Source organism: Hydra viridissima, unplaced genomic scaffold (assembly GCF_058129835.1).
Source record: "Hydra viridissima isolate aposymbiotic clone 2 unplaced genomic scaffold, HvirCarnegie_v1 scaffold_6, whole genome shotgun sequence".
Classification (NCBI taxonomy): domain Eukaryota; kingdom Metazoa; phylum Cnidaria; class Hydrozoa; order Anthoathecata; family Hydridae; genus Hydra; species Hydra viridissima.
In genome coordinates this window covers 5275963-5385162 of record NW_028324305.1, presented here as the reverse complement: position 1 = coordinate 5385162, position 109200 = coordinate 5275963, and the positions used below count along the sequence as shown (strand labels likewise).

General features: G+C 29.9%; 14 protein-coding genes and 1 pseudogene across 31 annotated transcripts; 6 read left to right on the top strand and 9 right to left on the bottom strand.

Moving 5' to 3' along the window:
- Window positions 1-1594: 1594 nt before the first annotated feature.
- On the bottom strand, window positions 1595-8367 carry LOC145189680 (uncharacterized). The gene is made up of 8 exons (XM_090091300.1): window positions 8186-8367; window positions 7674-7708; window positions 6415-6937; window positions 3500-3564; window positions 2970-3369; window positions 2577-2800; window positions 2363-2466; window positions 1595-2203 (listed from the first exon to the last, which is right to left on the bottom strand). The coding sequence occupies exons 1-8, from the start codon at window positions 8271-8273 to the stop codon at window positions 2182-2184; spliced, it is 1461 nt and encodes a 486-aa protein (XP_089947426.1). The 5' UTR covers window positions 8274-8367; the 3' UTR covers window positions 1595-2181.
- A 2477-nt stretch (window positions 8368-10844) lies between these two features.
- LOC145190170 (ADP-ribosyl cyclase/cyclic ADP-ribose hydrolase-like) lies at window positions 10845-16323 on the top strand. Of its 4 annotated transcripts, none has more exons than XM_090091378.1 (9): window positions 10845-10910; window positions 11173-11239; window positions 13104-13540; window positions 13696-13790; window positions 13969-14086; window positions 14835-14932; window positions 15157-15214; window positions 15608-15694; window positions 16055-16323. In XM_090091378.1, the coding sequence occupies exons 2-8, from the start codon at window positions 11197-11199 to the stop codon at window positions 15647-15649; spliced, it is 891 nt and encodes a 296-aa protein (XP_089947504.1). In that variant the 5' UTR covers window positions 10845-10910; window positions 11173-11196; the 3' UTR covers window positions 15650-15694; window positions 16055-16323. The 4 variants fall into 4 exon arrangements, 3 of the variants coding, with proteins under 3 accessions (XP_089947504.1, XP_089947505.1, XP_089947503.1); XM_090091377.1 differs by having other exon boundaries at window positions 10846-10910; window positions 15157-15252; XM_090091379.1 differs by lacking the exons at window positions 15608-15694; window positions 16055-16323 and adding an exon at window positions 15346-15561.
- A 3783-nt stretch (window positions 16324-20106) lies between these two features.
- Window positions 20107-21906, bottom strand: LOC145190182 (uncharacterized). The gene is made up of 5 exons (XM_090091284.1): window positions 21796-21906; window positions 21540-21606; window positions 21218-21417; window positions 20953-21084; window positions 20107-20839 (listed from the first exon to the last, which is right to left on the bottom strand). The coding sequence occupies exons 2-5, from the start codon at window positions 21542-21544 to the stop codon at window positions 20130-20132; spliced, it is 1047 nt and encodes a 348-aa protein (XP_089947410.1). The 5' UTR covers window positions 21545-21606; window positions 21796-21906; the 3' UTR covers window positions 20107-20129.
- A 3766-nt stretch (window positions 21907-25672) lies between these two features.
- On the bottom strand, window positions 25673-30230 carry LOC145189679 (uncharacterized). 2 transcript variants are annotated; one of them, XM_080066331.2, is made up of 7 exons: window positions 29881-30230; window positions 28390-29282; window positions 27490-27554; window positions 27243-27327; window positions 26982-27085; window positions 26368-26679; window positions 25673-26255 (listed from the first exon to the last, which is right to left on the bottom strand). In XM_080066331.2, the coding sequence occupies exons 1-7, from the start codon at window positions 29910-29912 to the stop codon at window positions 25923-25925; spliced, it is 1824 nt and encodes a 607-aa protein (XP_079922457.2). In that variant the 5' UTR covers window positions 29913-30230; the 3' UTR covers window positions 25673-25922. The 2 variants fall into 2 exon arrangements, with proteins under 2 accessions (XP_079922457.2, XP_089945957.1); XM_090089831.1 differs by lacking the exons at window positions 28390-29282; window positions 29881-30230 and adding an exon at window positions 27717-28130.
- A 2315-nt stretch (window positions 30231-32545) lies between these two features.
- On the bottom strand, window positions 32546-41521 carry LOC145190385 (uncharacterized). Of its 5 annotated transcripts, none has more exons than XM_090089826.1 (4): window positions 41005-41521; window positions 39187-39286; window positions 38051-38983; window positions 32546-32961 (listed from the first exon to the last, which is right to left on the bottom strand). In XM_090089826.1, exons 1-4 carry the CDS (start codon window positions 41371-41373, stop codon window positions 32654-32656), a joined length of 1710 nt encoding a protein of 569 aa, XP_089945952.1. In that variant the 5' UTR covers window positions 41374-41521; the 3' UTR covers window positions 32546-32653. The 5 variants fall into 5 exon arrangements, with proteins under 5 accessions (XP_089945952.1, XP_089945954.1, XP_089945956.1 ...); XM_090089828.1 differs by having other exon boundaries at window positions 40901-41512; XM_090089830.1 differs by having other exon boundaries at window positions 39180-39286; window positions 40901-41497.
- Window positions 41522-43185: 1664 nt separating this feature from the next.
- LOC149886757 (uncharacterized) lies at window positions 43186-46129 on the bottom strand (annotated as a pseudogene). Its single transcript, XR_016453776.1, has 2 exons — window positions 44621-46129; window positions 43186-44449 (listed from the first exon to the last, which is right to left on the bottom strand). The product of XR_016453776.1 is annotated as an uncharacterized LOC149886757 (transcript).
- Window positions 46130-52517: 6388 nt separating this feature from the next.
- Window positions 52518-55101, top strand: LOC145189686 (V-type proton ATPase subunit F-like). The gene is made up of 5 exons (XM_090091692.1): window positions 52518-52724; window positions 53955-54036; window positions 54243-54325; window positions 54450-54572; window positions 54976-55101. Exons 1-5 carry the CDS (start codon window positions 52680-52682, stop codon window positions 55003-55005), a joined length of 363 nt encoding a protein of 120 aa, XP_089947818.1. The 5' UTR covers window positions 52518-52679; the 3' UTR covers window positions 55006-55101.
- Window positions 55102-59072: 3971 nt separating this feature from the next.
- LOC149886756 (uncharacterized) lies at window positions 59073-61822 on the bottom strand. The gene is made up of 3 exons (XM_090091430.1): window positions 61485-61822; window positions 60247-60314; window positions 59073-60080 (listed from the first exon to the last, which is right to left on the bottom strand). The coding sequence occupies exon 3, from the start codon at window positions 59478-59480 to the stop codon at window positions 59073-59075; it is 408 nt and encodes a 135-aa protein (XP_089947556.1). The 5' UTR covers window positions 59481-60080; window positions 60247-60314; window positions 61485-61822.
- Window positions 61823-64367: 2545 nt separating this feature from the next.
- Window positions 64368-78999, top strand: LOC145199512 (autophagy-related protein 9A-like). Its single transcript, XM_090091917.1, has 22 exons — window positions 64368-64592; window positions 66612-66720; window positions 67720-67839; window positions 67946-68081; window positions 68260-68362; window positions 68552-68651; window positions 68906-69022; window positions 69136-69153; window positions 69981-70080; window positions 72193-72233; window positions 72331-72468; window positions 72644-72753; window positions 74344-74384; window positions 74577-74672; window positions 75138-75176; window positions 77142-77321; window positions 77608-77703; window positions 77858-77924; window positions 78076-78134; window positions 78240-78377; window positions 78465-78613; window positions 78724-78999. Exons 1-22 carry the CDS (start codon window positions 64481-64483, stop codon window positions 78752-78754), a joined length of 2100 nt encoding a protein of 699 aa, XP_089948043.1. The 5' UTR covers window positions 64368-64480; the 3' UTR covers window positions 78755-78999.
- LOC145199513 (carbohydrate sulfotransferase 1-like) lies at window positions 75222-84283 on the bottom strand. Of its 2 annotated transcripts, none has more exons than XM_090091920.1 (3): window positions 84095-84283; window positions 75933-76524; window positions 75222-75760 (listed from the first exon to the last, which is right to left on the bottom strand). In XM_090091920.1, exons 2-3 carry the CDS (start codon window positions 76466-76468, stop codon window positions 75340-75342), a joined length of 957 nt encoding a protein of 318 aa, XP_089948046.1. In that variant the 5' UTR covers window positions 76469-76524; window positions 84095-84283; the 3' UTR covers window positions 75222-75339. The 2 variants fall into 2 exon arrangements, with proteins under 2 accessions (XP_089948046.1, XP_079930443.2); XM_080074317.2 differs by lacking the exon at window positions 84095-84283 and adding an exon at window positions 76655-76912.
- Window positions 84095-86832, bottom strand: LOC145190627 (synaptotagmin-2-like). 2 transcript variants are annotated; one of them, XM_090091918.1, is made up of 3 exons: window positions 86472-86832; window positions 86079-86297; window positions 84095-84874 (listed from the first exon to the last, which is right to left on the bottom strand). In XM_090091918.1, exons 1-3 carry the CDS (start codon window positions 86683-86685, stop codon window positions 84114-84116), a joined length of 1194 nt encoding a protein of 397 aa, XP_089948044.1. In that variant the 5' UTR covers window positions 86686-86832; the 3' UTR covers window positions 84095-84113. The 2 variants fall into 2 exon arrangements, with proteins under 2 accessions (XP_089948044.1, XP_089948045.1); XM_090091919.1 differs by lacking the exon at window positions 86472-86832 and having other exon boundaries at window positions 86063-86275.
- Window positions 86833-93911: 7079 nt separating this feature from the next.
- On the bottom strand, window positions 93912-97273 carry LOC145190160 (esterase OVCA2-like). Of its 7 annotated transcripts, none has more exons than XR_016453791.1 (10): window positions 97109-97271; window positions 96892-96914; window positions 96207-96277; window positions 96080-96124; window positions 95519-95634; window positions 95418-95430; window positions 95251-95316; window positions 95040-95134; window positions 94267-94326; window positions 93912-94096 (listed from the first exon to the last, which is right to left on the bottom strand). XR_016453791.1 is itself a non-coding variant. In XM_090091921.1 (10 exons), the coding sequence occupies exons 1-10, from the start codon at window positions 97142-97144 to the stop codon at window positions 94011-94013; spliced, it is 657 nt and encodes a 218-aa protein (XP_089948047.1). In that variant the 5' UTR covers window positions 97145-97270; the 3' UTR covers window positions 93912-94010. The 7 variants fall into 7 exon arrangements, 4 of the variants coding, with proteins under 4 accessions (XP_089948047.1, XP_089948048.1, XP_089948049.1 ...); XM_090091921.1 differs by having other exon boundaries at window positions 95040-95180; window positions 97109-97270; XM_090091922.1 differs by having other exon boundaries at window positions 95040-95180; window positions 97116-97237.
- A 3329-nt stretch (window positions 97274-100602) lies between these two features.
- Window positions 100603-101618, top strand: LOC145189683 (cyanocobalamin reductase / alkylcobalamin dealkylase-like). Its single transcript, XM_080066336.2, has one exon. The coding sequence runs from the start codon at window positions 100736-100738 to the stop codon at window positions 101474-101476; it is 741 nt and encodes a 246-aa protein (XP_079922462.2). The 5' UTR covers window positions 100603-100735; the 3' UTR covers window positions 101477-101618.
- Window positions 101619-102034: 416 nt separating this feature from the next.
- On the top strand, window positions 102035-106427 carry LOC145189678 (protein SERAC1-like). The gene is made up of 2 exons (XM_090090667.1): window positions 102035-102126; window positions 104259-106427. The coding sequence occupies exon 2, from the start codon at window positions 104282-104284 to the stop codon at window positions 106109-106111; it is 1830 nt and encodes a 609-aa protein (XP_089946793.1). The 5' UTR covers window positions 102035-102126; window positions 104259-104281; the 3' UTR covers window positions 106112-106427.
- LOC145189682 (putative cytosolic iron-sulfur protein assembly protein CIAO1 homolog) lies at window positions 102137-104150 on the top strand. Its single transcript, XM_080066335.2, has one exon. It carries the CDS (start codon window positions 102178-102180, stop codon window positions 103180-103182), a length of 1005 nt encoding a protein of 334 aa, XP_079922461.2. The 5' UTR covers window positions 102137-102177; the 3' UTR covers window positions 103183-104150.
- Window positions 106428-109200: the final 2773 nt, after the last annotated feature.

Sequence of the window (109200 nt, the reverse complement as noted above, 5' to 3'; positions counted from 1 at the left end):
TCTTCCTAAGAAAATAGTGAGTTCTCGTTTATTAAAAATTGGTAATAAATGGAACGCCAACTAACAAATAATGACATGATTTTTTAAAAAGCAATTTGCAAAATATTTTTTTCCGAAAGGAAGTGAAAACCTAAAGAAGACATTAAAAAGATAAATTGATTAAGTAAGATATTAAAAAGATAAATTGTTTAAGAAGACATTAAAAAGATAAATTAACTGAAGAAGACATTTAAAAGATGTTTGTCTTAAGTTTCAGCGTAAGTCATATTAAATGAGTGGTGTTGATAGTTCTTAGAATACTGAGTTTATTAAACGTTATCTCCGACATAATGAAAAAATTTTTGAAAAGAAATATCGAAGAACTTGATTTCACATATTTTTTTTCTTCTGGAATTTTATCAAAGATGGCGAAATTCTTTTTTTAAATAATGTTTATTTACTCGGTATAATTGCTTTAAAAGAGAAATGAAAAACTTGCTTCAGTAAATATTTGAAATGTTGAAATTACTTTCGCGTATTTTTGAGCTAAAGTCAATTAGGTTAAAGATGCAAAAAACTTATTCTGCAAAATTTCATGACGTCAATCTTACTTTTTGATGACCTATAATAGTCGAAAGTGTGACCATTAATGAATGAATAAGGATACTTAGTTCTAATTTAAACCTAATATTAAATTTTAATTCGTGCATTTTAACGTGTGTTTTGAATATTTCAGCGCTAAATTTGCTCCCAACCAGTAGAAGCATATGTTTTTAAAACTTAATAATATTTTGCTTGATTTAATGCCAATTTACTTGAAAAATAAAACTTAATGTATGATAAATAGTGACTAAATAAGATTTTTTTTTGGATAGAAAAAAATGTTTACATGATTTCGAGTAACTCACTTTTCTTAGATTTTAAGTTTAGGAAATGCTTGTATAAAAAAAACCTACTTGAAAATTTAACAAAACAAACTTAATCTTGAATTGTTTTTCTTTCCATTCTCTTTTCAAATCAACAAGTTTGATAACTCGTCGAGTGAAGTTTGCTTTCTTATGAGGTTCACTATTAAAGATATCAATTCTGACAAATTAATTTATATTTTGGGATAATTACGAGATTTTAAGGTTTAAAAGTCATGATTCAAAAAAATGGACTAAAAAGCAGAATGCAAAGCATCAAAGTTGCAGACCCGAAGTAATGGACTTAAGTTATGGCTTTATCTAAGCAAATAACAAGAAATTTATCGGTTTCTAAGAAATCTCTTGGTATTTTGTGAGAAATACTCTTAAAGAAAGTAATAAAACAGATGACATCCATTTTGATTCCGCGAAAAGCTTTAATTTCGTTAAGGTAGAGCTACTTCAAAGATAAGTTACCGCGTCAAGGTCCAAAAAATAGCTTCAAAAAAGATCCTGAAATAGAAACTCTTCCATATGAAAATTTGCAACAATCTAGTAAAATCAATGTAAAAGAGGTACTCTAAATACTTCGTGGAACCAATCTGAGTTTATCGTAATTTTTTTTCATTAAAAATCTGTATTACTACAATACAAACTTTTATTGAAGAAAATAATTCTATTATAAATAATAAATAAAAAAGCCATTTGTAATACATTAAGGAAATCCAAGACACAATTTTTAACATCCGAATATAAAATGAAAAACAATATTCATAAGAAAATAATAAAAAAACTAGATGTCCACCAGGTATAGGTTGAGAGATATCTATTATACATAGGTTAACGACGAAAGATAAAAAAAGAAACAAATTATACTCCCATTAGATATAATCGCAAGAAACATGATTGGTTCCTATTTTCAAAGGCAAATAAAAAAATCCATTTTACAAATTAAAAGTATTCAAAAAAGCGAACTCACACTCATATTCAACATAAATTTGCATAATGATATCCAATTACGATCGCAAGATAAACTTGGTTGAAATTCTCAGAAAAAGATAAAGACTAAGCGCACTTCACACGAAAAAAACTTTTAGCATTAACAATATCGCGTAACATTTTGTATACAGTTGTCTGACATGTACCATAACGCACTAAAAGTTAACCTTTTTCTCTTTTATGTAAAGCTTATTTAAATAAAAAGTTTTATTTAAATTATAGGAAATAAAAAATGTATTCTGAAATAATAAATAATGAATATTAATAAAAGACTAATTTTAGAATATTTGATTCATTGTCATCGAGTACTTCTTAACTTCCTACGAAAAAAAAATTCGGAAAATTTAAAAGATTTAAACGCCATACATTAAAATCCAAAAACAACTCCAGAAAAAACAAAAATACATACAAAGATTTTAAAAAGAGAACTATAATGTAAAAAACAAAAAACTTAATTATTTTAGCTTAAAACTAAATACCTTTTCTTAAGCCATAAAAAAAACAAGTTTACTAAAATAGGCCATAACAGCCATACCACCATGAAATTTGATGGAAAATACCTTCGCCACCACAAATTGGAGCTCTACAAAACATAATAAAAACCATATTTTTTGAGACTTGGTGCCAATAAAACTGAAAGATATTATTTAGAGAAATCATAAAATTTCCATAAATTTATTCAAAGTAACCTACCCGAGTGCTTCTGAGTGAACCTTCAATGGAATCCAATCGCTCCACAACCATATACAAATTCTTTTCCATCCTTTCTAAGGCCTGCACAATTTTTAAACCCACATTATCAGAGCTGCCAGAAGAACTGAAAGAGCTACTTTCACTGCCACTGAAATCGCTGTGGTTAGAACTTGATAGGTCTCTAAAAGGGTGATGCTTGGTTTCTGAAGAAATATCGACTTGACCTGAATAAATATGTAAAGAAATAAATGAAAAACCAAACAGTACAAACAAACTGAGTAATGTGAAATAAATATGTAACACGAAGTAAATATGATTCAAATATGTAGTAAATATCATGTCTTATCAGCTTCATTATAAAAAGTTGTTTACAAAGTGATTCAAGCTATATACCTGTTACGCTTTGGTTTTGTTGAGAAGAACTATAATTGGCACTGCCCTGATTTGTTCTAACATTAGAATATGTTGAAGAACTTGGTTTAGAATTTCCTTTGTGTGCTCGTGAATGAGATTTTGTATGCCTACTACCACTAGTGCAAATATTATAACAGTTCGTATCATTATTATCTATGCTGTTATTATCTGAGAAACAAGGACTGTTTATAAGTTGAATATCATTAGATAAACTTTTAGCAACTCCGTTTACAGGCTGACTTAAATTACAAGATGGTGCACTTGTAACTTCACTTATTTTGCTGGTCTCATCGCTTGCCGTCAGCAATATATCTGAATTGTTAGCAGCATTGGAAGCATCAAACTCATGTTCAACTTCTTTCCTAGAACCAATAAGAAGCTAAAAGCAAAAAAAAAAAAACAAAGATAGGAGAAAAGCATCACTTCAAAAAATATTTTTATAATAAAAAACCATTTCCCATTTCTCTCATTTTTTATCTAATCTTCTTAAATAAATAAAGAACTCATACTTGATCAGGGTCTAAAGAATCACAATAAATTTCTTCATCACTCTCAACAACTTCCTTATTGATACCTATTGAAAAATATTATTGAAAAATATGATTGAAAAAATAATCTCAAAAAAAAAAAAAAAAAATTTGCAACAATTTTTTCTAGGCAACATTAAATTTTGAAAATGTATGTGTACTCAGAAAATAATATAGTTAATGCATTTTATTAACATAAATACTCTCCATTTAACCCCTTTAGTCCTGATTTATTTGAAGTTTTTAACATATTGAACGTATTTAATTTTACTGTAATACCATGGTGAATACATTTATTTTATAAACATAACCAAAATATAATTTTATTCAAAAAACAATTAAATGAATATAATATTAAGATAAACAAACATAAAGAAATTTTAATAATTTTGAATAGTCTGAAACTTTTCAAAGCAGCTTTGTAGATGCAAAAGGTACTTTGCATTGTTTACATTGCCAGGTAGTCTTTTTTCTTATGTTAGAGTGATAACAAATGCAGTATCTTTTCATAGAATGCTGCTTTGAGTTGGTTAAAGGAATATTTTCCAGAAAATGTCCCCAATTTATCTGCTGTAAATGAAGTGGTGTATCACTAGTTGATGGACATCCATGACGGTCATAATTTGGTTAAGACACTTGCTCAAATAATTACTCAGCATTTGCTACATGATAAGGTACAATCCTTGTTCTACTTGAGAAATTGATTTTTGTGAGGAGAACGTACACATTGAAAATTACTATGTCTAATAGATAAAAGGCTTTTTTCTTATATCCTTTTAGACATTTTCTCATAACAGGGAAGCACACCAGCATTTGATTTTGCTTATCAACTCCACCCATTCCAGTATTGTACTATATGACCCATGATAAAATTAGTATGTTAATTTTTTTGCTTCCCTGTGTCTACTCATTCAACTTTTGAATGTTTTATACTAAACATGTAAACATCTTTTTTATCTTTCCATTTTAGCACAAATAAACCTTCATTTTTCCTTTTTTTAGTTATGTCAAACCATGTTCTTTTGGCTAATGTTTTCTGTTCTTTCAAACAGTTTCAACTACAAAGTGTTTTGTTGCAAGAAACTTATGTATAACTGTGACAATGAATACCAATTGTCCAAATACAAGGTATTAAATTTGTTTAGAATTGGTTATGCCACTTCCATGATGACACTCTTAGAAGCAGGTATATCTGTTCCTTGAATTTCATTCTTCAAAACATAAAATTTGAAACAAATGCAACCTGAAGAAGTAACCTAAAGACAATTCACAGAGTTTGTAGAACTTTATGCAGAACTGCCCTTATTTAGAAGGATTGAACTAAATGTAATTCAATCATCCCTTGAACTTCATCAGAGATTCATTAATTGATACATTTTTCTCTGGAACATAAACATAACTAAATTTATTGTTCAAACAATCCATTAAACTTTTGATCTTCCTAGTTCTGTCATCTTAATTCAAGTTTTCATTGTCTGCGAAGTGTAAAAATCTTGAAATATCAAAAAACCTATACATGGCATAGTATTTGCAAACACTGGGGTATTTATAATAATTTTTTTTGACCAATACAAATGTAGTTTTGATTTTTTTGACTTGTGACATTACATTGCATAATACAATATATGCTTTTATTTTGTCTGAAGTTACAGGAAACCACCTCAAATTTCTTCTGTTTGCAGTGTCTTCTTTTTCTATTATTTGTTTGGCAAATTGTTTGTCATTTCTACTACAATACTCCAAATATTTTTACCAAGAACTTGTTGAAACACTTTCAAAGGCATATGACTGTTGTTCAATTTCCATAGGCATGTAGGATTGATTCCACTAAGTTCAGAAAATTGTTATTGGTAATATGTCACTACCACTATCACTGTCATATTAGTTTCCCAATTCACTGTAACAACTAATAAATTATATATACAATTGCTCAAGATCATTCTCCATATCACAATCATAAAATGTATGCTTTATTTTATTTTAGGGTAACATACACAAAATAAAAATGAAATTATAAACATGTTGAAACGATATTTTTTTCGCTTGATAATTGTTAAGTGGGCACCAATCATGTTAGGGATTTAGTGAAACACATGCGCATTACTGCAAGAAAAACACCATGTATATCTTAAATTCTAATGATGAGTCATTATCTGTAACTTTAGTTATTCATACTGGTGATGAGTCTCACTCATCAAATCTACCCAAAGAGTTAACAAAAATTTCAAAAATTTATATAAATATTTTTATTTCTATGCCATCTTTAACAGTCAAAATAACTAAGAAATCCACATATAAAATCTAAAAAAAGATGGTTATATTAAAACTTTAAAAGTTATTTAAAAGTGACTAACATTCTTTTAAAGTTTTTTTGGCAGTGACACCTGAAGTGAAAAAAAAAGATCAAAAAACCAATTTAAGCATATTTTTTACAACTCAATTTTTTAAAAAAATTTTTAATGTTTACAGCAATTTATATATAAATAATTATTCATAAGTAAAATACATTTAAAAAAAAAAAAAAACTTAAGCTATATAGGTTGAAATAAAGATATTTAAAAAAAAAAAAAAAAAATATTTAGATAATTTCAAGATTTGTAAGTTCAGAAATAATCAAAAATTCCAATAAAACATTATATATGAAATAACAATTAATGCAAAAATGCTTCCTAACTAAACCAACTATATTATAATAATTTAAACCTGTTACATTAAAATGTAATAAAATTTTTGATAAATATTTATATCATTATTATTATTATTATTAATAAAACCTAGCATAACTTTTTTATATTTTACAAAACAAACTATATAAAAATATATAAAAAGCATCAAAACTATTATGATTAAATTTTACTTTTCAACAATCACACAATGGAAAAATAAATCTAACATACCTTCAAAATTAAAACCATCATGAAGCTCCTCCTCTGAGATATCCTTAAAATTGCATCCAATTTTACCATTAATATTTTCTTTTGCAGCATTCTCTAAAATAAGGGAATGATTTACTTCAGTACCATGGTGGAAACTGTTTTCAGGAATGCCTGTGTGATTTTCATTAGTTACTAATTTGTAAACTGGATCATCATAACCATTCTTGAGTTTTACTTCAAATTTTTTAATTTCCTCCTCTTCTAAAATACTGATAAGTTTTGAAGGTAATGGTAGGTTAGTGGCATGACAGAATGGGATCAGTACATGAGAATGCTGCTCTATTTGCTCTTCAAATCCCTTTGTTTCCATAAAACGAGTATAAACTTGTTTGATTGCTTTTATATACTCTACCATTGCTTCTTCTTGTGGTAAGTCACCTAATTCTGACCATGCATCCCATTTGGCACGGTTTACAGGCTCCCAGAATCCTGGACGAGGAGAAGTGCATGGCCCAAACTTTGCTTGTTTAAAATAACTGTAAATCTATAACATAAAATAATTTTTTATCAAAGTTTTCTCAGTTTTTTCTGTTGTTTTTTTTAATGCAATAACTAAATAACTTATATTAAAATACCTTACAAGCTATTTTTTCAACATGCTCTCTTACAGTCTATTTTTGAATTGACAACTTTTTCTAGCAAATACTTACAGTGCATTAAATAATAAATGTAAAAGATAACTTCTCTTTCTAAAGTTAATTAAATGATAAAACAAGTTTTTAATCGTTATCAGCACTTTTTATATATTATACAAAAGTTTTCATATTCTAGCTTAAAATGGAACCACAGGCAGATCAATAATCATTTAAAACATTTATAAATTCAACACAAAAGATAAACTTGACTTCAAGAGCATACTGGAAAAAGAACTGGTTAACTATTTTTATTATTCTTTTGATACTAAGGATACCATGGAAATTTATCTTGATAATTGCAAAAAAAGCCTTACACACAATTATGTCATATTTTTCTAACAAAAATAAAAAAAGATAAACAAATCAATTTAAAATAGATGAAGATATTGAACATGGTCTGGAAAAAGTGCATGCAATATTGTAAAGATGCTGATGAAGATAATAATGAATAAAGTACACATATCAAAAAATTTTACATAATGAACATATAATTAAAAATAATAATGTTCTGTGTGAAAAATTCTGAGTATTGAAAAGTTTCAAATTAGCATTAAGTTTAATTGCATTTATCAACTTAATTGTTACCTTAGCTGCATCACTGTATGAAGGCTGAAATGAACCTGTGAAAAACAAATTTTGTTTAAAATCTTTTTTTTATGTGCTTAAGGATAAATTAATAAAATCAGAGAGGGAAACAACACAAATAATTATTATTATTTTTTTTTTATGAAAAACTTTATAGCTATTTGCTTTTGTTTTTACTATTATACAATTTGTAAATTCCAGAATTTACAAAATTAAAAAGTAAAGAACGTCTTAATCAATTAATATTTTTTATTTATTAAAGCCTGGTCCTAATTTCTCTTAACTGAAAAAAAAAAACACAAAAACTCAGAAGTAAGAAGGATAACGTTTATATGGTATTCCAAATTTGAATAATTCCTCAGAATAACTGATCAATTTAGCCTACACAGAGAGGAATAAATATTGCGCATATCTTTCCAATATGATATGACTAGAAATAGTATTAGAAGTAAAAAAAAATCTAACAATGTTATGATAAAAACATAAAACTTAAAAATCAAGGCGTTTTCAACCTTTTTGAGGTAAAGATTTTACGAGTTGAACTGCCAAATCGAAAGTACATTCTACGTTACTTTTAGCTTCATTTAATTTATCCTTCATATCGAAACTTTTTCAAAGCTTCTTAGGAACATTTGAGTAGGATTACTTTCAACTCTAACTCATGGTTGCCACTGTTTACGATTAACGATTAATCAATTCATAGAGCGCCGTTTTCGTAAATAATATTTTGCGGTATAACAGGGTATTTTTTTAAATAGGAGTTGAAAATTACCAATTTTTTTGGAAAGAAATGCAAAAAAAAAAACCTTTGACTTAAAATTTTAATGATAAATTTGGTGCTACTAATGGCTAGCATATAGTATTTTTTCTCCTCCTATTTTTCGACATCCTTCGACATTAAATAAAATGGCGCCTAAAAAGAAGGAATACAGCAATGATCTTCGAATTTTGATAATTCAGTACCATCAGAATGGTGTTACTCAACGGGATATTGCTGCCAAGACATTACTTCCTCGAGGGATAGTATGTTACATAACTAAGAAATACAAAGAGACAAATTGTGTCGGTAATTTATTCGGACATGGTCGAAAAGAATAACAACCGAAACATTGGATCGACTGATACTACGCAAAGTTAAGTCTGATCGACGTAAATCTGCCAATGCTGTGAAGATGGAGGTCGAATTAGGAATATCATTACACGCTAATGCCATTCGAAACAGACTTCATAAGGCTGGGCTTTTCGTTGTGTAGCACGAAAGAAACCATTAGTCAACAATGTCAATCGAGGTAAACATCTTAAGTACGCCAAAACAATGTTGAACAAGTCGATTATGATTTGGAAAACTGTCATTTGATCCGATTAATCTGTTCGACTCAGATGGGAAGGTAATGGTATGGAGAACACCCAAGGAAGAATTTGATCCACATTGTACTGTGGCAAAGGTCAAGCATGGTGGGGGTTCTGTCACTGTTTGTGGTTGTTTCATGCGAAATGGAATTGATGGAGTATATATTTTGGAACATACAGTGGATCAATTTTATTATCATGATAATAAAATTGATCCACAATTGATATCTTAGAGCAGCATTTGTTACCATCAATCCGAAAATTTTATTTTGGAAAAGAATTTTTCTTCGTCTATGACGAGGATCCTAAGTATACATCAGGTCTAGTTAAGGATTGGCTCAAGCAAAACAATATTCAAACATTAGCCTGGCCTTCATTCTCACCCAATCTAAATCCCATAGAACATCTATGGGATGAGATCGAACGGAGGATGAAAAAATATAAGCCGAAGATTATCCATGAGCTTGCGAACCTCTTGAAGAACGAATGGAATAACGTCGAGTTGTCTGTTTTTCAGAAACTTGTCGATTCAGTATCAAATAGATTACTAGAATGCATTAAAATGAAAGGTTACCGAACACGATACTAGATTTGATGAAATATTTGTTTTCGACGGACAAAAATTTTTTTCTTTCGTCTGAGCCTATAAATTTTGTATATAATATTTGAACAAGCTTGTACAGTTTTGTCAATAAAACAAGAATAAAATTAATAGAAAAGCTGAAACTTGTAGTATATTTACTAATGATAATAGATTACACAATGTAAAATACTAACATTGAGTAATTTTCTACTATAATTCTTATATGACAGCAAATATAAAGTAGTTATGCAAGGATGGGCCAATAACTTTTGGGCTTACTGGATATATGTCTTATTTATAACGTTGATAATTTTTTAAACATTTTGATTTTGAAGGCATACTGGGCAGCCGGAAGATCTAAGGGATCAAATTGTACGGCTGGAGTTGGATTTTTTCCTAAAATAGAATCAAGTGGATTCTAAACTCCGATTTATCAAAAAATAGAATCAAGTGGATTCTAAACTCCGATTTATCAAAAAAAAAATGCGACTTTTAATTTTTAAATGACTAAATGAATAACTCATAACAAAAATTACTCGTTGATCAAAAGACACATTAGCATTAATTAAAATGATTGGAGATACTGGGGCAAATGTCTCCTTTACATCCCTAGTTTCCGACGCCCTAGTTTTCGACACCCCAGTGTTCTGACGTAAACATTTCATATTTGAGAAATCTAGTTGAAAAATGCTATTACATTAGAAGAAAAAAAATTGATAAACACTATTTTGTCTTCCATCTCATTTACTAACTTCATCCGGACAAATTTGTTTCTTTCCTGTTGCTGGTTTGTGTCAGTATCCTATTTTTGTAAATTTTTACTGAATTCATTTTCATTAAGAACGGCTTTTCCTGATTGATCAGACCATCAATTAGAATCGAAATTTCTCGAATTAAAAACTACAAGTCGCGAAAGAATTTTTTCTACTTCGGCCGATCGTGCCTCTGAAAATCGAAGAAGTTTTAGAATATTACTTCAAGGAATCTTGTCTAATGTTCGAGTATCTATGAGGACAGTCCTTTTAATGTTGGAGTTATAAGATAATTTTATTTAAAAAAATGTAAGAAAAACTTTCTCGCTCTTTTATCGAATGACCAAAACTTGCACAAAAAAAAAGAGAAAAAATTCCGACACGATTTTTTAGAAATATTCAATTGCAGCAACAATCATTTTTATAAAGAGACGATCAGAAGTATCTGTTGTCTAACCCTATTTGATGCATGAAATCATGCTGAAGACTAATTGCCAGAATGTGATGCATTTAATTTCAATTAAAGATTTGAATTAAAAAAAAAACTAGAAAGTAAGATTTTCTAAATCTTTTTTTATTTTTAATTTACTCAGATATTTCAAAAATTTTCAATAATTATATTCCATACAACATGAACCATAACTTCTTATTTATTTCTATTGATTGAATTTAGAAACATCGCTTTCTAATTGTTTTACAAGCAAAAATCGTTAAATTGCACTGGTATTTTTAGATCAGATCATTTTTAAACAATTTAGATTTAGAGTCAAAAAAGTTATACACTCGTTTAGTTAAATTTCATTATCATTTATAGGCTCATTAAATGGATGAATCTTGAATGTTTTTTCAAATATTCTTGCTGCTGGGGCTCCTTGTAAAAGGTAAGACTTAAAAAAAGTTTTTGAACTTTTAGCGAAGTAAGTTTGATATGTAACTCTTAAGAGCAGAAATTTAAAGATAAGAAAACGACTATGATATTTGAAACACGATGAGACGAAGAGATGGAGAGTTTTATGTCGCAGAAAAACAAATTTGTTTAGAACAGCTCTTTAGGAAATGTTTTTATCAGAGTGGCCTGAAGATTGGGGCTGTGTTCTAAAATATTGGTGCCAAATAATATTTATTCAGCACCAAGATTTTAGAACGCAAGGCCCAGTTGACAAATGCGATACCCTTTTTTTAACCAATGTGTTAAACACATTTTTTCATGTTCTTATATACATAACATCTAGCCACGTGCCATTAGTAACAACACAATAGATTCTGTGAAAACATTTTTAGTCTGGACCAATATCTTTAGAGATATCAAAAAGTTGCTTTTCTGCTTGAGCTAAAGATGTCGGTTAGCAATCAAAAATCCAACATATAGCGGAGCAGTATTTCGTTAAAATGAAATAAGCGCACATGCTTCTTTCCAAATGCTTTTCAGTTAATAAAATAGCGCCACCTTTCAGTGCAATTTTCACGACAGTCCCATCAAACCCGGTGGCAATCAAGTAATTTAAATCAATACATTTTTCTTTACAATACCATAACTTAGCGGTTGATATGCATGTAGACAGAACTTTTGATGGAGTGGCCTAAATATGACGAAGAAGCTTTTTCTTCCTACGTGATGTATTTTTCTTCATGCTCTTGTGGATGACTTGACTAATCCAAGTAAATTGCTCGATCCTTCCTTTCGTCAAATAAGATAACCAACTTGAATATCCTTCACATTTTTTCTTTTATTATCTTATTACATGATAAATAACTGAATTGCTTGTTGTGCACTTTATTCACATCTTGAATATATTTATGTACGTTGCGTCCACATTTTGTGTTCTTTATCGTTATTTTTCAGTTATAGGTTAATCACGTGGCCAACAAAAACAAGATAAGAAAAATGTGAGCATTTTAAGGTGACGTGAACTGTTTAGGGTGATTATACATCCGTACAAATGTGTATGCGTGTATGCAAATTTTGCTTATTCACTTTTACTACTTATTTTAATTATGAAATTTGTATACTGCGTTGTACAATATATTGTGAAATATGTTGTGCAATGTGTTGTACGATGAGCATGCGTTGTACAATCGTAAATAGAAGTGCAATAGTTTCATAATAAAACTTTATTTTATTTCTACCGAATAATGACAATCTATTGCGAATGTCAAATTACTTTTCTATCCAGATTTTAAAATTAAAACATACATATCTCAATAACTTAAAATAGTTACACGAGTTTCTTTCTTTGTTTGAAATATTTCTGCAAAAAAGTCATTTGGTGCAAATCGCAAAACTAAAAGTTAGTGTAACAATTGTTCATCGTCTTCCATAAAACAAAAAACAAAAAAAAATTAAAAAATTTAGAGATCAAACTACGATCAAATTAGACATCAAATTACGATTTTGTTATTTATGTAAATGAAAAATATGAACAGCAAAAATCTGCATCAAAATGAAAGTGGTTAAAATCCAGATATATTGTTCTTCACTATGACGGTAGCTTTCAAACACATAAAACTCATAATCATACCTTACAAACATATACGAATAATTACAGCTTACAAACATATACGAACAATTATAGCTTACAAACATAAACTTATAACGTTTAATTATGTCAAATATGCACCAGTTTTGAATTTGTTTTGAATATAATTAACTTGTCGTTTACAACTACATTAACACAAGGGCGAGGAACAGTAATTGAAAAAGACGCTTGAATAATCTCATTCTAACACGTGTTCGTTTTTTATCAGATGTGATTGTGATTGCACCTTCAAACCCATTCGATTCTTCCCAGCCTTATTTACCAAGTGACATCAGTAACCAAGCTGCTTTAAGAGGAAACATCGATCCTGATTTTCAAAACTCTGACTCTGACTCAGATTGGTTAATAAACAATTATGTTAATAGCTTTAAAAACGATTTTAAACAAGCCACTACTAAAACTAGTATAAACAAAATATCAGAAATTCAAAAATATGGTACAACTCGACATATAAAAGAGATCTTTCTGGGAAGATGTTATGAATACCAATACAAAAATGGTGTTTTAGAAGAAAACGAATGGAACTGTGAGAAGCTATGGGAACTCTTTTTTAAAGCCTTTGGATTTAAAAAACCATGTGATGTCACTGCAGCTGATTACAAAGAACTCTTAGACAGCATTGAAGAAAGTATTCCTAGAGACAAAGTAAGTTGAATATCTATGAACTAAAGCAAATCGACGAAAAAATGTTGTTATTGACGACTAAAGCTGATTGTAAATAAGAAAATTGATAATATAACTTGAAACTATCACTAATGTTGCATAAAAATTTTCTTTTTAAATGTAAATTTAATAACTAGGCTTTACTTTGGTCTGGGACAAGGGAGTTGGCACATAAATATTCTGACTTTCTTTATACAAAGAGGTTTACAACATTAGAAGATACTTTAGCGGGGTAATATAGTTTTTTGAAATTATTTTTATTTTAAAGAATTGCGATGTTTTTTCAATTCTTCTATGAAGCATTTTGAAATCAATTTATTTAGAAATTGTATTTCATGCTGAACATTTTTTTAAAAACATAAAAGAAAAGTTTCATGAAATTAATTGAATTACCTATAAATTTTCTTTAGTTACCTTCTGAATGGTTTAACATGGTGTGGAAGTGTTAAACCTCCTGGTATCAACTTTAACCAATGCCCTTGGGAATGCTCAATACAAGCACCTTATTGGTCAATGGCAAACCAAAGAGTGTGAATTCCTTTTTTTATTGCTTTGAAATTCGTTTTAACTGAACGGTTCTAGTTCTATCATATTTATAAGGAAATTGTACTAAAAAAATGTTATCAAGGCATATTGCCTTTATTAGATAAAAAAAAATGGTCAATTTTTATAACAGCTCATAAAATTTATGCTTTTTGCTGAAATGTTAATGACTCAACATTTTGATATATTAACAACTAGGTAACTTTTGATAAACCTAGCATTTATTGAATTATAAACCTTACATTCGTTCTGCACCTGTCTTATGAAAGATTTTATGCTGTGTAATCAGCGTTAAAGGAAAGTTCTTTCAGTTTATTAGGCGAATGATTTGCCATCAACCTGTGTTTGTAATTAGGCTTACTGAATTATTGTTCTCATTGTGTTTGCTGCGAATTATCGCTAATAAACAAGTGGTTTGGCACTTTTATTTTTAAAGTGAGAAAAAATAAGCGAAGAAAAAATAGTAGATTATAAAACTACTAAATCAATTGGTAGTGGTCAATTTTATCGAATTCATTTCTAATTTCTTAATGCATAAAAATATTTTTGAATAAAAATACTCGGCTGTAATATCACAGTTACTAAGGTTTAGATCTTTTCAAATTAATGTCACGTTGATAATTATAAAAATTTATTAACAAACTTCACAATGATTTTTTTTTATAGTTTTGCAATGATAATTTATTTATAATTAAAGTTATCTAATAGATTTTGTTATTTTTAAAAACAATAGTTTGCACGAAAATTATCCGGAATCATACACATTGTATTAAATGGAACCAGACAGCATTACAACGATAGAAAGATATACCCTGCATACATGAAACATAGGTGATATATTTTTTTAAATTATTTTTGGTCTACATATAAAAAAAAACATTTTAGTTTCGACATTTTTTAGAAATACAAACCTTATTGATAACAGGTAGTTGAATGAAACTAATTTGTTCCATTACCTGTCATCAAAAAGATTTTTTGTTTTTTAATCACAAAAAGATACCTATTTTAAAAATATGATTTTTTTAAGCTATTACTTTTCAGTTATTATTTTTCAGGTATTATTTGGGACCTTTTATGATTCCAGAGTTGAACAGCAAAAACATAACAATGGTGGTAATTATTATTGCTCATACACTGCATCTTAAACCACTGTAAATAAAATTCATGTTATTTTATTATTATAATTTGATGACTTTCAATCCACGAGTACAATTTTAATACAACTTTTTTTGTACAAGCTCAAGAAGCCATTCTTATTCACAAATCTGGTTTAAGCAAAAAACACATTTAATAAAAACTGCCCAAAACGTTTTAGGTAGGTCTGAATGAACAAAACAGTTTGCATTAATAAATACCTTCACACTTTCTATTTTTTGCTTACGATTAAAAACATGGCGCCGCAATCTCATTCAGCCTATAACTTTTCAATTTAAAATAGCTTTTCTATTAAAATTAAGTTAACAAGTTTAATTAAATTTCATTTACATTTCATTATTACTTGTTAAGAGAGAGCTGTGGGCAAAAGACTGTAAAAGTGCTGGTGGATGATATAAAAGCAAAAAATATTCCAGTTGTATGTTATGATGATCCAAGGTAGACGTTTTTTTTTACTTAAGAACCACTTTTCTATGTTAATCATAAGTATCACAATATGCAATTGAGATTTTCTTAATATATGTGCCATGAAAAGAGCTCTATACTATTAGTAAACATCATAAACGTTTAAGCACGTGGCGTAACACCCTCAATTTTAACCTCTAAGAATTTTACTAACAGCAAATCACATTTTGTTAACAGGAATAAAAGAGATTATAGAGAAATTTTTTATAATGTTAAAAAAATTATTTAAATTATTCGAGACCACCTACAACTGAGAGTTTTAAATTGAGGGTGATAACCATTAGTTGATTTTAATGTGACATCATCACTAAGAACCTTATCATACTTTTATAGCGTTGTAAAACATATTTTGTGTGTGGATGATCCTAACTCCCTGGAATGCATCCAAGTTTCGAGCGGAATTCAATTGTGACCAAATTACTGCAACAGTATTTTATTTTAAACGAAAACTTCTTAAGCGGTTTATAACATCAATATTTTTACTTGATTTTATTTATTTTTTAATTGCTATAACTTTTGTAAGGCTGACATTTTTTATTTTTTTGTAAAACGTTTTTTACTTATATAACTATCTTTATTTATATAACTATGTTTTACCATATTATATTACTATCTTTCTTTATTATATATATATATATATATATATATATATATATATATATATATATATATATATATATATATATATATTAAGAGATATAAAGAGAGAATAATAAATATACTTAGAAAAACACAGTCATAATGTAAAATATTGTTTAAGAAATCTGTGTAGAATATTATATGATCAAAATTAAAGTATCTTTTTACGATTCCAAGATATCGACAGTTGGGTCAAAGACATAATAGGTCAAATTGAGCATTCAATTATCTCTATTACAAATTTTTAAATAACTGCTTTCCTTGTAATTTTTTAAAGCTTATCATGTTTTGATTATACAAAATATTTACGATTGGATATTGAAGACACAACATCTGCTACCTCACTGTTGTTTTCTTTCACTGTTGTGAGCTCCACTTACATAGGGTTGTGAACAACTGAAAACGTTACAGTAAAACTGTAACTCAAACCAAAACTTAAGTAAAGCCGAAACCGAAACAGACCGAAACTTAAAAACCAAATCAATGTCAAGATAGCATGAAATTACTACTTTATATATACAGTGTGTCTTATAAGTCACTACAGAAACTTAACCTATGTAATGTGCAAAAATATATCTTTCTTTTTGAACCCAATCATATTTTATCTTTATTATCATTGGTTAGGGTTTATGTAAACTACTAAATTCTGCATATCAGTTGGAAGCCATCAATTGGAGCTAGCAGATTAACCATAACGAAAGGAATTCGCGATATGGTTTTTGGAAAACCAGCCAGATAGTTTAGACAAAGTTTTGTGAAGATAAGGCATATTTTCATCTAGACGGAATTGTTTATAACCATGAACACTTTCATTTGAAGTGAAAATTGCGTCAAAAAGTTCCCTGACCCTTTTAATAGCAATTTGAAACCTATCTATTACGTCTGCGAATATAAATTGGCTTCGAAATTTTGGTTTGTAGAGAAAAATTACCATAAAATCCCTAAAAAAATTAGTAGTCCAATAAAAATTGGTGAGATTGTAACCCATAGGTATGCCTCTGTGTGTACAAAACTTCAGCTAGAGATAGATCTCAGCTAGAAAAAGATAGATCTCAGCTAGAAAAAGATAGATCTCAGCTAGAAAAAGATAGATCTCAGCTAGAAAAATGATCAAAAAGCAAACAAAAAAAGGAAAAAAGCATTTTTTTTCCCAAAATGATATTAAATTGAAGTTTTCCCTTTTTCGCTTCTTTGTTTTGATGTGTTTGCTTTTTAACTTTGCCAAACTCAAAATATTGAAAGGGATCTTATAAACCAGAATAAGCTTTACATCTAAATAACAACTTAAAGACTTAGTTTTCTATTTTCATCTAAGTACCTTATTTTATTTTATTAGAAAAAAATGGAAAAATATTTTGCCAGATTTTCATTGCTGTTGATACAATAATGATTTTCTTCACTTTTTTTTTTTTTTTTTTTCAATTTTTCAAGATTTCAAGATCTGGTTACACAGCAAAAACTTTCTTTTTAATGAATAATAAAAGCCCTACTTTTTTTCTGCATTTGATTTAGATTCAAAGATTTTCTAGAACAAAATCACAAAAGTCTAAATCTGAATACTATAGACTAAAACATTAGGGATGCTTGGTATTTGTAATCAACAACACAGCTTGTATGCCTTTCAGCATATTCTGGATACGTGGAGATTTGTTTGAAGCTCTATCAGTGATGAGGAAAACCTTGATTTGCGACCTCTGCTGCCTGTTCCATTTGCAGGCCATTTGACTGTCAATAAAGTCTTTATAATGATGAAACACTACATGAATCATAGTACTGTCATTTGGAAAGGCAAGGTAGGATGTTTTAAGTTGATCAACCTTTTTGTAGTAGTCTGCTTCTAGCACTGAACCAAAACAGCTTTTTAGAACCGAATCAAATTTCCTCAGAGCATCAATGATTCCAAAAGCTTGAAAAGCTGATATTTGAATATGAATTATGCTGTTTGAAGACGATCAACATTTTAAAGCAATTTCTGACATTTATTTCTTTTGAAATGACCTCCATGATATGGACTCTGTTTGATGTTGAGGGATAAAGACCCAATTTCAGCATCGGACCAGATGCTTTGGAGTGTTTTAAACAACCAGAAAATGATGCAGTTCAGAGAAAGGAATGATGTCAAGGATGAGTGTGGCATTAGATATACTCATAATTGGCTCGTGAACCAGATTTCAATTCATTTTTGGTTTGGCCAAAACACTTCCAGAATTTCTGAAGAATTGCAGACTTCACTTGAGAGAGCCTAAAGTCTTTTTAGGTTTTCACGGAATGTGGATTTGATGCATTTGTGAAGAAACTCTTTGCCTAATGGACTCAAGCAATCATTGAATCTCACTGGTGGTGGTTTAAGATCAAGTTAGCGCGCTTCAAATGGGTATTTCTCATTCAACTTTAATTAGCCAATCTAGCAAATCAGGTAATCACAGTCTTGATCCCAGATTTCAACTTTAATGCGGATGGAAATGAAGTCATACAAAGAGACGGGAGTGACATCCTTTCCTTCGTCTTTTCTCCCCATGATAGTGCGAGAAGTTTTACAAATGCCTTGGGGGAACTCTTACATTAAAAACGTTAAAGTTAAGTTCGTCCTTCTTTTTAATAAAGTTTTTCAGCATATTTTTTAATCTTTTAACCAAATATGGTTAAAAAGTAAAAAATATAGCTGAAAAATTACTAAAAAAGAAAGCCGAAAAAAAAGAAGAGAAATATTAAATGTATGTAAACAAAACAAATACACCGTATGGATTTACAGGTATAATTTCCTCTTTTCTAAATTCTTTTTATTTTGTATTACTTTTCCTTGTTGTTTTTTTTTGTGTGTTGAATCAATTTCGTGCATAACTTTTTTTATAAAATAATTTACAGTATTCACTAAGCAACAGTTATAGCTTCAAAAAGGAAAAATCTCAATAATATATTAATTATAAGAAAAACTTTTTTTTCTTCTGTTTTTTTCCTTGCTTTTTGATCGTTTTTCTGAGATCAACTCGCTCGTGCAAACTGGGCAACTTTTGAACATAAACTTAACCGTTTTAATGAAAAGCTGTGTTACCGCTTTTTTGAGCATTTTTAGTGGTTTTAAATGGTTTTCTCACCATAGATTTTTTGTTGCTCATGTAGTTGAAAAATAACAATAAAATTTGCTGCCCACTCTCCGTTGAGCTTACATATATTGGTCGGTCAACAAACTCTTTAAAAGTGCGGCCACAGAAAACGACTTGAAGCGAAAAATTTAACCTTTTGAACACTTAAAGCCCTGTAACTCAGTAACCGCAAAAGAATTTAACTTAAAGTTTTGTACACATAGAGGGATACCTATGGGTTACAATCCCATTAACTTTTATTGAAGTGCTAATTTTTTTAGGAATTTTATGGTAATTTTTCTCTTTCACATAAAATGATTGATGACTAAATTAGTTGTTCGTTATCAATTTTCCAAATATTGTTGTTCATTAAATTAACGAAAACAGTAATGAATTTTTTTCTAGGTAAATTTTTTTCTACCAAGTTTCTTAAGTCTACCGATCGGTTTATGGAATACCCGGATATTTTTTTTCAGACGTAATCCAAACGTAGTTTTGTGGGTTTTTGCGCTGGCAAAGAAATTGCGTTTCTTTTGACCAATTCGGTTATATTAAGTATATTTGATGTCTCAGCTCAAACCTAAAAAATCTTGTCTGTCAAAACACTCTGCTGAAAACAACAAAACTTTTGTTTTTAAACCCTTTTTAATGAAATGCAAACAATTTCAGAATGTTTTTTTTTCTCTTTAAAAAGACGGCTTAAAAGTCAAATTTTGTTCATCTATGGAGATTGGCTTACCACTTTTATGAGATTCTTCACATGCTGAAGCTATTAAAGATACCATCATTACATTTTTACCAGTGACAATTGGAGGTGTTCCCTCGATAACCTCTAGAAAGTGATCAAGCTCGCTCGCATAACCTTCTGCATAACGTTGCGGAAACGAATGCAGAATCAAATCTCGCGAAACTTGGTCTTTAGTTGATTTAATTGTAGAAGTTTTATGCTGGTTAACACTCTCTAACATACCCAGCTCTCCAAACACCTCAACGCGCTGGTCATATCCATATGCAGCAAAACGACTTATATCAATTTGAGCAATGCTTCCTGAGGCAAACTTCATTGTTATTGAAACGGTGTCTACGTCATCCATTTCAGATATACTTTTACGAAAAGCGTGAGCGTGGGTAAAAACAGATACAGGATACTCATCTAATATCCAAGTGATCATATCAATGTCGTGCACTGCGCAATCGTGAAAAATCCCACCAGATATCTTCAGGTAGTCATTACTGGGTAGAGGCGAATCGCGACTGATACATCGTACCATGTGTATTTTACCTATTTCTCCTGACCGGGCAGCATTGCGAACGCTAGCATGTGACTTGTCGAAGCGACGGTTAAATGCACAGAATATAGGGACGTTTGCCTCAGCGGCCTTCTCATAGCAAACAACTAAAAAAGATTTATACATAGAGAGTGCAGTGAAAAACATTATTACAGTAAAGTTGTGGCAAAGATATAAAAAATAGGAATCTTGTGATAAAAGAAAACTATAAAACACTTACTAGTATCTTCCAATTCTAATGCGATTGGTTTTTCACAAAATATTGCTTTTTTTGCTTCAATGCATTTACAAACTAACTCCTGATGAGCAGCAGTTACTGTTGCAATGATTACGCCGTCAACTGATTCGTCATCTAATAAATATAATCAATATTTATAAAAATGTTAAGCAAAATGTACAAAATATATGTAAATAACAATTTAATTTACCGAATATGATAATTTATTACATAATAAATACCTCTAAACAAAAGAAAAATTTATTACTTAGAACTATATCTATTTGATCAACATTAACCACTTTAGTGTCTTCAAGTCCGAATGAACTTTTGAGCTGTTCAGCTTTATCGATGTCAATCTCAACAAAGTACTTGATTTCAACTCGGGGATTTCGGTAGCAGTTCCCAGTATGAATAGTCCCTGCTCGACCAACTCCACAAATAGCTAATCCATACTTTTTCAACGAGCTAATTTTGTTAAAAAGAAAGCGTAGAAAAAAGACACTTTAGTTTTTAATCGGTTAGATTTTAATTTTTGCACCAGAATTTGTAACAAAACACGACTAGTCAAATTGGTAACAGATTCTTACCTCATGGTTTTTTTAAATTTTGATATCGACCAAAACCTTTCTTCGTAATGACGATTTTTATTTATTTCTACGAAAAAAAATAAACTTTTGGTTAAAAAAACGAATTCGAATTCTTTTTTTAACGTTTTTATTATCTCTTCCATACAAACTAAAGCACCAAAAGAATATCAAAGCTTCGTTTTCTTATTCTTTTGTCAGAAACTTGCGATGTGGAACGCAAGCACTCGTCGCATCTCTTAAAAAAATTTTTTCTTACATTTCCGGATTTTGGTCGTGTTTTTCCAGTTAGTTCGTTCGTTAGCAAACTTTTCTTAAGTACTGTTCAAAATGACGTCATTAGATCATAAGGTCATGCGATTGAGAAGAAAAAATTAACGAGAATTAAATAAAGTGAAATTAAAAATACTTAGTTATCATTTCATTAAATTCTTTTTTTTTTTACATTTCTTTAACAAATTTGAAGTATAATTATTCAGAGACACTTGCAATGTTGTTTAACTAAATTCGATCTGTCGCTAAAAGTGAAATTATCTAAATTTGCACGGATATTGCAAAAAAATGCGATTCCCAGAAACTAATATTGACTGACTGCAAATTGATTTCTAAAGACGTCTTCTGCAATAATAAATTATGAAATTCTTATTACACAGTTTAAACTTTAAACAAGATATTTATTGTTGTTATTGATTGCGTTACTATCTTTGTCGTTTTCGATGTTATGTTAACCAAAGCGATCGTCTTTAATACGTTGACTATATTTACTTGGTAGCTTTTTTTAGCGCATGATAAAAAAATTACTTCATTTTGTGGCCATTTTTAAATCTTGCTTTACATTCAGGTTATGCTGCAGAAAATAATTCAAAAACTAGTTAGTCGTCAATTTTCTTGAAAATTTACGTAGCAATTAAAACAACAACAACAACAACATTTTTTTATCAAGCCTCGTCTGCTAATCGAGTTATTTTTATATGAACATTGAGCAGTGAATACGCGTTCTTTTTTTTGTTTGTTTGTTGTTGTTGTTGTTTTTTACAAACGCGTTTATAAAAAACTACAAGCCCAAAAATCTTGAGAAACTATTAGTACTAAGTTACTTTTCGATAAGAAACTTTATTTCGTTATGAGTGCGAGGAATATTTCCTCATTTGTGTTTTGTTCAGAGACAAATCTGAGAATTAAATTACATAGAATGATGGAGTTCAAATAATTTTTAGTTGGCTGTAAAACATTTTATCTTACTTGTGAACATGTTTTAAAATTTCATTGTATTTACTTTTTCTCTTTTGATAATCTGAAACTTAAGAAACTCTTAAGCAACTTTTAGTACAAAAGTTGTAAATAAAAATACTTTTAAAATGAGAAACTTTCTAAAATACTATTTGCTTGGTTTCTTATATGTAAAAAAAAAACGTGTTAAATTCAAATTTCTATATCAAATATTTGAAATAAATCGATTTGATTTCTATGTCAGATATTTGAAAATCGATTTAAATTTAATTTTTAGACTTAAACCTACAAAGTTATAAGATTCTAGAAAATAATCTGATACTTCAGGTAATGATTTAACCTTTCAAGGCGCATGCGCTGAATCGCTAATCGATTAGACCCGTTCAACTTATTTTAAAAAAAAGAAAAAACATTTTGTATGAATATAATCATGTCACACCATAAACTTTTGGAGTTTTAAATCCATAAAGAGTTCTATTTTAACAAACTTCAGAATATTCGATTTATTTAAAAAAAAAAAAACTGATATAAAAATTCGTTATTCGCTATTAATGGAAAAACCAAACGCTGACGCTTAACGTACGTAGAATGAGAAATTGAAAAAATAGTTGAAAGTTTTTTAATCTCTTTTCATTGTTCTTTGTTTTTGTTTTATCTTTACAAATTGAGAGAGTTTAACAGATGAAACGAAATGCTTACCGTGTTCCAGGTTTAAAATATATTTTCTTTAACTAGTTTCCTGCGCCTCTAACAACCCCCGTGGTTTGAGCAAATGATTGTAAATTCTGAAAAATTAACCGCTGATATAAAGATAACGATGATATCGGATGATATCCAGGAGTCGTGGCGACATCATTTGCTCATTTTGTTATAAAGATAGGATTCTACAAGCACAAAGAGCCATATTATTTTCAAAGTTGTGTTCTTTTAGACAAAATAAATTTCAGCTGAATTTTTTTTTCTTTTGCAGGCGCCTTAAAAATTATGAAAGCATTTCATATAAATTAAATTTTAAAAATCAAATTAGTATCTTTACTATTAATTACACAAAAACATAGAATTGCATACAAGTCCGTTACAAGGTGGGCCTCTGGAGCTCAGGTAATGCTTCAAAAAAAAAAGAAAAGAAAAAAAAGGTTCTCACTTCTCTTTAAAAATTTTTGTGAAGGTTAACGTTTCTTTTTGACATTTTCTTTTTATCATTTTTTTTTTTGGTTTTTGCGAGTTGACAAGAAAAAGTTGCATAAAAGTTTTCTTTAAAAAAAAGTTGCATAAGTTTTATCTATTTACGCAAAAATACATGCCAATCAAACGATTTTGTAAGAAAAGAGACTTTATATTTTGATGCCAACACAGGAGTAAAATTTAGTTTTTATTTGCTCTCTTTGTTCAAAAATTGTTTCTATTGGTTAAGAATCACTTCAATTGGTCATGAAAAATTTTTATTGGATGAGAATTGTTTTACAGTTCTTCCGAGTGCTAAGGGGATAACACAAAGTTAAAAACTAATATGATGGATCAGGCCTAAATTAATAAGTTTATCTAAAGCCGTTATCTTAAACCGTTGGTGCTGCCTTGTTTAATGCTCAATGTTTATTGGTCAGGAGGAGGAAATAAGAACTCCGCATTATAAAATAAATTACACAAAATGTTGTGATGAATTATTTTTTTTAAAGTATTCACAACACGTTGCCTCAAATCAGCTTTGATAAGTAACGTCGTTGTATTAATTTTTAAAGCTCGGAGTAACATGATACTCAAGCTCATTTTGAATTCAGTTCAGGTTATTTAGCCGTTATTTTCAATTATTCCATTTCTTTTAACTTTAAATATAGCGACACCCTTATCCAAAGATGAAAAATTAACCCCTTCTGTTCCACTAACCCACGCTAAACTTTATATTACAAAAAAAAAAAAAAAAAGTCCATCGCAGGATTATTTAAGGCACTTCGGTACTTTCGAGCGCGGTTATTGTTTTTGTGTCGAAAAGCAAGATTCTGAACAAGGTTGGACTGAAACCCAGTTACAACCCAATCTTGTTCAGAATAACATTTACTAGCGGACAAGGAAGGAAAGGGCTCTCACTCTTGCTCAAAGAAAAAAAATAATTGTGTAAAAATAATACTCTTTTAAATTTTTTTTTTTGTTGAATACTTTATTTTATATCTTTAACTTTTATAATATTTATAAATATAGGTAGGCCCCGTAAATATACATAAATAGTATTTATAAATTTAGGTAAGGTGCGTAAATATACATAAAAAACTTTCCGTTTAACTTTGGATTTTCCAAGACTAAATCCTTGGTGCGTTAATCATGAGAAGCAGAAACAAAAACCAAATTTAAAATTTACTTAGCCTTATATTCAGCAACATTCAATTGATATTCTAAATTTATATTAATAAAAAATAATATTAAGATATTCTAAAAACAAAGGTCAAACATAAAAAAAAAAGTAACTGCAAAAAAAATCTTTCATAAATATTTAAATGTTAGAATGAATTGGATTTCACTAATTGTCGCAATTGTAGAGTTTAAGGTATTGCTTTGCATTTCTCCTCCATTTTTGTCATATCTTGTTGACATTGTATATTACCCTGGGAAAAAGTCAGTTTGCCGCAAAATACGTTGTTGTCATTTTAGGGTTTGTGATAGATTCTATTTTTCTACTTTTGTTAGACATAATTTCTAATGTTTTAGGATATTTATATAGTTTTTTTTTTTTTTTTTAAAGGATGTTTACAAGTATTGAATTCGGTTGTGATTACGTCATATGGGTATGAGTTAGAGAAATGTAGAGAATATGTAGAAACTGTTGTTAAATAAAATGGTAAATAAAAAAATTATTAAAGCTTCTTTATGACTTTGCAGAGCATTGAAAGCATATCAATTAAGCAATAACAGAATTTTAAAAACCCAGTTTTTGTAATAAATAAAAAGAATATACAAAATATTACAAGTAACTTTTTGACAAAATTACAACCCATCGGTGATCGATTATTTTTTAAAGGTTAAATTAAACAAGAAAAAAACACACACACATACAAGCAAGTGCGCCTATAAAACAAGCAGCATTTTTATAAAGTTAATTGCCTTATGAAAAAAGCACACTATGTATCAAGCATGACAGACAAACGTTTTTTTACATAATCCTATTCAATCGCTGACCAATGAGCCGAAAGAATCATTCTGAGTAGTGAATTGATAAAGTTTCATGACAGGAGAAGGCATTCGGTCTGGTTTAGCTACAGAAGTAAGCTTGTTGCGAGTTTTAATTACATTTAATTGCTCCTTATAATTTTGTAGTAGAGTTTTAGTTTCGTTAGCTCTTCCTGGACTTCTAGCTGGAGACGCTGTGGGCGATTTCTCCAAGCGTAAAGCACTTGCAGGATGTTGTTTGCAAAGATGGGGAGTGTTAGGTATTGACCGAATGCTCGATGATCGACTTAAAGAAGGTCTAACTGGTTTAACTGGACTTCCGAGTACCATCTGTAACAACAAACTTGAATTATCAATTTATGCAAAGTAACAAAGGTAGGTTATTTCTTGAGGTAAGTATTAGAAGGGTAAATGTAAGAAAGGTAAATACTAGAAAGTTTACCTTATTGGAATTAACTTCAGCAAAAATATCAGATATAGAATTTCCTGGCGTTAATTTACGTGTAGTTCGTCGGGTCCTTGATCGACCTCTTTCAGGTGAAAGACTTGATTGTCTACTCGAGGCTGCAAAAGATGAGCTATGACTACGAGATGTAGATCGACCACGAATTTGTTTTTTTAGTTGTGAATCTTGACGCGCTAATCTTCTAGCGATCTCTTGGAACTCTTCTGGTAAGTGTGCATACATCTCAATACCATGAGTGTCCGTGCGAGGTTCTGCTTTTTGCCGGAATGTTAATCTTTCGGTGAACACCTAAGGGTATTGTTAAAAATTTATGATCAAATTTGATAAAATTTTTAATCAATACTAGATTAAATATATGTACATACATTTATATGTGTGTGTATGTATTGATAAATGCATATTTATTGATTCTTATGCATAGTCGTTTATGTTAAGATTTTTATTTCGTAAATACAAAATATAAACTCACAAATAGCTTCCGTACTTTTTTATAAAAAATATAAAAATGCAAAAATATATTTATGAGTACACAATATAAATACAAAACCCTTAATTTAAAATTTACTGAAATATACATGAAATAAACAAACCTTGGATTCACCACCCCCTGGGACGTAATTAATGTTGCTTAACGAATCAACCTTTGGTTTTATTTCGTTCAGTTTTGGAGATTTGGGAGCAGGTTTGCATAAAGCTTTAAAGGAAAAATAGCATAAAAAATTTCATGCATAAAAACCATAAAGAGAAGAAAAATGAAAAACAAACCTCGAATATTAACAGGAAAATTTTAATGAGAAAACAAATCATATAAAAATGATTGAAATCATATAAAAATGATTGAAATAAGTCACCAGCTTTTATTGAAGGTGTCTTGACTTGTACAGGAGATTTCTTTCTTAGCGGCAAACCAGGGGAAACTGATCTTTCTTCACGCCTCTGTAATAACGTGACACAAAATAAGAGCAAGATTCCTTTTAAAATTATAGTTAGAAAACTGCGTCATTTATCTCCACCATTCAGGCAATAACCATTCATAGTCATGTAAAAATAAAAATGCATTAGGAAATTTCCGTTTATGTCAGGAAACAATGAACTTACGTGACACTGGACTTTGGCTTGAATGTGACTATACTTATTGTTGCTTCTCTTCCCAGAATTGATTTCTGAATATAAAATGTGTGAAACAGATGTCAGCAAAAAACGACCATTTAACTTACATTTTCACTTGAAGCACTTCTATAAATATTCAACTTTTGACCGCTTAATTTTACAGAAACTTTGATGTTGAAATATTTTAAAATCATAAAAATGCAATGCACTCTCACCATATAAATTCTCATCTGATAATAAGTAGCTTTTTTCAAATAATTTTTGTTCTAAGTTACACCCTAATTCTTTTGCCTGAAGTAACTCCTCCAGACCGCGCTCTTGAAATCCTTTTTCGTCTTTTATAAACCGATATATGTTCCTTTTAGGTCGATCTTTAATTTCGAAAGTTCCGAGAAATTTATTTAAAAAATCAGGCGAAGAGAGAAGCGATCGAGTACCGCTTTCATAATTCTTCTCTTCCATTTTTAGACTATTTTTTTCATTTCTTTTGGTTTTAACTTTTAAAAAATCTTTTCGCCTAGAAATTCATTTTTTTTTTTTTTGCTCACAAGTTTTAGTGTTTATAAGCATGTTAGGGGTCGCCATTTGTTCGCTCAAACGATCAGTTTCCGGCGAATGGTTGCTTATTTGTGCCGCAAATGATTAAAGAAATAATTTGAGACCTAAAAACTTACAATCTGAACTTTAAATCTTTTGGAACTCGAGCTGTTTAATATTTATCTAAGGCCAAACATATTAACCTAAAATGAGTATTAAACAAAACCCGCCAACCTTTAATACCTAAAATACCTTTAGAAATAAAAATCTTTTATAAAATTATAAAATTTCCGTTTTCCTCTGCACCAGGCACTGACTTAAGCTATCTTTTTTCTCGCAATTAAAACTCACCGGCTGATTTTTTGATTGTATTAGTTTTTGGAGATTGCGGTGGAATGATTAGTTCCAAACTGTTATGTCTTGAGCTATTCGGAGTTTTGAAAGCAGAAAATCTTTCTAGATGCATTCCTCTTCTTCTATCTTCATTGAGTTCATTTTCGCTGCCAAAAAGTTGTTGTGTTACATTTTCGAGTTCTTCGTTGGTTAATGGTTTTGGAGAGTCCATGAACACATCGTCATCATATATTCCAGAATCTTGGTAAGTCTTCACACTCTCGGATTCTGAATTATAACCTTTGTTTCGAAATTCGCAGTTGTATAACAATTCGTCTTCATATAAATGCAAGTCAGTGTAATCATCAACTAAAGATGGATCAGGTACTGTGTCACACAGTTCGGTACCTTGAAGCGCTGAATGAAAGTCAATAGCTTCCGAAAAATCTTCGTCAAAAGAATGGTTATAGATTCTTTCAGCATTGTTGTCGGATTGTAATGAACCTTTCCTACTTGTAAACTGTTTTTGGAAAATTCCTCCCTCACTTTTAGCTAAAGGTGTATTTGGAAGGGATTGGGTTGCATCTAAGCTATCGTCGTATTCTGACGAGATAGGACTATCGTGAAGAGATTTATCTAAGACTCTACTTAGACGTTTGTTATCGATTGTAGGGGTATGTTCTGGTTCTGGTATATATTGCTTGTAGTCAAAATTATTAGTATACGATGCAGTTGCTGTGTACACAAAACCAGGCTTCTCATTTGGATCGTAAAATATACTAGAAGGATCGTCGATCAAGGAATCAGGTTCATTTTGAATTTTGTGTTCTGAAATATTTGGTAGATAGTGATTTGGATTACTTGGATACTCAGCACGAATGACAAATGATGCAAAAGGATTTGATCGAATTCTAAACAAAAATTCATATCTTCGTAGAGCAGTACTTCAAAATTTTGAAAAGAAGCCATTTAACGGATTTTACAAATCGCTGGCGTTTTTATAATTTGATTATTCAAAAGCAAATCATGGTTTATGAAGCCTATAGAAAAATTATATATCAACTTTTGAGATTCTGTTAGAGATTTTCAGAACTTCTTTAAGATTCATATAGAACTTCTATACACTTTGAAAAGTGTTATTAGCGAACAAGTAACTATTATATTTACGGAGAGAACCAATTAACTTCATTCATATAAATAAATGTTACATATACTGTTAAGTATAAGTGAGTCGCAAATAAAAACTTTGGCTTAAATTTTATATAAATTTTTACCGTAACTTTTTAGATTTACCTCTACCACCCAGCAAACATTTAGTCTAAAAAAGACGTCTTAAATATGTCTTTTAGACGTATTAGACGTTTTTTATACATCTAAAAGACGTCTTTTAGACTCGATGTTTGCTGGGCAGCGTTATATCGTATAAATCTTTAATCTTCAGTTATAAGTTTCATTTATAGTTTGAAGTTATCTACTCTAATGATTCGCTCAGATAAAGTAGGCTTTTACCTTTTTTGTGGGCTAGCTGGAAAGCAAAACATAATCTTTAAACAGGGGGGAGAAAAGAAGATTTTTTCTTTCTCTTTCTATTGCTTTTATGGTTGTTCCTCAAACATGCGTAAGTTTCATTCATGTAAACGTCACGTTAATAACTAGATGTACAACCCTCCTTTCTGATCAAATAATTCCTTTTTTTCACTCAACAAGTTGAAAACTTACTCGGCTTTTAACTTATAAATATTTTCCTTTTGACGAATCAAAAAATACAAAACAATTTCCCGCCGGCTATCAACGTGTTCGGCTCAGTAATCTTTTGACCGAGATTTCTTGTTGCTCGCGGGTAAAATTTTCATTGCAACGATTCGCAAAAGCCGAACAAGAGTAAACTCATTGATTCGAGGTTGAAAACACTTTTGTTTAGTGCGATTGCCATGCTGGCCTGCAGGCTTAAGAAAATTAAACTGAAAAAGAATATACGTTTCAAGAGAGCTTACTAACTTCATGAAACATACTGCATTAGAAATGGTTCTCAAGTGCTATACACTTTCTACATTTGTGAAAACAGAAAGTGTTAAGAGAAGATTTTTTTATTAAAATCTTTTCAATTTTTTTAAACCTTTGTAAAATGATCGTGGTTTTTAATTTGCAATTGCTAAAACTAGTTCCCTCAGCGTTTAGAACGTAGTATCAGTACTTTTTCTTATCAGCGTCAACGGAAGTGAATTCGAGACTATTTAGGTTGGGTAGATATAAATGGTGATTTTTATATGTTCAATAGGTATATACTTGTTTTAGAACATTGAAAAATTCCCTCGGTTACAAAAAGGTTGTTTTTAGATAAAAGATCCCTCAAAATTCTTAAAAAGTCAATTTTTTGATTTATGCGTTTTTCGGCAAAATTCCTCCACTGAACAACGATTTCGAAAATTATTTTTAAAAATGTGATTTTGTTCTTGATACATAAAACGTTTTTTTTTTTGACTAAGTAAACTGTGTCTGCTTAGCAACAGGCATAGCAACGGGTTTTTAACAAGAATTGCAAACTAAATCATAATAATTTCATGGTATCAAATAAACTTTTTAAACGAACTACTAAAAGTAAAAAATCAAGAAAATTTCATGGAAATAAATTTACCAAAAGCTTGCTAAATTATTCAACTTTATCAGCTGCTCCTGCTATCAGCTGCTGAAAATGTCTTTCTTTTAACGCTTCATTAAATTCATCCTTAAAAAAAAAAATTGAAAATGTTTGGACACTGTAGCAAAATAAAAACAAAACTTTTGGTTATCTTTCGCGTTGACATGTTATCTTATCAATTACTATGATCTTGACGAATGATTATGATGAATCTTGATCAATTATGTTGCAAAAGATCATGATCTTGATGAATGATGAATCTTGATCAATCATGTTGCAAAATATTTCGGCAATCTGGTTTAAATCTTTTAGAATGTTTTTCCAAAAAAAAAAAAATGAACTCAGCTCAATGTTATACATTTGGTGCAACGAAAAAATTGAATTCTTTACTTCAAAGACCTGCTCTGGAAAGAAAACTTTTGATCTAAATAATAGCACAATCTATTCAATTCATGCACATGGGCAGGGTTTTTCAGGATTAGAAAAATTCACATTTTTATTTAAATTCTCTAAACCAATGATTATACACTTCTTTGAAATTCTGCTGAAATTGTTGCAAAAGAAATGATCTCTCAGTCTTTTTTAACTATTATTGATAATGCAGTAACAGTTGGTCGTAGCTGGCAACAACATGGATTCTCTTCATTAAATAGAATTGCTACAGCGATATAAACGGGAACAGGTAAAATTAATCCAGAATGCATGCTTTGATGAGATGATATAGTAACGTATACCCAAAACAAAGTATTTTCATTAACACAGTTAGAGTTCGGAGTTTATGGCGCTGTTTCAAATTTTAATATTAGAAGTAAAGCAAGTGTTCTTTTATTTGAAATACTAATTACGATTCCTGGAATATATAATCATGAACAAAAAGCGCCTAATTTTTGCAGAATATCAAAATTGAAAGTCAAAAAAGCAACGATAAGTTCTTCGTGGATGACAAAAAAAAAAGATGCAGATAATGACCAAGAAAGTAACCTATATGCTCTTGGTTCCTCTTCAAAAAAGTAGCGGTTTTTAAATTAAGAATTTACTGATAATCCTTAGACACGTTTTTCTTAACATCGGACACCTCCCGGCCATCTTATCTCAATAACAGTCCAATTTGCATGAGTTTTCACCAAATGTTTGTGGCATCTAATTTCACAATAGAAACTAAAAGTTTTAAAAGATTGTAAAATTTTTTTGATTGATCAGAAAGTTAAGCTGACAACAATTCAATTTTTTAATGCACCATTTTGAAAATTTCAATGCGAGTCAAATACTTATTTTTTTAAAAAATAGTTCAGTTTTTCGATCCATGTTGTTGACAATGTGATAAAAATTCATAACCTAAATGCTTTCGGTTGGCACAAACATTTTTGGATGTTTGCCATATTAACTGGTAACCATGACGACTAATAAAATTATTTTTTTGATTTTTTTAAAAGTAATTGTCTAGTTCTTTCTAAGAATAAAGTTGCTTTTCTGTTTTTTGAGTGGTGTTATACCTTAAAATATGCTCAAAAATAAATAATAATTAAAAAACCCTAATAATTCTAGAGTTATTATTGTTGTATAAAGTATAAATACAAGTACAGATGTCGTCACATCTACAATATATGAAAAATACCAATTCTACAGCATCTCTTAATCGTTGTATTAATGCTTCTTGTTCACAATTTTATGGATAACGTGTTTTCCAAGGGACGCTTTATGAGCCGCTTTCATCCGACCCTTAGATTTTACAAGTGTTGCATATTTCATACCCTCGGTCTTTTTACATCTTTTGTTCCAGGCATCGCGGTGCTTTTTTTTATTGTTAAGTAAATACTCGCGGTCTTTAACTTCCAGCTCACCATCCATGTTTTCTACAACTTGCGAAAACGATAAAAAAGGTTCCAACTCAACATCCTGTATTGATAAATCACCTTCAAGTACGATGTCTCTGGCATCTTCTGGTGGAGCAACTGAAAAATAATTACTTGTAGTAATAAAGTAGTCAAAAACTAATAAGTCATTTTTAGCTTTAGTATCTTTGAAGAAGAAATATTGCAATGAATTTACTTTAAATTAAAAAATCAAAATCAACTTTTTAAAAATGGTTCACAAGAGTTACTTCTCTCAAATGTCTGGAAATAAAATGGCTAACTATTCAAATCTAATTTCGTATAAATAAGCAATGCAATTAACCAAACTTTTATCAAATACAGAAGAGGTTTAGTCACTTGTTTCAATTTTGCAAAAACAAGCAATAAGCCAGGGCTGTGGAGTCGGAGTTGTGGAGTCGGAGCTCATTTTGGCTGGAGTCGGAGTTTAAAAAAAATAATTCAAAGTTTCATAAATTTTATAGGGATTTTATAGATGTTATTCATTTAAATATTTTATGTTCTGTCAGTCTAAAGCACAAGTATCAAACTCTAACCCTCCAGTTGTTACAAAACTACAAGTCCAAGGATGCTCTGAAAGCTGTAAGATATCCAGACACAATGGGAATTGTAGTTTGAAACAACTGGAAGACAAGGAGTTTGACATGTTATTTTAAGGCCTTTAAAACAGTGATAAGCAATAGGGCATTTTGCTACTTATCACTGAGAATCATAAATCACCTCCCTTGCGCTCTCCTCTACCATCCCTTGAACTAGATAACTTTATGATGCCCCAACTCCCGACTTACATTGTCTGGCACTGTGCTACATATTCTTAGTAGAAAGCTAAGCGTGCCACCACCAAGCACCAAAGAGCTGCTCCACAAACAGAAAGACTAAGTATTCAATTAACTTTGTTTCTCTGGAGAGAGAGAGTATTAGAAAATTAGTGATTGAAGAAGCTGTTAAACAAAAAGAAGAACTTAATGAATCTCTCAAGGGACGCTTTGTGTTCCTTAGCAGAGTGAACTATTTTGCAATCTATGTCTAATTTTTTTTGGAAAAAAATGAAGTAGTTACCAAGATATTGGCAGTAAAAGACACCAAAGCTAATCACACCAGCGAATTTCTCCAGGTCTCATTAGAAAAGATTCTTAAAGATTATGAACTTAAAGAAGAACAAGTGATTTTGACAAATTCATAATGTTATTAGCAACTGCATAAGAGCTTATTGCATAACAAGAGTTAAGAAAAATTGTTTGTTCAGAATGTTTTCTAATAAATATTGTTTAAAGCACTAAGTGGTTGGATTATTTGTATCATAGTGATGAAATAGCCAATGTTAACATTTTACTACAGTAAATTTGTTGTTACAAATTGGTTACTTATGAAGGAGTCGGAGTCGGGAGTCGGTCCAGAATAAAATCAAGGAGTCGGAGACGGAGTCGGAACACCAGCTTACCGACTCCACAACCCTGCAATAAGCAGCATTTACAAACATTTTAAGTTAATTTACGTGAATTTAAGCTCTAAAGAAGCTCCGTGTAACATTATGTTACATTAAGTTTATTATCTTTTATCTTTTTCACAACCTGATATTCCTGTATCATAACTCGATGAAATTTTACTTAAAAATAAAGAAATAATTGCCATTTCAATGTTTTTTTGTTGTTGTTTTGTTTTGTAAAATATTTCGAAATCAAAAAGTCTATTTTTGTCTATAAGCCGTTTAGTGCACAAACTGACAAACTTCACTTTTTGAAAAATCTTAAATTTAATTGTCCAAGCACGCAGTATAGTAATAACTTTTTATATTAATTATAACTTTCGTGAATTAAAAGATTAAAACCATTAAACGACAAAAGCATTTTATATTATAAAAGGAATTTAAAAAATAATGTACATTATTTCATCGCATTTCTCAGCTTTGTTTTATGGAGTTCATCGATTTGTGCACTGGATCATTTTCATCTGGATCCAAGTCCCACTGGATCAGTTTATCGATTTGTGCATTTGGCTCATATATGCAACTATATATTTAATGTGTAATATGCATATATAATAAATAATATAAACAAATATGCATATATAATAAATAGTACAAACAAATATGCATATATAATAAATAGTACAAACAAATATGCATATATAATAAATAGTACAAACAAAAAAAGAACTCACAAATACTCTAATACTCTAATACTTGTATATTACTGCTTATTATTCAGAAATCAAAGTTGCAGTTTGTGTTTGTTTCTGCAGGCAACATACAGCTCCTGCAACACTTTAATCACACACTCTGCGCACTGATTACTTCTTGGTACGGAGAATATGGATGGCTCCTGTTTCCAGTGAGTCTCCAATGATTGCTATTCTTTTTTGTAACGTTTCAATATTTCTGACAAGTTTTTGAAGTCATATTCATTTTACATCTGAATAATAAACCAATAGTGCCCAGTGATTTGAAATGAATCTGCATAACCTTTTCCAAAGTCTTCCTTGCAGGTATAAGAATACAAGGATAATTTGAAAGACCTTTAATCGTACATTGTACTTCTTATTTAGGAATTTTCTGAAAACAAATCAATGAAAAATGTCCTTTTTCCTCAAAGAATCTGAACATTTGGGTAAGATAATATAAAAATTTTATGTTGATTCTCCAGGCAGATTTATCTAATATTTCTTCTATTCCATTAACAAATGGTGTTTTCAATTCCCTATACTTTTTCACCAGTTGGAATACAAATAGATATTCAATGTTTGGAGACATTGTAACAGATATTGAATTTGAAATTGATGCTTGACTTGGAGTTGGGATGTCAATGGTCACTTGATGGTGACAATTGTTTTGCATATTTTAGCAGCCTTATTTGTTTACACTCTTGTGGATTTCACCAAATTAGTTGCAAACTTACTGTTGTTATATTTTTTTGCAGGTAGACAAGTACAATCATCTTGATTACTATCTTCAGACTCTACTTCTACCACCAACTTGGTGCAAGATTGCAAGATATGGTTTTGATGTTAAAGCTCATTCAACAGACATATTTTTTTAATGTTTATGATTTCTATCAATTGTTAAGACTGTAAAATTGGGGTGCTGCAACAAGTCAAAAATAAAAAATATTTTTAATTGTTTTCTTGCATGCTACTTGACCTGTTGGGTGTCTCACTTCTCATTTGATTTCCATTTGTAGAATGTAAAGTTTGACCTTTGACCTTTAGTTTTTTCATTGGCACCTTATCAAGTTTCATTTCTATGAAAAATTAAATTTTTTGTTCCATAATTTTTCAACTTATATTTCTGTTATTCATGACTTTCTTCTTGTGATTTCTTTTCCAAGAAACTGACACTGTGAATAATTTGCATTTAGAGTGGCATTCTATATTTTTCTTCTAGTGATGATTCTTCTGAAGGCAAATGTCTTCTTGTTCTATGTACCAACTGATATCTTATCAAGTTATTAGTCCGGATATCCTTATGATAAACCTTAAAGACTGCTTTTAATTTTTTTCAGGGTGACCATTTTTAAAATTTTAGAAAAATTTAGGTCCTTTTTCAATGTTTTTATATAAAAGTTTATCCTTTTAATATACAGGAAACCACCTCTAATGGTTATATACAGGTGCAAAAAATAAGAATCATCTGAAATGTTATAAAATTTACAAAATGGTTTTGCCACTGTATGTATCCATTTGGTTAAATTGAAAAGTGAACTCAAATAAATCTGAAGGAAACTCAGGTAAGAAATTTGACCACCAGGTTGAACTTTGTGTCATTTAAAAATTTCTGATTAATTTAGTTTCTACTAACATATAGCAACATTCAATCTATCAACAAGTGGGAACCCAATTCAGATTACCATAGGAGTTTCAGATTTAAAATCAGAAAAAACCAAGCTTGCAAATACAATACCTTTTTAGATGCTGCTGATTTTACAGACTGTTTTGGAACTTTCCAAAGCAGGAACTCAGGTCTTAGTTTTTAGTCTAAAGAGTTCATTTGGATTAAATTGGATTAATAAAAAATTATTTGGGAAGCTTGAAGAGGTTCAGTCATATGTTGAATCCTTTTTACTGAAGAATTTAGTTGAGTTTAGAGGAAAGACAGGGTGAAAAATAGACTGCAATTTGGTTTTTGTTAAAAATACAAGTGATTTTGTAATACATATTATAAATGAAAGCAAACTAAACCCTAAAGCAAATGAAAGCATAAGTGAATATAGCTATAAATAGAGGAGATTTCCTGAAGATTGCATGTAATGGGTTTGATCCTGAAAATCTGCACTCCTCTTCTTCCAAGTATCAAGATAGTGGTGTTCAGTGTATCCAGATTTTAGCTATAGTTGAGGACATTCCTGAATCTAACTGGAATTTAGGACTAATTACATTGACAATTAAGTTGGAGGAAGCAAACTATTACATGGCTTTTGACTTAAAATGTGCAAACACTGTTCTGGGTTTGTTTAAGCATTATGGAAAATATACCTGTTTATACTATAAAGGATTATGCTCTATAACCTCAGGAGAATATAGGGCATTTGGAAGTCTTGATTACTGTGCTAAGAAATATAAAGATGATGGATGCCCACCCCACAAAAAATGTTAAATTATTACAATGTAATTAGTAAATTATTTATTTATTTTGATGAGAATCTCCAAGAGTATTGCACTTGTTGATGGGATGGTTGGAGTTTTAAGCAAAGTATTATTGTTCTTCTGGGAACCTGGTTTTAAAACTTGGCTGTCTTGTCATGATATTATTTTTTGAGGCTCCAACAAAATACTTGAAAAATACGATTATTTTGAACAAGCTATGATAAAGAAAATCTCAATATACCAACATCTGATATTAACTGTAATTAACTGTTTGCGAGCTTTTAGATCAGTAAAAGATGCTTTTGGAAAAGATTTGAAACCAGAATTTTGAAACAACTATCAATAATTTTCCTGTCAATCTTTATTGTAAAATATATGATGAAAACTGACTTTTTTTTATGTTTGATGATTATGTTAATCAGAACTTTTTAATTGACTCAGTTTTCAGTTTAACCTGGCGGTCAAATTTTTTAGCAGTGGAAAAAAGTCTGCCTAAAGTTGAAATGCAGATACAAACTAAATCAAATTTATTCAAATGATTGACAAAATTAAAAATATTCAATTGTAAAAAAATGTAAAAAAAAACCAACACCTGTTCTTAATATAATGTCTGTGGTGGAAGATTTCAGGACTGTTTGCACAATTGTTGGATTCACAGGTACTTTGAACACATCACTGTTTCTTTCTGTATTGATAACTTTAGTGATACTTTGGCCTTTGTTGTTTTGCCTTTCATCAACACTGCTTGTGCATGAAGTAGATAAAGGCATTGGTGCAATTAATTGCACAAGCTGCTGGGAATTTGTTTTGTGTGAGAAAACTGCGGATGGTGAAGATATAATGATAGTGTTGTAAGGTTTACAAGAGGAAATTGATGTTACAGTCATAGTTGTATTATTAATTTGAAGAGGATTCAATGAACCAAACATAGAGATAGAATGATTAGGACTATTTAAAAACACACTTTTATTTAGCATAGAGAAGACTTCACCACAATTTCTATCATTTGTCTTTTCAGTTTCCACAGCAGATAAATTTTCCTCACACTCACTTTTAATAATTACTTGATTCACACTAGAATCATTCAGCACATTAACTTCAGAGCCCTTTTTACCTAAGCAATCTATTTTATTGCCTATTTTCTGATTGCATGTTGCCAGTTTGTAACTACTTATCTGGTTGCAATTTTTCTTAAAAGATTTTGGATGACTGTTTGAAAAAAAATCCCTGGTTGATTTTTCTGTTGTCTGATTGTTGACCTTTGTGTGAGAGGAATGGACTTCTAAGTCATTAGCTTTATTTTCCAAATGAACGCCTGTACACTTAATACCACTTTGGGTTGTTGAAAGCAGCTTTTCAGATTCTTGAAATGCATTATCCAACTGTGAAGTAATATCTAACATTTCTTTTTTAACAGCTGCAATATCCTTTTCAATAAAGTTAATTTTATCCACAGTACACAACATTTTATTCTTCAGAGCACTTATTCTCTCAGCAAATGAGTTTTGAACTTGAGGTAGGTGTTCTAAATATTTTTTAAAAGATCAATTTACAAGAAACATTTTTACAATTTTTGATCACTTTTATTAATTCCTAAATTTTTTATTTTTGTTTGAAAACTGAACTCAAATAAAAATGAGGGAAAAAAAAAAATTTATAAAGATCTATATTTTTAGATCCTACTTATAAAATTCAAAAGATTTCAAAAACAAAAAATTTACCCAATACCATTTTTATCCTTTATCAATGAAGTATTTTCTTGGAAAAGAGAAGCTGGTATTGAAATTGCAGTTCTTTGCATAGAACCTAGTTCTGGGCTGATGGTAATCTGGATAAAAGTAAAAAAGCAATTTAAATACTAAAAAAAAAACAAAAAAAAAAAACAAAGAAAAAACATGTATATAAAACAAAATTACCAATTTAAACAAAAATAAATTCAACAATCCTATTAAAAAAAAAAGAAGTATCAAGCATAATCTAAGGAGTCATACTATGTGTATTATAAGTATAAAAATTTGAAACATGATATACTAAGTTTTATTAAAAATTCAGTCATCTATAATTCTTTATCAGGTATATCAATGTCTTTTATTTCAATCATATTTTTTTTTATAACAACAAAATAATGCAACCATTAAATCAATCTGTTTTATCAGCAATAATATGATTGCTGATTTTTTGCCTGAAAATGCTTTTTTTTTTAAGAAAACTATTTTTAGCTATTTCTTGCTTATATTCATTCTTTTATAAACTCTATACATTTAAATTTGAAATAAAAAAGTGGATATTTGGATATATTCTTATAATATTAGCTGATAACTTAATACTGATACATTTGTGAGGTGATCTGATAATACTATGCAATACCAATATATCAGAATGTCTCACATTTTCTCTATTATTCTGACCATTAAAAAAAAAACTAACTGTAGATTGAAGTTATTTTAGAAGTTAATAATCAACAGTTCACAGTAACAATCACAGTTAACTCAAAAGTGACCAAAAATATTGTAACATCACTAATCCTTCAATTGCTAAAAATTTTATTAATTATTTATAAAAATCATGATTATAATCTGTTGTCAAGTGCTAAATAAAAACTGAGTATAATACAGAGCCAAATAAACCAACCGGAATTTCAATTATCTTAGCATCCAAAGAGTAACTTTAGTATAGCTTTAGCAACAGATTTTTGTCTATTTTATTAATTTTTTTATTTCTCAACTCACAGAGTAGTTGCAGATTAATCTGTGAGGCAGATAAGTGCATGCTCCCTGTTATGGAAAGCAAGGTCACAGTTGCATCTCTGCACTAAATTTACAACTTATCACTGAATAGTAAAAAAGTAAGATTGTCTTCATAGAATTTAGTGCAAGATGGTCTAATTAGTTCAGTAAGCTAACATGATAGTTTATGCATCCTACCAACTTTCAAGCACCTCTAACAATTTCATAATTCCATTTCCAAGCAAAGAACTACAAAGTATTTACATAGCTCATTTGAAAATAAAATATGCAACATTTGTCTTTACCATTAAATGCAAATTGAATCAAAGGAGAACTAAATATGTTTATCCATATCAGAATGATGAATGTGTTTGCATCTTTGTTTTTAGACTTGAAGGGGTATACTTAAGAGAATCTGCTTCTGGAATATTATATGCAGCAGTTCTGTTACTGAATATAGTTCTTTCTAAAGCACCTACAAAACCTGGACTGAAAAAATTATTAGACTATCTTTGCAGCTCAGAACTAGGAGTTTACTCTTTGTTTCAGTTTTAACTCTAAAAAATTTGAATAATTTAATAGATTAAAATGTTTTCATATGTATATTTTATGATGAAGTATATGTATATTTTATGACGATAAATGTACATATTAAAATACTTTATCCCGTTGGAACCCCATTTTAAAAAATTGTCTGAATAGAGACAGTAACTTACTTTGTAAAAAATTTAAAAAAATCTGAGGGTGAAGCATGGAGAATGTAAATTTGTTGTGTGGTAAGTACATTGAGAAGCCAAATATATATTATTTTTATACTAACATTCTTTTCATGTATTTCTTTGGGTTTCAGTTGTATTGCGAGATTTTCTTTTACTGACTGACGATATGCCATGACAACACTTGTCCACTTGCAGGTTAAATCCTTCGCCAGAGTGGCTAGTTCATTTGGAAGTGCTAATTCAAGTTTTCTTACTAACTTTCCGATTTGCGTTTCTCGCAAATTTCCAACTGACATGTGAATACTATCTAAATTATTTAAGAGAAATTTTATAGCCATACACTGATTTTCATATTCCTTGTTATTTTTAGCTTCCTTCAACTTTTTTACTGAGGCTTCGATCTCTTTTTTAATCAATTCGATATCTAAAACACGTTGTTCAACAGGTCGGGTGCTTATAAGTGAATCCATGAAATACTAAAGTTATTTCTTTGCAATATACCATCAACAAGATTGGAAGTATATGAATCAGTAGGCGTTCTTAACTTAAACTGATTAGCAATGAAACTCAGATTGTTCTTTGTCGTACGGCGATAGTAGGTTGCGTTTCTTGGAAACTTCTAAAAACTCATTACATTCTCAACATAAGCGTCCGGAGGAATTTTTCCGGAGGCCAAATCCATAAATTCTAAATTTTCCTAAATTAAAATGCTGATATACCGACATAAATTTTTAAAGAGAATATAGTCGTAAAAATCTTTTTTTTTTTTTTTAACGAAGATTGAGATGAAGAATTAGTGATGATGAAGAAGACTTTTAAGTTAAACAGCTTTCCATATGCTTTGAAAAAAAAGGAAGTGTCTAAAATATATACATACTCCTTGAAGCCATTTTTTTTTCCATAAATAAGTCCTCATGACAAAAAGTTCTTTACAAATTCTAATAGGAGTTTGATAGAACTTCTTTAAGAAATAAAAAGAGTTCTTACAGGATTTTTAAAGTTATGAAATATATTTTCATGGACCTTTTCAAAATCTGTTCAAATGACTAATTTTTTACGAATACTTTCTTACAAAAATGTTTGTACAAAATGACAATATTTGTGGAGAAGGACATTACCGTTCTTTCTTCGAAACATGTGTTAAAAGTGACAGTAAAAAATTAATTATTGTAAAGAAGCATGTTAAAAGTGATATTTATTATTTAATTATTGTAAGTGGGTGTTGTTAAATATGGTATTTGTAACTTAATTATTGTTATTATTGTTAATGGTCAATTTATTGATGCGTGCTCTCCACAGACCTCGTTTTTATTATATATTTTGTTGGTGGAGCAGCATAGACACTCTTGCATTTTATACTAGTTCAAATATATTGTCTCTCCAAACGTTCAGTTTTTTTAATCCTCGAATTTTACATGGCGCCCGATGAAAAACTATGAAGAGTTACCGAATTAAAAGATTAAAGAAAGAATTTTATCAAGAGTTAAGTAAAGTTTGAGTTGTTGAACATTGAAGTAAGTGGAGTTTGTTATTTGTGATTTTGTTTGGGAAGATTTGATAAAATTAGTACTTAATTGTTGAAGGTGTTGATTGTGACGAAAATTTGATTTTATTCTGAGTTGTTGTGCATATTTATTTAAAAATGGCAGCCGCATTAGGAAGGAAATTAGCGAGAAGGAGAGCGTTATGAGTAAGTTTTGGAAATTTGTTGGGAGAAATAAGAGAGGAATTAGAGAGTGAGAAGTTAAACTGTACAAAATTAATAGGTTTAAAAAATGAAGACCTCAGTAGAAAAACCAGCGTTGTCACATTATTCTTATTTTGAGATAATCAATTTTTAAAGTTCAAAACGTTCTTTAAAATTTAATTTATGCACTGCTTTTTAGTTTTATGTATATACATATAGATTAACTATACTTATATCAGATTATTTTTTAAAAAATAAAAAATAAATATTTTTTCAATGTTTTTTTCGGAAACTAAAGTTCATTATCAATAAATGGACATCACTGACTTTTTCCTTGGAATTTTTAAGTGGCGTAATTACTATTTTTAGCCCTTCTTTTTTGTTTAAAAACAAAACAATATCTTAAAAATGGGCTCTTAATGATGTAAGGGGCCTCAGAAGACAATTGACCCTGTTGTTTCTTTAGCTAATTTTTTTTTGTTATCCTACTGAAACGTCTATGGGAAGTTAACATCTATTGTGGAGCGATAGATTTTTTTTATCTAACAAAGTCAAACTAATTAAAACTAACTAATTAAAAATATAAATTTTAACACAAATTAATCAGAAACATTACTATACATGAAATTAATGAGACCAGCATGAAATTAATGAGAAATATAACCATAATTAAAATATATTTTTCTAATCAGTATCTGAATCTTCTGATGCCGAATCTTGTGTTTCTGTGTTTGAAGTAACAAGATTATCAAAAAAACTGTGATTATCAGGTTTACATAGACGCTTCAAAACTTGTAAGTCGTTATACTTGGCAGTACTTATTGGTAGAACTGAGGAATACATATTAAACTGATTGAGTGCAGTTTCTGTTTGATTATTTTGTCTATGTTTTACCAAAGCAGTATTTTCAATATTGCCATTTCAGTTGTTATGAAAGAGAAGCAGTGCAGGGTGTATATCTTGAATGACAAGTTCTCTGACTGGTCGAGTTTTTATCGGACATGCGCACTTATAATATTGTTTCAAGTAATCAGAAAATCTGAAAAAGTTTACATTGAAAAAATTTACAACATTAAAAGGTGAAGGTTTTTTTCTGCAATTCTTAAGAATCTGACGCCAATCCTCAGGAATTTCAACATTAGCCTTTATATTAACATTTGTCATTTCACGATCGCATTCCATATAGGAATGACCTCGTATAGGAAATGACATTTTAATACATTTAAAACGTTTTTGAAAGTGAACCATCCAATGCAAAAAACGAAACACAGTGTATTAAATGAAAAAAATTTAAGCTGTCTTCGGTAATACACATCATTAGTTGATTTATTAGGCAAGGGTGAATTCTTCTGAAAATCAAAAGCAATAGCTTCAAACATGTCTGAGTTTTTTGCTCGTTTTTTTGCATCTGACTTTCTGTTATAAAATACAGCAGCTTTTTTTGTGTGAAAATCATGCTCTGTTTCAAGATCTTTTTTTTTTATTAAGTTTGATAATATCTTGACCAACTGCATTTAAAAGCTCTTGGTCAGTGTGTTTTATATTTACAATGAACTCATCACAAGCTAAACAAGTGTCTTTTCGTGGAAAGCCAAACCCAATATTAAATTTATTGTTAAAAACTACTCTGTATGTTTCGTATCCTAATTTAACAGTTGGGTAAGCATGTTTGAATAGTTCAAACATTTTGGAGACATTTAGATCTTCAGATAAGTAAATTGTTTTAGTTTTTCCAATAGCATAATGAGATGACCTTCCTCTGAAAGAAGATATATGTTTTTGGATAGCTTCACTGTTACTTTCGGTTATTTTGTGTGGCCAATTTTTATGCTTGCCTCTACCATTGATTGGAGGGTGACCTAAAAGAACAAAATGACATAATATTCATATACACAAATATATATATATATATATATATATATATATATATATATATATATATATATATATATATATATATATATATATATATATATAGTTTAGTTCTTAAGTTAAAATATTATAAATAACTTCTTTAACTATTTACTAACCAGTTGTAGCAACTGATTTCCTTATTGATTCGATCCTAGCTTTTGTAATTCCGAAAAAAGACATCATAGCTTTAATGCAGATTGGAACTTCGATAGCTGATTGTGCTCTTTGCACCCTTACACAATAAGAATATGAAAAATTGTGTAAGTAAGTTTTATCTGCATCCTGTCGTGGTCTTCTTCTGTTAATGTTTTGGATTTTTATTAGTGTGGATAAGTACGCGTCCTGACTATTTTTTAGATGAATATTCATTAAAGTTCTTAAGTTCGTTCCTTTCCTCACTACTAATATTTTTAAAACATACAAGTCGAATAGAATTACAGTCTGTCCCAATAATGTGGCTCGATAAATTGTGTATTTATTTTCTATTTTTGGAATTAATATTAATCTTTTTTTTTTCTTGATTTTTCTGTTACCACCGGACTATCATTACAAGCCATTTTGTTTTTTGTTTACTTTTTTCCGCGGCTTTTTATTCAACCAATACTTGAGGTATTAAGGAATCACGTGGTTTCGTAAACTATAAAAACTTCGGACAACGCAGGTTATTCCAAATGTAACCCTTGACATCACCGATTGTTCCATTTGATCATGTTTAATTTTATCCTCTTTTTTAATGAGTGGACTAGTTTTTTCACTTAGTAATTAAAATAAAAGATGAAATAAGATATGCTTGCTTGAAAAATAAAAGTTTCTCAAAAATTTCAAAAATGTGACATCGCTGGTTTTTCCACTGAGGTCTTCAAATGATTTAAGCGAGAGTTATGAGAGATTAAACAATATTGATGAGGAAATATTAAATAATTTAGATCAAGAGGAAATTGAAAATGACGTTTTGGAGAGTGCGAAAGTAGTTGAGTGTTATCATGAGTTGATGGCTGGAATGACACTATAAATTAAAAAGTATAAAAAAAATGAATCAGATAAAGATTCTGCTAAAAGTTTAAATAAATCAAAGTGTCTTTTACCTAAGTTAGAATTGCCAGTTTTTAATGGGAATTTCTTAGATTGGCGGGGTTTTTGGGATCAATTTAATTTATCAATTCATAGGCATGAAGGTTTAAATGATTTAGATCGATTTAACTATCTAAAAAAATATTTGTCTGGCCAAGCATTGGCCAGACAAATATTTTGAAATCTTGGCTAATCTTGACTTACAGATACGGGAATACACAAGTTTTAGTTTCAGCACATATGGATTCTTTGTTAAAAATGAAGAAAATTAAAGATTTCAATGATCTAGAAGAGTTAAGAAAACTTCGTAATGATATAGAGAGCTGTGAACGTAATCTTAGATCTCTAAAAATAGAAACAACAACTTACGGCTGTTTGTTAATTCCTATCCTTAAGGAGAAAATGCCTGATGAACTTTTGATTTTAATTTCTAGAAGATTTGCAGGAGAGTTGTGGACTTTAGATAGACTTTTACAATATTACAATGAAGAATTACAAGCTAAAGAGTGTTGTGCCAAATATCTTTTAAAATCAAATTATGATAAAAATGAAAATAAAAATTTGAAATACGATTCTTTAAAACAAAAAAGCACAGCAAAATTCTTCTCATAATTATAGAAACAAAAATAACTTTACAACATCAGGTTTTCATACACAAAATAGAAGAGCACCAGAACAAAGAATTTTACAATGTGTATATTGTTCAGAAAACCATAAGCCTTCTCACTGTTTAAAAGTAACGAACTTAGATTCAAGAATTGAAATTCTAAAAAAGCAAAGGAGACGTTTCATCTGTTTAAAATTAGGTCATATATCAAAATTTTGTCATTCTAACTATTCATGTTTTCAATGCAATGGAAAACACCACATTTCTATTTCCAATAAGAGGCAAACCCAAACTAGTGCAACTCTTGTAGGTGTGTCTGATAGCATTTTGCTACAGACAGCAAAGGCTAAGTTTTTTTAATTAAGAGAGCGAGTGTGAAGTATTCAGAATATTATTTGTTATTGGTAGTCAGAGGTCTTATGTTACCAAAGATGTATGTGAAAGATTGAAATTAAAACTATAAGGCAAGAAGCTGTAATAATAAAAACATTTGGTCAATTTAATAATTCCAGGGTTAAAAAGCTCGATGTTGTTCAACTTAAGGTAAAACATAGAAATGCTAATTTGTATGTGTATGTCGAGCTGTCGAGTGTGCCAGTTATTTGTAGCCCTTTGCAGAGGCAAGAGATATCTCGAGCGTGCAAAATTTACCAACATATTTCAAAGTTAATTCTAGCTGATTATGATGATGGTTCCAAAGATTTTCCTATTGACTTGTTGGTAGGCTGTGATTTGTACCATAAATTTATGACAGGTAAAGTTATTAGAGGGATTGAAGGGTGTCCTGTAGCTTCTTCCTCTGTCTTAGGATAGGCATTAAGTTGCCCTATGCCTTCTGTAAAAAATTTTAATGAGAAAGTAGTTATGAATTTACGCGTTGATGCTAATTTAATAGAAAATGTGGAAGATGTTTGCAGTGAGATAGATGAACTAAGGAGTGGTTTATGAAAACTTTGGAGTCAGGAGAAAATGGAATCTGATGAATGTGTGATACATAAATTCGAAAATGATTTATGCATAATGGTGAGAGATACGTAACTAAGCTCCCTTTTAAACCAGATCATAATTGTTTACCAGATAACTACAAAATTTGTGAGATTAGACTGAATAGGTTTAAGAGGAAATTGAGTGATAAGAATTTGTTAAGTGATAATGACGCCATTTTTAAAAAAATATGAAATGAATAAAATTATTGAAAGAGTTCCTGACAATGAAATCGCTAAGGAATCAGGAAAAACACACTACCTAGCACACAGGCCAGTTTTAAGAAAAGAAAAGGAAACTACTAAGATAAGAGCAGTATTTGTTGTTCCTGTTCTAACAATGGATTGTCCTTGAATGATTGTCTTTATTCAGGACCGAATCTATTATCCAAAATATTTGATGTACACTGCGATTCCGATTAAATTATATTGCCATATTAGCAGATATCAAACAAGTTTTCTTAAATGTAGAAATTTCTAGTGAGCATAAAGATTATTTAGGATTTCTCTGGTATAAAAATGTGGATTTCGAACAGGACTCACAATTTATTGTTTATAGGTTTTTAAGAGTAGTATTTGGACTGACTAGTAGCCCTTTTTTATTAAATGGAACAATAAGACATCACATTAAAAAATATGAAAAATCTAATGGTAAGTTTGTAAAAAGATTCGTTGAAGGTTTATACGTTGATGATGTTACATCTGGAACGGAAAGTGTAACGAAGGGTAAAGAATTTTATAAAAATTCTAAAACAATTATGTCTGAAGGTGGTTTCAATTTAAGGAAATGGAAAACAAACAGCGAGGATTACAGAACTATTTTGATTTTAATAAGAAAATAATATGAAATAAGGAAATTAAAAATTCTAAAAGCAACCTTGATGACAGTACTTACTTAGAAACAGAATTGGGTAAAAGTGATCATGAGTATAAAAGAGTTTTAGGAACTGAATGGGACTCGAAAAATGATGAATTTATTTTCCAAACTTAATGACTTTGTAAAAATGTCACGGGAACTTAAAACAACAAAAAGAAATTTCTTCGGCACCTTAATTTCGGCATCAATTTACGATCCATTAGGCATTGTTTCGTCTATAACAGCCAGACTAAAAACAATTTTTCAAATTTTGTGTAGAGATAAAATAGAGTGAGATGCAAGTGTGAGTGGAGAGATTGAGTTTAAGTAGAAAGAATTGTCGAGAAACGTTGAGGAGCTGAGTGTTCTAAGAGTAAAGAGATTTGCTTTTGTTAGAGTAGAGAAGAGAATAATTTCGGCATAGTTACATGGATTTTGTGACAACTTAAGAGAGATATATTGTGTTGCTAAGAGAAGACAAGTGTTGCTGTGAGAGCATTTTTTTTTTTTTGAAGCGGAAACAAAGGTAGCGCCATTGAAAGAGTTGTCTGTTCCTCGGTTAGAACTGTTGGATTGTTTGCTGTTGAGCAATTTAGTCGGAGAAGTGAAACGAGTATTAGAAAATTGAGTAATTATTAGTAATGTTAGTTGCTGGACAGATTCTGAAGTGGCTTTACATTGGATTTAAGGGAAGGAAAAAACATGGAAACCTGGGGTGGAAAATCGTGTAATTTTGATTAGGAAAGAGGTTGAGAGAAAGTAATGGAGGCATGTAGCAGGATTAGAGAATCCAGCAGATATTCCAACTCGTATGTTTTGTTTTAAGCTATTGAGTGATCGTTGGTTATCTGGACATAAATTTTTATGTAAGGATGAGTTTGAAATAGGATTGTTTGATAGTGAGAATAGTTTGGATGTGGACGAAATTTTGATTGAGTTGAAGGGTGCAGATACGATAATTGAGAGTCTGAGTAAATTAAAAATGGTTGAGGCTGTGAGTAGTGGTAATATTGGTGTTCTGATTGACATTAAAAAGTATAGTACATTGAACAGACTTATAATGGTAGCTAGAAATGTGAATAGATTTACAAGTAATTTGATAAAAACAATTAAGAAGAACAATGGATTAATTAAAGAAAGCATATTAACACTTGAGGAATATAATAAGCCATTTAATTTATGGTTATTAGTTGAACAGTTTTATTTACGAAATCAAGATAACTACGAGAAGCTAAGTTTATCCCTGAAGTTGTTAATTGACGAAAAAAACATACTGAGATTAAAAGGGTGATTTAGAAATTCGATACCAAGTTAAAATGAAAAATATCCGATTCTTTTACGTAATTGATAACATAGCTACTTTACGGTGTTAATTATTCGGGACGCCCATAAACGTGTCATGCATCATGGCATTGAAATGACATTAGGTCAAGTTAGAGCAAGGTTTTGGATTGTTAAAGGAAGAAAAACGGTCAAGGATGCTCTGCGCAAGAGTGTTATTTGCAAGAAGATTAATGGAAGAACAATGCTGCCTCCCCCAACTCTAGACTTACCTGATTATCGTGTTAATGTTTCTATGTTTTCTTTTCAAGCTGTTGGTGTAGATTTTGCTGGACCCTAATATGTAAAAAGTTATTTAAAAACTGATGCTGTATATAAGGCTTATGTTTTGATTTTGACCTGTGCGTCTAGTCGTGCTGCTCATCTGGAATAAACTCCTGACATGAAGATCCCTGCTTTCCTCCGAGCACTCAAACGCTTTTTGCAGGCAGGGGCATACCTGATAGCATTACTTGTGACAATTTTAAAACATTTCAATCTATTGAAGTAAAAAAGTTTTGTTTAAATAATAAGTTTAATGATAATAAACAAGAAAAGGTACTAAAAGTAAATGATGTTATGTTAATTAATGGCAAAGATATGACACCCAGAAGTCAGTGGAGAATGGCAAGAGTTGTGGAAGTTATTGAAGGAAAAGACAAAGCAATTCGTGGAGCAAACTTAAAGGTTATATCAAATAAAGGAACATCTAAGATATGTTTCCTACCTGTCCAAAAATAAATTCCTCCGGAGATCGATATTGAACTATATAGGAAAGATAAAGATAATTCGAAGAAAAATGTCTGTGCAGTTGAAACCGAGATTGGGCAGAATGATGCGGCGCTCAGGTCAATTAATAAACGTCCAACCCGACAGGTAGCTCTTGATGGACAATGTCTAAGACAATTAAAAGACAAATATTGTTGACAAGTCATAAGGGGGGAGTGTGTTTAAAGTGACAGTAAAAAATTAATTATTGTAAAGAAGCATGTTGAAAATAATATTTATTATTTAATTATTGTATGCGGGTGTTGTTAAATATGGTATTTGTAACTTAATTATTGTTATTATTGTTAATGGTCAATTTATTGATGCGTGCTCTCCACAGACCTCGTTTTTTATTATATATTCTGTTGGTGGAGCAGCATAGACACTCTTGCATTTTATACTAGCTTAAATACATTGTCTCTCCAAACGATCAGTTTTAATCCACGAGATTTTACAACATGATTGTGTAAGTGATATAAAATAAGTATCATTCTTGAATCCCTCAGGTGAAAAATACCATTTAATCGACATTTTTTTAAAAACAGTTATAGTCATTTCTTTGCTTAAAAAAACCTTCAAGTTTTTTATGATGTAGTGACCTCTTGAAACTTATTTAATTGAATAAATTCACCTGTTCAGGCCAAAAGGTTCTCAAATTAACTCTAATTGTCGGCCATCATTTTTTAAAATGGGAAGTTTACCGCAACCCGTGGAAATTTCGAAGACTAAAAAAATATTGTTTATACATAAGTTTTCTTATTTTCCCTATCTATCTACTTTGCTGTAAATTTGTAATACTTTGCTGTTATTCTTTATAATATTATATATGACATATTACATAATAGTTACGCATTTTTTTTGAAAATGAGCTTTTTTTAAAATGGGAAGTTTAACGCAGCCTATGAAACGTTTGAAGACTAAAAAAAGAACTGTTTATATATAGGTTTTTTTTTAATTAAATTCTGCTCAGCAAACCGATCTATTACCAAAAATTCACGTTGAATAGTTTAAAGGTAATCATGTTTTGAGACAGACCATTTCAAATGCAATCAAGTATGCTGAAAACTACTCTGGCTTGGATAGAGCCAAGGAAAATGGTCGTATAGCCAAAAAGTTATCAAAAAATATTAAGTGCCTAAAACCCATGTTCATCAATAGTGACGGAAGCTTCACAAAGACACGCTGCTCAAAAATTCGAATGAAGTCTAGATTTGATCAAATCTATGTTGAAAATAAAGACAAGTATCAATTGCCGCAAGAAAGAAATATTTACTGAGGACAAGCAAAACCGAATTCGCAATTGCTGCGATTGCCAGTGTCGGAATCTTCAAGGAAAATCAATTATCATTGATGACGAGTCTTGTTTCACTTTTGCGTACAGTGCAGTTAACAGAAATGATGACTTCTACTTGAAAAACAAAAAAACTATATTTATTCAAAATGATCATCGTTCTGAGGACAAAGACTTATTCTGGCCCTACCTAGCTTTATCAAATTACGCAGAAGCGGTTGTGTGTGAAAAAAAATCAAATTGTGTAAGAAACCGATAACCCGCTAAACACTGGAATGTCGCCCAGTCGAAGATTTCTGGAGTATTTTGAAAGGAAACATCTACGAGAAGAACTGGCGAGCAAGAGATCTTAATAAACATTTTGGATAAGTAAAAAGGAATGGAATATGTTTTTTGGAAGAATTTGAAAAACACTATATGTCCATTTTATTTTTACAACTTAATTTCTCTGCTTCAAACTTTCCTTCAGTAGTTTATTTCTACAACTTGATTTCTCTGCCTCAAACTTTCCTTCGGTAGTGCATATCCGTTTTACTTTTCTCCCTTTTTTTTTTAAAAAAAACGTTTTTTTCGAAGCCTTGTGAAAATATTTTTTCATTAAAAAGTTTTTTTTTTTTGTTTTTAGTCTTTGTATTTAGTTTTAATCACATCTTTTATTAGAAGTAATAACTTTAATCGCTCAGATACTTCCAACAAATTTAATAGTGGTGATCAAACTCATTAAAATTATCAAGTTTGAAATCAATGTCATTTATTTTTGTTAGAAAAAAACATAAAAGAATATGTTCACCATTAAAGTTCGACTAAAATCATGAAAAACTACCCTACCACTGTGTTTTCTATATTTCTGAACGTTAATGCTTTCTGTTCAAAACGCTTCAAACTGTAAACACAAAACGATAACTTAATATATATGTATAAATTAACAAAGAAGGTGTAATGGAGAAAAGAAAAAAATGTGTAAGTTAAACAATAAGTTGATTATATGAGCAATAAAAATATTTCTGTTGATATCAACATTTAGTTATTTCGCCTTCTTTTTTCCGATTTGAAAAAGGAGGCTGGAGGGGGTCATGATGAATAAGCAAATTTTTCGAATATTGGCAAATAACATTAGCAGGTACACAAGAAATACCGGTATACGCTCAATTCGAATAAATAAATATTGAAATGTCAGGCGTTGTCAGGTAGATTTTTAGCTAAAGATAATTTGCTGTTAATTTATTGTGTGCTCAGTTAAAGTTTAAAGAAAAGTTTGAACATAAAAAGCGTTGAAAAGATGGCAGCTGCTAAAGGGAAAGTTATTTCAGTGATTGCTGATCGGGTACGTGAAATATTAGATAAATAAACACGAAGCTATATATATACCTACGAGCATGATTCTCTTCATATGTTGTTTATATTCTTATTTTGTAAATCTTTTTTATTCTTCTAAATTTGTTTCATAAATAGAAAATTTCAAGATACTGGTAATTGCATTTAAAATGCAGGAAGTAACATGTTTTTTTCACTATAGCTTTAAAGGTGCAGTCTATTATGTTAATGAAAGACAGAAGAAAACTTTAAAGACCTACAACAAAAACTAATTAGCTGTTGTAACCTACTGCTGTAACAAAAATAAATGAAAAAGTCAGCAGTAAAAGAAAAATATTTCTCAAAAACTAAAAAAAACTTCAAGTATGCCTTACAACTGGGATTCTCCTTGAACTGTGTTATTTAACACTTATTGTATTGGTAATGTCTAATAATAAGATATCAAATCTTTAAAGTCTATTCATAATAAGATATCAAATGTTTATATCTTTAAAGCCTAATAATAATAAGATATCAAATAAGATATAACAAATCTTTAAATCTAGTAAAAAAACAAACAAAAACAAACAGTAATGTCTAAATATGCATTACTATTTAATATCTTATCATTGCTAGACTTTAAAAATTCTTGATGTGATTTAAAAATAAGTTATTCTAAAGTTTTTTTGAGAAGTCAATGTAAACCTGCCTCTATACTTGTGACTTAATGTAATTTTATGTTAGGAATAGATGAATAATGCTTATTTTTAGGGTCTATTGACCTAAGAGCTAATGAGTATTTTTTCTTATTTAATTCAAATTGCTTCTTATAGTTCATGTATGCCAAATTTATTTTAAAATCTAAATAAACTGTCAGGTATTAAAATTATTATAGGCTTTATAGTACCTGATTTGAAAATGGTTGTAGAAAAAATTAGGTTGGGTTCCTCTTATCCAAACAACTTTCTTTTTAACAAATCATTTTGCTTTTAGTTTTGCTAATTTTTTTATTTTAGATATTAGTTTTATGAGTTTTTTTATTAGTAGCTAGATAATAGTTTAATGTAATTTAACTGTATAACTAACTTTTGTGCAATCAAATCTATTGCCACTACGCATACAGTATATTAAATATGTTTTTATGCTTTTTTCCCTCTGTTAGTAAAAGTTTGTAAATGTTCAGGATTTTATTCTTACAAGAAGTTTTTACAGTAAATATATTTTTGCTAACAATTTATTAACTTACGGAAATATACTTTAGGACACTTGCACTGGGTTTCTTCTTGGTGGAATTGGTGAAATTAATGCAAAGCGACAAAAAAATTTTTTAGTTGTTGGGAAAGGTAATGTTTTTAATTGTTAATGTTACCAAAGTTTTTTTCTGTTTAGTCAGTTTTTGTTTCCAAAATAAAGGTCCTTAAAATGTTTGATTAAGTAGATAAATAACATAACTGTTCCTAACCATACTAAATTGTAATGGAAAAGTTTGCCTAATTTAATTATATTACAACAAAATAACTTGTATAAATACAGATAAATTGTTTTTTAGAAACAACTGTTCATGAAATACAAGAAGCTTTCACCAAGTTTTCTACACGATCTGATGTTGCCATTATACTCATCACACAAAAGGTACTTTGCATGGTAGTTTAATTAATTGTAAATTAAACTTTACTAATACAAAAAATTTTACTACAAATACCATTTTAGATAAATTACTATTAGTTTTATTTACATCAGTATGAAACTATCATAGATTGCAGAGGAAATTCGTCATGTAATTGACCAACACATTCTACCTATTCCAGCAGTGTTGGAGATTCCGTCTAAAGATTCCCCATATGATGCTTCAAAAGACTCCATCTTAAAAAGAGCCAAGGTAACAGTATAACAATTACTATAATTTTTTTTAAGAAATGAGAAAACACAACTATCACTAAATCTAATCAGCAATCAAGCCATTCCTCAATCCTCCATCACTTATACTATCACTTGGAACAGCCACAATATTACCTGTAGATTAACTTTTTCTTTGTTTACAATTTCTTAACATATGTTATATCTAGCTATAAAGTGGGTCATCGTTAACAAGTCATAAACTAACTAGTGTGCCTAAAGTGATGCTATTGAGCATAAATTTTGGCACATGAGCTGTATTGTGGCTACCCTTGCTGCACATAACCAATACTATATACAACAAACTATTTCCTGACATTACAATCCATATGCTATTAAAAATGGTTTTTTTAATACTTAAGAATTTCTCAATTTCTCTCGTTTAGGGTATGTTTAGCTCAGAAGACTTTCGTTGATCGTATTTATTTCCTAAATGCATTTATGGATTATTGTTAATAATAATTCTTATTTTCCTTTGTAAATCAGTGAATGAATAGTTTGAATTTTTTAAATTCTTTTTTTCTTTTTGGATGCTTGAACCTAGGAATAAGTTTCTTAAATAAAGCTCCCAATGTTCTCTAAGTATGAATAATAATAATCTTTTTACACTCTTCATAGAGAACTTATGCCTCGTTTTCCTTCCACCAGAAAAATTTACAATTACACTTTAACAAACAATCAAATAGGAAAACATCAAAAACATTTAAAAAGTAAAATTATGTGACATATTTTTATTTGCAATAATAAAAGAAATAAGTCAGAATCCGAGATAAAACAAACCATGTTGCTTTAACGAAAAGGCGAAAAATGTTTTAAATGTTTTAAACAAAAGCAAAAGTACCTTCCCAAAAGAAATCGCGTCTCTAATTGGCCAGGAAAAAAGAAGGGTGAAATTGATATTAAGTGCTCTAGGCCTTGAAAGGTCTTACCATGAAATCGTTTAAATGATTGTCTGCAGCAGAGAATCGTAAGCTTGCATAATTCACTGATGCAACAATTGTACTGACATACAAGCTGCCCAACATTTCACACAACAGTAGCAGGTATCTTCTTTTTGCCTAAGCTCAGATGATTTAAACCATGATGTTGGATTTATCCATGAAGTTATTCATAAAACAATCGATTATATCAAAACTAATCTTTGTCCCATAATCACAAAAAATACTTTTTTTCTGATAGCTGTTCTGGACAGTGAAAAGACTGCAAACATCTTTATAATTTATGTCACCATACTGAAAATTTTTCTGTTAGTTAGATCTGGAATTTATTTACAATAAGTGATGGCAAAAAAATATATAGTTCAGAATCTGAACTATATATTTTTATTTGATATTTGTATTGTGATATTGTAAAATTATCAATCTGAACTTCAGATTGATAATTTTACAATATCACAATACCCATTGTGCAAATATGATGAACTTTACTGGCTTCGTATGGTTTACAAAACTGATATATTAATGATTTCATGGTAAAATTCATGCATCCCGATTATTCTAGATCTATAAATTATATTTTCAAAATGCTAACTTTAAAAAAGCGTAGAAATTTGCTTAGTCTACTTTAAAATTAAAAAATGATCAAAATTTTGAATTGGTTTATTTTCTCTTTATTTTTGGATTCACTACTTTCAAAAATGGTTAGATACCAATTTTCAGCCAATATCTTCCGAAATAACTTGAATTATTCAGGAAAAGGTACCACTAAAATATTCATAATGGAACGCATTGGCCCGAAAAATAGCATTTTTTAAATGTTCGAAGTAGCATATCTTTAAAATATACCAAAATCGTCCTTTTATATTCAGGTATAACATCTCTTTTTTTATCTAAAAAAATTCAAACCCATGAGAGTTGTGCAACTCCAGGAACTAATGAAAGTGTAACCCATTGTGAAAAAACAGAAAACTTGTCTTTGCCCTTTTAAAATCAAAAAAATGACTGCTAAAAATCTTTGTGTTATTTTCTCTACGTATTTAGATTCAGTAATCTCAAAAATGGTGAGGTACTACTTTTCAGCTGTCTTCTTTCATTAGAATTTGAATTATTCAAAAAAAAGTGATGCAATAAAATCCATCATGACAGACGTGAACAAAAAATATTGCATATTAGGCTAAATTTCAAAACATCATAACTTTTAAATCATTTGGAGTTAGGAGCTCGAATTTTAGATTTTTTTATGTTTAATTGATAGGTACCACTAGTTAATGTTTAAAGGAAATCTGAGGGGGTGAGTGGAGTGTCTGCCCTATTTTGATATGGAATTACCCAGAAGTAACAAAGTTCACTAAAGCTACAAGATAACAAAATAACCAACAAGTTCACAATTACTACAATGTAACCAAAAAACCACAATGACTACAAGATAGCTTATCTTTTAGTTTGTTGGTTATACACACACACACACACACACACACACACACACACACACACACACACACACACACACACACACACACACACACACACACACACATATATATCCTTTATTATTATACTGTAAATGAACTGGACTAAGGCGCTACTGCAGTTTCTCCCTCCCCCCCCCTTTTTTTTTTTTTTTAATGATTGATTATGATAGAGAATTTTATGCTAATTCAGAAAAGTATAAAAACATAGACCTGAAAATCAACGGAAAGTGCTCTAATTTGAAGTCAAAGTTGTAAAAAATCCCACTAAAAACACTAATATTCGCCATTTTGAAAATATTAAGTTAATGATCTTTTTGCTGACAAAAGCAGTACATAAATAGCATGGTTTTTACGTTAAGAAAGTCGTTAAAGTATGTTTATCTTGAGCAATTTTTTATGGCAATGAAAATAGCCGTTTTTTTGATTTATTAGGGAATAAACTATATTGCAAGTAATGTACTTTTGTAATAAACTTTAAAAAAGAATTCTACAGTTTTTTTTCCTAAAAGAAGAACTTTTGAAACTTAGTTCATAGTTGTTTTATCATATGTAAAATTTAGAAAATGTAACCTTCAAACCGTTTTTTTTTAATAAAAAAAACCAGCGTACGATACAATAATGATTATTCATCAATTTGTCTACATTCTCACATTCTACGTTCAACCTTTATTTGAAATCTTCCATTAATTTCATTTCGTTATAACACTTTCGTTATAATACTTTAAAACAATAATTCAAAGGCTAATGGAAACCAGGTCTGTTTATTGCGCAATGTAACGGTAAGGTGGGCTGAAAGTATTGTAAAAAAAAAAATTTGCAAATCTATAATTGGCAGGGGGTGGAATAGTTGCTCCATAGTAGCGTTAGTGAAAACAAAAAAGTAGAGCTCATAAATTTGTTGGTCTTGGGGTGCCCCAACACTATTGAGATATCACCAATTTTATGCAATTTTGTAATTTTCTGACATTTTACATACAACTAAGCAATATTTAATTTAATTACTTAAAATACTTGTACTACACAGTACACAAGTACACACTATACATGCAAATAAAATGTTACAGTCTGTATTGTGCTTTGTTGTCAAACGTTTTCATTTTCTGGATTCAATACCAGAACGGATAAATCCGTCTCGTTGTTCAGTGCAAACTGCCGCCGATGCCTCAGTCACTAGACGAATATGTCGCTCGGTGCAACAAGATGTTCTCAGAATGGCAAAAGTAACCGTTTCTGGCAATTACGGGATCAACGATCACTTTGAGTTCAAGTTTCATGTATCTGGAAAACTGTATTAGTCTCCACATATGTCGCGATATTAGTCTCCATATATGTTCTTCCGTTCACGCCGACCTGAGTTTAATGTGGAACCATAACGGTGCATACACAGTCATGACATACGTGACAAGTTCCACAAGATTCTCGGAAGGAATAGCTGTCGCTACATATAACCGAAGCAGCCTGTTAGCAGTAGTCAACCATCTTGAATGTACCACCGGCCTGGGCTTTTGCAACGCAAGATCTTCAAGACATTTCCCAGTCTCCACTGCTTTACACATGTTGAACAAATATTTTTGATCCGTGCTCAAGTCAGCACAATCCACTGGAGGACAGTTGTCAAACTTTATAGCCACAAATGGTACAACGGGCAATTCTTCACATGTCGGCAGTAAACTTCAAATGGGTCCAGAAAACAATTTTGGACCACTCCTAACTCCATCAAGATGAGTAATCAGATGCCTCAGCGGTAATTCATTTGTATGCAATAAGCAGACGAACCACTGAAGCGGTCTGCCAAGGCGCTTTTCAAGCAAACGAATCACACCTTGGTGTGTGCCGGTATTGACGTTGGTGCCGTCGCACCCAATAGCCATTAGATCCTCTGTTTTGACTTTGTTCTCTTTTAGAAAGTCCCAGATACCTGTAGTTATGCTCTCGGCTCCTCCACTTGAAGGTGTAATGTGGCCTAGATACTCTGAATTTGGCTCGCGAACTAGACACACATGTTTTTCTACAATAATCTGTCCATGGTTTTTGTTACCTTTTCTAGTTTGCACTCTGGTCTTATCTTTGCGGTCATTGAAATAGAGTCCATTCAGTTTTTGCTGGAATGCCTGGGTTTTGTAATCGCTTTCTGACTTTTCGCCGTTCTCTGCCAAGTTTATTCTTATCTATTACCATTGATGTGTCCCCCTTGTGTATAAGATCCACATCTTGCAATGTTGCACTGACAATAGCTGCTGCAAAACGACCTGGAAATTTATATCTATCGCACATCTTAGCTACATTTGGTAGTTCTAGTCGCATTTGTTTCTTGCACTGCTTGTTACCAATATCCAATACTTTACTGTCAGTAGTGTCAGTGGTAACACTGAAATCCGGATCCATTTCATCCATTCTTGAGTCGTCCTCATCAGACGTTTCCGAAAAATTTACATCGTCAACTTGTTCATCAATTTTTATACATTTGCGATGTTTTTCCATGAAATCATCAACTCGTTTTTGGCGTTTTTGTTGTTACACGAGTTTCTTTGTAGTTCTTACATCAACGCCGCCGATCATCATTTTTCGTTGATTTCGTTGGTCCGTCAAGAAGCTTCTCTCCGCAGGCGGCACCTTCTGCTCAAGTTTGCATCTGCAACTTGGAAAATCGATACATTTGCAGATTGCAATATCAAATAGTTGCAGATCTGTTTCGGTAGCAAATCTTTTAAGTCGCTCGGTGTATGCCGGATCACATTGTCTGGATTTATATGGTTTTAGCAAGTTTCTGTAATTGCTGTGGAGCATTCTGATTTTCTCTACAATTCTCTTGTGTGATATTACCGGGATTGACGCTTTGATCCATATATGCTCGATATGTTGCGCTGTTCTTTCTGCGACTGTGGAAACTACAGGATCCGGAGCACTGTCTGTCACTTTCATCTCTTGTCGTATCTCCAAAAAGGTTCGCATTGTATCCGACTTTGTTGGCAGCTGGGTCTCTTTGGCTCTGGACAGATAACCGAAAACCGGACAGCATTGAGACTTTCTTGTCGGCTTCTTCGATGCGCTGCGGGGTGTAGTATTGCACTTTTCCGTTTCCTGAAAACATAAACAACACGAACTCAGTAATTGCTGAGAAGCGGCCGATGCATGTAAACCTAAACCCTAACCCCAACTTTAACTTTAACCTTAACTCTTCTCAAGTTAGCAGAGTTACGGTTATGTAATAATTCAATAACGTAATAAATATAGTTGTAATGCTTACCTGAGCATTAGTCAGATTCTTTGGTTTGCTACTGGGTGTCATAATAACTTCCGACATTCTTTGTTTTGCTGAAAAGTACATTAAGTAAATTGTATAGTATTTACTTTATTTTCGTTTTGAATGAGTGGTAATAGAGAAAGCATAGTTTATTTATAACAGTCTGTTGCATTACCTAACTATCTGACTCTGTTTCACTGCCCTTAATTATAATAATGGTTGCTTTTGGTACTACTTCATTGGAAGCTATACCATTTTAAAACCAAATTGGGCCATTTGGCAGTCATAAAATTGGAACTCCCTGGGGCACCACAAGATGACTTCCAAAATTCAAAATATTTTGCACAATAACTTATAAGATCATGGAGCAACTATTGCACGCCCTGCCGTTTCCTAGTTTTCAAGACAATTTTTTCAGCCCACCTTAATGTAACGGTAATTAATTTTCGTTAAAAATGAAAGCGTTTTGAAAAAAAATGGCGAATATTAGTGTTTTTAGTGGGATTTTTTACAACTTTGACTTCGAATTAAAGCACTTTCCGTTGATTTTCAGGTTTATGTTTTTATACTTTTCTGAATCAGCATAAAATTCTCTATCATAATCAATCATAAAAAAAAAAAAAGGTGGGGGGGGGGGAGAAACTGCAGTAGCGCCCTGGACTAAATAGTAACTAATAGTCTTCTCTGAGCATGTATGAGTAATGAAACACGACTTGGCATGGAATGAATAAGCGCCTGATACATATTTTTAACTCGAAACCAAATGTTAGTGATGGATTCAATCATTTTTTTTTTTATGCGTGCAATCACTAATTCTCAACCTTAGCTTTGATAATATGCCACAGATTGGATTTCGTTCTAACAAGTTCCCTGACCACTCAAAAATTTTAATGCTATTGTCTATCATACAAATAATGACTTGAATTGAGGTCATTATTGTTGGAAGATCCCGTTGTTGTTCGCAAAAACCTTCGGGATGTTTTACGTGTTGTTCAAAATGTTTAGATCAAATGGGTTCGCCAATCGTTCTGCAAACGAACTATAATCTCTGCCACGTACTTCAAAGTGTAACTCATCAGAAAAAATCATCTGCATCCAGAAACAGACGTTCTAATGTCAATATTATTGACAGAAAAATATGAATAGTATTAACAATATGACGATAACTTTAAGTATTTAATCATAATTATAGCCGTAGCTTTAAATAAAGTATCGATATAAAGTTAAGAAGTATTACCTACCTTGCTCTAAACTCTTTTCTGCAGTGTTTGTGTTGTTAAGCCCATGCCTACTTCTTCATGGCCAATGTCAACAATTGCTTCTATCGTGGTTTTCTTGCGGGCTTTTCAGCGTCAACCAAGCGTCATCTAATCGTTCTTGAGCTCACAGCAATCTTATGCATCTTAAGATAGCATTTTAACTGCGTGTTTATTTTCTTGGAATCTTTGAAGTTCTGTTGCAGCAGAAAACGATCATCGCTTGTATTGGTTAAACGATTGAACTCGCAGCAATTTTTTCTGGGTTGAGAGAGTCACAGTTTCTTTGTCCAGTTTGATTACGATATTTAAAAAATAATACCATTAAGTTAAAATTATTCATTATACAGTAAAATAGTCTACTATTTAATTGTATAATAAACTATACTATTTTAGAAAATATATGTAATAAAACGGAAATCTTATTAACAAATAAATTAATGTCTTTAATCAATGACTTTAAAAAAATAAAAAATGCTGATATTCTTCAGTAAAACAGTGCAGGAAATGATTATTACAACTGATCATCCATCCTGCTGATCATGCCAGGATCAGTTATCTTATTCGAGTATATAGTTATAGTAATAACCTTAATAAACTCCTTTCTTTTCGAGAAATATAACAGAGTAAAGCAACAGAAAATTCCGCAAAAAGATACCTCAAAAATCTGACCACACGAAGCCTCCTCTTGTGTTGATAAATAAGCTATTTTGTGTTCAAACCGCAGATATTTTTATTAAAGATTGGTTTGTCCGTTCTACATTTTAGAATGTTTTTGTTCGAAAACTTTCAAACATAAACGAACTTTAGCCTTTTACCACCGTTTTAGTGAAAATAGCGAATGAAATTGTATGCGAGCAACTAATAATTAAAAAGGAGAGTAAGAGTTGTCAACTATATAAATAAACTAAGCATCAAGAATTTTACAGAGTTCGACAGCTAATAAAGCGAAAGAATTTTGTTCCACATAATGTTATTTGTGAAAAACAATTATCTGTTCCCACCTTATCTCTAATCAGTTCCCACCTGATTTTTAATCTGTTGAAATTTGACCCCTAATTATCTGACGACCAAGTCAATCCTAAATTTGAATTGATCCCAAGAAGAAAGTGTTATTGTTGTCACTAAACGAGAAAAGAGAGCTCATAAAAAGCAAACAAAATTTTAATTCCCATTCTACGTTGATGAATATTTTTTTGTAATTTGTGCGAAATTCTAAAGTAAATTGCGAATTTTACAAAACCAATGCAAAATTAAAAAACGTTGAATATCAATTTTAAGATGAATATGATTGAAATAAAGAAACTTTAAAAAAAATTTCAATTTCTGTACATTTTGGTGGACTTCCCATCAGGTGGAGTCCTCCCTGCTCGCAGATGTAATGAGACTAAAGTATCTTCCTTTAAAGCATAATTTTAGATCAAATATTTTATAGAACAGTTATAATTTGTTTGAAACCAAAGTGGTGGGGCACAATGTCGAATTTTATGATGATCATTTGACTATATCAATTTAATTCAAAAGTTTGTCTTTATTCTTGACATAAATCACCTTTTTATGATTTAACATAACATTTGTATCAGTATAATAAAATAGATTATGTAAATGCTCTTGGTCAAGAAATTTTTTATTTAGTTTAACACGAGGAAAGAGAAGAATGCTCGGTGGCTTGGACGGTATAAACGAGTTTAACAATATGAAACAAAAATTAACAAGTATCTACAGTATCACCAACAAATATGGTACCATAACACAGTAAATTTTTTTTTTAAGTTTGATTTATGACAGTGACACGGCGCCTAATAGGGAAGTGGACCATCTATTCCAGTGTTTCTATTTTTTGGGTAGCCTAGGAGTAGACTTTGAGTTAAATATTCTTTTTTTTTTGATTTTTTTTTCTCTTTTGGCAGTGGAGAAACGTTATGATTCGTTTTTATTCACATTGTATGTTTAAAACTGATGTAGGAATTAGTTTCGTAACTCCTTGTATAATAGAAACTAAAACGCTAATCCTTATCAAGAATCATCTTTCTGTTTGTAATCCTGAAAAGGCAAAGATTTATCCTAAAAAAGAAAAGAAAAGTTAAATCTTAAAAAAAAATTAAAATAACTAAAGTGATAAATAGAATGTTATGTGACTTCATTTTTTCTAGCAAAAAAAAATTCTCACTGTACATGACTGTAAATGCTTTGGAAAAAAAAATTTATCAATGCGCATGCGCACGGTTGTTGATAAACAAACTTGCTTTAGAAACACGGCTGAGATAATAAATTTTGTTTTAAGTTTAGTCAATCCGTCCTGAATATTTGTTATAAATTTTATTTAGAATTTTTGTATTTAATTAGCTCTTTACGATGCAAGTTTCTCTTAAGCCGCTGATTAATAAAAAGCAATAAGACAAAAGAAAAACTGGTTAGACTGATATTTTGACTGGTTATATATATATATATATATATATATATATATATATATATATATATATATATATATATATATATATATATATATATATATATATATATATATATATATATATATATATATATATATATAAATATAAACACATACATATGAGCTAAGTAGATTTCTTTTTTCATATGTATATGTATGTATATGTAAGTACATATTTATATTATATACATATATATTAATATACATACACACATACATACATACACATACATACATACATACATACATACATACATACATACATACATACATACATACATACATACATACATACATACATACATACATACATACATACATACATACATAAATACATACATACATACATACATGCATACATACATACATACATGCATATATACATACCTTTATACAAACTAAGTAATTTCTTATTTCTTTTTTTTAACAATATATTATCTCTGCTACAAATAGAAAACTTTGAAAATGCACTATTAAAGGATGAAAGCAGTTTGTCAAAAATCAGTATTAAAAGAAAAAAGTTTCCATAATGACTGCTTCCTTTCACTCAATACCTTATGAAAGAGTTACTGCTGAAGATGATGATGATTTATCAGATTTACCACCAACTATTGTAACTACAAAAGGAGTAGATAAAAATGGTATTCAATTTTATGTTATGAAATATAATGCAAATTGATACAGCTATAAAAGAAAATGTCAAGAAACAGTAGAATACTCTTTAGTAACTTAATTTTTAAGCTTTATAAGTCACATAAAGAAATTTTTTAAGAAAAGTTTTTCTTTTTCATTAACATTATTATTAAGACTTATTCAAAATAAACAAATAAAAAGCAAGCAAAACAAAAATACAAATATGTATGCGATAAAAAAATTACAATCAAAAATAAAAAAGCTTGCTTTTAATGCTTAGGTTATCTTTTATAAGTTTTGGGCCTAAAGTCAGGACTTTTGGTAGGCAAATCAAATGTTTTGGTTATGGAACCAAATTATAATACTTTTTCTGTGTGAATAGGTGCATTTTCTTGTTGAAAAATAGTTTCTTGTTTAAAATAACCATCAATCATTTCAAGTAAAAAACTCTGTTAATATTTATGCATACCATATTCTAAATAAGTTTATTCCTTGCTTAGTAGTTTGATGATGTTATTTAGCATAATACATCTCAGCATAAATTCTATGATTTTGGCATACCAATAAGTCCTAATATTTGTTTAGACTGAAAATATTTATGGGTTTTTTTATAATATCCAATATTTTTGCAATAATACATATTAGATATATACATTTCTTTTATAACCATGTATATTAGGTATGTACATTATTTCTGTTATAAACCTTAGGACTAATCCTAAAAATTTCCTGAACCAAAATGTCTTATACACTGTTAATGAATGGTATTATTTAGAAAGGTAAAAGGTTTTAGTTTACAATTTTAATTTCTAAAAGCAACTCTATTTTTTATATATTTTTTAATCTTAAAATTTAGTTTTTAATAAGAATTATAACTAAAAATCATATAAGAATCTTAAATTTGGTTGAAAATGATTTTTTTGTTCAACCAAAATCTACAAACACTGAGACAATATTTTGTCAATATCACTCTCTAGTTTTTCAACTATTTTCAGAAAGTATATTGTGTAAAAATATCTTGAATAGAATACAGTTATAGTGAATTTTTAAGTATTTTGTGCTGGACTTTAAGTATTTTGTGCTCAGAAAAATATGCACAACTGTCAAGTTAGTTTTCTCGGAGATGGCAATCAATGCTTCCTCAATTTATTTTTTCATTGAATGCTTTGCTTTAAACTATGAATAAACAATATCATACTTGAAGTTTTTTCATTGTGAAGCATTATTTATACAAACTAAAGAGCATTGATTTGTTTTTAACAAATAATGTGAACAAATTTATTTTAAAAATTATTATTGTGTTTTATTAGTGAGTCATTATTTTATTAGTGAATTACTTGTGGTAAAATGAACAATCCCATAAGTTTAAGCAACAAGAATGGATTCCAATAATATTACTTTAAAGATAACTTTTTTATTAAAAAGCTAAATTAAAATAAATATTTTATGCACATAAGAAAGGTAAAATTTTTTTTTTGGTATTTTGCTTTTATTTATTTTTTCAAAATTTGGCTTCGAAATATCAATCAGTAAACCTTAAAGCTAGGATTAACATTAAAGCCCAATCTTACATTAATATTTGTTAATAGAATAATAAAAAAGCATTTGAAAATTTCACTTCTTTTTTGAAAGCTTTAGGCCGTGATTTATAAATTCTAGGAGAAGGAAAAAGCCACTCAACTTTTGTAGCAATTTTGAATGTTCTGTAAGAATCAGGTAATTGTAAAACTCCAGTCATCTTTATTATTAACTTTTATCTATTACCAACCATATTGAATGTCAATAGTTTGTAATTTTGATATAATGCTACATATGGCTGTTTTATAAGAAATTTATATAGTTGAAAAAAACAAAAATCACAAAAACATTAAGGAATTGTATTATCTTTTAAAAATTAGATTAGGGATATAATCTTTAGGGACCTTAGAAATAGTGATGGGTATGTAAGGAGTGCAATTCTGATTGCGTACCCCACCCAGACTTTTGTTTGCTAAATTATGCTTAGATAATTTACATTTATATTGTAGGATGTTGGACTCACATTGAAAATCTAGATGAGTTTTTCACTGAGGTTTATGCCTACCATCAGTTACAAGGATTTGCATGTCTCTTTCTTCGTGATGTATTTGAACTTCTGTAAGTATTAGTGTTGGGGGATTCCACCTAAATGTTGGACCAAAAGTGAACTTTTTAAAAATCCAGCCCTTTAGCTTTTGTTAGAATTTACAGTGTTGATGCATTCTATTGAAAAAAGAAATTTTTTTGCTTCTCATAGGTATGTTTATGTAAGTATAAAGCTAGTTCTATGTAATATTTTATTCTGGCACAAGTTGTTTGTGTTCAGTTGTTGAGACCTATATAAAGATAGTAGAGAAAAAAGATACAAGCATTAATCCTTAAATGTACATTTTTTTAAAACAATTTATGTTTTAAAAAAATGTACATTTAAGAAAATAAACTTCTTATATAAATCTCTAATTTTGTCTGAATTTTTGCTTACATTTTAAAGAAGTAGTTTTGGACAAAAGTCTTTCTTTAAAATGTTAGCAACACTTATAGTAGTGATACACACCCATAAAAGTAGATTCTAGTACTTCCATCTGGATTGAATTATATTTCTTTGAGGACCCTGTTGTACCAATACCTGAGCCTATTAATTGTTTTGTAAATCTAGATCCATTTTTGTATTAGCACCTATGGGTCTACTTATATTACTAACTAAAATTGAAGAAGTACTGATAACAAAGTCTTTTTATTTACATGTAAAACTATATTATGCCTCTCCTTAGAATATCTAATTTTTTTGTATTTCCACATAAATAAATGTACTTCTTATAAGTAACACTTTTACATAATAAACTTTTAATTGTAATAAAGACATACTTAGCAAATTAAAAAACCATTTTAAAATTTTGTTTTAAAAAACATTGTCAATAAATAACCTAAAATCAAACACCAGTCAATCAACATGGGTTCTATTAGGATGTATCATTGTGAATTTCAAAAATGTCTGAGTGATATGTCCTCCTTTCATATAGAATTGCCTTATATTTTATTAGTAATAAGTCAAACAAATATATGTAGGTTTTTTTACACGGCGTTTAATATTTCACATTTTGTCACAATTATTTTTAGGCAATATTTATTCATTGTACTATTTGCTACTTTTCTACTGGTTTGCATTGATTATAATAAACTTTTCACTGATCCAAATCCAGTTTTTCCAGAAGTTGTTAAATGGGCAAATTTTAAAACGTAAGTCATTCAAACATTTCCTCTTCCTAAATGAATGGTATTTTACAAATCTCAATAAATAAAAAAAAGATAACTTCATATATTTATTTTCTATTATTATACTTAGGTTGCCATCATCAATTGTCTTGTGTTTGGTTGTAGCTTTACTTTTTTGGTTGGTTCGATTGTGTCGTGTTATTTTTCATGTATTTAAAGGATGGCATATACGTAATTTCTTTCACCAAGTTCTTCATATTACTGATGTATGTTTTAGTTTGGATTTTTGTAATGTTTTTAATTTCATGAATATTAGGGAAAATGGTAGTTTGGTTTTTTATTGTATTTTTTATTTATTTTTTTGTTTATTTATTTTTAAATAAGCAAGAAAGGTTTTCCATTTGTTTTTCTAAATTAAATCATTTCTACATAATCAATTCTTAGGCAGATTTAAAAAATATGCAATGGCATGAAGTGCAGCGAAAGCTAATTGCAATGCAACAGGTTCATCAGCTGTGTATTCATGTTAGAGAGCTCACAGAGTTGGGTATAAATAATTTTATATTTCAAATGCTGCACTGAATTTACATTTTCTTTACATTAGTAATTTTTTATTTTAACTTTAAAATATATGCACATCCAAAGTTAAAGCACCAAATGTGCTTTAATGATCATGTATGTCAGTATTCAGACATGTTTTTATACATTTTAATGAATATTCTCTTGACTTGTTTAGATATCCACAACAGAATTTTACGTAAAAAGAACTACATGATATCATTGCAAAACAAAGGAATAATTTCTTGTATTTACCATATTCCATTTATTGGTGAAAGGTAAGCTGTGGTATACAAACTATACTTTTTTTTTAAAATTTGTTGCAGTAATTTATTTTTAAATGTTACATATTGTTATTTTTTATTATTTTTAATTACAAAAGTTATTACTATTACAATTATTACTCCTACTACAATTGCAGTTATTATGAATAATACTACAATTATTTTTACCATTGTTATCTATTTGGTTTTAAATAACTTTTATTCCTAAAGTTTGAGTTTTTAAGTTAAAGTTAGTTATATTTTTTTAGGACTTTTTTAACTGAAGGGTTGAAGTTCAACCTGTACTTAATTCTTTTCAATGGACCAGGAGCACCATTTAAGAACAGTTGGAAACTTAAGGAAGAATTCAAAGATTACTCTTGCAGGTAAATTGTTTTTTAAAAATTCTTGAAATTTTTGCTTTTTTAAACAGCATTCAAACAGTAGAAATATATACACATAAATAGATATAAAGATTCTTTTTTATTTTTTTTTTCAGGACAGTATTGGCAGCTTCGTAAGTGATTTTCAAATTAAACTTGCATATTATTTATGTTTGCTAAACTGTTATATGATATCTGGTGATATAGTGGCAGAATATGAATATATAATAATCATGGTACCATACACAAAAAAATTTGATCAAATTTCAATAATTTGCCAAAAAGAATTATAATTTGTTAGGACTATTTTATCAAGGGCTAGTTTTTCAGGATTGCTTTGTACAGGGCTATCTTTTTAGATCACAAATATATGGTATTCTCTAAATATACTTCAATATATATGTATATATTTGAGTGAGACAGTTACCCTTTTTAAAATTAAATCTTATTCATAAATTATGTCAATAAAGACTATTCATAATTATAGTACTGTATGATGCTGTAAGGCTTTTATGAAATGTTTTTCAGAGGAAAGAATATTTTAAAAGATATTCCTAAAAAAATCCAAATAATTTTTTTATTGGCTGTGTTTAGAAGTTTGGCAAATTTTGTTCAATAAAGTTATGAAATAAATAATTCTGTGCCTCCTAAGTACTTTCATGCCACTTTAGTTACATAAATATTAAAAAAAAAAAAAAAAAAAAAGAAAACTGTATAATTAAAGTGGTATTTTCAAAATCTTTAATTTTAAAACAGTATTAGTAACTTTTTTTAATTTTCATATTTGTATTGGTGTAAAATTCTCTATTCAAACCACAAATTTCCATGAAACCTGTTGATTCCTAACTCTGTTTTCATCTATGATGGTAGTAGATCTTTATAAGGAAATGAGAAAAACCCATAATAAGTATGAAACTCATATTAAGAATATTGATTATATTTTTCCTTTTTTTTAATTTAGATTATCACATTACATCTTTGTGTTGGGAATATTAAACTTTTTATTTTGTCCATTTATAATGATCTATCAACTTCTCTACTCCTTTTTTATGTATGCAGAGGTAACATATTGTTTAAATTTATTTTTACATATTAAATTAAATATGATCCTTAGAAGATTTGAAATACTAAAAAATTAAAATATTGTAAACAGCTTTTAAATGAAAAAAATGTCTCCTTTAATTTTTTTTAATAAAACATATCTTGATAGAATGTATGTTTTATTCAGTAAAGTGTAAATACAGTGGAGAAAATAGAATTAGCCTCACCATGTGCTGATCCAATATTTTGTAAATCTGTAAACAAGTTTGTGCAGTACAACTTTTGTATCCACACACATATAATTACTGTTACAAACAAAAACTTTTTAGATTATAATATAGCATAATTAAATTGCGGTACATTTGATAAAACCATAAAATGTATAATACTTGATATTTGCGGTAACAAATAGAATTAGCCTCATCAATAATTATTTTCAGTTTACTTGTATATTTTGATCTGGTGATACGCATTTGTGAGTTAATTTTTTATTATTATTTGTAAGTTAACAAAGACTGTGAAATCAGTGCTCATAAAGTTTTTAACATTTGGTTTTTGATACCTTAATTTGAAATGGGACGTGGTAAGCGTTTAACGAATGAAGAATTAGCAGTAATCAAAGCATACAAAGATACAGGCTTATCTAATCGGGAAATTGCAAAGAAAATTAAAAGATCTCTAAAAGTGGTTAACAATTACTTCAAGATTGGCGTTAATTATGGAGCTTATAAGGGAAGTGGTGGCAAACGTAAAATTGATAATCGTACTAAATGAGTTATTGTACGTCATGCTGCTGCTCAGAACATGACTGCATCTCAAATTCGTGCTGATTTACAATTACCTGTATCTGCTCAACGTGTGAGACAAATCTTAGATGAAGATCCAAACACAGTTTGGAAAAAGCGTAAACCAAAACCAAAACTTACTGCTCGTCATAAAAAAGTTAGATTACAATTTGCAAAAGAACACATGTCTTGGCAAGAAGAGTGGCATCAAGTTCTCTTTAGTGATGAAAAAAAGTTCAATCTAGATGGTCCTAATGGCTATCAATATTACTGGCACGATCTTCGAAAAGAGAAAGAAACTCGGATGAGTCGTAACTTTGGGGGTGGAAATGTTATGGTTTGGGGGGCTTTTTCCTTTGCTGGAAAACTTCCACTGGCATGGATTTCAACAAAAATGAATTCACAGGACTACATTGACTTATTAGAAATAAGTTTACTTGAACATGGTAAGGAATTGATGGGTGAAACTTTCACTTTCCAACAAGATAATGCTACTATCCATAATTCAAAGCTTACAAAAGCTTGGTTTAGAGAAAAAAATATTCACGTAATGGAATGGCCCGCACATAGTCCAGATCTTAACCCAATTGAAAATCTATGGGGAAAACTTTCTAGAAAGGTTTATGAAAATGGTAAGCAATTTGAATGCACCTTGGAGCTGAAAACTTGTATCAGAGAAGCTTGGAATGAAATATCTATAGAAACTATCCAAAATCTTGTGACTAATATGTCAAACCGCATATTTGAAGTCATTAAAAATTCAGGAAGCTATACTAAATACTAAATGAGCGTAAAAACAAAATATTTTCTTTATTTTTTGTATATAACGTTAATGAGGCTAATTCAATTTTCTCCACAAATTAAATACTTTTAATTTTTTTTCCCATTTGTAATTAATTAACCATACCAATTTATAAACTTTTTAGTTGTAGTAGAAGTAATAAGAAATAAAGTAGATTTCATAATTCTTTACCTGCGATTTTTGTTAAATTAGAACAAAAAATAAAGGTGAGGCTAATTCTATTTTTTCCGCTGTATAATTTGATAGAATATATGTTTTATTGAAATGATTTATATCATGATTTACATTATGGGTATTTTTATGTGCAATTCTTTTTTTGTACAATATCTTTTGATGTGCATAATGGAACACTGGACAAAAGCTAAAATGAAAAATAAATAAATAATTCCTAAAGTTTAATTACTACTTTTTAATCTGTTATCTTCAACAATTCCATCTGATGGTGTCATTATTCTATATTACACTATTTCTTATCCTTTGTATTTTTATCATATCAAAGTTGGATTGCATTTGATTCATTTTGTAAAGTGTTTGTTTGCTTTTAGCTCATCAAACGCTCTCCAGATGTATTTGGTGCTAGGAGATGGTAAGTTTGAGGTGTAAACATAAATGAGTGAAGTTTTTTGAAATGATAAAGTGTGTTTGTTGTTGTGTTCAATTTAATTTGCAGTTAAAACTTTTAGGTCACTTTATGGGTGCTTATACCTACGGCATTTTAATGAGCTTGATCATGAGTTTCGAAGTCGTTTAAACAAAGCATACTTGCCAGCAACTAGATATATGAATGTTTTTGCATCACCAATAATAACAATTTTTGCAAAGTAAAAATTTTTTAGGGTGTTTTAAAACAAAATAATAGCTTGAAGACAAATTTATCATTTAAAGTCTTTCAAAATCTAAAATGTTTTTTTTTCAAAATTTTCATTTTAATGTTAAATATCTGTTGCTAAGAGTAATTTTTATAAATTTCCATTTCTTGGTAAAATTTTATTTTAGAAATATTGCTTTCTTCAGTGGTGCTATTTTAGCTGTTTTGCTAGGATTGTCTTTCTATGATAAAGATGTTTTGACTGCAGAGCATGTTTTATCATTTATGGCAACACTTGGTATAGTTTTTCTTATTTATGGCAACACTTGGTATAGTTTTTCTTATTCATGACAATACTTGGTATAGTTTTTCTTAACTAGGCAACACTTTATATAGTTTTTCTTATTTAAGATCTCTAAGCAAAACTTATTTATATCTATTGGTTTTCAGGTGTAAAAAATGTATGAAATGAGCCATGCAGAAATATTTATGTATGGTAAGGTTGCCAATATTGTACCCCCTAAGACAAAACTAAAAAATGTAGTCAATCTACTGAGTGCAAACATGGATTTTCAATTGAATTTCATAATTTAGGGATTGTTTGTTGTAAAGACGTTAAAAAACTCAAAATTTAAAAAGCTTTAAGTCTCGAAGAATCAAATTAAAAGAATAGCGCTAAGAGTACAATTAAGGAAACTAGATCCTTAATTGTACGATTGTAATCCAATATTGTACCACTTTCTTGATTTCAATTACTTTACAGCTTTGAAAATATTTTATGATTTTAGATTTAAGGGATTTAAAGAACTATTAAAAGGAGCAGTTTTTATAAAATCAGCAATTAGAAATATTCTGATATAACATAACATAACACCTAACTGCCCGTAATATAATGAAATGAAGTTTTTTATTTAATAAATTCTATGCAACTTGAACTTTTTTTTCTTCTGGAAAATGCCAAAAACAGGTATCACCACATATGGCACAATTTTTATATAAATTGTATGTTTACCAATGAATTAGCTAAGATTAGAATAGAGGAGGAAGGTAGGTATTAAAAATAATTATACTAAATAATGTAAAAAATATATACTATATCTGTTTTAAAAACAACCACACTAAATATTTTAAAATAAAATACATAAAAACATTATTTTTGGCAAAAGTTTCAGATATATTGTATCTGTTTTTGATTAACACCTGCACAGCCAATATGACACCAGCCTTGACATATTGGTAAAACTGAACTAGAGAGTGCATCTTTTTAAGGACTGCTTGTCAATACAAGAGTTATACTAATATTTTTATTTTTTTGTTTAAGTGGTGAAGTTCGTATTGTAAGTATGGATATTTTTCTAATTGGAATCTCAAAAGGAATTTGTTAAACTTTACAAGCGTTTTTTAGCGGTCAGAATGGTTGCGCTGGAACAATTTAGGACATGCCTTGAGGTACAATTTACGCAACTAATCTGACATACAGTTAATTAAAAAACTTGACAACTAAAAATAAGATATTTTAAATTCTAGGTATTTATTTTGAATTTAGATAAATTATGCTTTAACATAAATACACTGAACAAATAATATCTTCTGCCTTTTTTAGTGAAATGCGCTAAGCCATAAAAACCTAAAATAAGAAATCTCCAATAACAAACCAACAAGAGCTCACTCTGGCCTTAATGCAGTTGGATGACAAAAAAAAAACAGTTGACTCCTTAATTTCATTCAGCAAAGATAAAAAATAAGTTAAAAAATTTCTTGTGGGTTGTAAAAATAACGAGTTATGTTAAAAGTACAATATAGGCATCGGTACAATATTAGCAACCTTACCCTATCTTATTTTTAATAATGCTAACATGTAATTTTAGTCATTATTTTTATTTTTTAGGTATTATAATAAAAGTTTGTTCTGGATTTATTCCTGATGAGGTTTTTTTTTGTTTTTAAGATTCAAATGAAAATTATAATTTTTGTTTGTTGTTGTCAAGTTTTAAAATTTATTTTCTATTCAATCGATTTTTTAAAATCTCAATCTTTGTTTCTGATCATTTAAAAAAAAATGTTTTTTTTCTTAATGGTTTACAATAAGTTCCTTCAATTTTATTTAAAATCTTTTCTTAGCATGCAGTGTTTTGTCCAGAAGCGCTAATGAAGCAGATTTTGTCTAATACACATTACATCCCTGAAGATTGGAAAGGAAGGGCACATACTATGGAGGTGAGCGTCTTTTCAGAGTACAAATATATTCAGAACTATAGAGTTACCAAATCAGTTTTTTGTGAAGTGTTTTTTTTCATGCATCAAGAATGGTGTGTTAAAAACTTTATTATCGATCATATGTAATTTTTATTATGAGCAGTAAATAATTTTTTTTTTCTGGTTTATTCTGTTAAGAATGAAGTTTCTAAAGAAATTTCTATTATAGAAGGATTTGCTAGATTCTAATATTTTCTAATCAATCCATGAAGAACATTAAAACCTACGGCTATGATAATTTGGTGAAGTTTATTGTGAAGGCTGTAAAAAGATTATTTTTAAAACCTCATAGTCCAGCAAAACAATTACCGTTATATGCCTCATTAAATTTTCTTACATAAGTGTCACTTGCTGTGTCATTTACAGTGTTGTTTTTTTGAGTTCTTATATAACATTACAAACTGCTATTATGTTTTATTCTTTCAGGTGCGAGAGGAGTTTTCAAAGCTGTTTCAGTATAAATTTGTAAGTTTACATAAACTCTCGATGCCATTTAACTACATTAAGATAATAGCTAAGTGATTGAATTTATATCACAGAAATAATAGAATTTCATAACTTTTATTGTAAAAAAAAAATTGTATCGAACAACGTTTTGTGGTTTCAAATGAATTCAACAGGCTCCATCTTAAATTACTTTATACTCTGGGTAAACTAACGAATGGCTGAGTTCTTTTTGTAAGTTGGTTTTTTGGCCCAGCTGTTTATAACCCATTACTCTCATAATATCTACACAACTGTTTTCCACAAGTTTTATGAATCTTTCATTTGCTGTGTACCTCCATTTGTTAATCGAAAAGCAGTCGAAGTTTTTGCGGCGATCGGCAAAGTTTTTATTATAATTTGCGTTGGCTTCTGTTTGGGTTAATTTGTTCTGCAAGTTTGTGTAATTAAGGCTAACTATTTGTTGGTCATTGATTTTATTGAATACAGGCGAGTAACAGTAAATGCTGGCAATTTTAGATTTTACTTTTCTTAAGGCTTCTTCGTCAAGAAAGTCATAAACGTGCTGCAGCGCTTCTTCTGAATTTACAATAACATCTTCGTATCTACAAACAAAAAAATACTGCAAGTTTTAGGAAAGCTTATGACGGTTTTTTTTAATGAGACGTCTTATTATAAATGACGGTTATGACGGTTTTTTTAGAAGTCATTTATAATAAGAGACGTCTTATTACAAATAACATCTTTTCATCTCACTGGAATTGTTATGTAACATACCTTACTATGGTGACATCCTTTCGTTTAGCTAGTATTTTTACGTTGCGGTACATTTCTTTACATCTAAGCGGAACATAGTTTTGAAAAGAAATATTTTCATGAGAGCTTGCTACCCATCCCGTTTTTAATAATGACCAAAATGATGCGCGTGGGTCACGGACCAAATAAAGCATCTTAAAATCTGTATCCGGATTCACCATCAACTCAATATTTTCTATTACAGCTTCTGGGACGCGCATTTCTAGAAGTTTAACCATCAGATTGTAGTTATGGCATTCACGTTGCAAGTGGTAAGAATTAAATATAAAATCTGTGCAACGATCGAACTGCATCGTTACTTCGGCTGATTTTTCTTCGCATTTTCTCGTTTTTAATGTGTGATAAGATTTAAACATGGATTTGTTTATACGAATCCACTCTTTTTTCTCAAAGCTGCATTGAAACATGTTTTTTAAATAATCCATGGCCACCTGGTCATATATTTTACGCTGCTGTGGTGTGGCAAAGTTAATGTCTATGTTGAATAAACCGTCCATTCCATGCAACGGTTCGTAGAAGTACACTGAGCGCAGTGAGCTGCTCAAAATTTTCCCTAAAAGTAAAATTGCATGTAAAAACGGATCAATTTTTTAAGAAAAATTTCACAATCATTTCGCTCATTGCTGTTTTCGTGTTTGATAAAAATTTTTTATCGGCAATCGAATGTTTCTGTTAACAGTTACCTAAGAATGTTGATCCAGATCGAGGTTGCGACAAAAGCACCAACAGTTTTTTGGGTGAATATCGTGCTCGACTATTTGTAGGCGTGCTGTTTAAGTAACTGTTAAATGCTTTTAGCGTTAAAATAACGTATATTGTTACAGCAGCAATCGTTGCAAAAATGTGCTTCAGTCGCATTCTTATAAAGTTTAAACTACGCTTACGTGTTACATGCACTTATTTTTTCTGTCTTCTCTCGAAGCGATATATGCATTATACATTATTGTATTCGCTCATATTTTGTTTTCATTCGTGTCGTTTTAATAATTTATATGTGTAGAATTATTAATTTCTGGTGACCGCAATTAACAAGCGTAAAGTAAATTTATACCTCGATCAATATAATTTTTATATAAAATTGTAATTAAAGGAATATATATCAATTATATAAAAAATAAATAAATATCAATTATTTTGAAATAGTCTTTTTCTAATTTTTTTTTACCATAGATTTATTTGATTGAAGAGTTGCTCAGTCCGTTGCTGACACCGTTTATCTTATGTTTTGGTTTGCGCCACAAAGCGCAACAAATTGTTGACTTTTATCGTAATTTTACCGTGGACGTGGCCGGACTAGGTGATGTGTGCTCATTTGCCCAAATGGATATCCGGAAGCATGGCGCAAAAAATGTAATATTTGCAAAAAAAAAAAATTATATTAGTAATAGTATATTACTTTATTAATATCATTATCATCATCATTATTATTTCAAATTTATTATTTTATTTCGTGACATTTGTTTTTTTTTTACTTTTTTTTTTTCTTCTTCATTATAGTTTAAAAGTTTAAAAGTTCAATTGATTAATCCAATTCATCAATCATTTTGTTAAATTTTACCCATCGAAAGTTTTTGATTTTTCAAACTGCTAAATTTTATATTTATAAATGTTCCTAAAAATAATTACCATTTAATAGTGGAGTGATGAAGACGGTTCAAAAGAAGACCAGATGTTAACTGCGGAAAGTCAGGCTGAAAACGCGAAGACAGAACTTTCGCTTTTAAACTTCTCTGTATGTAACCGTATTTATCTTCGTTTTAGATATTCAATTTATTTATCTTTCTTTATATTTTTAGTTATATTAAAAGAATAGTTTGTTTTAATTAGAACAGTCGTTCCGTTTAATATTTTCAGTTATTGAAATTTCTTGTACGCTTTTTTGGTAGATAAAAAATCCTGATTGGAAGCCATCCTCCTGTGGAAAAATGTTTATTGAGACTATAAAAGAACAAGGTTTTTATTTTCAATTCGTAAAGGGTTGTTGTTTTTACCCGTGCTCGAACATTTCGATTTCGTGAGCGTGTCGTCAGTACAATATCCTCAAGATTTTTTTTTTTTTTTAAAAAAAGTTCTAAAATTATTTTTTTTCATTCTCAACATACAGCTTTTCAAGAATCCCTGTCTCACTCGCTGAATTCTCTTCAGTCCGGTCACGGATATTTTGTGAGTTTTTAAATTTGAACATTGAAATATGATAGTATGGTAATTATTTTACTTTATTTATTACGTTCGAGAATTTATAAACAGCGAAATTATATATTTTTCTAGCCCCTCAATATGGCTGCTAGCAATGAGTTTACTAACTTTATTGGACTTAAATCTATCGCATATCCTGCTCTTGACCCAACCATAATGGTTTCACGTGATGAAGAAGTGTTACGAAACAGTATTATGTACTTGCATGAGGTTGGGGAGGCACTTTACTTATCAACTTATTAACTTTACTACTATAATTTTTTTTTTTTTTTGTATCATATATATTTTACCTATTAGAATCATATTCGTCGTCAAAGTTCGACGACTAGTCTAAAATATGGTTACGCAGGTAACGCTTTCGAACAGAGCGATTTACGTAGGACGTGGCCTTCTGCTGCGTCTACGCAGGCTTCGTGCGCTTTAAACAAAGAAGATAACTTCTCAAGGTATCGTTTTTTGTTTTAATTCTTTTACGTATAGTTTTTACGGTTTTTTTTATGTCAGTTCATTTAATAGCTGTCGGTTAGTTTATTCTCTTTCTTGGAAATATCTTTAGATGGCGCAATGAAGAATCGCATCAGCTATAGTTTTAAGATCGAATTTGCAGAAAATTTCTTTTAAGTTTTTGCGATTGCAGTAGGTGAAGTTTTTTAAAAAATGTCTTTAATTATGTAAGTATTTTGATGAGCTAAAACATCGAGTTAAGTTAAGATTTATATATTTTTTATTTTGTGTTAACTTAGTTTGTACAAATGTAAATTTTACATAAAAAAAAGAAGCCTGTAAAAATTTATTATTTGCGATTTAAAGTTTATGACCCGTTTTTTTTAAATATATATTCGTACATTTGAAAAAAAAGGTAACAGGTAGTCGTTTTCGCAAAAAAAAACTTTAATATTAGTTATCAGCATACGTATTTATGTATGCTGGTGATGACGCTAACATTAATGATGGCGATTCTTCTCCAATGTTAAATATGCTTCAGACAGCCATAACCAACGTTAAAGATTTTTTTATTGCGATGGTCCAGCATACATAAATATGTATGCTGAATCATCGCAAGTCGTTGCTTTACGAATCATCATTCCTTTATGGAATCATCTCAAATTATTGCAAGAAAAATCATTTCAATTAATTGTTTTATGAGAAAAAATCTTCTAAAATAAAATACAGGTCTTGCTCATACAATTTTTGAGATTTAACAAGATTTTCAAAATTAATAGAAATATTTAAATGTGAATTTAAAATTTAAACCTATATCGCAGAAATTTATCGTGTTTTTCTCGTGTGTGTTTTTTTCACAGATTTGGTGGTTGATAAATTCGAAGTGTGTCGTAACTCTAAAATATCTAAAGAAATACATATTTGAACATTTACTATTTGACTTAAATACGTGGAAAAACGTTCCTTTTATAGTCTATCTTTAAGCTCACGTTCTGTTCTAAAAATCCTTTAGAGCATTAATATATTAATAAGAGATACACTCTAATTAAAAGGTGTAAAGTTACACCGTTTTGAGGTTAATATATTAAACACCAAAACGGTGTTACTTTATGCATGTTTATTTATGCATATTTTATGCGTGAAATATGCCAAAACACTGTTTCTGTATTTTCAATGCTGAACACCTTTTTTAATGAAAACCACCTTTTATATTTCATCCATGAAATATACCAAAACGGTGTAAATCAACACCGTTTCGGTATTTACTAAATTGACACTAAAACGGTGTAATTTTACACCTTTCAGTCGAGAGTGTGTAAGCAATTTTTGACAGGACTAAATATGGAAACAATCAAAATTTGGTTGTTTCAATTGAAGAACAAGTTAATCTATTTTTTATAGCTGAGTGAACCAATATTACGAAGTTACTTTACCCGTTCAGTTTTACTGAACGGGTAAAGTAACCCGTTTTTTTTTTGGAACCCGTTTAACCGTAAATTGGAAACCCGTATAACCGTAGCAAATGCTATATTTGATGTTTTATCAGAATATAACAGAAAAACAAACGGATTTAAAAAAACTCTTCATGAACAGCCATTGATTCAATTTGCACCCATAATGTCAGAGATAAAACAGTTTGCTTATCTTTATAATTGGTCTCAATAAAGACAAACTTTACTATATTGGTATCTCTAAGTGCTAATATTTTTGATATAGCTCTTAGAGATACCAATACAATAAAGTATTTATTAGTGAGAAATTTGTCTGAAAGAAATCATTCCCAATATGCCATGCTAGTTTGGTAAACCCCAATCGTAAGAATGTATGTTAAGACTGTAAAACATTTTTGAAGTTGGCAATCAATAAATGCAAATATGTTGCTCAATTTTACTATCCAATGTGATTTTGAATTTATGTCCTACAGCATGCAGTACACTTACTGAACTGCATGCTGCAGGACATAAATCAGAACATCAGAGAACAATCCCTAAAATCCCTAAATTTAGTCCCTAATCCCTAAAATTAGAGCATTAAAAGTGGATATTAAGTTCAAGACTTTGAGAAAATTTTAAGTTTTCAAGTTTCAAGGCTTTGAGAAAATTTGTGATGATAATCAACTCTGATGCAAGATCTCGGGTACATTCTGTTTCTTTTGTATAGACTGAGGTTGAGCCTTTAGTACTTCGGAATGTTCAAAAAAGGTACATTACGTAAGTCAGGTTCATGAAAGAGAAAAGTGGCACAAAGTCTTCCTGACTTAAAACCTAAGTTGAAATGAGAATACAAAAACTTCATAAATTGCAATTATTTTATTTAATAAACGTTCGATTTTTGTTTTTCCTTCATCATCGAATAAAAGAATTCTATGAGTTTTTGTAAAATGCTAACCTGTTTAGACCTTTGATAAGTAAATATTAAATCTCCAAAAAAACTAAGTATTTTTAAAAATACTTCCCTTCATTGCAGAGATACACATTAAATTTACAACCAATCATTATAACTTGCAATAGATAGCAAAGCTGGACCTATCACCATTGGTTACTATTTAGATATATGAAGTTGTTTGGCTCTAGTTCTTTGTTTTGCTGAAAGCCTTTAAATGCTTAAGGTTATACTCCGTACAGATATCTAATATCATGCAATTTTTAAGGTCAAGAAGATGTTTTCTTTTTCGGAAAAAAATAAGAACACGTGATTGAGCTTTCTCATCATGTCTTAAAGATTTATAAAGCATCTTCTTTCTGTTGTATCTGTAGAAAAAGAACACTGAAAGTTACCCCTGGAAAGTTATTTTGTTTAAAAAGCCTATGAAAGGTTTTTTCATGGTAAAGTTGCTGAATAAAGAACTGAACATCTCTCAGAATTTTTGTAATGCTCAGTCCTAGGTTATATTCTACTCATCAGAACAGTGAGAGCAATCAACTGCTCTCACCAAATGTCTAGTACATGTAACATTTTCATAACTATATACAGTTTCAACAATATTTAAGTCCGACACATTGCTATTGTCACAATCCGCATCACTGATCTCGTTAGACATCAAGAATGAAGAATTTTTACATCACAATCAATTCCGTAAAATCATTTAATTTATTTTATATTTTCTAGTTAAGATTACACATTGTCACTTCAAATTTATCAATTTACAAGATTTCTGAGACACAAAAATAGATACTCCACCAAAATTACAGGAAAATGAATTACACAGATTCTCTCATAATGAGTAATTTTTGTTATAATTAAATAGATGTAAACACTAAAGGTAAAATATTACAAACGATGAACCCAAGATTTTCCTTGTATACATATACAAGTATACATCGTAAACTTTTTTGTCTAATTTGTTAGCTGACTGTTGATTTCTCAATGTCTGAATCTTTCATTGTAAAGAGCTTTAAAACTAAAAAGTTTTCACAACCTAATACTCATTAATAGCAATAGTTTCAAGTATTTAGAAATAAGTACTATCACAAGCTATTCAAAATATTGAAAATCACTCATGCATTTAAGGATTCATTCTGAATGCTATTATATTCATACCATTCTCGTAGATATTTGCAGTCAAATGCAATCATATTTAATTAAATGCCGTCATGTCCAATCATATGTAGAAAGATAGGTTTAATATTATACTTTCAACCCTAAAGTGGAAAAAAAAACCGATATCGTTATCGCTTGTGAAATCAGAACCCTCCTCTCTCTCTTTCTCTCTCCTTCCCCTCCCCCTCCCCCTCCCCCTCCCCGAATTTAGATTTTTTTACGATATATGTATAGAGGCTTTGGATGGTTGAAACATGGGGATGAATTAGACATCACAATACTTAAAAATATTTCATTTCTATATTAATATTGTTCGTTTCAGAACCGATATTATTGCTATACCGATCATCGATTGGTATTACAATGATAATTTTGTGAAAACTTAGAGTATTTATTTAGCAAAATAAATACATAAGTATGTTTACTTATGTATTTATTTTGATACGTGCGATGTTGTAAACAATAATGTAAACATTATGAGCACCTATTACACTAAACATAGTCAGGAGAGGTCAACATATCACTATGTGAGGATGGGTCAGCCTTTCAACCAACCCCGATCATTTCTTACTTTTTTTGTATAAACTAATCATGCTCATCTGATTAATCTTCAATGCCATCACATGATGTTCTCACACCGCTAAGATCAATTCGCTAACATACTGATCCTAGGCTTATGGTAAAAAAGCATTTCTTGCCTGAAAATGCTAGACAGTTTTATCAGCTCCACCAAGAGAGTATAGAAGTAAGCGTAGCAGTCTTGAAAAGTCAATATTGACTGGATTCCTCTGTGAAAAAGCAATTGCTTACGCCAAAAGCTAAAATACCGAGGACAAGAAAAGAAGACCAGTTAACAGTTAACAATGTATCATCGAAGAAGGTTGATTAAGATCAATTTCATTGTTAATCAAAAGCTGGAGCTGAACAGTGTAATGCAGTGTTCACGAAAAAACTATATAAGCGTCTAAATGACGATGATCGTTGTTTGTGCACCATTTCGCGAGGTTAGAATTATTTTGTTCTATCTCCAAGTTTAAACGTTGGGAGAAAGTTTTTGATTTTTTCTAAAAGTAAAAATTGTTTAAAGTTTTAGCTAAAATTTAAAAAAAAACAATAACTTATGCTTTAAATAATTTATGTTTAAGCAAATTATTTAGAAAAAAGTTTACAAAATAATGCGTATTTTAAAAGTTATTATTGTTAACTAAAATTAACAACTCATTTTCTCCCAATTTTTAAAAAGGGAAGATAGAACAAAATAATTCTAACCTCTCGATTTGTCAAGAATTGAGAACAAACAATCAAGAGCAAACGAGTGCTAGATTGATTGCCATGATAAATGCCGAAATGGGTTCACACTTATTGTACAGAGCTTGCAAAAAGTTCTAAGCATTTTTTTTTTGACCATTGTTATTGAAAACAGATATTTAGGCCTATGCTAAAAGCAATTGATATTAATAGCTTTGAACGTATGCGGACCCGAGGCTACAAGATGTGGATAATTATAACTTATTTTTAAAAGCCCGTTTTTGTATTCATTTGAACTGACTATAGAACAGCTATTGTTTTACAGTAAAATTTACTGTTTATTCATGTAGCCAATAATTTAGAATAGTTTAGTAATCTTGTTGTGTTAGGCCAGAAAAAACTATTATATATATTCAAGATTAACTGGAACAACTAAAATGGTTATAATTAGTTTAAATTCAGTTGTTTGACATGTCCCATACATTTCTGCATAGTGTCTCAATCAATCAATGCAAGACATGGAGCTGATTGAGCATTTGTTAAATATTTCATTCTTGTATTAATTTTTTAGCATGTAAAAATATTTAGAATATTGTATATATATATATATATATATATATATATATATATATATATATATATATATATATATATATATATATATATAACATTTTTACAAGTATATACAAGCATACCCACGAGTGTTCATAGCTGTTAATCATCTTCTCCAGGTTTACTTTTGGCTCTCAGCATGTGCCAACATGCTATTGCTTTTTTTGGGGCAAGAAGCATATCTCTCCAATGGCGCATTTGGGGACCGTATGAGGAAGCTCCAATAACGACTTGACCAATGACGTCTGCTCCTCCAAATATATCATAGTCTAACACAAGAAACCGGATGTTTGTGACTGGTGTTAAAGCAGCATCAAGATTAAACATAAACTCTTCGTTGTAGTAGGGGTTCAGAGTTTTCTTAATATATCTTGTTTTAAATGTTTTTACCTTTTTTTTATTTTGAAACATGGTTACTTTTACGAAAGGATCTGATGCACCCCCTTCATCTACGCTTTTTAAATTTTTACATTCAATGACGTATACGTGAAGCTTTCCAGTAGCTGGCATGTACATCATGGAAATGCAAATATCTCCATAATCTGATTGCGCCTTTCGAAATTCACCTGGATTTTCTAAATCGTATCCTGGAACTAATATTCTCCATACTTCAAGAGGTTGTGATAAATCAAAGTCTATCATGGGTATGAGCATTTCTCCTAAAATGTCGTGACTTGGACATTGATCAAAATCAATTGCAAGTATACACAAAGTCCTGTTGAGGAGTTCAGAGATGGGAAGTTTTTTAAATTCAAATGTTTGGTCATACTTTGGGTTAATTGTTGCATCTAGAACTATTGTTTCGAATCTCCTTCTTGTGTCTGGTAACAGCATCACCCGAATGTATGGATCTGAGGTTCCCCCTAAGTACAAAAAACATTTACAAATCAATGGCTACTTTTCTTTCTTCCTAGGATGTAAAAGTAAAGCAATATTCCCTATAACGCATTTAAGTTGCAATACATTGTTATAAAAACTTTGAAACTTAATATTTATCAAAAAAAATAAAATAAATAAAATAAAATACTATAAAAGATTTTATCAAGATTTACGATTTTACAGTGAACAGCTTTAACAAATTTTTCTAACATTACATCCAATTATATTCCGAATATTACAAACTAAGAGGATTGTTTACATTTAGGATGTTAAGAACCTTTATTTTCAACATTCCATGAAATTAAATGTTTTGTTATCCTATGTACAAACGCTTAAGTTGCTGCTACGCTCCTGTTATACTTATGTCTGCAGGCATGTTTTCCTAGGAACATGCCTGCATACCTTAACAACTTAAACAAATACATTTTTTTAGGCCTTGTAGTTTACCAGGAAACTCAAATAGTTTCATAAAGCCCAATTTAATGTTTAACGAGGGGTATTTATCTTCCGGTAATCCTACAGTGACTCTTACTTAACTTCACCATGCTGGAGCTTCGACGTTAAAAGCTCAGAATTATACTTAGCAAGATTAAAATCGCAGTAAAATTGGTAGTAAAAGAGATGAACTATATATGCAACATTTAGGTTGCTATTGTTAATAGAAGGCTTAAGTTAAGCCAAGTTTGTTGATCAAATAAACAACATAAATACTCGAAATTTGATCGCCGTAAAAATAAAATCAGCTATAACTGATAATAAGTCAGTCTAAAAAGTGTTTAAAGAATTACAAGATATGAAAAATGATAAAGATTTAGGAAAAACAGATAGCGTTTTTAGAATTCATAAAACTTAATTCTTCTGATAACAATATCCATTCCAGTAAATCCAGATGTAATAGTTGAGTGTTCACGATATTTGGAAGTTGGGTTGCATAAGCACGCTATCTCCATTATCACTCTACTAATTAGAGCGATGTCCTGTTGTTAAGAATTGATTTATGTTTTTTAACGCAAAATGTGTTTTTTTTTCAATATATATATTTCAGTAGTAATAGAAAATAATTAAAGTTACTAAAACTAAAGTTTTAAACTTTATAAATTATTTTAAATTACTAAAACTTAAGAAAAAGATTACCAGATTACAAAACGATTACCAGATAACAAAAAGATTACCAGATAACAAAAGTACCTTCATCAGCCGCTGGTAGGTTTTGTGCTTCAAACACTGTAATCTTAAGAACTTCTGTCTCTTCATCATATTCTAAAGCAAACCTCACTTTCCCAAGAACGATGGAAAACTTAGGCTCCTCTTCAACATCGCTGTACTCAAGCTCTTCGGCTGAAGGTTGAATTTTTTCGTAAAATGTTTTACGAGTCAGTTGAATCTTCGCAAGATCTATAGATTCGGCTGCATAAAAGAAAGTGAAATTTGTATCTTCTTATTTTTATAGCTAGATATGCACATTTACATTACTAGATTGTTGGAATCTTGAACTTAAAAGCAAAATAATCAAACATAAAAAATGTAAGCTAAAAGCAAGTAACAGGCCTACTTGAAATCAAAGTAAACAAAGAGCCATACCAGGTTCAGGCCGCTTGAAGGTTTTAATGCAACAATCGCATGTTTCTTTGACTAAATTTTGATAAAATGCGAAACAAAATTTCTTAATTAGTAAAGGAATCAATATACCTCCTAAAACTAATACTATGACCGTGATTATAGTAACCCACGGAGACCAGGGTAGCTTGTCTAAATGTTCCCATATGATTAATTTCAAAGTTTTGTGTACGACCATGCTATACAAAACTATTACGCACCGATTCAGTATAAAATGCGCAAATGTTCTGCTCAGTTAGGCACATTTCTGGGTGTAACGCGACAAAAGAATGCTTTAAGCAACCGACTATTGGTAATCTCAGCCAGGGCTTTTTATTGTTAAAAATACAAACAATCTTAGTCACCCAAACTTGGAGCAAAATAAAAAAGAACCATACACGTAGACATTGTCGCAGAAGGAACTTTTTAATTCACGTGTTCTTTTGTTCATTATTCTCGAAAGTACTCATTTGCCGCAAAAATATTTAAAAACGATTAGCAATAATAACTCGAAAGCAAGCTCTTCTGATGCGGCTCAAATTAATGGTATGATAAAGAGGGGATCTTTCTCAGTTGGTCTTACACAACTTTTTTTTTATTAAAAAAGCTAGCGCAAATAATGTGCTGTCCATTTCGACAGATGTTCGCTGCACTTCGAGATTTTCATCGTACGATAACTGAGGTTAAAACTAACTTAAGCGACATAAAGGGTATCGTAAACAGCACATCACAAATAACGCAAAATTTTGAAAATGTCGCTGGAGAATTCAAAAAGGTTGTTGAGTTTTACGCACAAGAATCGAAATTTGCATTACGTCAACAATTGAGTTCAACTATGTCGGATGCGGGCCAAGAGGAGTTATGTCACCAAGACTTTTTAAAATTTATAAAGTCAAAGTTTGAACGTCACTTAAACGATTTGATTGAAAGACATACATCATCAAATGCTCGAGTAGCCATTTTAACCATTGTGAGCCACTTAATAAAAGTAATTATTATGTTGCGTGAGGATATCTCTCATGGGGATTCCTTGAAAACAAACGTTCTAGATAATTTAGAGATTTACTTGAACGACAGCTACAAAATGTACAAACGCAACGACGAAATAATAAATGACCAGAGCAGCAATTCCATAAACATCAAACTATTTTGCGACCAGCAAAACGTCATTAAGGAACTCGAAGAAGCCATCAATTCTCATTTAATAAACACTAGACAGCAGCCTTATCCAGACTTTAAAGAATATTTACTGCAGGATTTAACGTACCGTGAGAGGGAAACAAAGATAAGAAAGTTTAAGCAATATTTATCTGATAAAATCAAAATTAAAAATATAGGAAAAGCTTACAAGGAAGAGATATCGCTTCATTTTGATATCGACCTAAAGAAAGCAGAACATAAAGTGAAAGGAGTTGAATGTTTGGTCCGTGATTATTGTACTGAAATGACAGGTGTTTTGCAGCAGTTACCGAGGCAAAGGTTTACAGAAGTTCTAGAACAAGAAAGAATTATTAATATAAGCTGTCTGTTGAAAAATATTATTTTCACAAATATTTTTTCTTATACCAGACCTAACTTTCACTCAAGCGAACCAAATTTGTCAAAAAATGCTGAAAATGATCAGGTCGTCGTGTTAAAATCGACTAAAGCCAATGATACCATAACGTCCCAAACAGACATAAATTTCATAGTATCCCAAAACAATCCTACAAATTCTGAAATATCCCACAAAAATGAGGAAAGTGTCGCGACATCTTATTTAAAAACGCTAACCACTAAAAAAGGTAAATCACAAGATTATAGTGTAAAGGCAATTCAAAAAAATGAAGACTCAGAAATAAATTCTTTTTCTGAAACGGATTTAAACAAGTTCTACCAAATTGCAAAAAAGCAGTTCTTGAAGTTTGATGACAACAAAGATTTGCAGCGAATTTTAGAAATAGGAAAACTCCTAATTATGCGGACAGATTTATATAAAGTCGTAATGCAAAACAAAGCTGCCTATTTTCAAACACTAGCTCAAAAAAACGACGAAGACCTAAGTTCAACTTCTTCAAATGAACTGTATCAGTCAACGATACTAAAAAATACTATTATTATTGATCCACAGCTGATATTAGACGATCTCGAAATAGTGGCCAAGCCGTTCTTAAAGCACATACAAGAAGCCTCATCCAAATACGCAATAGAGTGTTTGGAAAACAGTCACGTTGTTGCAAGTGGAATCATAGATTTCATGGGGCTTATAGAAGTAGCTATACAAGAACACGAGATTGACTTGCAATCAAACGACAACATATTTCTTGAAAAGATTTTTGATCTTCTAGACTGCTCATTAGAAGAGGAAAATGCTCGCTTACTTAAAAGTGTTATATACGCGTTAACATATACAAAAACTTCTAGACAAAATTTTATAAAAAGACTTCAAGAGAGCCTAACGAAAGTTATATTCACTTCTACTGCAATTTCAGATCGTCACGCAGTAAGGAATAGCTAGATTATGTTCACTTCTGCTGCAACTTCAGATCGTCATGTAGTAATGAATAGCTAAGTTCCTTTATGACGTGTGACTCGGTTATAATTAAGAAATTTGGAAAAGGGAAATTTCATAAAAAGTTATTTGTTAGAAAACTTCGTGCTCCGTTGAGAAAACCGCATAAAAAGACTACTACTGAGCAAAAAAAAACTGCTTGACTAGTAAAGGCAAAAGTTAAATGAAAAACTAAGTCTGTTTTAATGCTTCGAATAATTATCCAATCAGTTGATACACTCCTCATAAATCTAACTCTAATACTTTTTCAGAAAAAAAAAAAATTGGTTGAAAGTCGACTTCATCTGCATCCCGCGGTATTGCATGATTTTAAATACAACTTTGCGTTTTAATACTATATAAATATAAACAGTACCCCTCATAAGTGTTTGTTCTTCCATTTGTTAGCATTCATGAAATTGATAAAATTAAAAAAAAAAAAAAAACCCAACTGAAATTACATCTTTATTGGTATTTATTACCTTGTTTGCGTCACGAATATAAAATTTTGTTAAATGCTGTTTTTTTAAAGGTAATATTCAAGGGGTATAGCTCCTACAAGATGGCTTTTTTCTACAGTTGATTTGACCTGACATGTTCTTAAGGTATTTGTCAAAATTCTCAACAAAATTAAAAATTTGATTTTGTGCAGTACTTGTACGAAATCTATCGTAAAACACGAATTTGAAAACCATTTTTAAAAACAAGATTTCTTTAGATATCTGGTATTTCCTTCGACTAGTTAAATTTTAGTCTGCTTAGCAACACTCATAGGAGAGGGTTTTTGTTAAGAATTGAATGCTGTTATTTCTATTTTTCTTATTAAACAAACTTTTTTAGTAGTTTTTATTAACAGTTTTTATTTTTAAAGAACGTAGAGTAACACAAAGAACTAAAGCTAAAAAAAAGAAGATTACAAAACATTGAAGCACCACAGCAAAATGCAAAAATGCTAATATTGACGTTTTATCGAGTGTGATAAATAGAAGTTGTAAAAAATGTTTACCAACTATGGCGGCTTTGGCCAATGGAGTGACTTTGGCAAATTTTTCTGATTTTATTTCCCTGAAATTTATTTTTTTGTTATTGTGCTTAGTTCTTTCAATAAATTGCCTCATGCAGTTTGTTCTGATCTATTAAATTCTATTGATTGCATTGATATAAAGATCTATTGATTGCACGTGGAAAATAATTTGCAAGGGAAACAAAGTAACAAATAACGCATTAGAGCTTGTTGAATATATCTGTAGAGAGAAAATCAGTAGCGACGAACTTTCTACGTCCATGCTATTAACACATCAGAGGCAAGTCTAAATGCATGTGAAAAAATTGAAGCAAAAGTTCCACTTCCATCTGTGTTAACAAACATGGTACTTACTCCCGGAAGAAAGACCATGATAAAAGAAGCTTTAAACGAAAGTTACAGGTAAAAGTTAAATACAAGCGCGTCTCAGGTGTACGTTAGCTGAATGTCTCATCTCAGAAGGGGTAAGAAAGTAAATTAAGTCAGTTAGTTAAGAAATATAAAACGAAAGAAACTGCTGAAATTGAGCATTTAAGTGGACGACCGAAGAAAAGTACTCCTCCATTCTGATGGTAAAATTAGTAGGTACGTGAAAAAAATTCCATTTGCTAGTGCCAGATACAATTTGCATATTGAAAATTGATATTCCACAAGGTACTGTACAGCGACGCTTGGATGATGCAAGTTTTACAACTATTGTGCAGCAAAAAAACCAAAAGGCTCACAGAAATTGGATGTTAGAACAACACAAATGTATAAGGTCGAAAGTTTATCCAGAAAGTTTCAGATAAACGAAATGGGAAAGAGCCAGTTGCCAAACAAATAGCCTATTGGAAGGTTTGATGATTTGGGATGCTTTTCAGGATTTTCTGAATTGAACTACTCTATCGCATAGAAAGTATAACGGATGTAACTCGATTTTGGAGAATAAAATGTTATCTTTTGTAGATGGAAATATTCCTCTACGACGGACGTTCTAACAGAAAAATAATCTCAAACACACATCAGAACTTAATTAAATTGTGTTTTGATGCAAATAAAATCACTATAAAACAATGATCTGTACAATCTCCTGACAAAATTCATGTTGAGAATTTATGGAATCAACTTGATGATAATGTACACTTGCATGGTTGGTTTAGATACAGAAGTATTGTATCAGGAACTTCAAACTGTCTTGTCTGTCTCATAGATGTACTGAAGTTATTAAGAACAATTGATATTCCATGAATTATTGATCTGATGTTCTTTTGATGATCACTTTTTAAAAGTTTCTTTAGTTTTGGAGTTAAGAAATCTAATATATTTTTCTTTCTGTTCTGTTTTTTGTTCTTTTACTGTGTTTGTATATACCTTGCAAAGAATAGATTCTTATGCTATATTTATTTAAATCAATATTTTTGTGTATTGAAATTAAAATAGTCGGTAATATACTATTTTTAATCAGCTAATTCAAAATGCACTCCTGTAAAAAGAATTTTGTAAATGATTTATCTTTCTTGTTACGTCAACTTTATATTACAGAGTCCAAAGAAGAATTCAAGACAGCTTTTCAGCGGATATATCTTAGTAACAAGTAAACAAACATACAAGTGCTGATTACTTTTAGTATACCAAGTAAAGGAAATTACTTTTAGTATACCAAGTATATGGTATATCATCATGTAATTTCTTGTTAAAAAGTGCATTTCAAGACTTTTCACTTCACTGATACTTAGTATGAATAGAGGCATAAAGAGTTTTTTTTTTAAAGAAACTTCAGATAATTCCATTTATTTTAAAAAACAGATATTCGTGCTTTACTTGTTACTATTTTTTATCAATCCAACCAAAAATTAGATGGTCTTTTTAATTAACTTTAGATTTAATACAATTCTTATAAGAAATGTTATTATCATAATTACTATAACCTACCTTAAATTGAAAAGACATTTGATTAATTCAATAGAACAACAGAATGCTACAGAACAACAGAATGCTAAAAGAAACTTTTATTACCTGACATCAATTGAAAAAAAGTAGAAAAGACATAATAAATTTAGTTGCTGTTGAAATAAGTAAAATATGGAAAAAAACTCAGCTTTCCAAGTACAAAAACCGTTGGGAGAAAAATTGAAAAGGTTATAAAAAAACATTACTATCTTAACAAACCTGGCAAAAAGTAATGTTCTTGGAGACCCTTTTCATACCACCAATATTAAGAATATGTGGCTAAGTCTGGAAGATAAGAAATTTTATGACATACAATAATAAGTTTAGAAGGTGGTTACAATTCACAAGACACAAGTGTATCATATCTTTCAAAAGAGTTTTTAATGCAAAAGATATAGTTTTACTTTGTTTTTACAAGCAAAGTAAATAATTTTCCAGAAAGCTGTTCAACTACATCAGAAAAAAGTTGTTCAGATTTAAATTCACAACACAGGAAATGAAAACGATAAGAAAGAGATTATACAACAGAACCAAGTTAGCAAATAAACTTGTGATAACTATGTCTTTCAGTACAAATAAATCAGCTGGAATCTGTAAAAATTTAAATGAGAAAGATACTGAAACTGAAATCCAAGTCAGACAAAAATATAAATATAAACTGTAAGACAAGGAGAAAGCAATAAGAAAATTTGTTAATAAAATAGTACAGGAAGAATATTTCTACTTACATTTTAATTGAAAGAAAATAAACAAGATTGAATACCAAGTTGTGAAGCTTCAAAAAATAGTAAAACGAACTTAAGAATTGTTAAATGTGAAATATTGATAAATTTACTAAATAATTTTGATGCATGGAACTGTATTACTATGAGTATGAGATAGAACAGCAGGGAACACAGGAAAACTCAATGGCATAATTGTAAAAATACAAAATAAAATGGAAACAAGAGGCTTTAATAAACCACAATATTTGGGATATCAGCCTCATATACTGGATCTTATCTTAAAACATGTTTTGGATCACTTTGTAAAGTGTAAATCAACAACTCCTAGTTTCATTGTAAATTTGTGAAAGGCATAACTGAAAATTACCAAAAAATTATAAATATGAAGCTGAACCTAATGATTAACACAAACTTTGGACGGCAAGATGACTTTAAATTACTTTATGAGTTATATGAAGGTTTTTTTGCTACTTTAAGACTCAACAAAAATTAAGTGGTATAAGTCGCCATTGCACAGTGCAAGTTGAAACTCTAGACCATCATTTCTTGAACCAACATCGAGGTGTGAACTTGAAACTTCAGCTTCAGTAATTGCAAACCCGTGGCAAAAACTTGGATTCAGCCAACAATTATTCGTTATTAAATCATAACTATATGCTAGCTGCTTTAGAGTGCTTCACAAAACACTGGAGCAAAGAAGATAGCACTATAAACATTCCAAGAATAAACATTATTGCTGAACATGATGTTAAATTGAAGGAAGAATTCTTCCGAAATTCAAAAAAATGGGAATATGCAAATTTGAAAATTATTGGGAAGAATGAGCATTTTAACAAGTTATCTATTTGTGAATTTAATTCTTTTTATAAACCAACTTAAATGGCATGTAATTTTTTAATACTAAGTTTAATTTATCATTAGCTGCATATTTTGGCCGCTGTTCATAAATGAGGGCAAAATGTACTTTAAATGTGATGTAAAATGTAAGTAAAATATAAAAAAGTCATATTATCAACTTGGGGCTGACATTTTTGCAACTAGGCTGTCAATAAACCAGATTTTTATCAAAAATTCAACAGTTTTCAGGCTATAGGAGTATGTCCTTATAGTACTAACCTAGCATTTCATGTTTCAATTATTTACCTAAATCTTTAATTGCTTTTTTTTTTTTTATTAATACATGTTGTAAAAAGAGAAAAAAAAATTATAACAAATTCCTAAAGTACTGAATTGTGCCAAACTCAATTTCTACACTTCATTTTGTTTTTATAGTCAACAGGGGTTATATTTGTTTATACATCTCGACATTTCCTTTAAGATTCTTCTGCTTCCTTCAAAAAAGGCAATAGGAAAAGTTCATAATCTTTCTTTTCTTTGGACGTTGCTGGGATGTAATGCCCTAAATAAACATTGTAATTTTTAAAAAATCAAGCTAAACAATTTTAATAAAAGTGGATACTCTTTAGCATTGATGTCACTTTTTATTTAACAAAATTTTTTTTTTTCAACTTGTATTTTTGCGGAAATTAATTCACATTTTCCTGTTATTTTACAAAGTAACAAACCTACCACCAGAGTGCGTCAGAACAGATACAAATTGAAAACAATTTTGGAGCTCCACACTCATTTCTAAAATAAGACAAATAAAATTGCTATTGAAATTTATCATTTAAGTCAAAAAACTTTAGACAAATGACATGTCAAAATTGCCAAATAGGTTAACAAAAACATATCAACATCTCATTGAATAAGTTTAAATTTGGTATATCACATACTCTTGCATGTAAAATGAGCAAAAATTTTTCAAATTATAATGAAAAAGAAAGGGATCTAGAGAACAATACAAACAATTTGGAAGATGATGCAGGTAATCAGACAGATAAACATAATAATTACACAAAAAACCATGATAGAGATCATATCACAGACAAGTTCAAGAATGAACAATTTGATGATTGATTGAAATTTTTTAAGTGGTAAATATATCTTACAAAAACTAATTTTAAACTTTACTTTTTTTTATTTCAACTGAGTTATTTCATGTGAGTTTCTAATTTCTAAAAAAAAAAAAAAAAAAAAAAAAAAAAAAAAAAAAAAAAAAGACTAAAATGTCAATTTGACTTTAATGCAACATCTACTTATATGCAACGTAGGCTTAAACGCGAGTATATAGGGTAACCTATTTTATAGACAAAGTTCAGTAAATAACCCAACCAAATAAATACAAAGATACCATCCACTAAAATTTTTTTGAAATTTCTACTACTACTAACTACTAACTACTAAATACTAACTACTACTACTACTACTAATTTTTTCTATTACTATTAAATTAGACACACCTTTTGGAATGACTTTATCAGAATCACCATAAATATGTAGAGTAGGACATGATAGTTTTTTTGTGTAATAGCTCTGATGTGCCATTGTACGGGATCTAAAACCAGCACATAAAATAGCAAATCTTATCTTGAACAAAGAATCTAAAAAAATAATTTCTGTATTACATTTTTAATAATGATCAAGAGGATATGTAATACAAAATATAATTACCTGCTTTCTCACTTAAAGCACACAGATGTGTTGCCATAGCTGCACCCTGACTAAACCCCAAAACTCCTAAAAAAGAACACATAAAAAAATTAGTTTAAAAGACGGTAGAAAAAAACGCTTTAAGTTTAGTGAAAAGTAATCTCTTTACCAATGAAGAAGCTACTCACCATCGAATGAACCCTAAAAAATCATTTCCTTAATAAATTTGAAGGAATGAACCTGTAATCATTTTAATTTAAAAACAATATGAACCAGGCCATTAACTTACATTTTCCTTGAAGGTTTTTGAAATATGATTTAGAGAGTCTTGGTGCCCATAATCAACTTCAGAATATTCTAAAGCACTGAATGATGAATCTCCTTTTGAAAACCACCAACCATATTCTGTGGAAATATACTATGGTTATTCAAAACACATCAACTTATGTTACACATAAATATTTCATAAATATTCTTAAACAAAAAAAAGCTATTTCAGTCTTACACAGCAAATGTTATAAATGTTATGATTGATATTTACAAAAAAAAACAGTTTTAAATAGTAAACTTCCTCATAAATAATAAGACTCTATGCAAGTCAATAAACCTCCATATAAATTAATAAATATTCATAACTTAAAATAGTCTTATCATTTTGCAAAGCTCATAAGTCTACTCTAGATTAATAATTGCTTAATGATTGTAACACAACCAAATATTTTGTACAAAACTTGTCAATATCAGTGAAACAGGAACAGCCAGTGAGAGATAATAAGTGAGACAATTAGAAAGGGAAACTTAACTATTTAAACTATTATATGGAATTTAAATAGTCATCTAATGTACATACCATCATCAACACCTGAAGGAATCTTATTTGGTGCTGTAATATAAACTAAATAAAAAAATTATTTATAGAAAAACTGGGTTGATTCAGAGAAAGTTATTTTAAAAATGAGTAAATAACAAGAATTTACCAAAGTCAACATATTTTTTTAACATTTTGCGTAAAGATCCAGTTTTTTCTCTTGATGTTTTCGCACTTTGTCTTAAGAACAAAATTTAACATGATACTTAAAGAAAGATACAGAATTAAATTTAAACTTACATAGATATATAAAACTAGTAAAATTAGATTTAAAATAATTTTTTATCAGATTTTATTAATACTTGATTTTACTAATACAAATACTTTTCATTTCATTTTTGATTCATTTTACTAATTCTAACTTTACTACTATGTTAAATTGTCAATTCAATTCTAGCCCCTAAAAACATATACAATATGAAATGTTTATCAATAATAAAACATCCATAGCTCTTACACAAGATATACGAACAAAAAATAGTCATTTGTAATAAAACTTTGACTAGCATTGTATTAATCGATATTAATAATAATTTTTCATCCCACTAAACCTTCCTCCATTTAGTGAACTATCATATCTTTGGAATAATAGAAATTTTAATAGAAATTCTATTTAATTTTTTTTAATGTAAAAAATTGGTGTATTTTAACAATAGCTATTTTTCAAAATGAATACTTACTTGGTGATATTTAGGATGAAATGAGAATTTTAAAATCAATTGATAAAAGTTAAACTTTTCTTTTTTGAAATTTAATTAGCAAAACTTTAATAAATCTTTTAAAAATTTATTTACCTATATCCATGAATAACAAGAATCTAAAATAATAATAATAATAATAATAATAATGATAACTAAAAGATTAAATCTAAAAAATGTAATAACCTGTAAGATTATTTGACAAATAAACTATAGCAACACATCAGAAATCTATAAGTTGAACCCAGCAAAAACTAAAGAACGCACTTATATTTTTCTCATTTTAACTGAACACAACACTTGTAAAAATTACCCTCAACTTTTTTTTCCCTTCCCAACTTGCAGCCATCGGCTTCTTGGAATCCACTGCCTATTGCTTTTATGCTGAAATTTTGAATTTTTCAAATTAAAGCTATTAGGGCTTTTTAATCTAATATCCGGGCGGGTAATACATTGAAAAAGCCGTATCCGGTACATCGCCACTTAAAATGTCAAAAGGTGATATAATTGAAGTTTACAAATTACATAACAGACGATGATTACAATTAAGATCGGTATTGCTATAAGCAAAAGACAGAAAACCAGGACAAAATCATGTAACATGAAATCAGGCAACCCTCCATCCATCCCTCTTCCTCCAAAAACAAAGATTTTTAGTCGTGGAAAAACTATTATTATTCACAACTAACACAATTTATTACAATAAAAAAAGAATTGGAAACATATAATTTATTTATCTATTTACACTTTAGGATGGCCAGAATCAAGAATACAATTGCTACTCATATTTCTCAAAACTTTGAACAGAGGAAATTAACTTTGTCTACCTTTGAATCAGTTTATGAAATTTACGACAAGAAATATTTTTCATATTACACTGAATATGGAGAATCGCATTAACTGATTTCAAAGAAATCTTTTCCTTTCCTTTTTCCAAAAGGCATTTATGAGTGAAAATACTCGCTCAACATATGAATATGCCCAGAATGGAGAAATAAAATTCCACAATCTTAAATACCGTTCTTCTGATATAGAGAAATAAAATTCCAGTTCTGAATACTGTTCTTCTGACATAAAACTTTGAAAAAAAGCTACCCGTATTTTGTGAGCTTTTTTATTCAATATTTCAGAATTACTGAAATCTGACAAGAAAGATTTTAGTTTGACAATTTGGTCAAAAACATACTTGGGGAAAATATTTTTCAAAAAGATACTTGGGGAAAATACATTTTTCAAAATGTATTTTAAATACAAATACAAAACGCTCTTTAAAACTTATTTCAAAATTCTTCAAAATCTTTTGCTCAAACATTGTTGTACTTAAAATTTTTTTTTTGCGCCTTGAGCAAAAAGTTTCAATCTGTCGCAGTACAGAGAAGTTTATTTCGCCTCGAAGCTTGTCTATTGCAACTGTAATAGGTTTTAGAATGGAGTAGTATTCCTTTAAAAATTCAATCTCAGTCTCTGTTATTTATAGGAGATTCAGCCTCCTAAAAAGCTCTTTCAGTGTGTCCAGATTAAATTCAAGCAAATATATCAGGCTGTCATGAATGGAATTCCAGCCAGTGATGCAAGGGGTGGTTAGACTATTTTTTTGCAAATGGATGATTTCAGCTGATTTGGGGTAGTTGCAAGTGTTCCAATTTGAAGTAACTTTTGCAAACGATAAATGCATGATCCTTTTGTGTGCAACTGGATATACAAATTTCTTGATGTCTGTTGTTGCTATTAAGCTGAGTGTGTGAGAAAAGCATTTGTCTTGAGGTGGCAAGATAAAGGAATTAATTTGGTTTTTTGTTGCACCGTTTGGGATCTTTTCAAAAACAGCATCATCATTTTCTTCGTCATCATTTTCATTCTCACAACTGGTACTAAACTCTCTGAAGGCTTTTGCAAAGTTGATTGCATTATCTGTGACAGTTCTGGTGATTTTTTGGTGACCAGTCCAAGTCTTTTATGGATTCCTTGTATTTCTTAGTAATTATATCAAAGGAACAGATTCCAAAAAGTTTTTCACAATAGATGGTGAATGACTTCCTTCCCATCGATTAGGCCAGCTGTCATGCCAAGTAAACTTCTCTTCTGATTTACCATATATCAACTGTTGTACAGACAAAACCAGTAACCTCCAATTCCTTCTTGATAATTGTCATTTTTCCTCCAAACTATTCATCAACTTTGTTTACCAATTTTTTGCGTATAATTTAATAAAATTGTCCAGATCAAATCTTGTACACAAAGCTTTGGAAATGCGGCATCTCAACCAAGGATAATAGCAAACTGCTTTTTACAACAAGATTTGTGATTTAAGTATCAGCTTCTACTTGAGAACAACTCTTGCTGTTTCCAGCCTTGACAAATTGAAGCATTGAAGCATTGTGTTGAATTCTTGGTTTTCTTTCCTTCTTCAATTTTTTGATTTTTTGTCATTTTGATAATCTTGTAGTGCTGATGAATGCTTTCGTTTTAGATGTTAGAGGAAGTTTGAAGTCGGATTTCGGGAGCCGCTCAGAGATGGTAATCCATATGGAAAGAAAGTGTATCTTGCTTTTACTTTTCCATCCAAGTCTTCATTTATCTCTTCAAACAGTTTTCCATCGAGCAAAATGGGTATTTTCGCCATGTTTTATTGAATTTTTTCAAAGCAGACGCACAGCGAAAGAATAGTAAACAATAAATATAGAAAAACAGATAACAAATCAACTAATTTTCAGCACCTAAAATTACACTAAGCGAGAATATTTTGGTAAACATGAGACTTTATATAATAATATATAAAAAAATTTATGAGTTGCAGTGCAATAAATAGCCTAGCTGACTAGAGTACAACAAGAACTAACCAATACCAATTCGGCAAATAAAAAAAAAAATTTATTGATACAAACAGTTCATATTAGTACCAAAAAAATCTTTTTTCAGCTGAAAGGAGAAACTTATTATGTATTTTGAATGTTTAAAATGCAAATACTTCTCGAAAAAATGTATTTCAAATAAATTATAAAATACTTTCCAAAAAAAAGTACTTCAAATACAATTTGAATTTAAAATACAAAATACATCCCCATGTCTGGTCAAAAAGAAGTCTCTCATTCAATTTACAACATATGTGTTTTTGAACCCATGTTATTAAGAGCTCAACTTTTTTTCTGACTGACCCTTTCTTTAGCAATAACCAAACAAAATGTTGGAGTTTTTTTAGATGCTTAATCCTTTATCCTCTTTTTTTTTTTTTTTTTTAGTTGACATGGTCAGTGATACCTCTTTTGCCTCCATTACAAATGGAAAGGCATGAACTACAAGAGAATTATAAAGTATTAATTTATAGCATACTATTATTTTTAAGAACAAACGTTCGAGACAGAATGGTGAGGCAGCTCATGACAACCACTTTGAACCCAGATCAGAATGTCTTACATATTACCTGCATAATTTGCAAAAAGCTTCGCATTCTTTCCTAATTTTTTTAATGCAAGGAAATTCCTTGTGTTTGTTTCTCTTTTTGCAACATTATGCAAAGATGTAATGGATGCAACTAACACGGTAACTTATCTGATTCACGAACTCGATAATAAATAAGCTACGACTTCAACGACATCTGCAGTGATAACATCAATATGTTGGCATGGCGGAAATTTTAAAATTGCAGCGATAGACATGTTTTAAGTTCCAAGCTAAATTTATCATACAAATAGCGGGCATTCGGTTTTTCGGCCCGGATATTTTAAAGGTACGGACTGTCCGCAAATTTTATGGACATACGGCAGCCCTGATTAAGATCAGACGATCTTTGTTACGCAGCGTTCGCAAAAAATCTAGGAAAAAATTATTACAAAAACGTTCTTAAAATATAACCCGGATAAATCGCGCAGATGTTTTGAAATCATTTTTTAAAAAGATTCCACTTAATTTCTGTTTGAAACTTACACTTTTTCACTTTAAAATGTTAATTAATACAAAAGAAGAAACTTCAAAATTGATAGAAACATTAATAGAACATGGAAAACAAACTGGCCTTGAGTATTATCCCTTTAACATTGGAAGTTACAACGAACAAGTTAGCACTTATTTTCATTTAGATTATCCAAAAGACACTGTTGCATTTTGTGTTTTAAGCTCACCTTCATGGTTTGATAGAGTATTTCTACCTTATATAAAAAAGAATAAAAGCTTATCTAGAAATCAAGATCCTTTAGATCAATGCATTTCTGACCTTTTTATTGAGCTCAAGGGGTGTTTTGTTGAGGAGCATTACGAATTTGACGTTATTCATGATTTTGATATGCAACCAACAAGAAGACCAAAAGTTTTAGTTCAAACTGCTGGTCATGTGTCTGGTGCTGCTTATTACTACCAGAAAAAGGATGTTGAAAACTACGATTGGAATGATAAGAAAATATTTGGTGTAAGTATACATCCTGTGTATGGGGGTTGGTTTTCATTTCGAGCCATCTTAATATTCAAAAATTTGCAAGAAAATATTGAAATGAAAACACCTGAAGATAACTTAAGCAATGAACAAAAACTGGAACTTTTAAAAGCATATAATTTTAGTTGGAAAGATTTTCAGTATCGTAATATAAATTCTCCAAAAGAAAAGTACTCTCAGAAGCAACAAGAGTACTTTCTTACCAAACCATCTGATAGATGGGCTTTAATTAATGTCTGGAATAGTTTTGAGTAAATAATAAAAAAATAATTAAAACAACAAAAAAACAAACAAAAAAACAGAGTTCTTTAACAAAATTTGTTTTCCTATTTTATTTATTGTCTGTGATTGAATGCATACATTTGTGTGCATACATATAGATATACTGTTTATACTAACCAGAAATGTTGTGTTTTATTTAAGAAATATCAATTCATTAAAAGTAGTTGTTTGATTCTATTTTTTCTTCTTGTTTAAAAAACTATTATCTGCTATAATATATTATTATTATTATTATTATTATTATTATTATTATTATTATTATTATTATTATTATTATTATTATTATTATTATTATTATATATGTATATTTGTAGTATGTAAATTGTGTTGTTAGTTATATGAATAGAAGATTTACATTATAATACACACATATTATTGACACACTTCTAATATAAGCTGTATTTGTTTGTTGTCTTTCTATTCCTTTTTTTTTTTATTTGAAATAAATTTTAAGTGTATATGTATAGTATATATTGTATAAGAATAAGATATAAAAAAAGTTAATAAACCAACCATAAAAGATTGAGTTTAATTTAGTATTGTTTGAAAAATTCCATAAGAACCCAGCTGATGGTGATTAATATAATTTTGTTTAACTGCTGCTGTTAAATACCTTTTTTAAAGTAAGATAATTTTACTTCTACTATTTTGCTCTACTTTCAGATTCTGTAGACATGTCATTTCATCTTATTCAGTCATTAGACTCTCATCAAGACCGTGTGTGGTGCTTGGCTTGGAATCCAACAGGAACATTGCTTGCAAGTTGCAGTAGTGACAAGACAATTAAAATATGGGGAAAAGAAGGGGGTAGGTGGGTTTGCAAATCCTCTTTTGGTGATCAACATAGTCGAACAGTTCGCTCTGTATGCTGGTCTCCTTGTGGAAACTTTTTAGCAGCAGCAAGCTTTGATGCAACAGTTTCAATATGGGATAGGCGTAATGGGGAGTTTGAATGTACAGCTACTCTAGAAGGTCATGAAAATGAAGTCAAATCTGTTGCATGGAGTAGCTCTGGCTCTTATCTGTCAACCTGTAGTCGTGATAAAAGTGTATGGATCTGGGAAGTTGAGGAAGAGGAGTATGAATGTGCTAGTGTGTTAAGTAAACATACCCAAGATGTGAAGTCAGTTGCATGGCATCCATTTCTTGATATTGTTGCATCTTGTAGCTATGATGATACTATAAATCTTTATAAAGAAGATGATGATGACTGGACATGTTTTGATACGTTAGTTGGACACACCTCGACAGTTTGGTCTATTGCATTTAATAAATCTGGTGACCGGATTGTATCCTCATCTGATGATAAAACCCTTAAGGTTTGGCAGTGCTATGAACCAAATAACTTAGAAGGAATTGCAGTAGCAGAAAACTCTTTATGCTGGAAGTGTGTATGTACATTGGCTGGGTATCATCAGAGAACTATTTATTCAGTAGACTGGAGTCATGACAATGACTTGATTGCATCATCTTCTGCTGATGACTCTATAAAAATTTTCAAGCAAGATAATTTAGAAGGACATGATAATAAAAATGAACCTGTTTATAGTATTATTGGAAACATAGAAAAAGCACATTTGCAAGATATTAATTGCATTAAGTGGAATCCAAAGGATGCATCTTTAATTGCTTCTTGCTCTGATGATATGAGTATAAAAATTTGGAGTTTCTTACAATAGCATAATGAATTTATTTGAAATTAAATTTTAGTTGTTTTGTATTCAATCTTTGATTATCTTTATGAAAAGGTTTTTTAAGGACATGATTTCATTACATTTTACATAAAACTTTTTAAAGTGCAAACATTTTTAAAATTTAAATTCTTTTGTAAATAATGCTTTTTAATAGTTGTTAATGCAATTCTTGCTTATTTTTTTTCTAAAGCAGCTAGATCTTGTTTCATAATATCAAATTTCATAAATATTGTCTACTGTATTTTTTATATTTTTAATTTTATTTATTCTTTCAGTATGAAATGAATTTTAGAAGTATTAGTTGCTTAAAACATATTAAATTTCATTCTCAATTGCTGGGAAGAAAGCATTTTTTATTTCATATTGTAATTCCAACTCATTCTACATACAACAGATTTTATTGCAATCAAGAAGGCAAATTAACCAATGAATGGGAAGAAAAACCTGTTACCTTTTCTACTTCTAAGGCTGCCAAACATTCTGTGAATGAATCAGTTGGTTATGACTCTAGTTATCAACCAAGTAATCTGCCTATTATAGGCGGATTTTTGGGTTTTGTTGCTTTGATGTATGTGTTTTTCTTCTGCGAAGAAAATGAAAGCAATTTTTTTGATATAACAACTTTCATACCAGGTTTTCAAGAAAAAGAAAAAGAAAGTAATGCTGAGAAAGTGACACAAATGGATAAATAATACATTAAAATGTGTCATTTAATATTTCATTATTTTTAGTGAATTTTTTAGAAGTTTTAATATCTGCTTTAAAATATATCCTGTTTATTATTTTTTAATATTTCACTTAGTGTTTTTACAACTCCTTTTTATGTTTAGATATGTTTTTTTAAATTAATTTTTCAGTAGCTATCTGTAATCTATAATTTTTAAATACCTGGCTGTAACCTATAAATCTTCTAAGCAAAATTTTCCTACACAAAATGTAGCAACTATATAAAAGTGCTATTAATTTAAACTTCATAAGAAAAAACTTGATTTATATCTGTTATAAAAATTGTTAAATTATTGCAGCGCTACAATGTCAAATTTTTCTTTAATTTTATACAGGTCATTGAAGGTAATTAAAAACTATGCTTGCACAGAAGTTGAAATCAAGCTGCAAGTATATAAGTATTGGCTTTGGTTTGCTCTCATCCTATATCACTTATAATTGTCAAAATACCATTGGTGTTCGGATAAATGAGACTTTATCAGAGAACTTCAATCATTTACAAAAATGGATGCAATTGAAAACTGAAACAGCACTTAATGTTACTGAAATCTATATGTTGAATTTATGTCATTTGCTTTCTAATTCACAGATGTTTCATCGTTACCACATGACATCTCTATTAATTTATCTAGCAAGCAGCGAACATAAGCTGCTTCAAGAATTTAGTATAAAACTATTATCGGTTATTCAGTTTCCTGATGATATTGATGTAGATTTTTATGTTAAGAAATGTAGCAATGATGTTTTAATCGGCTTAGCGAGATCACGAGACCTGAACTTGAAGTGGTTTTTATCACTTTCTGCATCCAATGTTTCAATAGATAAAAAAGATTCTCTTCATGTTATCACTAGTGTTTTAGAGGATATTAAATCTTCAACACTTTTTTCTGATAACAATTGTTCAAACTGGTTGTATAACAGAGTTGCAGGAGAAAAACTTCCTGAAGATCCTGTTCCAAACATAATGGCTGATTTTTGTACTGAAAGAGATAGTGTTAATATTATCAATAAAAATTCACCAGGAATACAACCTGACATGCTTATCCTAAAGTATTTAGATATTCTTCGCAGGTATTCCAATAATGAAAATGTTACTAAAAACAAGCGACTTTCTAGACATATAATAACTGCAGTTAAAGAAATTATAACTGAGTATGAGGATAATAAGAAAATTTTGTTTTTATGTGGTAGCATAATTGCAAATTTAGCTGTGACACGGTTTAACAGAGATGAAATTGTTCAGCAAAAATTGTTGACAGTATTTGTGCATTGGAGAGCAGCTGCAAGTTTAATGCTTAGTACAGTTGCTGATCGTGTTCTATTTAACTTGGATTATAATTTTGAAAAATCATACTTATCTGATGGAGTCTACATTTGTCATCCAAATTTTCGCAGCAGTGAGAAACATTCTGCTGATATCATATTTATACATGGCATTAATGGAAGTCCCTTTTATACTTGGAGGCTGAATGATTCAGTTGAAAAAAACGCAGATACATGTTGGCCAAAAGATTGGTTGCCATTAGATCATCCAGCTAGTCGTGTTTTTTGTGTTCATTATGAGTCATTTTTATCTGATTGGATGCTTGCTTGTCCCTTTGAAAAAGCCCAATACTCCTTAGATGAGCAAGCAATTTCAATACATTCCAAGTTGAAAAAGTGTAGAGTTGGAGAAAATCCCGTTATTTGGGTATGTCATTCAATGGGAGGATTAATTGTCAAAAAGTTGCTTCTGTCTCTTGAAAATAAAGTTTTAGATCAAAGTATTTTAAAGTCCACAAAAGGAATTATGTTTTATTCAGTTCCACATCTTGGTTCTCCCATTGCTACTCACTGTAAAAAAGCCAGATACATTCTGTTCCCATCAATACAAGTGAATGAACTCAGTGAAAATTCTGCAAAGTTAATGTCAATGCACTTTAAATTCTCACAGCTAATAAAAAGTTATGCCATCGATTGCACTGATTTAGGTGAAGTTCACTCGCTTCCTTTACCTTATTTAAAAATAAATGCTGTTGTTGTTCCTCGCCAATCATGCGATGTGGGTTACGGTCGCTTTATGTTGTTAGATGCCAATCATCAAGATATTTGTAAACCACATTCCAGAAATGACCCAAGATATTTAGAGGTTAACTCTTTGATTCATAAGGTTCTGACAGAAAAGTGTAAATTAAATAATAAATTATAATTCATCTGTTGATTTGAAGTTTAAAAAAAATATGTGATTTTTAAAAGTGGTGTTTAAATGTGCATTTCTGTTTCTTTTTAATTCTTTTTATTTTTGTTTTGTTTTGTTTACATGTAAAATTTTTTTGTGTGTGTAATTTTGATAAGAGGAACAGATAACTCCGTGTATATTTCACTATTATTGTAAAATATGTTTATAAACAAGCCTTTTTAAAAAAGTGGAAATATGAATTAATTTTAATGTATGTATAATTTATTTAAGGTGAACTAGAAGGGAGAAAGTTGTTGGTTCTTGAAAATATTTGATCACCTACTTACTATTGTGTACTTCTTGTGGATCTTAAGTATATAGGTCTATATATGAGGTCTTTTTCACAAAATCTACTACCTAATAATTTCATTTGTAAGAGTGTTATTTGTCTGTTATTTTTTTAGCTTGTTTGAGATAAAATAAAACCCCTTGAAGAAATCGCAGTCCTGTTCTGCTGTAAAAAACAAGTGTTGCATCAGTTTTTAATCACAGTTCAGAAATTTTAGGTTTAAGTTTGCACTCGAAGTACTCAAAAAAGTAAATAAAAATCGTAAGAGGGGCGTCTGAACACTTTATTTCCAGTTTTATAAAAATCTGTAAGGTATCACATTTTCAGAAAACTGATATTAAAAACCAGCCGAAAAGTAATTTTTTTCGTATTAAAATTAGTTAAATATATTAAAAGAAAGATAAAGTTTATCAAAAAAATAGCTGCTCATATACACTAACTTTTCTTGGACTGCAATCTTGTATTTATACATAAAAATCATTAAAATGTTCCAAATTGGTCAAAAATCATTAAAAAAAAAAAAAAGTTTATATTCTTGATTATATTTTTTTGATTTCTCTTTCATTGTAGACATAATATATTAAATACTATGGCTCGTCCGCTCTCTAAGGAAAGTGGAGAATTTCATTTTAAGCGAGGTCATATACTTTTTCAAAGGGAATATCTGATATTGCTGAACAACAAATGCATTCTAGTTAATAAAAATTCGGAAGGTCTAGTTCAAGTTTTCTGTAGGCCTGAATATTCATTGAAAGCACCCTATAGGATTGTGCTCTGGTTGTAAGAAAAACCTCTGTAAGGACGACAAAGATATCACGGACACAGTTAAAAAGGAAAAATGTTGATTTGTCGAGCTTGCAAACCTCTAGAGATTGCTTAATATTACACAGTATATGCAGTCTTGTAAGAAATAGATTTTTTACAAAAGATTGAAAAAGGTAACTAGTTTAAAGGCAAAAGTATGAAAAAGGCAACTATGTCAAACGTGCTTCTGTGAAATTGCATTAGGTAAGCCCCTAAATGTTCACCTTTTAATGCTAGCACAAATTTTGCTGAGAGCATCTCTAAAGTTTCTAAAAAAGTGAAGAAACATGTAGCTTCTTGTGAAAGTAGTAAGTAGCTTAATGAGAATCATTCCAACATGACAAAGATTGTGGAGAGATTGAAGTTGCGTGAACGCAAGTACTAATTGGCTTCTGACATAAAGTTAATCAACATTTAGCTAGGAAAATCAGTTGTTTTTATAAATTTTAAAATGATAATTAGAGACAGGCGAAAAACACGAAAACACGGAAGCCGTGTGTTTTTGTCAGATTTACCGTGATTTTCTGTTTTTTTTTTAAATTAACTCGCTTTATTCAATAAATCCGTGTTTTCGTCACTAATTTCTATAATTGAGAGCTTACGATAAGAAAACTGCAACGGCAACTTCTACAATTTTTGATAAATATTTGACACTAAGCATGCGCAATGAATGGGATTCCCTGAAATGCCGTTTTAAAACTTTTTACGCAACGTCAAAACATTGAAATTCGTGTTTTCTGAAAACGGTTTATAAATGGATCAAAGTAGTACTTGCTCCAAAAGTGTAACAAAGTAATTATTTAATTTCTGATACAAATTTAGGATATATACATAAGTATATATACACACACGCACACACGTATATATGTATATATATATATATATATATATATATATATATATATATATATATATATATATATATATATATATATATATATATATATATATATATATATATATATAAATCGAGTATCATATCGAGTAGTCTACATGGGTAGGAAAACCGTTTTAAAAAATATACAGTGCTTCCACCGGAGTAACTTTTAACCCGTTATAACATAAAAACTCTTGAGGTAGTTGAAATACATTGAGTAAGCGATATATATCACTACGTAGAAATCTAAATTCACTTTTGCATTCATCATCAGACATGATTTCTAAACAAAATTGCTTAACTCCGAAACGGTAAATCTGGATTCTTAGACAAATTTAATTTGTACAGTTGTAGAAATTCCTCGTCGTCTATGATATTTGATTCTAATGCAAGTAATAAACTATTTCTAACATTTCTTAAATGAGACATTTTTAAATTTTTTTTGTTTATTTCAAGATGTTTTCTTTTTTTTGAAGCGGAAATTCGTAACTAATTTTATTGGAACACCGCAACTGCAAGTCGCAACCGCTCGATCCAGACCTTTGTCGTCTCCGTTGCCGTTGCAGTTTTCATATCGTAAGCTCTCTAATAACTGGATAGCGCAACTCCGAGCAAAACTTATTTTTTGACGCCAAAATCGCCATATTGGAAAGCCCCAAAAATTTTAATCCCGTAAGCTTTAAGTTCTGTTTTTCGGCTTATCGCTTTATCGCTTTATCGCACATATCAGATTTCATTGTTCTGGGGCTTTCCAATATGGCGATTTTGGCGTCAATTTTGATATTAGAGATGCGCTATCCAGTTATTATAGAGATCAGTGGTTTTCGTGTTTTTCGCCTGTCTCTAATTATCATTTTAAAATAAAGTTTATTCTCTTACTTAGTTGTTGTTAGTGGTAATTGTTTGACGTCATCTCATGTGACTCATCTGTCATTTCCGATTAGTAATTTTTTTCGTAAACGAGTTGCGTGTCAATCAATAAACATCTTACATTTAATTATGTTGAAGAACGCCGTGAATGTTTCATGTGCCGAGCGCGCAAAACAGTATTCCAAGGGAACTTTGCACGCCGACGATGGCCGTCTCTTT

Excerpts from the sequence above, each read along its gene's own strand:
- LOC149886756 (XM_090091430.1), bottom strand. The coding sequence starts at position 59,480 with ATGGAAAAACATCGCAAATGTATAAAAATTGATGAACAAGTTGACGAT.
- LOC145199513 (XM_080074317.2), bottom strand. The coding sequence starts at position 76,829 with ATGCGACTGAAGCACATTTTTGCAACGATTGCTGCTGTAACAATATAC. Across the intron at positions 76,525-76,654 it reads ATCTGGATCAACATTCTTAG|GGAAAATTTTGAGCAGCTCA; the intron begins GTAACTGTTAAC and ends TTTTACTTTTAG. Across the intron at positions 75,761-75,932 it reads AAGGATGTCACCATAGTAAG|ATACGAAGATGTTATTGTAA; the intron begins GTATGTTACATA and ends TTTTGTTTGTAG.
- LOC145189678 (XM_090090667.1), top strand. The coding sequence starts at position 104,282 with ATGCTTGCACAGAAGTTGAAATCAAGCTGCAAGTATATAAGTATTGGC.
- LOC145189686 (XM_090091692.1), top strand. The coding sequence starts at position 52,680 with ATGGCAGCTGCTAAAGGGAAAGTTATTTCAGTGATTGCTGATCGG. Across the intron at positions 52,725-53,954 it reads TTTCAGTGATTGCTGATCGG|GACACTTGCACTGGGTTTCT; the intron begins GTACGTGAAATA and ends AATATACTTTAG. Across the intron at positions 54,037-54,242 it reads TTTTTTAGTTGTTGGGAAAG|AAACAACTGTTCATGAAATA; the intron begins GTAATGTTTTTA and ends ATTGTTTTTTAG.
- LOC145189680 (XM_090091300.1), bottom strand. The coding sequence starts at position 8,273 with ATGAAGGATAAATTAAATGAAGCTAAAAGTAACGTAGAATGTACTTTC. Across the intron at positions 3,370-3,499 it reads ATTCTTTAGACCCTGATCAA|CTTCTTATTGGTTCTAGGAA; the intron begins GTATGAGTTCTT and ends TTTTGCTTTTAG. Across the intron at positions 2,467-2,576 it reads GTTCACTCAGAAGCACTCGG|AGCTCCAATTTGTGGTGGCG; the intron begins GTAGGTTACTTT and ends TATGTTTTGTAG.
- LOC145190385 (XM_090089826.1), bottom strand. The coding sequence starts at position 41,373 with ATGGATTCACTTATAAGCACCCGACCTGTTGAACAACGTGTTTTAGAT. Across the intron at positions 39,287-41,004 it reads AAGAAATACATGAAAAGAAT|ATTACCATCAGCCCAGAACT; the intron begins GTTAGTATAAAA and ends ACTTTTATCCAG. Across the intron at positions 38,984-39,186 it reads ATTGATAAAGGATAAAAATG|AACACCTACCTCAAGTTCAA; the intron begins GTATTGGGTAAA and ends AAAAATATTTAG.
- LOC145190182 (XM_090091284.1), bottom strand. Across the intron at positions 21,085-21,217 it reads TCAAATAGATATAGTTCTAA|ATGACGAATCAGTTGACGGC; the intron begins GTAATAAATTTT and ends TATATTTATTAG. Across the intron at positions 20,840-20,952 it reads ATTAGAATTGGAAGATACTA|TTGTTTGCTATGAGAAGGCC; the intron begins GTAAGTGTTTTA and ends AATCTTTTTTAG.
- LOC145189679 (XM_080066331.2), bottom strand. The coding sequence starts at position 29,912 with ATGTTTTGCTTTCCAGCTAGCCCACAAAAAAG. Across the intron at positions 27,555-28,389 it reads TACAATCAAAAAATCAGCCG|AAATCAATTCTGGGAAGAGA; the intron begins GTGAGTTTTAAT and ends TTTTATATTCAG. Across the intron at positions 27,328-27,489 it reads AAGCCAAAGTCCAGTGTCAC|AGGCGTGAAGAAAGATCAGT; the intron begins GTAAGTTCATTG and ends ACGTTATTACAG.
- LOC145190170 (XM_090091377.1), top strand. The coding sequence starts at position 11,197 with ATGTTTTTTCAAATATTCTTGCTGCTGGGGCTCCTTGTAAAAG. Across the intron at positions 14,087-14,834 it reads GGTCAATGGCAAACCAAAGA|TTTGCACGAAAATTATCCGG; the intron begins GTGTGAATTCCT and ends TAAAAACAATAG. Across the intron at positions 15,695-16,054 it reads GTATGTTATGATGATCCAAG|CGTTGTAAAACATATTTTGT; the intron begins GTAGACGTTTTT and ends ATACTTTTATAG.
- LOC145189682 (XM_080066335.2), top strand. The coding sequence starts at position 102,178 with ATGTCATTTCATCTTATTCAGTCATTAGACTCTCATCAAGACCGTGTG.
- LOC145190627 (XM_090091918.1), bottom strand. The coding sequence starts at position 86,685 with ATGGTCGTACACAAAACTTTGAAATTAATCATATGGGAACATTTAGAC. Across the intron at positions 86,298-86,471 it reads CTTCAAGCGGCCTGAACCTG|CCGAATCTATAGATCTTGCG; the intron begins GTATGGCTCTTT and ends TCTTTTATGCAG. Across the intron at positions 84,875-86,078 it reads CCTACCAGCGGCTGATGAAG|GGGGAACCTCAGATCCATAC; the intron begins GTACTTTTGTTA and ends TTTTGTACTTAG.
- LOC145190160 (XM_090091921.1), bottom strand. The coding sequence starts at position 97,144 with ATGGCTGCAAGTTGGGAAGGGAAAAAAAAGTTGAGG. Across the intron at positions 96,278-96,891 it reads CTTGTTATTCATGGATATAG|ACAAAGTGCGAAAACATCAA; the intron begins GTAAATAAATTT and ends TTTGTTCTTAAG. Across the intron at positions 95,635-96,079 it reads TCCTTCAGGTGTTGATGATG|AATATGGTTGGTGGTTTTCA; the intron begins GTATGTACATTA and ends ATATTTCCACAG.
- LOC145189683 (XM_080066336.2), top strand. The coding sequence starts at position 100,736 with ATGTTAATTAATACAAAAGAAGAAACTTCAAAATTGATAGAAACATTA.
- LOC145199512 (XM_090091917.1), top strand. The coding sequence starts at position 64,481 with ATGACTGCTTCCTTTCACTCAATACCTTATGAAAGAGTTACTGCTGAA. Across the intron at positions 75,177-77,141 it reads AGCTGTTTCAGTATAAATTT|ATTTATTTGATTGAAGAGTT; the intron begins GTAAGTTTACAT and ends TTTTTACCATAG. Across the intron at positions 78,378-78,464 it reads GTATTATGTACTTGCATGAG|AATCATATTCGTCGTCAAAG; the intron begins GTTGGGGAGGCA and ends TTTACCTATTAG.